Below are 144179 nucleotides of genomic sequence, written 5' to 3' on the forward strand. Positions count from 1 at the left end.
AGAGGGAGAGAAAAAACGCATAGTAGTATACCCAATACTACATCTCGTTTAAGTTACAACCAGCAAAAATGTATATGAAACAACATAACGCTTCGAAGCAGAGTAACTTGACACTGTCTAATCATCCCACAGCCGCATTTGAAATGTTAGAACAGCAGTTGAATGCAAAATACGATGACTAAGTCACTCTTAAAGAAACTACTATAGTAAGACCTTTGATAAGAATATAAATAGATCACCTCGAAATGTTAAGTACACGAGAATGTTGAACATACACAAAAGGCAACATAGCAACCTTCATTGTAGTTGACTTTACACTTGATTCGACTAACAATAAATGATTATTCAATTGAAATTATACCTCAAAAAAAGAGTTAAAAAAATGCAACCTTAAGTAGGTAATTTAACAACAACCACTTTTAAAATACATTAGTATTCTAAAAGTTCTATTAGAGAAAGAGAAAGACATAAAATATTGCCTTAAAACCTTCACTCGTAATTTGCAGGCTTAGCTTTAATTATTTAACCAAGATAATAAAAAATAAGAATGTATAGACATTAAAAATATCTAGGAAGGATGAAATAACTGACAATTAGTACAGAGAAAAATTGCCCAAAGTAGTTCATTAAGTAAATAGTCATGTAAACGTTAGAATAACTGTAAGTTTTAGTGAATGAGCTTATTCATAAAATCAAATAAGACAAAAAAACCCAATAGAATATCACAACAGGCGTTTCAGTCATAAGGGCATAAACAAAAGTTATAGAAGAATAAGAGAATCGTACTACTGGGAAGGTATGAGAAAAGATATTAAAAATTTTTTGTGTAAGCGCAAAATTTGCCAAGAATAAATATTGACATAGATGAATACAAAAGAACTTATGATGATAACTGATACTTCAGCTAAAGTGTTCTAAAAAACAGACGCTGATACTGTAAGACCGTTAGGAACAACAACGTCTGGAAATAAAAATTTATTGACTATACTTTGCTTTCTTTTCAGAATACTCTATAGCAGTGGCTGTACTAGCCATACGAGCTATCACAGTCGCAGAAACTCTGGCAAGAAACATTATAGTTTAGTATAGAGGGACTACAATAGTACCAAGAGATAGTGAAAAGAGTTTTTATCAAAATTTATAAACAAGTTAAGCCTAAACTTTCGGTTTTAACCTTTAGACCACTTCACCTTATTATCCTTAATCTAAGGATTTACTAAAATGTTGCCATGCTATGATTGCAAGCTTTTTAAGAAAAAAATGCAACTGAACAAAATTGAGGTAAAATGTTACCTTTCGCTATTCATGAATACAATAAATTACTACATAGAGCTACTAGATTCACACCAAATAAATTTGTATCCAACCGAAAATTAAATGAAATAATATAACCATTAACTTATCGATCTGATCAATTATTTGAGAGGTATACATAAAAATTTTAGGATAAGCTTATAAAATATTAACACAAAAAAAATAAGATTATAATAAATATGCTAGAATTTGAAAGTTGGTATATACGCTTACGCAATAAAGAAACCTTGGAATAGGAAGTTATAACGCTGGAATTTTTAAATCACTAATACAAATAATCATAATAACAAAATAAAACTCAAAGCAGTGGATAAAAAAGTGATAACGGAACATTTAGATTAAGAATAGCATTATTACGAATAAAACCTTTATAAACAATCAAATAAAATTTCACAAAACTATTTTTTAAGTATATAGGCTTACGTACATTACCCATTAAAATATATATTTATAATAAAATAAATATCCAAAAATATAAATTTTATCTCGAAATTTCTAGACACGATTTCGTTAAAATTTTGTGACTGCAACCATGCAGTATTTCCTTACAGTATATATTTTCTTAAACATTTTCATCATTCAGTAAATTGTGCCTGAACTTACTTCAATTATTTGTTTTTTTTAAATATCTGTATTTGAATAACATAGATCACACGAACGACTACTTACTATTTTTAAGAATTTTTTGGCATCATGAAAGCCTGATATCGAAGTATTACATAACCTTTACGTTAACTCTTTTTTTGAATGCTATCTCTAATCATATACTTTCAGTACTGTTTAGGTCAATAAGTCAATAAAAGGTTCTAAGACTGATCATTATAACTGAAAGCAATACTGATGTAATGATAGTCCAAGCAACTGATAAAAATGTTTTTTTTGTTGGTATGTGTGAATTTAAGGATTAGCAGAATTTATCATCAAATTTAAATATTCAATTTATGTGTAGGAAAGCAAGGATTTTTGTGATGAATTGTTCCTAGACAGATTTGATAATTTTTTTCTATACCGTCTCCACCAATGTTTTTGTATATCAAAAATGATGCAAAAGCAACTTTTGTTACTTAAAAGGAAACATAATTAAGCTAGAATAATTAAAAGTCAAATTTATTTTAGTGTAATAATTATTAAAACCAATAGCTATCACAGTTAATTTAGTCATTGTATACCAAGCATTGTTGTATATTTTAAATCTTTGGAAGATGTTATTCGTTCTTTCTTTATTGCTTTTCTTCCCTTATCTCTTCCAACAAATTATTTGTGTTATGTAAAAAATAATATATTCAATCTGCTATTGCTATACATTTCTTACGCTTTATCTTTTTAAAAAATAGTAAGATTATTATTACAATTTTAATTCTTAGAAATATACACATTTTTTAAGAAATATAGAAAGTTATTGATATTTTCAAATTAAAACCAAGCTATTGAAAAAATCTTACAGTTTTGTATCATTTTTCAAACTTCATTTGCTTCGAATGCTGTATTTGGCTTATTTTCAAGGTATATAACTTGATTCAGCACTTCGAGACATTTACTAGAGAAATATAGCATACATAAAGTAATAAGCCTTTAACAATCAAAAACAAGTGAAAACCAGATAAATTTTATTACAATTTTATTTTTTTAATGTATTAATGATATTAATTAATAGGTACATGATTTTAATGCTTGTCTGTAAACTAGAAATTTAATACGACCAATACGTATACAAACGAATGTTGATACATCTTAATCATTGTATCAAGAGGTGCATATGTATGGATGGCGGCACTTTTCATGAAAGCACTCTATATCCTTCATACCTGCTCTACACCATAAAAAAAATTTCTTGAAAAAGAAGTTATTTGGTTTAGTATTATGAATCTTAAGTATATTGGATATTGAGAAAAGGACATGTATGTAGGATGTAGAGTGATTGTATGAAAAGTGCCGCCATATATTCATATGCACCTCTTGATACAATTATAAAGATGTATCAACATTCTTTTGTATACCTATTGGTCGTATTAAATTTGATTATAATTAATGTAAGATCAGAACACAAACTGTTAGTCAGATAATCAAAGTTTTAAAAGATAACTTTCTCAAGAAATTGTAAGAAACTTGAAGCTATAATCTATTTCTGGAGAGTTGGCTAACAAAGAACTAGTGGATATATATATCTCTCTCTGTGTGTGGGTATGTGTGTGTGTGCGCCAACGCTTGTATGTGTGTGTGTATGTCGGGAGTTATTTAGACGTATGCATTATTTTTGTTGTTGTTATGATTATCTCCTTATTAAATTATTATTATTCGTTCGTCAATTTGATCTCTCATTTCTTCAAACTTCTCAAGGACTTTTACTCTTACGCAAAAATCTTATGCACACATAAACAACTGAGTCCATTGAGATATTGTTATACTCATACACACTTATAGACACACACACACATTAAAATGTAAGGCACGATATATAGATAGATTACAGTAATTTAAAGTAGTGTATCTTTGGGGAATTCCAGATGCCACGTCTGAGCTAACCCCTGGTGCTCAAGGATTCTGGAGATACGAAGCAGATCATGAAATAAGAGGAGGCACATTAAGTTAACACGCTGGGTTATTGGTGTTAAGCAAGAAATATTCGTGGACGGGGTGCGTACAGTTGTCTCTTCTTGACACCGGCAGTGCTCACTACCTAAAGGTAAGTACTGCAGTTGATAGGGGGAGAGAAACCGTGCGCTTTTGGCATGCGTATCTAATGTGTCCATGGAATGAGCTGTTGTTTGCACCTGTAAGATTGTTTTGAGCTTCGGCCTGGGGATGACGCCACAGGGACTCCCCCCTTGGTGTTGTCTACAGAAGGTAGACCGAACGATATAGTTTTGACCTTGGACGAAGCCAACGTTAGTCCTCGCGTGGGTTGGGTGGGTGGAAAGTTGGTTGAAGATCTTGGAGGTAGCTTCTGCTGGCTGGAGTTTTCCGCTGCTGACATTGACGATGGCAATGGTGGTAGTTGTGGTTGTGGAGTTTTCGGAGCAGTAACGTCGTTGCCAGTGACTGGCAGACTGGCTGCTTCAAGGTAGGCTGGCTTCAACGTGTCTATGAAGATTGTGTGCGGCTGGCACCTCAATTGTATAGTTTCAGTCATCATGGCGAGTCTAGCGGTATCTGGATGGCGTGAATGTGGCGAAAGACGTGCGAGTACCTCTGCAAATCATTTAATCAGAGTTTAAAAAATTCGTAGAGGCTGATCCAACATGGCGGACTATAAAGTTTTTGTTTTGTTTTAAAATTGGTAAGAACTGCAAAAAAAAACATTTTTTCTATATGTAGATAATTCTGATCGGTCTCAAAATCGTTATGTTATTTCAATCGTTCTTACGAAGTAAATTATCAAATTGTCCTGGATTAAAGTTACGTTAAGTGATTACTTTTGTATTGACTTGATGTTATGAACGTAAAAGGACCCTTACAAATTTTATGAAAATTTGGTCCCGGTTAATTTCTTTGAAACTGTGGGAAATATTAGTTCTTGACCTGTTACACAAAAGTCTCCATAGAGGCAAAGCTTAATGATAGATAGATTCTGAGATACATGTAGTTAAATATAGTTATACTAACTCATACTAACTCATAACCTCATAACCCGTTACGTCACATGCTTTAAGAGCACATAACCTCAAAATCCATAAAGTTGCATGATTCATCTGATTTTCTTTTCCAAAACCTACAAAGTAACATGCATGATTTGGCCATGGCGAGTGCCAAAAGTAATGGTCAGATCATCGACAATCCACTGGACTGCACATAGACCGTAGACTAAAATTCTGTGTGATGTATCATACCTAACCAATTTTGTGGGAAACTTCTCTGGATTGCTCTTCATGTCAGAAACTTCATGATTATTAGACAACGCATTTTTTAAAATACATTATGTGTAAGGTTTCACCGTGTTTTCATAATAGACATGACAATCAACTGATTTCCCGATAAAATTCACCACAGAATCAGCTTAAAATTATCTGAGAATCTCATGATTCTAATTTAAGACTCATATGAGATTTTAACATGAGTCTTACCTGATTCGGAGCAAACATTTGTCTAGTGAGTAGAGTCTAGAGAACATAGAAATCTTAAGATCCAAGAACTCCTCGGATTTTAAGAAGTAACCATTTCTTACAGCCTAAGCATATTCAAATCTTCCAAGGATATAGAAGTACTAACATGATAAATTGGCTGACCAACCGATTGACCGATGACAAAAAAAAAAGAACAAATAGTTATGCATATATTATGTGTTAATAAGCATAAATGTATATGGTTTATCTTAGTTCATCAGAGCAAGTACTTATCAATTCCTTACAAAGCACTATCTTACGTAAAAATCGTTGAGTTCAGAATCAACATTCCAGCTGCGAATGAGGTAAGGCTCATGCCCAAATCTCAAATGAGTTTTAAGTTAAAATTACGTAATTCTCAGATGATACTGAGGTGAATCTCATGGGAAAGTTAGTTGACTGTCATGTCTATTCCGAAAACACGGTGAAACTTTACATAATATATTGGAAAACCTTGGTAACATAGAAGTAATAACTATTATTTTTTCTGTAATTTTTAAGGATTTCAAACGTTTTACACCCCTCGTCTTTTGTTAATCAGAGTTTAATAATAACCCCGATAACAATCATTTTGAACATTAGAATAGTTTAAAAATGTTTTTATACAATAATTTTATTCCTTACTTTCAGAGGTTTTTAAATATTTTTAAAACTTTGGATAAAATTCTGTATGATTATACTTGCTGAAAACTTTACTAATCTTAAGCACTAATCCATAAATATTTTTTAGTAATAAAAGTATAAGGTTTATGTGACGACTGTGATAGTACAAGATTTTCTTGAATTATACCAACAATTAAAAATGCAATGTTTTATTTTTATTTAACGAGGTAAAATGCCATTACGAACTATTATACTTTTTTTGTAGTATTTTTTTATCATTTTTAGGTGATGACAAATTCCTACCAAGTCTGAAAACGAAATTTCTTTTTGTTTTTATGGTTTTTGTGTGGTATCTAATGTACAATAGCACTGGACACCACGTATCTCATGAGTAGGTCGTGATCAGAAATAAAATATATGGATCAGCTGTACTTTATGTTTTAGAGCTGTACCTTTTTTTTACAAGATTATTTTTCATGCTTATGCCCAAATAATAATTATTTATAACTATGAAATATTCACAGTGTAAGTTTTCCTTGATGCACAATCATCATATCAATAAAATAAAATAATAATTGAGTGGATATCTGCTTTCCATCGCGAGATTTATGATTTTAAGACAAAAAAAGCAATATCTCTCACTGTTCGGTGACTGGCCACCTGGTGAATCTGTCTATAACCGTTAGACAGTATTGGAAGCCCTTCGTAAGGGGGAGCTTTACTAGGTCGACGTGGATATGCTCAAAGCGTCTGTCAGGTATGTTGAAGTAGCTGAGGGCTGAGCAGTTGTGCCGGTGAACTTTTGAGCGCTGACAGGCCTTGCATTGCTGAGCCTAGCAAGTTACGTCCTTCCGCAGCTTAGGTCACATGAACTTTTCAAAAACGAGATGTGCTGTGGATTTGATGCCAGGGTGCGAGAGGTTGTGCAAGACCTCGAATGCTGTTCTGCAAGAGCCTCTGGGGGATATGGTCTCACATTCCCAGTCGAGATGTCGCCAAGGGTCCGTTGGCTATTAATCTTTAGAGCTTGAAGGTAGAGACGAGGATAGTTGGGCAGTATCCAAGTTCGGTGTCACTAGCTTAAACGTTTGTGATGACCTCATTGAAAATCAATTAACTTAAACAAAACCTTCCATGATATTGAGTCTTAAGAGACATATTAAAAAAACAAATATAGATCAAGATGCTCTCCTAGGCATAGACTTTTGTCAAGCTTTTAACATTAAGACTCAGTTTATAGAGGGATTATGGCAAGCGATTGAAGAGCCTTGGGCCTCTTTTGCGTCGAGTAGCATAGCACCTGACCTGATGAATCTTACAGAGCATGTGATAAAAATTACCAATCATACGCCTTTCCAACATTGGTTAAGGCCTGTGTTGCAAAAGATGCAAGATATAGCTACGAAAAAAGTAGAGCATTTATTTAATGAAGGCATAATCAAGAAATGGACTAGCGATTATAGTAGTGCACCAGTAATGATAAGGAAATGAGAAGAAACCTATCGATTTTGCATCGATTTTCGCGATTTAAATAAAGTGACGGAGTAAGACGCGTACCCATTACCGAGCATGAACGTCATTTAAGACAGGCTGAGAAATGTGAAATGCTTAACAAAAATTGACTAGAAGTAGGCCTATTTTCAAGTACAGATGGAGGCCACAAGCCGGAAGTATACGGCTTTCTTGATGTTGGGATTAGGACTGTGGCATTTTCTTCCGATGCCGCTCAGACTGACGAACATGCCGATGACCTTTCCACGGCACTCTTTGGCCCCGACCTGCAGCTGATAGTCTTTGGTTACCTAGATGATACAATAATAGCCACCGATGACTTCATCAACCGCTTACACTATTTAGAACTTGTGTTGTGACGATCCACAAAAGCCGGCTTAGCGATTAAAAGGAGAGAGTTCGTGTTTTGTACATTGGAACTGACTTATTTGGGTTTTGTATTAGATAACGAAGGTTTGAGACCAGATCCTAAGAAGATTGCACCAGTTTTGCACTATCTAGTACCCAAGGATGTAAAACTTTATAGATAAGAATTCACAATTGAAAATTTCCTTAGTTAAGTTATCGCGTACGAAAAAAACATTGGAATAGGGGGAAAAACAACAAAAGTTATTTAAATAACTAACGCAAGCGTTGATGAAGGCACCAGTTTTAGCAAGGCCGGATTTTCAGAGACCTTTTACGGTGCAGACCAACGCGAGCAACTATGCCATCAGGGCTTTGCTAACCCAGGAGGCCAATGTCGGTGAACACCCGTCATCTATGTTAGCCATGTCCTTATGCTGGCTGAAAAAAATAATAATGTAATAGAGAAGGAGTGTCTCGCCATGATTTGGGCTCTAAAAAAGTTTAGACCTTACTTAGAGGGTTACCATTTCACCGATCATAGCTCAAATGGATCAAAGATTTGTGCGAGCCGACTGGTCGATTAACCCGATGGGTTCTAGAAATGTCACAGTGAGATTTTCAAATCATGCATCGTAAAGGGGTAATTTGCCACATGCCCAATACGCTTTCCCGAATTCTCAGTGAAGAGATCGAAGTAACGATGTTTGATGAAATTTAGTGGACTGATGATTGAGTAAAAGTGGTCATACATACTTTATAGTCTTTCAAGACTTGTTAACGCAATGGATCGGGATAAAGCCTTTACCCAAGGAGGATAGAAAAGGCGTAGCGAGAGCGTTGAAAGAGATAATTTTAATTAATTGGGAAACCCTAGAATACTGCTACACGGATAATGGGTGTGAGTTTGATAATATAATAATCGCACACACCGTAAGTGACTACAGAATACGATATGTTTTTTACACCACCGTATCATGGACAGGCAGATCCCGTTAAACATACTAACCAGACGCTGAAAAAGATGTCAGCTATGACGATAGCCGTCTTTAAAGGTTTCACCAGAGTTTTTGAACTATGGTAGACACCTGAAGCCCGTAAAAAGCTTGTGCCTAGAGATTAAATGGGGAGAACCACTTGAGAGAATCATGCCAGAAGCGTGGGGAGATCGGGTGAAGACACTGGATGCGTTGCGTGAATTAGTAGCTAAGCATATCGAGGAGGCCAGATCGAATCAGGAGAGATATTATAATCAAAGGTGAAGGGACGCGTGTTTTGAAGTGAATGAAAAAGTTATATAACAAATCCGCTGCCAATCAGACGTGGCAAAGAAATTTAGTTAGAGGGTCCGTATGAAATCACAGCAGCAAAATCGTCAGTTGCTTACATATTGCGGGAAGGGAATGAAGAACGTATGCCACATGTGTCAGTAATTAAGTGTTACATCCCTCCAAGGCAAGGTAGGTAAAGAAGTGATGTGATTAATGGGGTCTCTACTTTATTTCTTAACAAAACTTTCTGACTGTGGCCCATTTCGCATGCTTTATGGTCTATTTTGCATGTCACTATCTAATGTTGCTCACTATAACGTTTTTCTTTTTTTTTTTGTTTATGTGTTTGTACGCGTAACGCCAAAAACAGGTTACAGTAGTGAAATTACCAAAACCAAAGGAAAAAAACGCGGTGGAGGCTAGTGCTTTAGTTGGCGAGAGCCCTAGCTCTTTTCCCATCCCCCACCAGAACAGTTTACCCTAGCAAATCCCAGGACTTCATCCCCTAGTAGAGAAGTCTCAGGTACCCCCCTTAAGTGGCCCTTCAAAACTTAGAGCTATCGAGCTCCTGAAAGTCTCTTTGAGTCCATCCAATTGTTCAGTAAGCCAGCAGATAGCAACAAGGGTGGTTTGGAGGTGTGCTTGGCGAGTATAGAAGCGATGCTCAACAACGTGACCTAGAAGTCATAGCAAGACGATAGCGCGTGAGGGTTAAATCTGGTTTCTCTACATCTGGCCACACTGGTCCTTGACTTTATAGAGTCAGAGGAGCAGGACGCAATGGAGGGTCTTGTCGAAAACCATAAGAAAAGAGCTGAAGTCACCTCACCAATGCTAAATAGATCCTTGTTTACCCACGGGCCGACGATTTCGATTTTCTGGTGGACAGTGAACAAGAAAAATGTATCTGTCGTGGAGAGCTTCGTCTGTCACAAAACTTAACAGGCCCCCCCAGAACGTCGTGCTTATTTCCCTTTTTATCAATAGGAGAAGCCAGAGAGGAGTGTGTTGTAACCAAGATGCAGGCAAAAGCGTTGGGGGCCATTCTCAATCGTGACATAAGAATAACCCCCTTGCAGAGCACTGGGTGAGACGAGATCCCGATGCCAGTTCTGCTGTTGATTGGATATCTGGGGAAGGAGCCAAACGTGAAATGAGATCTCAAGAGCGTAATGAGAGCAACGAAAGAACGCCGGAAGAGACTGGGAGAGAGTTAACCAAACGGGAAAGTGAAGGCCAAGGGGCCCCGTCAACTTAAACTAAACAACTACAAAAAGCCCAACTTCCCTATCAGGTCGTTTTCTCCGAAGGAAGCTGAGCTGTCCACGAACCGCGCTATCTCCCCACTGGTCTTGGGAGAGCCAAGCTCCTCCTCGAGCTAACGCGAGATCCAGTCTCCAGTAACCTTGCAGAATTGGGCCCCCCTGCACCACATGCTCATTACCCGAGAGGCCCCACGAATTCCAAAAGAAATGGACCCAGAAAGTTTAACCCACAGCCACCCGCCTAGGTGAGAGGCTAAAACGCCTTAGGACCAGGTCCTGCGAAAAGAGTGTTTGCCTCGGTGAGGGCCATACCTATCAATCCTAGAGTAGACCCCCGCCTCGCGCCTGCTTTGCCTGCTGGCGATGTGGACATAATTCGGGAGATTGTGACGTGCCGTTGGTTCGTAGGTTTTCCCAGAACTGTGGCTGCCAAGAGACGGATCTGAATAACTGTCTATGATGCAGCAAAGGACCCCACGAGTATGTGTGACGCGAATTTATCAAGCCTTGTAGGAAGCATTCAAAATGTGCGAGAGAAAGGCAGGGATCGCACCCCTCCTCTAGTGCGATGTGATTGTGACCTGCGCCAGGAGAAAAGATTTGTGTCCCTGCCACCAAGGTACTATCTAGGTGGGACATCTGGAAAATATGTGACCTGGGAGAAAGTTAAGGAGAGAGGAGTATGACCGACGATACTTGAACGCGTGTGAAGAACCCCAGACGTATGATGTGATGGGTCCTGAGCTCGATCTACCCCTTAGAATCGTGTATAGCAGGCGCCTGCCAAATATGTACTGAATCTGGGGAGACGCTGGAGCTTACAGTGGCCCACCACCTGAAATATGGTATCGTGAATGTAAAGTAGAGTGAGAGCGGATCGAGAAATGAGAATTTGTGCGATCTATCGCCGATATGCGCACCTTCCCCAGTTTTGCGTGAGCTTGGGCTCTCCAGTTCATGTTCTTAAAGGAGAAAAAGAAGTAGGCGAGGAGACGTTGTAGATAGACGCTAGGTGACCCAGGATGCTTAAAAAAAAGTATCAGAAAGATTTCAGTTAATTATTATTCGTATGAATAAAGTAATTCGCGAATCTTAAGTATAGTGCCAAAAAAGTAAGGTTATAGAGACTAGGAAAAAGTTAGCACCAGAAAAATAGCAACGAGAGCCTAATAGTATGTCAGTCCATTAAGATACAGGAACATAAAGATAAAGAGTTAGAGACGTAGATGTATGAAGCATAAAAAAGAAGGGAAATCATTCCAGCAAAGTAATACAACCCCCCCCCCTCGATTACCCTACTTTACTGGATACATGCCGTCCAACCAATCCAAGACTACGATCACCAACAAAGGCTACAATGGAAAGTTCTTAAAGTTCAGTGATAGCATCCAGGATGACGACAGATGCAGGAGGGTCCTTAGACCCCGGTAATTTGGTTATTCCTTAAATGTTTCTTTTAACGATTGAGTCAAAGTTTGGAGTAGACCAGAGCATTAAAGGGAATGTCCGTTCTAGTAATAAAGAATATTTGATGGAGTCTTTTTTTCTTTTCAGAGCTCAGAGTAAAATTTGGGTCCATCACAAGATGTGATAACGTTTTTTTCTAATGCTATTGTGTGCTTGGTCTGATTTTTGGTTTCATACGAAAGACAGCGACTAGATATCAGAGGACACCACTTACCAAGAAATCAAAAAAGAACATTATAGAAAGATAAAGCATTTAGTCAAAGAGGCGTGACGAATCATAGAATCTAAAGAATGTATGATACATTGAACGCCAAAGTTGTAACGAAGGAAACTTGTAACTGCTGACGTTAATCTGAAAAATCAGGGTCGTATCGTTTTAAATGTTAAAGAAATGCACTGATGTAATATGCGTTAAAGTATAGCGTCAGAAAGTATCAGGAAAATTGACAACTGTATAGACGAGTGGTGTTAATAGAATTAAGGACAAATCAGCAACAGGCTAGATGGTGTTAATGAGAGTGTGTGAGATCGAAGCACTTAGCGAAAATCCATGCAAGCCAGTAGATCCGCAGTAGGTTACTTCTTCGCTAGCTTCCGAGCAGTCAAGATACGTACGCGCGCCCTTTGTATACGCAATTTACAGCCATCTTCTTCAAGACCATATCCAACCCCGGCTTTCAAACTACTATTCACCTCTTAAGAACTCTGTCAAGGGCCCGAGATCATACAACGATATCGTGCGCTGGACAGAAGGAGAGGGCGTTCCATTAGAGATGAAACCAGTAGAGGAGTGATCTAGGATGAAAGGAAAAATAGCTAGTGTGGAGGTAAAGTCACAAAGCGTTAGCACGTGGTAAATGACCCCTAGGTTGTATCAGAGGGTGAGTGAACTGTGAGGCCGAGACCTAGGGAGAGAACATTCGAGTGAGTCGTGGAGAAGGCATCCGGAAGTTTGGAATGAGCCATAGCAAGGGAGACACTAAGGGGAAGAAAGAGTAATGTGTGTCTATATAAGGATTTTTCGGGATAGAAAAAAAGAGAAAGAGATCCACGTAGTCCACGAGAGTCTTCCGAGAGGACGGGATCACCAGGGTCGAAGCCTCTGCAGACTTGTTTAAGTGTACTTAAATTGGGAGAAAAGCGTTGCATCGCATTTGGCGCCAGGGACCCACATTACATTTGTAAAATCTGTGTTGGTGGAGTAAGCGAGGACTTTGATCGAGATTACTTCTTGACATTTTTTGACGTTATTTCGTGAGTTGTTCACTTTATCCAAGACTAGCTGCTGTCCAACTAGTCTTCTGTGACAGAACCCCCTCTTGCATGAGAATTTTAGTTTGCGGGACAGCAGAGCAAAGCAGTACAAAGTAGCACCAAAGGTGTTAGGAAGGTGATTAGACGAACGAGAATATTCTATGCGCAAGGTGATCAAAATGTCTAGACACTCTCATCGTATAGGAGCCGGAAAATGCCTTATTACAGAGCAACCTATTAGTTTGCATTATAAAAACGTGTGATCTCAAAATAGTATGTATTTTAAAACGTTTCATCTTGAAATAACTTTAAAGAATGTCCCAATTCGTAAAACTATTTTAATTTTAATTTTATTTATAAAGATCATCGACTGTTTGTTAATATTAATATCAGAGGCATATTTTTAAAAAAACTTATTCATGAAGAGCGCGTTTTAGTAAGCGAGCATTAACGATGAACAGTGTAACGCTTTTTGAGTATTACTTATTTTTAAAATGTACTTTTGGGCTAGTAAGCGCCAGTGATAAGTAACCCATTGTAAGTTAGTATCATACATTGATAATGTATAACCTAAAGCAAGCAAGCCTTGGTGATTAGCAACAGAAAAGTTTTTTAGTAAGCCTTTTGCTATGCAAATTTTCATGCGTCTTGGTGGCGAGACTTAGGTAGCTCGTGCATACTTGGCAGTGATCGTTACGGGTAGGTAGTAGTAGAAGACTTCTCTAGTCCAGCCACCTCATTGACGCCTTAACCTGGACTCCTCAAAAAAGACGTCTCAAGAGAAACAAAATGATATACATTTTGGTGGCTAAAAATTGGTTATCTAACAATACTGGGACGCTTTCCTTCTTGAAATTCATCGTATGTTGATCTGCGTCAAAGAAATTAAAGAGTCTCAGTACATCGAGAATGACGTCGTGCAGTCTACAGCGGAAGCCTACCTAGAAACCTTATATCATATTGACAACCTCATTTAAAGGCATTTATGGCACCAGGACTCTGGCACCCAACCAGTAGATGACCTAACTACGGTGGTACAGGCCGTGAATCAGAAAATCTAGCTACCCAAGATTGAACTGCTTAACATCAACGGGAATCCACTTCAGTGGACCATCTTCAAGGACCAGTTCAGTACCTTGGTGCATCAGATGGAAGGTCTAGATAACGTGCGGAAGTTTTTATATCATATTCAATCAATCATATTCAATTGGTGAAGCTGTAAACGTTATACCGAATGTCCCCCAACAAATAAAGGCTACTTCTGCTACGTCTGCCTTTGCTGATTAAAAGAATCGCTACGATAATACTTGCGTATAGTCCAATTCGTGCCTACGAAAGTGAATTTACTTAAAACCGATGAAATCTTGCGAAGATCCTTTAAACTTGAAGTCTATCATAAGCTTTTTTAAACAAGTAATACCATGGAAAAGCTTCCCAAGCTAATCGATGCGTGGAATGAATGGTTCGTATTTCTCTTCTCAGAGAAGTTATACAAGCTTACTCGCATTGAATGGGAGACATCTTTAAGTGATAGCAAATCTGTAACTACATTCAGACAGATCTGTAACTTTTTGAAAAATCGCATGCTCTCGAGGCTGTTGGCCCCCATAAAACATTAAATTCTCCAGACTCCTCTAGCATAGAAAAATGAGCCACAAAACAATAAGCCCAAGAGTAAATTCGTGTGCTTCCTTTTAACATAAGTCATACAATCTTTGTACGTGTTATTCTGACATCTACCTTCTAATCAGATGTAGTAATTTTAAGAAATGAGGCCCTACTCAAAGTAAGGAGCATATCATACAGGCCAAGCTGTGCTTCTTGTGTTTAAAGGCTGGATATGATTAGAAAACTTATGAATCATTCTATCCAGTACCAATGCCTTGTTATGTCAGTGAAAAAATTCTCCCTAAGCTCGTTGGAAACTGCTGTCAAAAATGAGGAATCACTTCTGGGATCGCTGGCGCAAAGAGTATTTGAGCACTTAACAACGGTGCTTAAAATGACGAAAATCATAGAAAAAACGTGAAAGTTGGGTCCATAGTCCTTATTATTAACAACAACGTCCCACCATCAAAATGGCCATTTGGAAAGGTTGTCCAGGTTATGAAAGGGAAAGATGACGTTGTCCTCATGGCAAGAGTTATAAGCGTGTGGTCCACTCTTTTGCACCCAGTGAAAAAATTTAGTCTATTGCCTGTTCCAAAGACTGATAACTAAGTACCAAAGCTGCTTTATTTCTTTTTCTTCCTTATTGCATTTTACTCTTTAAACTATTCATATTATTGTTCAGCTCTCACGCTTTTTTATTGTCGAGCAAGTAAGAAGCGCTCCATATACTTGCACATGTACAGTGATTGTACCTGTTTATTAATTATTTTTTCGTTATTATAAAATAGAGATTGAAGTAAAAATCTCCAGTGTCAACTTACTTTTACCTTTAACCTTGATTTCCATCCCAAATTTTCTTATTACATCTTCTTTAACTAATTCGTAAACATTTTTATTCGAAAAATAAACATCTAGTCTTTTATGCAAATATAACTTCATTACCTACTAATTTTTTGTAAAGGTCAGTGTTTTAAAAATTTTTTTTGTTTGCTTTTGACTAGATCAGGAATGACAATTAACAACTTTATCTGTCATGACAGCTTTTATACTGCACTTTGCTTTGTCGCCTTGATTATTACCTTTAATAGAGGTTACAAAAGGAGTTCAAAAACAAGTTAATGAACATAACATATTTATTTAATTAACATTAAATCACTTTGCTTTCGGCAATCTGTGTATTCCTAATTAAAATAAGTTTCTACAAAATGCTATATCTATTTACAAATTCTGCTTTTGCACCACCGTTTAATTTCAAAAAATCTTTTAAATCTAATGACTTATCACCATTTTTTATAGACTTGTCACTATTTTCTCACAAAATCAGTGGGATAGTACTTAAGGGCACTTATATGCTCCGTTTGACTACGACCTTCTTTTTTTTAATATGTTTAAGTTTTATTAATAATTGATTATGAGTCTTTCTAAATTCATTAGATGTTTCGAAAATAATAAATACCAATAGATAAGTGGAGTATACATACATATTTTAATTAATCTGAAATTTTATTATCCATTGAAGTAGTTTTATCGTTTTTTATTAAAATCCTGGCATGGTATACTATGTCATAGTTATTGCAACTAAATTACTATAGATTCCATTTTCAACAATGTACAATGGTCAACAATGTAGTTTAAAAAAAAAATGATGATAACAAATGTTGATTTTTAACATTTCACTGTCTTATACAACAAAATCAAATGCTGACATTTAGTAAATCAAATGCGTAATGGTACTGTTTTTCTGCAGAATTTATTATTATTGCAAGAATAAGAGTTTGATGATTATTGTTTTAAGAAAAGAAAAAAAAAAGTGATTGGTTATTTTGAAAGTATGTTACAATTTTTTTTAAAATAATTTTTTGATAACAGTGGTATAAAGGACTCTAAAGGCTTGCACTACGTTTCTAGGTGGTTTATTTTAATCTTATTTATTAATCAGTGTATAATAATGACCTACCCTTTGGCTGTTCATAAATCAACTTTATTTGGGTTGCATCTTTTGTAGAAATGACAGTAACCAACAGGTTCAGCTTATGAACAGGAGTTTGAAAAAAAATAGGTGAATCTATTGTAGGAGCTATTGGTGAAAGCTTCGAAAATTTGAATTTATCAACCTCTGACACTGTAGTTCAAAATATATTACTTAATATTGTAAGTAACAAAAGTATAACTAAATTATTATTGCAGTTCTTACGTTTTGCTGCCCTCTTGTAGAGTGGCTGATATACAAATATACAAGACATAGCATGGGTTCTTTATGCAATATCAAATCTGAATGTTTCATCATTTTAGACTTTTTTGTAGAAAGAGTAGGTACTAAGTAACCTAGAGATAGTGTCGCGAATTTGAAAAAAAATTCCTGTAGTACATCATTACAGTAACACTGAAATTTAAAATAAGTCTCTGCTGCAAGTTGCAGTGTTTTATGACTAATCTCCTCATCTTTTTAATCGCTCATGAAAGAATCTTTATTATTTATAGATTTATTACGTACCATAGCATATAGTCCGTTTTTACCTGCTGGCCTGAGCACAAAAAGATAGGGAAATAGAGAAAAAAAGCAATAGGGAAGATGAATAAAGCAAGGGATAGTTAGTTGAGGTGAGCTAGAGAAGCGAAGTGATTAACAAGTGCTAGGAGGCCATATCAACATGAAGAATAAATAACTGTTAATCAAGACATTAAACTTATATATCAGGGCACTAGAGGCAGTTACTAATCACCTAATTTAAGGAAATACAAAAAAAGAGAGGGCAATTAACACAATGAATATTAAACATAGGGGATTTACAAGAATGCAGATCAGCGCCGATTTATTAATTATAAGGTTATTATCTTTACAGAGACAACTTTATTAGTACGAACTACAGAATATAAAATTTTCATTTTATTTTTATTTTTTTACCTACAGGGACAGTTAAAGGAAGAGGCACTTCTGTAATCAATGTAGGGAAAAGACTTCTTTTATAAAAAAAAATTTATAAACTGAATTTTTATCCATTGTACTCCACAAATCACTAATGGTTACAGAATACTTAAAACGTAGAGTTTAATATAATCATATAAATAAGGGACATAATAAAGGAGAAAAAAATAATATTAACAATAGTAATAGGAATAAAAGCCCAGTGATAAGCATAAAATTTTATGTCAAACTCATAAAATACAGATAGGAAAGCCAACTCAGATATAACAAAAAACTGAGTTTGCTTAAAAGCGGAGAGTAAGTAAGAAATCAATTATAAATGGACTGTTTATTATTATTTTATATAAGCACTTATTTTACTATCATGAAAGAATTTGAACCCAAGAAATTGCGAGCGAAACACACAAACAAGCCTGACAAAAACGAAATAATACAAACAGTGCTGAATTACAACCCAGATTGGTCGGCTCAATAAGAAAAGTTCGCTGAATAAGAAACTAAAAATTCTCATTATAAAAATACTTAAAAAATTGATGCCAAATGGAAAACGCTGGCATTTAAGCTATAGGCAAAACGTTAGTAATGACGAAGCTGAGGTTCCACTCCAGACAAAAACAAATAGATCTCTCTCTCTCACTTGAAAAATTTATAATCTCCATCAAGCATAAAAACGATACGATGAACATGAATCGACCCTTTACTTATCGGCTTAATGACAAAGTGAAAATCGAGCATTACACAAACCTACACGATATAACAAGAGAATCATCTACACAGCGTGTACAAGACAATATGAATCTAACACCTACACTGACATAATCAAGACACTAATTAATTCAATGAGCTTACGAAGACACTACACTGTGCCAAACATCAATGTGAATCCCTGTGGTTCAAGAATAGCAAGTTATCAGGAGTGATAGAGTTACTATCCATGCAAATTATGACAATAGAAATTGTACACAAAATTCTACGATGTTACCTTATTCTTTACAAGAGTGTAAGTTAAATTATTAAAGCATCCAAACCCAAAATACATTACCCCCGTATTATACAAAAAATTTTAATCATAAACGTTTAATATAAAATACATTGTTATGACCAAGTCATTTAGCAACAAATGGACCAACATTTAATGGCAATCCCATTAGGTTATCTTTATTCAAACAAATGGTAAGAATAGTAACATGAACTGTAGAACTTTTATAAAAAAAATTTTTATAGGTTCACTGGCAAATTAATTGAAAGTAAAAGCAACCAAATTCATACCACGCTTAGTGCAGTTCTTATTAGTAGACAATTTTTAGTAAAACTAAGAAATAGATACAGCAGTATTGTTAGCGTCAATAAATTATTAGTAAAATTAAAAGTTGTCAGACAATAAAGAGGTGAATGATTAGAGTGATATGATAGCCGTGTTAAAAAATATACAGTAGAATAACAACTTTATAAGACTCAGATATGACACTATCCCTTAGACAATGAGAAGCGTTGAAGAAAAGCGCTAAAGGAGAAGCTATAAAGCAATATATATATGGAATACAAAAGCCTTATGACTACAGAGTGACATGACTCTATCTAAAAACATTGGACCAGGCTATAGTAGTTGCATTGAAAATATAATATGATTTAAGTCTACGCGTAACAATGCCAGTATAAATGAAGATTCAAGTTTACTCAGCGAGAACAAAGGCAAGAAATAAAGATGATTACATATGCTGTTACAAGCAAACAGAAGAACGTGACTCCACAGACAAAAAAATGGTAGAGGATCATAAGTATTGCTCGTATTAAAATAAATACGGAAAACATTCTACAAAGTTATTTATGGCACTGGTACTAGATGCGCCAAATAAGAAAATTTAAAACCCAGATAAAAAGGCAAGGAACTTACCAGCTCAACTAACACAAAATAAAAAAAATATTTAGAACGAAAATTGCGCTTACTGCAAATGCGGAGGGTATGATATAAGAGAAGAGTGATGGACGCGGGCAATACAATTATGATAACCAAAATCATACCAAATGAAATTGTTACTACTAGGATAATGATGAGAACCCTCCGAAAACAAATACTCCGAACTACAATAATAATTACAGAAGCAACCCATAGAACAATGTAATTCACAACAGATATAATTATTACTAAAGAATTGCTAATTATTTAAGAAATATTAGCAATTATAATAACAATTACAACTCTTACAACAATAATTATAGAGATCACTAAAACCATAGTGTAATTCATAATGGGGGCTTCAATTATTGCAACAGAAGATCCACAAATAAGACAGGTAATGCATTTGATGAAAAAAAATGTAATCGTAGCACAGAGAATTTGAGCTTGCCAGAGGCTTCTTGTGCTTTTTAAGCCCCGAGTAGGCCCTGAGAATAGAAAGAAATAGAGGGTAAGAATAAAAGAGAGGCAGCCAAAGAAAAAAAGGTGACAATAAAATCAAATAAACTATCTATTGGATCTAGCGAGATATCATAAAAAATAAGTATACAAAGAAAAAAAAGTCATTATCTCGATAGTAGCAGACCACTAACTATTACCTCAAATGGCTGAGATTAAACGGAAAAAACAAAACTTTCAAGTAGAACCCATGGCTAGTAGCCCTTTATTCGACGAAAATAGCAATAACAAAAACAAGAATCCATCTATTCACAAGGTAAAAATGTTAAGTGCAGGAAGGACACCACCATCGCATTAGTAATACTAGGTCGCAACAAGCTTAACTTGGGAAGCACAAATTTTTTGGCACACACGAGTGCTAAAGAAGCAATTATTTAGACAATTGTTTTAACACACTAGACACGACCAACTAATCTCTTAACAGTATCATAATTACTTTGTATGTAGTCCCAGATGACTACCTGATTAACCTGTACCTATTGTGTAGCTATATACCTATATTACAATACGCGTAGTCTTTACGATCGACCTTGAAATTTATTTGAGCTACCGTGGATTTTTCGTCGAACGCCATGTTAAGGGGTGCCCAAGGGGAAATGACGCAGGGAAAAGGACATACCCTTATGTCCTGCCTTATGTGATTTCAGCCGGGCTTTTCAGGCCCAGAAACCCTCGACAGCACTTCTTGTACTTGTACAGGTTAAAAGACCTGTAGATCTTACTTAATGTCACATAGTCAAGCCCAGGCGTTGGATGCTCCGCTGACTTATAACTCAAGGACACGTATGACTCTGAAATGTGGAGCAGCTAGATATTAAATGACAGATATAGGACTGGGACCGCGGAACTCTTAAAGTTGACGAGACACACATATACATGCATCAATAAAGAAAAATTCTCAACATTATGAATAAAAGAAAAAAATATTAAATCTCAAGTATTAATTGAATAATAAGAAGTCGTGTGTGTATGTGTCTGTAATTAACAATAAAGTACGTTATAATAAATCTTGGTGGGGAGACCACTGTCCCCCGTGTACTTATAACTATACCGTTGTATATTCATTAAATCTGTAGGAATCTCTCAATTCTTTAGGTACAAAAGATTACTTTAAAATAAGTCTATCAAATTTTTAAATAAATCTACAAATTGCTTTTTAATTTAAAAAGAGGGGAGAAAGTATGCGTAAGAGCATGTATGTGAGTACTTCCGTACTTCCATATGAGAAAAATAAGTTAGATTCACTGCATACATTAGCGTTTCTCTCAATTCTCTAAATTTTTCTGCCACTAACTATATAAAGAACGTCCTTAAGTCAAAAATTACTTTAATCACAAATAAAAAAACTGTAAAAGATTAAAACACAAATTATATATATATAATTCAATCAATAAGCAAACCAAATAAATGAATTTTGATGCTCTGGACGAAGACTATGCTTGGCTTCAAAGCCTAGACGAAGAATTTGCCCATTGAGAGAGTTGTTCCATTTTCTCCGAGTCTGGATACATATGTTGACCTTTTCTGGAGCCTGGATCGATTGAAATTCATTTCAGCTCACCTTACATTTGTATTTTTTATAAGATACATATTTAAATATGTTTATAAGGAGTGGTTGTTGTCTATAGTTTTAACGGTAAATACTTTACAAAATCTTTTAAAAAGCTCATATTTTTTTTTCAAATACTAACTAAAACTCTTAACACTGCAGCCACTATACCTGCTAAGAACAACGATTACGTGATGTTTTCTACGAAGGTGTCCATAGATTAACGTGCATGTGAATCTAATGTGAAGATGAAACTTATAACAGAAATACTTTGACATAAGTTTCTTAAAACCTTAATATAAAATGTTGAATCGTTTTCAGGATCTTCGTATTCGTGAGCTTATTCTAACGTACTGGTGGCTGTTAGCCGCCAATAGCAGGAATCAGCAAATCTGGATGATTTTTTTCTGTTTTAGGGGAAGCCCAACACAAGTCAGGTTAGTAAATGATATTTGGATATTTTTTCACATAGCTTTTATCTTGACGTGGGCATAGTTTTAGCCCAGACTCGGAAAAAATGGTATCATCCCCGGCAAACGGGAAAGAATCAAACGAAATTCACTTCTGTCACACGCTTTCTCAAGGCCACAAATCCAAAATTGTTTATTTTCTCAGACGCATAACACGCATATAAAAGTATTATTTTAAACATTTTAGCCATATCTTTTTAGATGCAAATCTATCGTTGTTACATATCGTGAGCCTCTTGAACACTATCATACATCGAAAAAGCCTGACATACGGTTTAACAATCTTAAATCGAGTTATGAGGCTACAAATTTGATACAATACATCGTTGGGTATTTTAAATTGAGTGTCAGACGCGCTCTTTAAAAATCCAAAACTGATGGAAAAAGAAGCAAGTCCTTAACGAAAACGCTATGATTTGTATTAGCTAGCAGACGAGCCAGAGAATAAAGAACTGGCTGATAGTGACAGCTTATTGACACATTTAATAGAAATGCGTACAACTCTGAGGTAAGCCAAAGCAAGTTAATATTAGTCGCTCAGATTAAGAAAATTCAGATGATACAGTGTGAAAGAAAAACGATGTAACAACAAAATAACCAAAGGAAAATTTGATAAGAGTGTAGAAAAATAATTGTACGGTGGAGCTGACTTCAAATCTAAAGGAAATTGACGATCACGGATAAAGGTTCTTCAATTAAAAAACATCAAAAAGTACACAAGCTAATCACCAAAAAATACTATCCAAAGACATCTGGCGATGATTCCGAAAAAAAAATGCAAAAGAAGATGATGTAATATTATAAATACTAGCAGACAAAAAAACTATCATACACATGCAAAGAAAAAAACGTGTAAAAAAAGGTTAAAACACTGAAAAAAACACTTATAAACAAAAGTACAGAAACGAAACTGTAACATAAACCCCATAAATACCAGTTGGATACGCTACACAGGCTTATCCCAGATTTTTTTAACGTAGTGAAGCAACAGAACCACTTAAAAAAATTATCATAGTACACTGCGACACACCATCAAAAAAAAGGGACGTTACAGAGAAGAAGCGCAATATAGGAAGACATTGACACTAACTAGTGAAAAAAGCAAGAAAAGAGAGAGAGAAAAAAAGAGAGAAGAGCTAAAGAGGCCATGGGAAAAACGGCAGCAGAAGTACCCAGCGTAGACATATAGGATATAAGAAAAAAGAAAAATAACAGGTAGATACATGAACAGAGTGAGAGTAGTGTTAAAGATGGACAGCAGATAATCAAGTAAGAGGTAAGAATTACTCGGCCAAGTTGAATGGCACCAATCTGATGCATAACTGAACGACCAAGAAAGATACAAAAATTTGATGGTAAAAATAATCGCAAGAATAATAATAAATTCCTAATTTCTAATACGAAATCGATACTGAATGGATATCAATTAATCGCTTTTAAGCTAAAGCCTCAATTAACGTTGCAAAAAAAGACATTAGTGCAAAAGAGGGCATAACAATCGATATGTGGAAAAGCGATGGTGCATCAATCTTGATAAACGACAAAGAAGATTAAAAATTCGAAGAGCAGAGACTCAATGTGCAGAACCCCACAAACACCTTATCATGGTCGAAAAGAAAAAAAAAGGGAAAATGACAGTGTAAGAAAAAAAAACAGTACAGTACACGAGAAATAAAAGTCATTCAAGGGTTTAGTGTAGTCTCTTAATTAAAAACTAAGAACATAAATACTCCATGTATACGCATGCAAACAATACGAAAAAATAAATAGATAAATGAATTAATAAGAAGTTAAATAAGTCAATTAATAAGAAGTACATAAATAAATATTTAAATAAGTAAAGCAATGAAGAATTGAAATAATGACAATACCATTACGAAGAGAAAAACGAGTAACCAATTAAAATCAACTCTCCCTATTGCCGTAGCTAGGCCATGATCTTGGAGGATAATCAATGATGTATGATACAAATTAAGATCAGCATCGGACTAGTAGCAAAAAAAATTAACGATCGCCACCACTATTACGACATGGAAAGTAATTCAGAGGGTTAATTTAGATCGTTACTTTTTATCGAACCTACAGTTGCTAACTTTTAGTGATGATTCGTATGGAAAATGCAAATTAACAAAAATATTAGACATCTTCTAACACCTAAGAAAGTCCTTGGATGGAGCCCTATTACGCCAGCATATAATACAGATTTTCAAAAAAATATAACAATCTAAAGAACTAGCAGAATAAACGATTGATCTACTGTCTGGACATGCTGCACAGGCTAAGAAGAAAAGACAGTAAAGGAGCCTTTTTCCTAACGTAGGCAACATAAATAGATTTTTGTTTGCCACTTTTGATGAGAAAGACAAGAGGAATATTAAAAATATTATCGATAGCCGATACAAGACCACTCATCTAGCATTTCCAGGACGAAACACAGGTACGAGTACCCTCGATATTATAGGTATTTCAGCAGTCACAATAACATTCACGAAAAAAAATGAGTATTCTATACAGCGATATAAAGTATTTCATACTATGTAAGAACTCACCTTTATCTATGATGCAATCAGTCAAAACCACAACAAACTCCATAGCATACATCTGGCCTGACCACTAGTATGTCGCTGTCAATAAACATTATGGCCAATACATGCCTGTATCAGCATAAGCTTTAAAAAACTGCAAGTCACTATGCACACTAATTATATACTTATATACGTGCTTATAGCAAACACATAAAAAAAAATAAGGAATTACAGGAACAGCAACATACAGCTATTAATTCAGCACAACATATGAGATTGTAACACGTGTTAAATAAAATTAGCCAAATTATCAAGCACGTACTGGAAACAACTGCACGCAGCTAACCAATGGATATTTTTAACTTCATTGTCAAAACTCATATAATGTATGGTGCCATTTAATAAGACTGAGAACGGTTATCCTCAAAGAGGCAATGCATAGAAAAATAAAAAGCAGAAACAAAAAGCGTGAGGTAACAAAAAGACGTAAAAATGTAACAAAAATTAGTCTGGAATATTAAGTTGTACTAAGCGCTTGCTCAGTCGCTTAACTGCTTATGACATTAACATAAAAAGAATTTAGTGAAATTTGAACTACAATGCTCTTTATATTGCACAAAGGATATACACTAATAAGGAAAATGTAGTCATGCAAGTAAACTAAAAAAGTCACAACAACATACCTTAGCAAGTACGCTCATGCTGTAGATCAGCTTATTTCCTCACGTGAACAGTGCTGTCTGACAAGCATATTGACGCATAGATCAAGCCGAGCAACGAAAAAATGATCATATGCAGTGATTGATTGCCATGCACAGCCGTCGGATGCACGCTATTTTTTGCACAAATATACAATAAATTACTAGCATACAAGTATTTTAGCATTATCTCATGAGACAAACAAGTTTGATGTCATGCATGGTTAAACGCTGTAAGAAATTAATAAGTGCATCCTCCAAAACAAAAAAACACGTATTGGTTATAACTACTCATACTATTATAACCATAGTAAAATAAGTATACACAGATACAATAGTAATTCTATTCTCATCACCCAAATATTGTTCAAGCACCTTTCAATTTAAGATATAGATAAATTTAATAAAGTAGTTATGTAACTCTAATGCTTGTCGGTAAATCAGAAATTCATACGACCAATGGTATACAAGCGAATGTTGATACATCTAAATCATTGTATCAAAAGGTGCATATGCATACATGGCGGCACTTTCAATAAAAGCACTCTATATCCTCCATGCATGCCTTTTTTTCAATATCCAATATACTTAAGACAGACTCATAATATCTTAATTTTTCTTTAAGAATATTTTCTTAAGAAGTAAATAAGAATGAGAAAAATATCCTCCCTAGGTGTGGATCAAACACATAACCTCCTGTTTACTAGACAGTTGCTCTACCACTTAAGCTGCCGAGGAGCTGTACTTTCACTCGCACCGTAAGTTTAGATAAGTTGATACAATGATTTCGACGTATCAAAATTCGCTTGTATACCATTGGTCGTATGAATTTCTTATTTACTGACAAGCATTAAAGTCACGTAACTACTTCATCGGGATTTAATAAAAGACAGCTCTGAAAATTAAGAATGAGAAACTTATCCAAACTTACAGTGTGAGTGAAAGTACAGCTCCTCAGTAGCTTAAGTGGTAGAGCAACTGTCTAGTAAACAGGAGGTTGTGTGCTTGATCCGCACCCGGGGAGAATATTTTTCTTATTCTTATTTATTCCTTAAGAAAGTTTTCTTAAAGAAGAATCAATGCGGTTAGATATTATGAGTCTTAAGTACATTGGATGTCGAAAAAAAGGGCATGTATGGAGGATATAGAGTGCTTGTATTGAAAGTGCCAGCATGTATGCATAGGCACCTCTTGATACAATGATTTAAATATATTAACATTCGCTTGTATACCATTGGTCGTATGAGCTTATAAATATGATAAGCAAAATAATACAAGAAGATAACGAAATAATTTTTACATCTAGTAAAAATTAAAATAAAAATAGCTGTAGCAATGATAACACTTATAATAAAACTAGCAATAAAACAGAACACCAATAACAATACTACAAATAAGTTAAAGCAGTAAGTCGTTGAACCTCAAGTCTGGACTAGAAAAACAAAAAAATGAAACGATTAGAAAAAAATCATAAACTAAAAAATAACATCAAGATCACCTTACTGTAGTTATAGTACCAAAAATAAGTAAGGAGATTTCTGACTGCAATGGTACAAAGTGTGCCCACTATTTCCACTGGTTCAAGAGCCCTTTCGTAGCCAAACAATTAATTATGGCTCACTTTTTTAAAATTTAATAATCATGGTACAGGTCTGGAGTGGATTCAAAAGAAGACATGCATGCTGGTACGTATTTAAGAGATGCATGGAAGGGTTATACTGAATGTGTGCCTACAAAGCGAGGAGGAAGAAGTGGATACGTTGACTAAAGCTGTAAGTAAGCGTATAATGAAGTGAAAGCAAGCGATGACTGATTTATTCTCAACACTTTGTATTGCACATGGACACCTTGTTTAGATAACTTGCTTCAACCTTATACGTGGTTAAAAACATTTAAAATTTTTTTCAAAATTTTGTATTCTTCTACTCATTACATAAGTTGTTAGCTGTAGGTTAAGCGCTAAAGGTTTCCAATAAACATATGTTACTTTCATTTGATGTAGGGGCATGCTCACTAAAATGGAACAGGCCTTTCCTTTGTTCTTGTTTTTTTGTTGTTCCATAAAAATAATTTTTTTTTCTTTTATAAAATTTTTGAGTCCATTTGATTTTTTTGTCATTAATAACTTAAAAATTATAGTTACTTTTAAAATTTTTACAATTTCTAATTATTTTTTTGGAATTATTGTTACTATTACTGCTGTTTTTAAAAAAGGTTTGTATTATTTTTTTAAATACAATTATTGTTGCTGTCGTGGAGGAATACGCAAGAAAATAGAGCGTGTATTTCAGTTCTATCGATAGATTTTCTGGTCAAGTTTATGTGGCACAGGGACCCTTGACGTTACTTTTTGCTTTCTAGAGCAAACTCATCCACCTGCAAAACTCACCTGCATACCTACCCTTGAACACGAAGACTTCTCGTTCCGCTGTCAGAAGGTTTAGTGTGGCAAACCTTCTGTGGATGAACTTTAGCTAAACAATGAATGTTACGAGCTCTACTTCAAAAAAAAGAAAATAAAATCATGTTGGACAAAAGTAACATGGCCACAAATGAAAAAAATTTGTGTGTGTGTTGATGTGTGTATGCCGTCAATCGGTCACTGATATGCTATCAACACTTTAGCGCGTCCACGAAATTCTGTGTTGCATAGTGCCAAAATATCTAGCGTGTATTTTCCACATCTCATCTGTGATTTGCGTTGGTCTGTTGACATTCTTTTGTTCGTGATTCATGTCCACACTTTTGATACATGTATATCGTTAGGGTACCCAGTGGTAAATTGTTGTTCACATGGTGGAAAATTACTCAGACCATGGCTATGAATCTCCATGCGTGGTTGGCTGACGCTGTCTGTTGTCAGTAACTGCATACTTGCAGGATTCATAAACGAACGCAAAATTACATTCTGTATTTGGGCTCTGGGTATTTCTTGAGTCTGTTCAAGTATTGCACCTAGACTATGTGAATAAATCATCTGAGATGCTCTGCTGGGGTTATATTCAACCTTATTCCCACGTTATTGTGTGTTACCATTAGCCTGAAGCATTATGCCACAATTGTCCATCTCTGTGCGCGAATTGTGTACTCCAAAAGCTGAGACTTCTTGGCAGTGATCAGCAGAGTTTTCGTCTGACCATGTTACCCAGCACAGCTGGGAATACCTGTTTAGCAGATTCTTCTACTTGCACGCATACCTCCGATGATAAAATCATGCTCCCCTGCTCTTTCTTGTCTCCATGCATTGAAGAGAGCTAACTGTAGTCTTCTACGTCTTGAAAAACCAGGGGGATGCCTTGGTCGTCTTCTTCGTACATACATAGCTTCTTCCTTACTTATTGACACACGCAAGGAAGAGGAGAAAAACACGTGTTTCTCTCGCCTAGGTGAAGGGCACGAGAAAAAAAAAAAAATAAGAGAAAAAAAATGCTACCTGACTTCCAGAATACGTGGTTGTACAACCTTTACTGATGATTAAAAAACAGGGGTGAAGTTAAAAATTAGCAATAAACGTGTATTTGAATAAATATATATAAACTTTTTTTTCATTCGACCATTTTATGTATCTATTAGACTGATAGAATTAGATTTCAGACCATTAAAAAAAAAATTAATTCCTATAAGCAAATAAGAAATTGGATAAGGGAGATTAAAGTGGTGGAAATTGCTGCAACCAAAAATGAACATCTGAATTTGTCAGAAAAGTGCCCAAAAAAATGGTAAAAGTGCTAAAATCATCTAAATCACAAATAAATCGAAAACAGTTACAGATGGAAAAAAAAGTTGAATACAAAAAAGATGCGCCTTTTTAAGCCGCACAAAAGTAGGCTTGTTAAAATTAATTTCAATAAATAGTTTTTTTGCAAATCGCAAAAAACCGCAAATTTGGCCGTTTTTCAAAAAATTCATAACTCAGTCCCATTTAAATATAAAGAGCTGAAAATTTGATACAATGTTTCTATTATAGTCTTTTACATATGCTTAAAATTTCAAGATCATACAATTAATAGTTTTTGCAAACCGTCCTGTTGAAGAAAAAAAGGTCCCTTCGAAAAATGGCTCTAAAAAAGTTTTGAGACCACTTACGGCCATTTTTCAAACACGCTGCTCTTCGTCAAGAGTTAGTGTTCAACATGTTAAAATTTCATAATCCCATCTTGTTCAGAAGTACTGTTAAAATTGCATCGAAAAACAGTGATTTTCGCAGGAGGCCGTCGGCGGTGAGTGGTGGGGCGAGCCGCCAAATTAGGCCACGCCCACTTCCTCGCTAAGCGCTCGGCGCACTTTCGAGCGTGTAGGCTTAAAACGACAACGCATTGTTAAACCAACGATATCTCTGGAACTAAGCATCATAAATTGATGTTTTTTTTCTTAATCTGGGGGAGCTTTCAATAATATTGAGATTGCGCGTATCGATATATTAATAAAAATAACAATAGTCATGGAAAAACGGTACTTCTGGAAATTATCCTACTAGTTGTTCTACTATATGCATAACATACTTGGACAAGCGAGTTCGAACAAAAGCTGTCCAATAAAGACTGACTGAATGCACGCAGATGTACGGCAGAGAGCCAATCAACACAAAAAATTGGAACAACTGGTATAGAGTATGTATTACTTTTAGAAGAAATAACTAGTTAAAAAATTTTTTTTTTACATTAAGATTTAATTATTATTAAAAACGTTTTTTAATTAGCATCAGGAAAAAAACAACAGAAGAAGAAGGTTGAATCATGTGGAATAAAGATTCTCTGATCCAAAAAAAACTTTAGAAATGATAGATAAGACGTTGCGTGATCAATGAAATATAGACATCTATTAAAAAAATTAAATGACAGTATTGGAAGGTGACTTCCGGTTATTCTTGCTCATCTTAAAGAATATTAATATAAGTAAATTATCTATGGAAACAATCAATTAATTTTTTTATAGTCTTAATTCCATATGTAAATATAACATCATAATATTGAAATAAATGACTAAAACTTTTTCAAATTATCTTTAGAAATTAGATAAGACAAACGAGAAATGTCTAATGTCCTTAAAAAATATAAAACAAACGTCATGTGTACAAAACTTTTGTTACAGATATTAATGATTCAACGAAAAGTGTGATATGGACTATTCACAAAGAATGTGGTCCAACCAACAAAAAAACCTATGTTATGTAACGATACGTGTTTGCTGAGCTTTATCCTCTTGTGCTCTTTGCGTGCATCTTCAGAAATTGGATTGGTAAAGTGTAACATAATTGAAGTCATAAAAACATGAAAAACAAAAAGCATATGGACAATAACGTTTGTTGAAAATATTTATCATTAAAAATCATTCATTTTAAGTAGAGATTTCTGTCAATCTCTCATATTCAGAAAAAAATTGTTACTCATGCATAATAAGAAAAAAAGTAATAAATGATTACTTTTGATCATTTTACCCTGAATATTTAAACTATAAGTTTATATTTATTAAGATAATGATAAATTTTTATAAGTTTTACAAAAATTCAGAAAAAAAGCTTTTGAAACATTAACTATTTCAAAAAAATGGATAGTGGACCTCAGACATTTTAAAATAGTTAGTAATATGAATAATTGTTAAGATAATAGTGTTATGATAACCTTACGCAGTTATTAAAGTTTTTTAGCAATAAAACTATAAAGAAATCGAATGGATTAATTAAAACTTATATTCACGTATATAACGTAACTCTTACATATTTTAATAAATTAAATAACATCTTTAAGGTAAATTTTTTTTTAGAAATTATAAGCTAAATTTGTGAAGGCTTGACATCTTCTCATCTTAAATAGAAAAAAAACGTTAAGTCATTCTCGTAAGATCTTACTTAAGGGGGTTAGCATGATATTTCATTTTCTATAGAATAAAAAAAAAAAATTATGAGACACTTATTCTATCACTACACATAACAAATTTTAGAAAAACTGATTTTGTAGTTTTTGAGAAAAAAAATCTTAAATTATTTTTGTTATACGGGCTCTAATGGAGGGGTCGTTGCGAGCTCGCTGACAAAGATACGTATTCTCATAGAACTCGTTTGATATCCTAAAAATTTTTTTAAAAAACTAATATGTTAGGACAGACTATATTTAGAAGCATTCTCCCAAATTTCAGAAGGCTTAGCTTTCTAGTTTATAAAATGTTACAATATAAAGTAACACATTTTGCCAAAAACTTGATGAAAACGAAGCAAGCAGATGACTAGACTCGAACTGCGCATGCCCAAAATCCATTTACTTATGAAAATTCATCGTTACAGAAAGAGAAAGGTGTACAATCAGCTTGGATCTTGATACAGCATATTTTTAACGCGTATTGTACCATGATAATCCCCTTCATTCTATATAGTGCTATCAAGATTCGAAAAAAAAATTAGGATTTTTTGTTGAAAATCTGGTAGTTTTAAAAAATATTGTTGGTGAGAGAATTTTATATTAAAATGAGTTATTGCTTAATGATACATTCATGTATGTATATGTATGTATTAATTAAGTAACGCAATATTCTTATGCATATGATTGTGTACAGCAATATATTGTTTGATAGTAATAACTATTAAATTAACAAAATAGATGATAATTCTTTAATTTTATTAGAAAATTTATAAAAATAATTTTTTTTTTATATATTGACATTCTTTACTCATAAAAAGCATACGAATGCAACTTATGAGTTTGATAGCTTAAACAACTAGTGTTTTAAGGTTTTTTATACACAGTGGTTAAAAGTGGTAATACTTATTTTAACACTAAGGTCTAGGTAACTCTTTTTTTTTCTTTTAATTTGTACCTCATAAGTTATAACGGTGTCTTTCACTTTATCTGCTGGTTCATGGTAAAATTTAACATTCCAAATTTTGATGGGAAATTTCATGCAAATAAACTCTTTCTTTATTAATATTCTGTATCCATAGTAAATATGTGCAAGTTACTTATTTTTTTCATAGCTACAACTGGCACGTTTAAAATTTGTTATACGCAGGAAAAAAAACGTCATTTTAACTGAGTCTCAATCCTGGATCTTTTTTTCCGTCAAAGTACGTCACTAATTTTGCTACCGAGGTCAAAGCAGATCACTGAAAATGCAGTACTTAAAAAGAGGAAGTATCGATTCTAGCTAATTTTTCGTATTTAACCTCAGTCCATTTTATAAATTGATCTAAAAGAGTGCAAGGGGGCACTTTTATCACCTAGAATTTATAATATACGCTTTACATTTATACTTACATTCTCCTATTTATTATATTTTCTTGTAATAAAAAAATCCATCGAATAGACAATTCAAGGGTACACATTTTCTCAAGGGTACACATTTTCTTTATATATACATATATTTCAGTTTATAGAAAATTCCTATTTGAAACAGGAAAACTCAAATTTGAACGCCACGCGCAAGGAATGTGCGTCTCGTACGTTAAGAAAACGCTAGAGCGCGTTCACCTAAAGAAGGGAGAACCTACTACTAAAATGAAAACAACGCAGGCATAAAAGGCGCTGGCGCGCAATGTAAAGGAGTCCTTCTCCAGCGAGCCTGGGACGTGGAAAATTCGCTGCTCACCCAGACCTGAAACTTTCCTGTGCACCGGTACATTACCGTGACGAGCACAAGGGGAGAGAAAGAGACCAAGTACGAAGGCCAAGAGCTGAAAAGTAAGTTTGTACACCACCTACAGGTAATACTTCCACTAACTGGTTCCTACTTGGACTTTTGGTGCTCGCCCGCTTTAAGCAGTGTTTCTAACAACCAAGAGTTCTCGCGCAAGCGCACAACTCCCTCCCGCAGTGGAGGAAGAGCTCTCCCTACCGTACCTTTAACCTAAGCCCCGCCCACTTTCACAGCTTAAATATAATCTAATGCTACCAAGTTCCGTAGCTATCGTAGTCGAGTGGATAAACTCTTTTGCCCGCGCGTTGAATCTGACAAACTCAGGTTCAAGCCACGATTCCGACTTTTTTTTTCTTGTTACTACTTATACTACAAGTTTTTTTTTGTTTTGTTTAATTCAAGGCTACTAATAAATATTTAATTTTTAAATTTTTTTTTAATGCTCATGCATTCAATGAAAATCTGTTGCTCCATTATTTCGAAATTATTTTTATTAGAAATAATGAAATTAATAGTTAGGTTACTTAAAAAATACCCATTTCACACCACCTCGTGGTACGTTAGTTTTAAAAGAAAAAATTATGATTTTTTTACAAGTTTTCTTCTTTTTTATTTATTTTACATTATTACTATTATATGAATAAGATTTTTCAAAAACCCTACCAAAGAAATAATATGACCAGTCTTTGCTAATCACACAAAAAAAAGATCCAGTCATATGATAATCAATCTGTCACAATAAAATTATTAAGAAAAGAAAAGAAACGCAAATCAGACTGGTGGAAAAAAAATGTGTTATTTGATTAAAACATAATGCTCTTTTTCTTCTTGAGCAGTTCCCAATGTAGGCCATGTCCTTTCATCGTAACTCTTGGCGAGTTGTTTGTTTTGATTACATACACATATATTTCAAGTCACGCACTTTAGAAAAAGATGCACATTCGCGCGAGCTGCTGTTTTGTTTTGAATTCAGCTCTTGTAGTCATCTATACAGTAAGATGCACATTCGCGCAAACTGCTGTTTTGTTTTTTAGTCAGTTAGCTTTCGAGTAGTCGCCAAGATAGCATGCTTGCTGGAGTAGATATTTTTTGAGAAATCGTGCTTGATTATTTTCCGTGTAACGGTGCATCGAGTATTTTCTTTTTGTGCTTTTTAGTTCATATTGCATGTAATGCTACAAGTGGCGAGTGTTTATGGTTTTTAATGAAAGTGTTTTTTGTGTTGTTTATCTGTAGGGATAAATACTTACTCGCAGCCTTATTTCATGCTTTCCGAGTGTTGTAGGTAATTGCTTTGGTGGAAGATGTTCGTGTATGAATACAGTGCTTTTTAGTCATTTAATTATAGTATTAAATGCTGTCTCGCATCTTTAATGCATGTTTTCTGCGCATTGTTAATAAGTGTTTTGTTGGTAAATATCTGTGTTCGATCAAGATACTTTTTAGTAATATTAAAATATAGAGGTGAACACTTACTAGCAGGCTTTCTGCATGTTTTCTGTGCATTGTTAGTAATTGCTTTGGTGGTAGATATTTGTATTTAATGAAAGTGCTTTGTAGTGGTGTTTCTAGTTTTAAATGCTTTCCGGCAGACATCTTAAATGCTTTTTGCGCGTTTTAAACAAGCGCTCTTTAATTATTATAGTGTAGTGTACGGACAGTGATTGTTAATTAATAGCTTTTGAATGTAAGCTGCCGTTTGCATGTGTTACAAATTTATAAAATATTTTATAAAAAATCAGATAGTGGTGCGTCAAATATATTTTAAAAAGGCTCTTTATCAAGTCTTTAGGTCAACAGGAGTACTGTATAGGTAATCTATTTTTTTTCTTAAAATTTTTTAAAAAGTTCCAAGATTTCGTTTAGAAAAAATAATTAAAATGTCCTAGTAATAATTTTTATCCACAATTTCATTAATTCTAAAAATTGCGAATACATTTTGCTCCGATTCCTTTCAAATTGTAAAGTACGTTTGTACATCTTATATCTAAATGTTGACTGAAATTCATTAAATTAAAAAAGTAATATATGTGTAAATTTTCTGAAATTATCTTCAAATTTTTACTGAACTTTTTCATATTTTGTTCATCAATTAAACGTTTTGGTAGTCTAGTTGAAACTTTAAAATAAATAAAAAGCCTTCTTAAGTTCACAGTTTATCAAGTGCATGCAATTTTGCGAGTTCTTAATTTTTGAAGAGCTAACTATTGAAAATTTAGTACATTAAATTGATACTTTTTTTGTTTTTTGCTTGCTGCATGCAACTTTACAAAATATGAAGCTTTTTTTGCAGTGGTAAGGTTTATTAAAATTTAAAAAAGCAGCATTTTCAACAGTTTTAAAAGAGTATTTAATTTCCAAAAAGTTTTTTTTTTTAAATTATGTAGTTTTTTTTTTAATTATTTAGTTTTTTTTATAAATTATTAAATTGTAGCTTTTATCATTTACATAAATTGTAAATTTTTTTTTCCTTTACTATTGTCTAAATTTCATATTATTTTAATTTATTACTACAATTTTACAACATTTTAATAACAAACTAAATCAACATGTCTTTCAATGCAAAAAATTCGTCAAAGCGGAAACCAAAAAGTGGCACGGATATTAACACACTAAAAAAATCCAAAAAATCATGTATTTTTATTGATAAATGGTTGTAAGAGCTTCAATTTAAACATTGGCTTTCCAAAGATGAAATGAATCTCGAAAAACCTGCTCACTGCTTCCTTTGCGGTGTTAATATCACGTGCTACAATAAACAAGATTTGATCAGGCACGCTGAAACTCAAATGCATAAAGATAATGTTAACGTTGCTATAAAACAGAAGAACATTTCTGTTGTAAGTCAAGAAGAAAATGACATTCTAGTTAAAGAGTATGAGTTACAAACCGCTTTATTTTTAGCACAACATAACGTTCCTGTTCAGCTTGTTAACGATCTCATCCCTTTTATGCAGAAGATGTGTAAAAAGCCGGAGATCGTTGCACAAATGGGCATGAAAAAAGACAAATGCGCAAGTTTGATTACTTATGTTTTGAGCGTCTGTGAACGACAAAAAGTATTAAATATTTTAAAAAATCAACGATTTTCCGTTTTGATTGACGAATCAACGGAAATCACTTTGAAAAAAATTTTGTGCGTTGTGGTAAATTATATTGATCCCGAGGATGGTAAATTTGCATCACATCTTTCAACATTGATTGAATTAGACGCAAGACAATGTGGTGCTAAGGAACTTTTCGAATCATTTAAAAGTTTTTTTGTAAAGAATGAAGTTCCTCTTCAAAATATTACAAGTTTAGGCTGTGATAATGCGAGTATTATGACGGGTTCAAAAAATTCTTTTTTTACTTTGTTAAAAAAAAAAGTTCCTAATGTTATTTTACTACCATGTGTATGTCATACATCTGCGTTAGTTGCCAAAAAAAGTTGCGCGAGTATTCCATAGACTGCCAGCAGTTGCTTCAAGCCATTTCAAAGTATTTTTCCAACAGCTCGAAAAGAAACGTTAATTTTAAAGATTTTCAAATTTTTTATCAAATTCCGACTAAAAAAATTTTAAAGCTAGCTAACACCAGATGGCTCGCTCTTTGTAATTGTACTGATCGCGTTCTTGACAATTTGCCAGCTCTAAAGTCTTTTTTCTTTCTCGAATGTCATGAAAGTCCGCCCAACAGTGGTAATGATGAAAAGAAGAGCTCACCACATTTTATAAACAATTTGTTACACGACGATAAAGTAATAGCATATTTGGAATTTTTAAACTACATTTTATTACACTTTAATAAGTTTAATGCAACTTTTCAAACAAAAAACACTATCATTCACAAAGTCAGCAGCTCATGTTCAGAAATTTTAACGTCTATTAGTTCAAATTTTCTCAATGCCACTGCTATAAAAGAAATCGCCAAAGATAGTAATTACAAAGTGAGTAATAAAGATTACAAGCCGTTAGAAAATGTAGATGTTGGTGATGCATGTGCTTCGATTTTGCAGAATCTTCCAAAAACAGATGAGTTAGAAATTCGAGAAAATTGTTTAAAATTTTACACAACAGCGGTAACAGAAATTCAAAAATCTTTTTTCAAAAATGATGACATTTTACATTCCCTTCATTTTTCACAACCTGCAAATGCTTTGAGCAACGAGTTTTGGAGTGAAAACCCGAACGTAGTAAAAGATCTTGAAAGGTTTTTCCCGTACAGCGATGTCAACTATGAATTATTAAAAAAAGAAATCGCGTTGTTGCCGACGTATTTTGTTAACGATGAAGCTCAATTGTGTGAATTAGAAGTCGATGTATTTTGGAATAAGATTGTTAATATGCGTTCTGAAAACGGTAATTTATTATTTCCAAATTTAAAAATATTGATTCAAGCTGTTTTAACTTTGCCGCACTCTAATGCTGAGCCAGAAAGGGTTTTTTCGATTGTTACTGACGTCAAGCAAAAAAAAAGGAATAAAATGGAAATTGATTTATTAGATTCAATTTGTTTCATTCGGTCTTATTTTCCCGTCCGCGGTATAACTGCATTAAATTTTGTAGCAACAAAAAATCATCTTGATTTATTCAATTCGACGATGTATAAACATAAAGTTGATATCACTTCAAAACATGAACCTCAAAGTAAATGATTTTGTAAATAGTCTTGTAAATATTTTCATTCACATCTGTTTTTCGTTTTTTTCGTTTGCTTGTTATGCATGAAATAATCAGTATTTTGTTCATTGATGCAGTATTACAAACGTGCTCATTAGCTAGTCATGTATAGATGTAATGCTTAAGTTATTTATTTATAGATTTTAAATGTCTGAATCAATAATGTAAATATTATTTTATTGTACAATCTAACAAAGCTTATTAATACTCATGTTTGTAATATACATTATTATTTCATCTGTTGCGTTTAACGTTTTTTTTTTTCTATTAACTTGTTACTATTTAAATTGATACAGACATAATAACGAGTGGACTAGGCCTACGTGGGGAAACCACTCGAAGAAAAAATTAAGAGCTATAGTAGTCGTCAAATTATAAACATTTTGATTAAGTATTAATCCAATTACATTTTTTCCTTTTCAACTTTCTAGTCATTATTTAATAATAAAATAATTTTTTCTTAAAAAAAAAACGCGCCGGGGTACTAACCGCAAGGTGGTGTGGAAACAGTATCATTCTTTACTTAATCTACAATTTTTATTGAAAAAAAAGGATTTCGAAATAATGAAGTAAGTTCTTTTATTTATTATTTAAGCAATAATAAAAACTATAAATAGTTATTTTAAATTAATATTGACAAGAAAAAAAAAAGTCGGAATCGTGGCTTGAACCTGAGTTTGTCAGATTCAACGCGTGGGCAAAAGAGTTTAACCGCTCGACTATGACAGCTACGGAACCCAGCAGCATTAGATCATATTTAAGCTGTGAAAGTGGGCGGGGCTTAGGTTAAAGGTACGGTAGGGAGAGCTCTCCCTCCACTGCCTGGCAGTGCCTGCCTGACGTGGAGAGAGAAAAATCGTTGTGCGCTTGCGCGAGAACTCTTGGTTGTTAGAAACACTGGCTTTAAGCGTTCAGACGACGCATCCCCAAGTAGTCAAGGTACTAAGGTTAGCGATCACGTTCTTATGTAAAGTTCCTGGGTTGACGACTTGAGCAGTGCTCAAGACACCCAAGGGTCCTGAGAACAACCTCACCCTACGTGACTTGGTAGGATAGGTAGTTACCTAGCATTAACCTTCCGTGGTTGTACTCAAAACTCGGTCTAGTCTAACCTAATGTGTTTAAACGGAGACATTAAGGAGGGAAAATTCAAATTTAAATTGTCCTTTATGTAGAATTTTCTGTTCAATGAATGCGGATAAATTTTGAGTAAATTCTAGATTATCGAGTATATTATATTTTTTTTTGCATTATTAACGCATAGAATCGCGATTACTTAAATATAATTAATACATATAGAAATTGAAGATACGATTTCCTTAGAATTATATGATTGAATAAATATAAGATAATTGAAAAAAAATTGATTGTACTTATTTAAGTAAACCTTTCCCTCCACGTATGATTGCAAGTTCCTTTTTTACAGTTTAAGATAAAAACTAGAATAATAGCTGTTAAGATATTTATGAAATTGTTTATATGAACTGAGAATATTGTCTGTACCCAAAAAAGGGCAGAAATAAATTAAAAAAGATATTAGATTTAGAAAGATATTGAATGAGTTAAAAAATACATTAAATTCATTAACTTAAGGGAATATTCAGGGAACGATGATAATTCAATAAAGTTATAATTAGAAAACAATTGCTGTATATTGTGCAGGAATTAATTGATTATTTAACACATAAATTTTGAAACTTAATAATATGTATTTTAAATATTTTCTATAATCGGCAATCTGAGCCACTTCGCTCTTTTACACAGGGCAAAGAACCTGCCCTCCGATATACAAACACTAACATTGTTTGTGTGTTGGTTCCTAATCTTAGAGTTTTCTCGGTACATATAATATTCTTAGCCGATTGTTACCACCACCAACTAACCGGGGTTATACTCAAAGAAAGGGAAGTCGTAAGAGATTTAATTTAACGTTTAAGTAAAAAAGCCATAGCTCAGCGACAGAGAATTACATCGAATATAATGATCAATTGCTTATTTGTAAACGGTATTACTTAAAAGTAGAATAATTTTGTATTAAATTATCTTACTGCTAATCCATTTTGTTCGAGTAGTATAAATACATAAAACGGGCTGAGGGTTGAGTCCCACTACAAGATACACATATGTCTGTATGTATTTGTGGAATAGTTTTGGAACAATGCAAATAAAGATTAGTAGAAAATAAGAGAAACCATACGAAGCGTTATTGACTTATATGACAATACGTCTGATTCATATAGAACTTGCTTACAATTTTAGCACTGATTCCACTATCATAGTTTTGAGATGTTTTTTTGTAGTTTTAGGAACTAGAAGCTTTATATACAACGAGAACAGTACGACATTCAAGGATATCACCAAAAAAAAGTACAAGTAACGAGAAAATTAGAGGAGAATAAGCTAATGGGTTCCATCAATGAAAATAAAATTATTTGAGAATTCAATCCTTAAACTGCGTCGCACATAGACGGTGCATGGAAGTAACCGATTCTTTCAGTACTATACTGTATACTGTACATACTGTACTAAAAGACCAAGCAGCGACCAAGAAAGTTCTGGAAACTTACTTATGTAAAATAGAAGCACTTAGTGAACTTGTAAGCACTGACTTATGTACCAAAAGATCCTTGAGAATAAGAAGCCGTAACGCCTAATAATTTTTTAATTGGCACATCCTGTGATCAAATGAATTTAAGTTAATTGAAGCAAAGAATGTTTCTACTCACAAACAATTGCGATTGTCATAACATTTTGCGGATTTGTTTTAAAAAGGTGGCTTTACGGAAGCTAACAATCATTATAACCGTGTACATATATTGTGTATATATATATATATATATATATATATATATATATATATATATATATATATACAATGAATAGGCTGCACTGTGTCAGAACAGAGTGGTATATTTATGCTGATGCTGTGACTCGTATTTACCCATGTTTCCTACTGGCTTGACGCAGTGGAGCTTATCCTTGCATGTATATACATACGTTATGAGTAAAATATGTATGTGGTTGAGTGTGTGACAGCTAATGTAACGTACTTGTACTGTTAGCAAGAGAAACAGAGGGAAAGAGCTTATGTATAATAATCCCGTCCAGTAGTATTGTGGCTAAGATAGAGAGAGGTTAAAGAGAAAGGTGGAGCCAGTGTGAAGAGAAAGAGGAGCAGAGGCAACGCATAAGATGTTTTTTTTTTTTGTTACGGTTTTCTTTTGTTTTGCTTAATCATAACTTTATATTTTTTCTTGGCTTGGTTCCTGACTAATAAAAAAGAATTTTCCGCTTACTTTTTTGACGCAACAATTATAAGATCAATAAGGAGAATAGTGAATTATATATTTGAGAATTAAGTTTTTATAGAACCTTTGTGAAAAAATGTCAAAAAGATCCATAAAACAGGTTTGTTGATATTTTTATGCATAAAAAAATTTCTTTTTAAAAACAAAAAATTGTTCGAAATTGGCCATTTAGGACTTTAATTACAGGACTTGTAATTAAATTGTACTGGGAGCCCTTTCAGGGGTTCAAGTTTTAAGTCTTTGTAATACACAGCTTTTTTAAGAACTTGGTTCGAAATTTTTTTAAGTTTTGCCACAATTTGAAAAATGAGAAAAAAAGAGTTTTGTGAAGATAACGTAGAAATCCGCAGAAATAGTCCAAGCTCTTCAAAGCGATATGTATTTTGCAGATTTATCTATACAACACAATTATCATTTTAAATTCTCATTGTATCAGAAAGCCTTTGAAAAATCCTTTACGAAGTATGGCAGTTTGCAGCTTTGAGTATTGAGGCAAGCAAGCGAAGAGAAATGCACTTATGGTTGGAGAAGCTTCTCTGCTGCACAGGCCAGATTTAGGTGGGTGAGTACTTGGAAGTTAATGAGCTGCTTTAGATTGGCCATGCTGTAAGAAAATACTATAATTTAAAAAAATACGGAACCGTTTTTGATGATTTTCTTCTTTAATGTAGGATACCTGAAAAAAAGTAGTAACAGCTAGCCTACTCCTCTAACAAAGTTATGACTTGATCACGTTTAAATGTTGTCTTTGCATGAAAGGTTCGTAATAGATACAATATCATAAAAATAATATGGCACAAAGAATAACATTTTAAGAGTGAAATATTGCAAAAATTCTCTTACTTTTATAACATTTACCTATCGTCACACACACAGAAAACTTTTTGTTTACAAAAAGCCATCCTCATACCGACAGCAAATGGCTCAATATTATTGGAAGATAATAATAGCTGTTCCGTCATAACTGATGGCGGGCTGGTGCCACAGTTGTATTTACAAATACGTTTGAAGAAAATGTTGTCTTACATCATCTTCTGTGGGTGGTAACGATTGGAGCCTTAATTTATTTTCGAATTTTAGCTTTTTGAATAATACATATTACAGTTTATTCAATAACTTTTCACTCTCCTAATTAGTATGAGAATTGTTTTGTCATTTTAATGCCGTTTTTTATAATGTCTTATTTTGCAGATTGCTCATCATCAAGTATATTAATAAATTCGGTGATGTTGTCGTTCTGTAATATATCCATATTATATTTTTCATGCTAATAAAACAGCAAGTCGTATTAGAACCTGAGGAAAAATATTTGTGAAAAATCCTTTCGCTTTTTTGTACCCACACAGTTCTCCTTCCTTTGCTCAGCTTTGTCAAAAAAAAACTGGATTTCAGTGACAACTCAGTGAACAATTCCAACAAATCAAACAATATATGTATAATCATATGAGAAAACGTTACTAAAAACTATTATATACTACATTTATTACACTTTCAAACTAAAATAATAAGAAACATCTATTAATCCATTATCACGAAACTTTTTCATGTAACTTTGCAGTTTTTATTGTACACTTAGCTATGTCAGACAGTAATATAAAAAAAGAAGTCAGCAATTCAAACGTTCTGAAAAATTAAGACTATTTTATCCTACTGTGCGATGCTGTACCTATTACAAATTTTGTACATAAGGATGAAAATTTAACGTCATCACGTATATATTTTATTCAGGGACTAGGCTAGCTGCTTATAATTTTGCAAGGTACCCACCTTAAAAAAAAAAGGCACATGTAACAGGATGGATGGCAACTTTAAACGAAGTGCAAAAAGATAAAGTTTGCAGCTGACTTTAAACAACGAAGTTACCTCTGCTGATGCTATACATACAAGGGCGAAAAATTATTCTGAAAGTCAAAGGTTTTTTTTTAAACACACTTAAAATGTACAACAAACTTACTTTAATTCAAAATTTAGGCTGAAAAAATGCAAAGCCATTCCAAGTAAATTGAGGTATCTTGCAACTATTTTAATTCATAAGATCTATTTTAGTCTTTAAAATATACAGTCAGCTACAATTCACTTAATTTTTTCAAAGATACTGGAAGAAAAAGCTAAAGCAATGAGAATACACTACCATAAGTAGTGAAAAAAGGATGGTTACCAAATTATATGCATATAGTAAACATCCTTTTTTTTATTTTTCAAGAAATAAACACATCATAAGTGTAGGTATCATGTATTCTTTTTTTTTAATTCATAATCATACGAAATATTTAATTTCATTATTTAAAATTAAATTGTCTTATTTCTCTTACTGCAAAGCTGCAATAATCTTACACGTTGCCTTTACCTACTTTCTCATCTAGTCTTCAAGCTTGCTCTATGTTAAACTCTTCCTGACGTGTGTGTGGTGCCAATGAAGCTGACAACATGGCAAGATGGCAAGAGATAAAGTTGTCTGTATTATTATGAAACCTTCAACATTGTTTCTTTAAAGATACACAAATATAAATATTATAACACCTTTAATATTATGTAGAGTTATGATATTTTAGAAGGCATAACTTTAGTACTAAAAATGGGAATTATTTAGAGGCTTAATATTTTATTATAGAAGTAAGATTAAGGAATAAGTCAGATATTTCTTTAAATCATTCGATTTAAGATGTAATTTAGGTATTTATAAGTGTAATGTAGATTTTTTTGTGAAATATTTATATGAGAGATGAATACATATGTTTTTTAATACACACATATTCGTATTAACCATCCTGTTTTTTTTTTATTTTCCAGTAAATCAACGCTTTAAAAATATAGGTATTACGTTTTAAATATCTTTAATTGATTTATTTGTTTATCTTTTTTTCCTGAAATTGATGAAAAGATTTAGTTAGACTTTCTTTAGCAAATCTTATTTAATACACTTTGTTACAAGTACCATTCTAAGGTGACACAACTTTGCGATGTATCGCACTTACGCCGATTGAGCTATTAGTACGTGGTGACGAACAGCCAGAGACACATGACGTAGCACCTACTGTTTGTTGTCGCTTTTCTCTTAAGGACAAAAAAATTTCTAGAAAAAATAACTATTCCAATGTAAGAATAATGCTCTGTTTATTTTTACTACCAAGAAAAAAATCCTTAGTTATGCTTACGAGTTACAATATTTTTAGTTTTTAATTAGAAGAAACCGATAGTTACACCAGAATTTGAAAAAAATGATACATTTTAATTGTATTATAAAATATTTTATAAGTTAGTTTTAATGTTGTAATCGAGAGCTAAAAAGTCAATGTCTTGTCACTTGGGTATTACACTGGCAGAGTTGACGTCAGATATCTCATAAGTATCTAAAATAAGTAAAACAAATTGAATACTATTTATAATTATAAGTGCTGGATGCAGACAAACTCAACATAAAATAACTTTGGTATACCATACCTCACTAGTTCTTTTTAATTTATACTCAAAGCTACTTCGTAATTCATGCAGTACTTTGTTGTAGGCTTAGCTAATTTATGCAGATGTTAAAAAAACTATTTCAAAGAATACAATAGTCCTAAAATTGATAATACATCATTCTTATAATTTTTATGAACTATTTTATTAAAGAATTAGCAGTATTTTTTATCGAGCTTATGGTACCATTTGAATAAATTGCTTTATGGCACATGTTTTGGATAACATATTTGGCACTTAAACGCTGTTTAACATCCTTATGTGTTATGTATCAGACAAGTATAATGATTTAGCATACAGAAAAACCCTAACAGCAGTGTGCAAGTTACAAGCACATTTATTTGACACATTCGAAATTAACTACCATTGAAAATATTTATTACTAAATATTATGATTAATTCCTCTAATTACTATGGTTCACGTAATACTGAAGTTCACAGCTTTATATCAAGGATACTTATGAAGTAATCAAAGTTTTTCCCTATCGATCAGATTATGTTAATACTTTAGCTGTTTAGCTGTGTGAAATCGTTTAATGTGAATAGATATTTTATTAAATTTGTAAATATCTGAATTTTATAATTGCGTCTGTTACGTCTAAGCTTCTGAAAGTTAATGGTGTCACTCGTAGGTTCGTTCTATAAACAAATGAATTTAATTTTTGTGTGTCAGGAACTAGCCGTCACCATCGACTCAAAGGCTTTATTCGCTCTGACTAACAATACACCTTTCTTTTAAGTTGTTGACTTAGCGTTGTGGTGTTAAATTTCACTGAAGTATATGTGCGCAGTAGGGTTAGTGTGTCATACATAAGCTGTCGTTGACCTACTATTTAACTTTACATCCTATGCATAATGCTAAGTTTTTGTTGTACGTTATCTATTTAAAATTTTCTTGGTATTCAACTCATTCATTACAGTAAGAGTTGTGTGTCTATAAGTTACAATTCTGAATCTTGGACTATTTCATACAATTCATAAATAAGAATATTTTAAATTAATGAAGTAAATTTTAATCAACAACCAAGTTATGTCTTATCTGATGATTTATTAAATTCAGAAAAGCCGAAAGTAGCTGATTTTACAAATAAAATAAATTATTAAGTTCAGATTCCTACTTAAAATATTTATACAATTCATAGTTTTTCTTAACTTACCTCACTTCTGTGATCGTTGATTAGCTGCTGCTTAAGTGCATGCAGTTGCAAGACCTTACAAGGTTGACAACAATAATGATACTAATTGGACACGGAAGTACTCGTGGTGATGATTAAAATGAGGCTGCTGCTTTTAACTTTGAAACCCAAACTGACAGTTACCAGTTTACAGTTTACACAGGGCAAGATTACAGTAGTCTAATTTGCTCAAGCTTCTCTCACACAGCTTAGTCACCGAACTAAGTCTTACATTTGTTTGAAATGCACGCTTTTATTAAGTAGCTTAATTAACTGTTACGTCGGCGAAATGTACTATTCAAGCCTAAGCTTTCGCTTAATAGCTCGGGACTAACACTGGGCACGTAGGTGGAACGCGAGAACTTAACAACGCGATACTTGAAAAAGGGCTACGACTGCTTTCACGCGAATAAGACCGACTGCTGTGCAATATTGCGATGCACTTGCTTGCGGCTCGCTTTTACAAGGAGCAGCGTATATCTCGTTCGCGATCTAAAAACTGTCAGCACCTTCATGAGTAAGGGTATCGTACGTGGAAGAGGCGTGTTAACTCACGATCTGACTTCAACACACTAATATTGTGGTGAGTATTTGCTTTAATCCAATGGGTCCTTGTTATTCTAATGGTATTACTACCGCATAGAGCAATGGTATGTGCATGGCTAATTTAATATTCCCGGTGACCAACAGGTGCCAATACTATAGCAAGTAATAGCGTTCACAAAAAAAACACTTTATATTTCCCGGTGATCCACGGGTACCAATACTATGGCGAGAAATGGCGTTCGCGAAAAAACACTTGATTTTTCCTGGCGATCCACGGGTACTAATATTATAGCGAGTAAAGGCGTTCACGCAAAAAAATACTTTATATTTCCCGGTCATTCATGGGTACCAATACTATGGCGAGTAATGGCATTGTGCGCAAAAACACTTTATATTTTCCGGTGATCCACGGGTACCAATACTATGGCGAGAAATGGCGTTCACGAAAAAACACTTGATTTTTCTCGGTGATCCATGGGTTCTAATACTATAGCGAGTAATGGCGTTCGCGCAAAAAAAACACTTTATATTTTCCGGTGATCTACGGGTACCAATACTATGGCGAGTAATGGCATTCGTGCAAAAAGAAATACTTGATAGAAAGAAAAAATCTTTAGAAATCTGATAACTTGCCACTTCCTTTTATTTAAAAGGGGAAACTTGGTACAGGCGTTAAACCAGCGTAGACAGAAACCGCGCTCAAAGAAGATCAAGTGGCAGTAGAGGCGGAATCTGGTTACCAGTTGATCGTTTGAGGGTGACAAAAAAATTCGACTGTGTCCTCGCTTCGTAGTAGACAAGGTTGTAGCAGAGGTAGACTCTTACTACTCAGTCTACTTCAAAGGGTTTTGTCAAATGTTGTGTGCCGAACTGAACTGATTTTCCTCTGGGCTTACGGGCCTTTTTATTGCGAGAAACGGACCTCAATCCCACGCTGGCTCGAAAAACGCAGGAAAACTTGCCAGGGGAAAATTTTGAAGGAAAGACAATAGCCGAAAATCTAATTGGCTAGAACTGCTCTAGTTTAACAACTCAGAAATTGGCACATTTCACATCCAGCTTGTTCTCCTCAATGCGTCAAGAGAAGGGAAGGTGATTCACTTACTCGTGCCCTTCCTTTCTCTTTTATATCAAAAGTTACAAGATTTCATCATAACTTAATATTAATGTTAAGATGTAGTATTAATATGTATTAACAAATAGTCACCATTGATTATCCATTCAATCGAACACAATGCAAAAAGAGCGGTGAAAATCGCTTAATATTCAGGTTTAATTGAATAAATATTCGGTACTTCATGGTATTAATAATAGTCTTAGTAGAAGTTAATTTTCGATATTAACAACTATAACAATTGCTAGATGCTCCGCTGTACACGTGAGCATTGATCGGACTAATAAATAATCATTCTTATTCATAAGCTAATCAAATGATCGTTGCGAAACTTTGTATATATATAGTTAATAACATTATCTATGAAATATAAAAAAATTGGAGACATTCATTACGCCAATTTTTTGTTAACTGAGTTTTTATAAGTTTCCTTATAAGCCACCGTATTAAAATGACTAAAGTTTGAAATTCAATATCTCGGAAACGAAACAGACGAACCTCTTGAAATTTTAATAGCTTCATTGTAATTACAATAATAATGTATAGTTAAAATTACGAAAAGATTTATTATCAGGTTTTATCTCTACCGAACGTCCTTAACGACGCTATTGTCTTTTGATAATTTTTATTTTCATTTATTTTATAGTTACATGATGTTATGAATTTCACTATTTTAAATAGTGAAACGATTCATTGGTTTGAAAGTAAGTCATTTCTCTTTTAAATAAGGTAATATAAAGTATATTATATAGTTTATAACTATTGGTTTAAAAAGTAAACATGGTCTTACTATTTGATAGAGTAAATACTCATTATTTCCAAGTTGTATACATATCACTTTTTGAAACAGTGAATATTCACTTTAAAATAGAAGTTATTCACTATTCTTAATATAAAGAATAGAAGATACTTGTAATATTGATTTGTTGGTCATTTGACATCAACTTAATCATAAAAAATAGTAATTTTTTTCTTAAACCTAGTAGGAAGTCTACACTACCATCTGTTCATTTATCAAATAGTTTTAAACATCAAGAATTAGTTAACTTAGTCACTTTCTTGCATGTTCTTACCGAAACAGATGCAACATCTTGTTTTTAAAAAAAAGAGAAATAACACAAATTGCGTCATGTTTTTTTTTATTCGTTTCGTTTGACAAAAACTGCTCGTTTAAAAATATGGCTTTCGTCGACGTATAAGAATTTACTTCGCTTCCTACGTTAAGCTTTTGCCAAAAAAACCATGTTTTCTATTTTACCGACTAAATATTGACAAGGTAGCAGTGGTATGTACACCATGAAAAAAAAGGAGATGTTTTGATAACTGTAATAGTTAAATTAAATAAAATGGAGAAAAACGATGTTCGAGTTCATTGAAAAACATTAATTGTTGTACAAATATTTTGCACTTACTTTTAGAAAGTTTCAATTGTAACAAGTGTCATTATTCTTAAGAGATACTTCAAATTAAAAATAACGTTGCTTTATGACCTATGGCTCCCGAAATAATGCAATTTTTTACGGCTGATTTGTTTTTTAAGCGCACAGAAAGATGTCTGTGCGACTCTGTAGAGTGGTCGTAATGTCATCACTTAGAAATCCTCTGTCATCGATGGGAAAATCATAACTACTACTAATACCAGTATGCACTAACAGCCAGCATTTTTTGTACGGAATTTCTTCTTTCTTGGAAATATAAGAAATCGATGTGTACACTGGAAAAATTAATAAAAAAATAATTTATTTTAGAGAGATGCAATCAAACTAAAAAAAAATTACATTATCTTCTTAGTTAGTTAAAGCAATTTTTAAAGTGAAACTTCTTATGGCACGTTGTGAATTTTTTCGAGCGACACGAAATTTCTGAGCTCCCACCACTCCAGCCACTCTCTCTCTCTCTCTCTCCGCGTCCCCCTTGCCACCACATGCTATACTAACAGGCATCCCTACTACTCCAACTCCAGCCACTCTCTCTCTCTCTCTCTCTCTCTCTCTCTCTCTCACTCTGCCTCGTCCCCCTTGCTACCAGAGCAGTGCATATACGCGTAGAGTGGGACGTGGGACGGCCTTTCTCTCTGCCTCGCTCCCCTTGCTACTACATGCTCAAATTTTTACGTATATATATATATGTGTGTGTGTGTAAGTGTGTGTGTGTGGGTGTGTGTGTGTAATAAGGTATTATTTGTTATTAAATAACCTCAAATTCGTATTTTATTTGTACTTTTCTGACATATGAGTTACAAATTGCGAAAAAATTATATTATACCTTGAAAATTAATAGAGATATCCACAAATTAATTTAAAGTGTTTTTATAACAATATAACCTCATAAAATAAGAAAAATCGTCAAATCTTGACGGAGAAGCAAAATAGGCCAAAAATACCGTTTTTTTTACGGGTATCTTAAAGGGGAAATAAAATATTGAGACGCACAAATTGAGGTGTCATTTGTTATGATTACATATCCTCAGATTCGTATTTGTGGTCTATCTTTATGAAATTTGAGTTGTAAATTACGAAAAAATTGCAGTATACTTTAAACATTAATGCAGATGTGCGCGAAAAAATTTAAGTGTTTTTATGACATTACCTTAAAAAATTAAAAAAAACACCATATCTTGAAGGAGAAGCAACATAAGTCGAAAATACCAATTCTCATGGGCTTACTCAAGGGAAAAAAACAATCGAATCGTACAATTCGGTTTGATAAAAACATGATTTTAAGCCATTTTAAATACAAAATTTTTTTTTACTTGTTTAATGTTATTGAAAGAAATTTATTTATTTAACTCGTAGCAATAACACATATGATTGCTTCTCATATAATTTTCCGTATAAAATGACTTCATTATTTGATACTTGAAGTTTCACTTTTATCGTGGGTCCCATGACCCATTTTTTTTTGTTTAAGGGATGTTTAAAATAGGTTTTAAGGGTAGCATACGATACTTTAATGTTTTATAATTACTAGACTCGCTGTCAGAGCTCAAACTGCTAGAACAACTTTTGCTTCCATTACTGCTAAATATTAAATTTTTTAAAACTTTTTTAAGCCTTACTTTACAATCTATGTCATCTTTTACAGTATTCATTTTATAAGAATCTGCAGAGTTACGCGATAAAGCGTCAGTACTTAAATTTAACCGTCCCAGTGTTACAAACGAATAAGTTTAATTTTTGTTCGTCAGGAACCAGCCGTCGGCCCAAACCTTATTTGCTTTTACTTACAGTATAGTTTTTCTTTAAGTCGTTGACTTGGCGTTGTAGTATGAGGTGTACCGAGCGATATGTATGGAATAGTGTACGCGTAGCTGGCGTAGGTATACTGTTTGAGCTTACATCCTATGCCACACAGAAGTAGCGTATCTTATTTGTCTGTTTTTGATCTCACGTCCTTGGAAAAGTCTTTATCATATGTTGTTTATTTAAGTTTTTTTGATATTCAATTTATTCGTCAAAGTTAGAGCTATATTTTTATAATTTTGAATCTTGGAATATTGCAAAGAATTGGAATTGTTTCATTTAATAAAAAAAAAATTTTTAATTAACTAAGTAACGTCTTATTTAACGATTTAGTAAGCTTAAAAAATCCGGAAATAGTTTATTTTAGGAATAATGTGAATTATAAAGTTAAGATTCGCATTTACAATGTATATACAATTTATAGTAGTAGTTATTGCGACACAGTGGCCCGTCACTACAAATCTTCATCACCTGGTGAGAGTTTCCGAATGGGACGCTGTGCCGCCGTTCACTTACGTGAAAGAGGGGACCTCGTGAGAGTTTCCAAACAGGTCCCTTTGCCGCTGCTTACTTATGAGGAAGTGGGGAGGACTACCCCTACCCCTTCACTGCCTATGATTAGCTGAATCCTGTGGAGTAAAAAAGGTGATACAAGACTTTGCTAGCACCTCACTATCATCGTCGATACCAGGCTAGTTAAAAAATAATCAAGCCACGCCTTTTATCTTAACTATTCCGATATGGGCTGTGTGTAGATCCAGTAGAATGGCTCTCCTTAGGAATGTAGGAATCACAACTCGGTGCTCGAAAATCAGGCACCTTGCAGCAAGGCTATAGTTTACTTCTGGAGCTTTGTAGCCTTCATTTCCCAAATTTTTTCCAGTCTTAAGAAGTTGAACAATTTTATTTAACTCTAGATCCAACCTGGTTTCTTCAGCGATGCGTTCGGCTTGAATAGGGAGTTGTTTAACCTGTGACAAAATGAATTGGTCGAAGTTGTCTCCATCCTCAGTCTTTTCTCCTCCTTGAAAAATTTTGCATACTGTATCTGCTATTATTGGTAGGCATAGGTAAGAACAGTAATTAGCGCTCATTTTTGCTTTTGTTGTTTTAAAAACGACGTCGTAATAGAAGTATGCGAGATAGTCAGCGTAGTTGGCCATGCGACTAATACAGAGTACGGGTAGAGACTTCTGCGGGTGTAAAATTTGTGTTAAGGGTTTGTGATCCGTTATGAGTGTGAAGTGTCGTGCATACAGATAATGAAAAAATTTTGCACAGCCCAGACGATGGTGAGGGCTTCTTTGTCAATCTGGGGGTACCGTTATTCCATTGTAGACATCGTGCGACTTGCGTAGGCAATCAGCCGTTCCTCTCCACTGGCAAGTCGGTGAGACAGGACTGCACCTAGTACTGTTTTGCTGGAATCCGTGGCAAGTAATATGGGTAATGATGGATCGTATGACATTAGGACTTGTGGCGAGATTAGAATGTTTTTTATAGGTGTATAAGCCTGATCCGCAGCAGGTGTTCACGTAAAAGACTTAGCAAGGAGCATGTCTCTTAACGGGCGGACTTTGGTAGCCAAATCTGGGATAAAATAATTATAATACGTGGCTTTCCCCAAAAACAATTGCAGTTCTTCCTGTGACGATGGCTTGTGTGCGTCACGAATTGCCTTGATGTGACCGTTAGATTTATGGATTCCATGTTTGTCGATCTTGTGGCCTAAAAATTATACCTCTGTTGCTGCGAAGACACAGTTTCCTCGATTAATCATAACCTATGCTGCTGAAGTCGTATTAGTAGTGCATCTAGCAATAAAATCATCTTATCGAATGTTTCTGCAAATAAAATGATGTCATCAAAAAAATTCAGCACATTTTAAAAATCTGTTAAGACTGTTTCCATGTGACGTTGCCAAATAGCCGGAATATTAGCTGCTCCGTAAACTGCACGTTTTGGTCCAACTAATCACTGCGTTGGTATGTTCAATGTTAAGGCGTGACCAAAGTCATCATCAACCGGCAGATGAGTATATGCATCTGTGACGTCGAGATGACAAAAATACTTAGCTCCTCGGATTTTATTGAATAAGTATTCTTGTCGTCAAATAGGATGTTCGTAAATAATTAATTAGGGATTTAACGTGAGCTTATAGTTTCCGGTAATACGGATATTTCCATTTTTCTTGACAACAATGTGTGTGGTAGATGCCCATTCAGAATACTCGACTTTTGTATAGTGCTCAGAAGCTAGTTTTTTTTCTATTTCTTAGGCATATTTGTTTCGTAGGGCTAGTAGGATTTCACGATCTTTTTCGAATATTAGCGTAGCTTCTGGACTCAGATGCATTTTCACAGGAGGTCCAACTAGCGTCCCAGCTGATTGACTGAATGTTTGATTGTGCTTATTTAACAACTGGTCAAGCTGGGCACTCCATTCCGGAGAGAGTGACGCTGAAGATACCTTGAAGCCATGAACCATTTCCGGTGGAAAAATCTCATTCCATTTATTTTCATTAACGAATTGGCTGATCCACTCAATTCCGAAAAGGGAATCGTACTCTTCTTTTACGATGTAAACAAACAGCTGACGCGTTGTGGAATTAAACCCTACATTGACTAGTAGACGGCCAATGCATTTAACGGGATGACGGGAGTAGCTGACAAATTGTCTGTCTGTAGGTACTAATCTGCTTTCCTTTCTATTAATTGCACGCATTGTTTTCTTACTAATGATACCCTTTGGTGCCCTGGAGTCCAGTTTCATCTGCACTTGCGTTCCTTTTATGTCAACACCAAGCATTTTTTTTGCACTTTGCTACTGCGTCTATATAGCTGAGCTTATTCAAATGCATGACGATATCCACAGGCTCTGTTGATGGGGCATACTCCTCCTCCTCATAGTCTTCATTCGAGTGTATCGTGATCTTCTTTGCCTTGCAAATGCGGGCTAAGTGTCCTTTTTTCTAACAGTTATGACACTTTAATTTCTGGTAAGGGCACTCGCGGCGCATGTGCGGGCCTTTGCACCCGTGGCACGTTAGCTTAGGATACTCCTGAGATTCGTTTTGGTTCGACTTGCATGGAGTAGTAGTATTGGGCGTCGTTGGCGTTATTTCCCGTGAGCCAGCGTGACGGTTAAACTGTGGTTTCTGTTGCTTTCTTATAAATGGAGTGGTTATGAGTGCATGAGTTGAATCTATCCTTGTTGATTGGTCTTTCTTTTTTATGGCATCCGATGTCTGGCGTGTCACTTCAAGTACATGTGCCACTTCATATGCCGCTTTGAATCTAACTGGTTCTTTTGTGATAATTTCATTACACATATTCCTATTTTTAAGCCCATGTAAAAATTGTTCAATAAGCATGCGATCTAAGAATGTCTCATAATAGCAATGGGCTGCTCCCTGCCATAAACGGAGGATGAAATTAGCCACTGTCTCACCATTAAACTGTTTTATCTGCCAAAACTTGACACTTTCTGTACATTTGTTTTTCTTGAGATCAAAATGGTCGATTAGTGTCTTTTTATTTCTACAAAAGTTAATTCATCATGTGTCTTGGGAGTGATCAAACACTTCAGGGCATTATTCAATTCGACTCCCATGAAGACTAATGCGTAATTGGCATATAAATTTGCTCGGACTTCACGTAGTTGGAGCCCGTGTTTAAAGCGTTTAAGATACTCCTAAACAGTTGTTTCTTCTGAAGATTGATATTCCCTGCATGAAAATGGTGGTGCTTTTTCTCGTGGAGGAAGGGCTTTGTCTTTTTGCGTAGACTAAGTTGAACCCGTTGTACAAACCAGAGATTCTTTTATAGCTGAAGTGAGGATCACTGTCAAATTTCGCATAGCCTCCTCCGAGAGAGCCATTTCGAGAAAATTCTACGCCGATATCTTCAAGAGGTTAGGTTCAGCAGGCGTATTTGATTCCAGCCTATGACACCACTTTTGTATTTACACTCCGTTTTTAAGTTGGATAAAGGGATGACTCAATTAATATCTGAGCTATTGAAATATAAAACTTTATTACAGTGAGCTAAACTGATAGATTACAGTGAGTGCACCTCTTGTCCTGTTGAACTGCTCGAGCATGACTGACTACGTCGTGAGAGTCTAATACAAAGTTAGAGGGCGGGCGTTAGATTCAATTAAGATACATAACAGTACCTGTTTTTGAAATTCGTTTTTAAACAATACAATTTGCAAAAATTTATAAAATAAGAATTGTAGTTGAAAAAGTTACTCTTTAAGAAGAGAATTCAATTCTAGTCGTTAGTGTGACATGAAAAAAAAAATGACAGCGATCTTACGAAAGCATTTTTGTTATAAACAAATGACTCTTTATAATAAGTATTAACTGTATTAATTTGAAATCTTAAGCACTTATTAATGCCACAACGATAACCAACTTTTATTGATTTTAGAAGTATTTGGCTCAAGGAGTTATTTGCCTTAATAATTAAAAAATATGCTAGTTTTAGTGGTTTTTAAGCTTTGCAGACGAACGAAATGACCTACTAAAATAAATTTTTTTCATTTTCTAGATCTTTTCAAGAGTTAAATTTCTGATGTTGATTAATTTTTCGTATGATCCATAGTTTTTATGCTATTTCCAAGAAGATCAACTTTCCCTTTCCGAATTTTCTAAGCAATGATTTAAAAAAATTAAGCTAGTCCTGAAGACATACATTTAAAAGTCGAGCTTAATTCTAGATGACAATATTTTTTTTCCTGCAGTATCTGTGAGTTTTTTAAGCGGGGTTCCAAACAAGTATTTAATTTCTCTTATACAACAAGTTGCTGTCAAAAGTGTGTACGATATTTTTTGTGAACATACGCAGTAAAAAATGTTGAAATTGTTCATTATTTCCATTCTTGGATGTACCACTGTGAACTGATGATGTTGTATGATGAACCCTATACAAGATTGTTGGAGGTTGCACCCGTAGATCGAGTTTTGTGACCGTAGTTTATTACAAAGGAAGTAAGGTATGTGTTACGTGATTGCGGAAGCAGGTGTACCATTGAATGTTTGTAGATCACAGAAGCAGGAGTACCATTGAATGTTTGTAGATCGCTGAGCTTTTGCTTTTTATAATTTAGAAACAAAACTATGTGTTTTGATAAATATCAAGTACATGGCATAGGATCTCACACGTCTTTTACTTGCAACATACGGTGAGAAAAAAAGTTAAGTTATGTGTTAATTATCTGCCATCTATTTTTTTTATCGTTAAGCTCTTAATTATATTATTACGATAAGACTTGAAACATCATATAATGTGTTTCGGTGCGGCAGCGTTCTTTCTGTTTTATATGAGGCTATGGCTTTAATAATAAGATTATCTAGGAAAAAAGTTTAAATAACACAATTGTTAGAGTTTAAAAATTAAATTATCTTTGAACTGCCGGAAAGCTCTCAGAAACAATGTATGTTAAAAAACAAGTTAATTTTACCGTTCATTCATGTTTACCACTTACGTTCTTCAAATCAATAGTACACAAACGATATCCCCAGTTCATAAGCAATCTTGGTCTATTGAGGATAGCTTAGTTTACCCACCCTACCCAAGCCTTATAGTAGTAGTGGTATCTGCAACAGCCAAGAAGATTGAGCAAAAATAAAAGAAGAGTAGCACGGTTGTGTCTCTTCTCTACTATATCACTTCTTCTTTGTCTGCCTGTCAACGTGTCTGTGTTCCACTACGCGTTTCATTATCTGAACTAGCTTATTGTTTAAAGTCATTTCAAAGTACCTTAGATTTAGATTTGAGTTTACTAAGCCGTACTTTAAGGGTATGATCAAAGCTAGCTTATTAAAGTGTATTGAACACTTGAGTAGCTTTTAAAAAGTTCATAAAGCAAATATTTAATAAGAAAACAAAGTATAAGTGTGTCAGCTTTGTTTTTTCAAAAAACACGCTTCTCTTCTTCATGGCCCACTCTCACTACACTGATGGTATGCTAAGTGCTGTAGATCCGTTCGTACTTCTTGAAGCCAGAAAATCTGTCTTAGCAGTGTTCTGGTGTGTCAGTTTCCATTGTGTTTTTCAAGCTTTTTCCCGTTTCCGTGGAAGCATGGTTAGGCGTATTGTAAGAAGAGAGAGAAAGAGAGAGATAGGGTCAGATAGGGATTAGCTATTGTAGATACCGTCTGGTAGCCAAGGTGGTGAATGAAACGCGAAGCAAGGTATTCTATAAAACGAGAACATAAGGAATATTTGATTCTTTATTTTAGAGGTGTGCATGATTTTTTCTGCCTCAAATATAGTCTGCAATATTTGAGTGAGCACTGCGTACGTGTATATATGTGTGTGTGCAACAGCATGTATAAAGTAAGAATAGTAGTGGCTGTTAAAAACTGCTTTTATGCTGCAACAGTCACGTTAAGTGGCTTTGTGATCTCAAAAATTCAACGCCTGGTGACATTGGCCATGTTAAAAGACAATCATTGTTTCCTCTTTAATCCATGTACCTACGTAACAGTTAAAGGCTCACTGATGTAGGGTATCTTTTAAGAATATTTACTCCCGGTCTCGATTCTGATTACGCATTAACTTTTGGTAGAGTTTTATGTATCAAACTAATTAAAATTGATACATTCAAGTGATGAAGTATAAGTATAAATTTAATTGACTATTATTAGATATTTATGATAGAAAATTTTCTTTTAATTCAAAATATGAACAACGTAAAAATTAAACTGAGCACATTTATTTTTTAGATTCCCAAATATTTTAAATTTTAAATTTACGTAGACTTCCTGGTAAAAAAACTGCATTTCATTTCTTATTCACTGGAAATAGCAGTTTAATTTATAAAGTGCTACTCTTTTAGTTGGTATCCACTTAAATAGGAAGATACTTAGCAGTGTTTGAAAAGATTAAGGAAGGAATAGTTAGAGTTAACAGAGGCTGAAGAAAGAAGTAGAGAAAAAAATTAACCGCTTGAAGAGGAAAACGAGGAAAAAATGTTGGAAAAAGGAGTAATGACGGATCGGATCGCAGATCAATAACCAGTTACTTCTTAGTTCTGATGAGTGCCTTGAGTGAGGGAGGAATATATAGACAAGTTAGATTGGAATTTAATTAGAATAAAGGATGATAGTACATTTTAAATTATTAAAAATGAAAAAGTAAAATAGGATCTGAGAAAAATTAAAACGAAGAATGTAGGACTAAATAAAAATTAATGTTTTTAATTAAATTTAGCCGCAGAACTATCAAGCAGAACAAATATACAAAAACAAAATTGATAATAATACGCTACCAACACTATAAATTACTTACATAACATTAAAAAGTTATAAGAATTGCAAAAAGTTAGAAACTGTTTGTACGTTAATTAAAAATACTGCCACAATAAAGGAAAGGTGTCTTGAGACAGAGCATCGGCTTAACATGTGCAAAAGACAAAAAAACAATAGAAATTAAAAATGGGGTGAAACAAAACAAATGTCATGATAAAAAAGTTGTAGTTAAAAAAAAATTTTACATTTAACACCGTAAATAAAAAAAAGATACTTGGTGAAATCTTTAAAGAAACATAAGCAAAGAATAAATCATTAGGAACTCTGTTTTTAAAATAAATTACACCTTTAAGTATCAAATTATAATGTAGCCATTAAGCTGGATTATTATTTAAATGAAAAATTAGGCATTTATTTGTTCATGGATTATTTTTTTTATAAACTTATAATAATAGATCTCCTGTATGCAATGCATTAAAAGGTAATATAATACAAATAGGTAGAGAAAAACAAATTAAAAAAGGATAAAATATAAGTTATAAAAGGATAAAGTATAAGTTAGGGATATAATTATGAATAGAATTTATTTTACTCATCACCTGAAAAAATCACACATTCAAGAGCCTTGAAAATTAGTTAGTAAAGTAAGAACACTAATGGAAAGTAAAGAAATGCTATTATTAGCCAGAGTTGTAAGAAGACTGTACAATCTAAAATAATAATTTTATACAGCAGCAGCATTTGCGTTCTGGGACACTTTACGGTATTGGAGGGAGAGATGCATTTTTTGAAGACAAAGTTTTTAATTCACCAAGCATGAGAGAGGTTTAGTTTTAGAAAAAAAACCTACCGGGTGAGGATTTGACCTTGGACCTACTTAAAACGTATATTTTACAACAGAAGGTATCAAGATGGAAAATTTAAAATACCCTTTATTAGACCAAAGCACCAACAGCTTTTGCAAGTCAAGTCGTTGACAGATCTGATTTAAGTGTAGCAACAGAGGTCACTAATAAAACTACTGGACTAGTAATCTGCTCATGTATTATCGGTGCAAAAAGTATGCGGAACAAATTGCTTCCAACTGCTTATACTCAGAATCTTAGCTGTAATAATTACTATAGAAAAGTATGATACCAATAAATTACATAATAATTTGAGGAGGAAGAACTATAAAGGAAATGTTACAGAAAATTAGACAAAACTCCTGAAACTTATCAAAAACAGTAACACCGAAGATAGGTAGCGATAGGGGTAGAGAAAAAGCAAGAGGCACAGGTTGAGGTCGTAGTAAATGTAGGACTTGTCGTAGGAATCCTCATAACTAAAACTAAGAAAAGCTGACTAGAGAGAAGCAGTATAATCAGCCAAACAATAAGAGTGAGTCATTGATTCTTTCTACAAATAAAAAGCTAGACCGACCTACTTAGAACAAAAACAGCGCTTAAGAAAATTTGTAGTTGACTTAGGTTCTACAGAGCACATGGCTAATACTGTACAAATTTCTTAAAACAATAAATAAAAATGCACCCTTTAATATAAATTCTGTAAATGAGAATCGTGAGGTGATATAAGGATCATAGAGAGTAGGAGGAATCAGTGGATCTACAGTTCATGACAGACAACAGAAACTAAATAACAAAATGTATTCTAGATCACTGCGAAAAATTTATTTCCCTTGCGAAAATCTGTTGACAACGGTCAAAGTATCTATTAATAAAAGAAGAAGATTGATATATTAGACTTGGTGCCAAAAAAATTTTCTGTCTGATTTATATTTAATGTAAGTTCCAGTATTTAAATTGTCGAGTCAATAGCCAAAACGATTGATAATAGGTTTTAAGACTTCTTCAAGTCAGACAAAGTTATTGCTAGTATGGCAACAGAAGGACACAAATACGTAATAAAAAAAACAATTGCAGGTAAAGTAGAAAATAAAAGTAATAGAAAGTTACAAACTGTAATAGAAACCAAATCGAAAGGATAAAATATTGAAAAGCCAATGCAAACAGAAAATAAGATTTACGCCAACTTTAAATAAGAGTGTAATGAGCTAAGCACTAAATCCTCGGAATTTTTTAAATATTGCTAAATAAAAAAATAAATGATACAAAGAAATTTTATTGTAAAGACACATATTGATAATTCATTTTAAATAATCCTAATTTACCTAATTACAAAAATAAAGCAATGCTTCGGCACATAACATTAGGTCATTAAAGTATTTTAACGAGTTTCAAAAAAAATTTTAACAATGAAAGATTTACGAAATACTAAACTCAATAGTTCAGTTATGGAACAGAAGGTTTGTAAAGTTGTCATTTAAACGAGTTTTGAACACAAAAATAAGACCATTACAAATTATACATGTGAATATAATACAATCCGTTAGTTAAGCAAGCAATCTTGAATTGTATGAATTTACATCGGTGTTTATAGATAATAAGTCACGAGCTGCTATGGCATATACCGTGAGAAAAAAAAAAGAAGATTAAAACAGTCAACTGCTTCGAGTTATTTATAAAGAGCGTAAGAAATTTTATAGACAACAAAAAAATATACAATTTTAGATGAAGTTAGAGGATAAAGTTTACCAGAGGACACACGCTCAAAGTTTTGAAAACATTAAAAGTTGGACTGCAGTTGGGTAGTCGTTATACACCGAAACACAATGGCATAGCTAAAAGATAAAATCGAACTGTTCCAAAAAAAGCTTAGGCCCTTCTGTGTGATACTTAACTCCTGGAGAGCATGTCAAATCTATCATTAAGTTCAGCTGTGTATCTGTGTAACAAAACACTATACAGCTTAAACAAACTGACTACTCCTTTTTTTAAACTGGAACCAGAGTTATAATTGAATATAAACAATTGCAAGCGACTTTTTTGTTAGGCTTATATAATTGCTCAGAGAAAAGCAGGACCTACAGGACCTCACTGAGATCAAATTGAATACTAGTTTCTAGTCAAATTGATGATAAAAAAGTATTTCTGTTGAGTCTCGATTATAAAAAACTATATGTAAGGACTTCAACTATTCATTCAACTTTACTGATAAACGTTTATGGGGCCTAGCTTTTCTTTAAGTTAGTATAATATTTTACAGATACTCTATTTCTTATTGATTATTTGAGTATACTAATCTCTTAGTAATTTTTTTTTAAATAAACAATAATACTAGCTGAGTTTTTCTCGCCCTCCATATTATATATGTATGTTTATTTCGTTGATCTTTTGGGGCACATAAAAACACTTATTTTAAGCGACGTTACATCGACTGGTGTGTCGACCTCTTCAGGCTTTATTAACAATAATAAATAATAACGATGACTACTATAAACAACAGATACATATAAAGTAGAACTGACAAATAAATTACCCTAATTTAAACCGTAAAAGACTATTTATTTAACGTATCGAGCAGATGGCTCACACGCAAGTCAAACTGGCAAAGGCCCCAACACCGCCCCGCTTATATAACAAACACACACACACAAACATGGACAAGTTTCACAATGCGATGACCCAAGCCCTCAGTTCACATATCATATTATCAGTATACAATTTTAAGAACGTACATAGTCTTTTGAAACGTACAGAATTAAAAAAACTTTTATAAGTGCGACTTAAGTTATAACCATCTTCTTTATTATTTATATTATAAATGTTGGAAGTAATGTGTAGTATTTCAGAGATCAAACGTTTACCATAATTCAGTTCTTTGTCTAATATTTTTAAATTGTCCCACTCAAAATTATGGTTATTAAAATTTGGTATGAAGTACCTACCGATTCCGGTTTGTACTTGTTTTGGTGTTCTAGTTTTCTCTCTTTTAAAGCTCTCTTTGTTTCACCTGTATATTTTGCGGAACAGTCACTGCATGAGTTTTCATATACGACATTAGTATTATCCAAAGTATCAGTAGTATATTTTCCCAACTGTACAATATTATTCAATTTTTTGTTTATGCTCGGAATTACTTGTGTATTAAAATTTTTTGAAAAACGTTGTATCTTATTAAAATTATTTAGAAAAAAAGGTAAGCTCATAATGGTTATATTTAAAGGTAATTGCTCTGGAACTTACTCTGTTACATCATTATTGATCTTACAAAGTCTTTTCTTGTATGTTTATTAATAAAATGCTGAGGATAGCTATTCTTAAGCAGCATCTGTTTTACAATTTTCACGTTTCCATTATTAAATGAACTGTCAGAGATTCTTATGGCGCTGTCTATTAAATTATAAATTATATTTTTTTTTTGTTGCCCAGTATATTCAGATTAAAAATGTTAGAGTCTATTTATGTCTCTATGAGTCTATAGAGATGACTCTTTTTGGTACCAATTTGTGATAATTTTGTTGCATCGCTTTATTAAAGTCACATCTAAGAAATAAATTTTGTTCTCTTTTTCAATCTCATATGTAAATTTTCAATTTTTGTTATAACTATTAAAGACTTAAGTAACAAGGTCAATATGCTTTTCTTTAATACGAGTGATTGAATGGTCAACGTATGAAGAAAGAGCGGCTGAACACTATGTTTATTTTTTAAAACATTCCAACATTCATTTACACAGTCTTCAAGAACTAAGTCCGCAAAAGAAGAGAAATTGGTGACCCCATCGGGGCACCAAATGTCTGTTGATAATACTTTTTATTAAAGGTAAAATATGTATTTTTAAATAGAAACTTCGTTTAATGTATAGTATTAATAAACGGAATTCTGGATGCACGACGAATATAATCTACACGTCTCTTAAGGCTTTTTAAAACCAAATGACACGATACATTAGTGAACAATAAAGTAAAGTCTACAGAAACCACTACATAATTGTCTGGTATTTTAAAAGATCTTTTTTTGTGTATAAGATCTTGACTATTGTTGATATGGAATTCTGATTTTGGCATACATACTTTTAAGTAGTTGTATAATATATTTGAAAGTAAGTAAGTTGGACTAGTAGTTGATCAAATAATTGGTCTAAGAGGAATATCTTTTCAATGTATTTTCGGGATTCTATATGCTTTGGCTTACTGTGTATCCATTTGTGTTACTTGTTTATTATGAAACTTATATTTAAAAAATTTGTTGTCAGTGAGATATTTCAATTGTTTTCGTACCTTCTTTTGTAAAACTTTTGTTGGATTATTCTTTATTTATTCGTATGTGTCAGTGTCAGCCAGAAGCATCATCATCTTGTCAATGTAATCGTGTCTTTTCATGCATACTGAGGTATTACCCTTGTCAGATCTTAGAAAAATGAAATGTTGATTCTATTTTATGAAATTGTGTTGTTTAATTGTTTTTTTTATTATAGACTAAATATTTATAATTTTAATGTGTTTTATTTTTTATAATAAGGTTAACTATTAAACAAACAGTTTTCGTACTGCTTCTCTTAAACTTTCATTTATTTTCGTGTTTTTTAAACCATATTCTAAATTTTTAAATATAATAATAATGTCTTTCTTTTTCAAAATTGATGCTGTCTTATTGAAACCTGATCTAAGTGATATTATTTGGGCAACATCTTCAGGTATGAAAGTTTTTGTTAAATAAATAAATTTTTTTTGCCTGTTTTTAAATATTGTCTTTTGGGCTTCTATTTCTTAGAACAAACACGCAAACTTATTTTTAAACGTAAATTTGACATGATTTCTTATTTTAAAACATTTTTGTCGACACTCATGAAGTATTAATGTAATTCTCTTTTAATAATTATTTATTGTGTTTTTTCGTGATATAGTGTATGTAATGCTGTCCTTAAATAGTTTATATGAATCAAAACATCTTTCATTTTGAATATTAGAAATCACACGCATACTTATGTAACAAAATCGGAAGACAACTTTTCACACAAACTGCTTTTAAATGATAAGTTCAGAAAACTCTTACTAGCGTATCTTAAGTGTGCTGAAGTTATATCATGTTTTTTACAGTGGAGCAGGAAAACGTTTCGTGGACAGGCCCGTGCAAGCTTTATTTTCAATTCCTTCAACGGTTGTAAGCATTAAGCACCTTCACATTAATATGTCTCTGATATGGTGGAAAAAAATCCATTAGTCACTTGACTCGTCTTCGATCAAAGGTCTATTTTGATAGTTAAGTCTTTCTCGCCCTCCATATTATGTGTATAAGTTTATTTCGTTGATCTTCTGGGGCAAATTAAAACACTTAGTTAAACCAACGTTTCGTCAACCGGTGTGTCGACTCCTTCAGGCTTTATTAACAGTAATAAATTATTACAATGACTAATATAAACAACAGACACATATAATGTAGAACTGACAAATAAATTACCTTAATTTAAACCATGAAAGACAATTCATTTAACGTATCGCGCAAATGGCTCACACGCAAGTTACACTGGCAAAAGCCCCAACACCGCAATATACCCTACTTTTATAACAAACACATACACACACAAACATAAACAAGTTTCGCAGTGCGATGACCCAAGCTCTCAGTTCACATATCACATTATCAGTATACATTTTTAAGAACGTACAAAGTCTTCAAAAAAGTACATAATTAAAGAATCTTTATCAGTGCAATTTAGATTATAAATATCTTCTTTCTTATTTATACTATAAATGTAGAAATTAATTGTTTACTCAAATTCGGTTATTCATCTACTATTTTTATATTGTCCCAATCAAAATTCTGGTTATTAGAAATTTGGTGTAAAGTAACTACCGATTTCGTTTTGTAGTTGTTTTAGTGTTCTCGTTGTTTCTCTTTTAAAGCTCTCTTCGTTTCACCTGTATTTATTGCTGAACAAGCACTGCATGAGATTTTATACACGACGTAAAAGTATGTATGCCAAAATCAAAATACTATATCAACAATAGTCAAGATCTAATACACAAAATAAAATCTCATAAGATACCAGACGATTATGTGTTGGTATCCCTAAACGTAACTTCATTGTTTACTAATGTATCGTATGATTTGGTTTTGGAAAGCCTTAAGAGACGTGTAGATTATATTCGTCGTGCATCAAGAATTCCGCTTATTAATACTATACATCAAACAAAGTTTCTATTTAAAAATACATATTTTACCTTTAATGAAAAGTATCATCGACAGATATTTGGTGCCCCTATGGGGTCACCAATTTCTCTTTTTTTGCGGACTTAGTTCTTGAAGACTGTGTAAATAAATGTTGGAATGTCTTAAAAAATAAACATCGTGTTCAGCCGCTCTTCCTTCATACGTTAATGATTCAATCACTCGTATTAAAGAAAAGCATATTAACCTTGTTACTTAAGTCTTTAACAGTTATAACAAAAATTGAAAATTTACATATGAGATTGAAAAAGAGAACAAAATTTATTTCTTAGATGTGACTTTAATAAAGTGATGCAACAAAATTATCACAAATTGGTACCAAAAAAAGTCATCTATAAATAGACTCTAACATTTTTAATCTGAATATACTGGGCAACAAAAAAAAAAATATAATTTATAATTTAATAGACAGCGCCATAAGACTCTCTGACAGTTTATTTAATAATGAAAACGTAAAAATTGTAAAACAGATGCTGCTTAAGAATAGCTATCCTCAGCATTTTATTAATAAACATACAAGAAAAGACTTTGTAAGATCAATAATGATGTAACAGAGTAAGTTCCAGAGCAATTACCTTTAAATATAACCATTATGAGCTTACCTTTTTTTCTAAATAATTTTAATAAGATACAACGTTTTTTAAAAAATTTTAATACACAAGTAATTTTGAGCATAAACAAAAAATTGAATCATATTGTACAGTTGGAAAAAGATACTACTGATACTTTGGATAATACTAATGTCGTTTGTGAAATGTCATGCAGTGACTGTTCAGCAAAATATACAGGTGAGACAAAGAGAGCTTTAAAAGAGAGAAAACGAGAACACCAAAACAACTACAAATGGGAATCGGTCGTTATTTTACACCAAATTTCTTATAATCATATTTTTGAGTTGGACAATATAGGAATATTAGACAAAGAGTCAAATTATCGTAAACGTTTGATCTCTGAAATGTTACGCATTACCTCCAACATTCATAATATTAATGAAAAAGAAGATGTATATAATTTAAGTCGTACTTATCGAAGTTTCTTTAATTCTGTACGTTTTAAAAGACTATGTACGTTCTTAGAATTGTATACTGATTATGTGATATGGGAACTGGTGGCTTGGGTCATCGCATTGCGAAACTTGTCCATGTTTGTGTGTGTGTTTGTTATAAAAGCCGGGTACATTGCGGTGTTGGGGCCTTTGTCAGTTTGACTTGCGTGTGAGCCATTTGCTTGATACGTCAACTAAATTGTCTTTTACGGCTTAAATTAAGGTAATTAATGTGTCAGCTCTTTAATATACGTATCTGTAGTTTATATTTATCATTGTAATAATTCATTATTGTTAATAAAGCCTGAAGAGTTTCACACACCAGTCGATGAAACGTCGCTTAAACTAAGTTTTTTTATCTGCCCTAGAAGATCAATGAAATAAGCTTTTACAAACAATAATACGATACATAGAATTCTCTATATCTATTCATGCACAGATGCAACAAGTTTTAACGTTGCCTTCACTTACTTTTATCAAGTGTTCAAGCTTGCTCCATGTTAAACCTTTCCTATCATATAAGTAGTGCCAATGAGGCTGACAACATGGAAAGAACTAAAGATATGTATATTTTTATGAAATGTTTATCATGGTTTATTTGAAGTTGCATAAATAAAAATTTTAAAACACCCTGATAATTATGTATAGTTATGATGTTTTATTACCTTGTTATGGTATCCTTGTCCCACAGCTTGTCTAAATGCCTTTTCAAGCTTTTTTGTTTCTACAGCTAACCTTTTTTCTCAGCAAAGGGTTTGACAACAAATAATATAGTATCAAGTCATTTTATTGATAGAATGTTTAACTGTCATGCCATTTTATCCGATTATAGTTGGACTAGCAGATCGTTTTATATGCAGTCTTTTGATGATATATCATTGGTGATGGTATATTGTGTGATGAGCAGATTGTTCTAGTGACAGATTGTTAAATAATTATTAATTTTCATAATTAATTGGTTTATTATGCTTATTACTTCACCAAACAATCTTAACAATGAATCGTATTTTTAGCAGATTATTGCTTTATAGAGTTGATTGACTGTCAGGATAATTAACCGATGAATCTTATTAATAGTTAATCGTTCCTTTGGTTAACAGTTTCGACAGAAAATTGTTTTGTAGCGAGCTGTTTTGTTAAAATATTGCTTCATCAGCACGATGTTCGTGTAACCAGCAAATTATTTTACTAGCGGATTATCTGCTTTTAGACCATGTTCTACACTTATTATTTTGTTAACAGTTTATTTCTAGCTTATTGATTTACTAACAGATCTTTTATTAGCAGTTCATTGATGAAAATGCAAATCGATAAACTGGCAGGAGAGGTTCCTACTAAATAATTTGCCTAAAGATTGTTTTTAGATGAATTGTTTTAAAGGTAAATTATTTTAGTGGCAACCCATTTGCAGACAAATCGCTGCAACAACAAATCTTTTTACGACGTATGACTTTAAAAGTATATATCTTTGTAAGTAAATTTTTATATGGCCTGCTTATGTTACAAATATATCTTTTATGAGCAGGTTATTTTATGTTCAAATGATTCGCTGATGAATCGTTCAGTTAGTGGATTATATGATCAGCAATTGATTTTATCAGGAATAAGTTTACTAGCAGATCATTTTACTGTAAGATTGTATGGAGACAACTATTTTTAACTTTGATAATGTTTCTTTAATAAAAAACTCGTGGTTTGATCACGATCTGTTGCTCAGCAGCTGTTTTGACGCAAGAAAGTGCAGTGAGATCCCGTTTCTACGGTAGGTTTTGATAAGTAGCCATCAGCTACAGACCACTTTATAACTCAGGAAAAAATATGTCGGTGCAAACACGCTTATTTTTTTTTGTGTTCGAGACTTAAACTATTTTTTCTATTTATTCAAAAGGTCTCATATGATTTTCCGTGCAAAAGAAGTGTTAACTGCAGAATCTGTAGTTCTATGGAAGGACCAAATTATCTTTTTAAACCCTAAAACAGTTTTATGGTAGTTTAAGGGTCAGTAGTTTGGTTTCTTGCATAGACAATTATAAGCCCTCTAAAAATTATTTTTAGTTCATAGACAGACTTTCTAATTATTAATAGTTAAATTTAGACTTGAAACAAAAAGTTAAAGTGTGACACATATAAGCAGTTTGAAGGGACTTAAAAGAAACAATTTAATAGGATGTGTAAGCACTTGATAATCTACTGCCAGATTTTTTTAACACTCAATCGTTTTTTGAGGATTGAGTTTTGGTAGAAATTCGTTTAGTTGAGAATCAATTTAATGATGGATCGTTTTATCAGCATACTATGTCACTAGCTGATCGTTTAACTTGCAAACCATACAACCGACGAAACGGTTCCTAACCAGTATTTTTATGATGTATTATTTTAAAGCTGACTTGCTCTATTAGCATATTTTACCAGTATAAAATTTTTAAACAGAAAACTGTTATATTTAAATTCGTTGCAGTGGTAAATCATGTTATTTTAACTTAAAATAAAATTATCATTAAACCTTTACAAGTAATCGTTCCAATAGAGGATCGTTAATTCAACAGAGTAACTGGCTATTCGGAGAATCGACTGTTGTTTTATAGCAAATCGTATCTCTAATAGAGTGTTCGATTAACATGTAGTTTTAGTACCCATACAGTTAATTAGGAGGCTATTATACGATTTTCTGTTAGATATTTAAATGTATTAAAAAAATTAACATTTTAGTGGAGTGAGGTGATCATAATTATCTGCTTAATTTCTCTAATAGTAATAAGATAGCTTAAAGGGTGACTCGTTTTTTTCTTCCATGGACATTTGTACAAAAAGTTTCTCTCTGTAAATAGGGGCTCAATAAATTAAATACGCAGGAAAATCTTTGACGAAACGAGACAAGTGTTACATTAGCAGTGTTTTTATAATAAATTTTTTTTTTATGCTGAATCGTTCTATTTACAAATTATTCTAGCAGCAAAGGGTTTTAGCTACAGAATATTGAGCAATTGAAAGACTATTAAAGTATTTCTTGATGATTCAGGAACTCTTCAAATATTTGCAAGCAATTGATAAGTATTACGAGTATTCTTTAACGATCAAGAAACTCTGTCAATGTATTTAGACCATTAATAAGCCCTTTGACTATTTCTCGACGATTTAAGAAGCCCTCACGATATTTCAGGACAGTTAAAAAATGTTCTTAATAATTTTGTAACATTGCTAAGCACTTCAAGTGTCATTTGGTGGTTAAAAAACCATAAGATTATTCCGTGGTGACCAAAGAACTCTCTAAGTACTTTTTTAAGATCAAAAATCCTCCAAAAATATGTAAAAAATCCATAAGCACTCTAACAATTTCTCAATGACCAGAAAACCATCTTAATTATTGGCTAGCATCAGAAAACTCTTCAAATAGATTATCGATAAGCACTCTGAGTATTCCTTGACTATTGAGAGTATCTGATTATTTCTTAAGGGTAATTAAGAAATAGTCTTAGTAGCTTAGCATGAAAAAAATAATTCTAAATTTTTTTTCATAAGTATTTAGAAAATTATTATTGAACATTATAACAATAAAGAAACTTATTGACCTAATAAAGTTTATTAAACTACCCTTGTTCCGCAAATGACCAATTTATTGATTTATTTTGGGTTGTAATAGTATTTATTTGTACAATGGAAAAATCTCTTTTGTGTGTTTAAAAGTATACATACCCAATATTGATTCTCTCGTTTCACAGTGAATTTTTCGCTAAGTTGCTTAACTTATTTTGTTATTTTATAAGAAATAAACAACAAATTTTATTTTATTAATCCAGAAATACTTTCTTGACACTTGAACATCATAATAAAACTTAGAAACCTTAGATAGTCTAAGTTGGTCACCTTTCTCCCCAAATGATTTTTACGGTAACGTGCACTGTTCCATGCCAGTATTTAGCAAAAAAATATCAACTATTTGTTTTATAATTTAGAAAACTTTTCGCACAGTCAAAGAATAAAAAAAAAGCCTGTACAATGTACACAGCAACTCTCTCGTTATTTCTTTACAATCGAGGAAACCACGGGGTGTTCACCGACGATCAAAAAACCCTCCAAGTATTGCTTGACGATAAAGCAAATCTCTAAATATTCCTTGATAATCTATAAATCCTATGAATATTCCTTGACAGTTGACAAAGTTTTGAACGAGATATAGGAGATTTTTTTTTTACGATTAAAAAATATTCTTTTTACTCTCAAACAACCAACAAATCTCATAGCCTCAATACAGCTTCTCTCACCCTGCAGAGATATTTTTGCTACCTACTTTATTCTATTTTATTGTTTAACGAGAAATCGTCAGTTTTATTTTTTTCACTAATCTAAAAAGGCTTTCCAGTTATTTAAACATCCAAACAAACTTATTGACTGTAGATAATCAAAGTTCATTACCTTGTCCCATGAATAATTTCCATGGTAACTGGATTTATTCAATGCCAGTATTTTACGAAAAATGGTCCACCGTTTTTTTCAATAATAGCAAAAGAAACTGTTTGTCTTTTTCTATACAAAGCTTATGTAATGCGAGAAAATAATGAGCTAGAAAGTCAGTTAGAAGTCCAAATAGATGAACAGTTTATGCTTGTTAATGGCAATCAGGAGGAGACCGTAAATAGAGTAAGTGAGATAAGATCTATACTTGTCAAACACAGTTAAACTCTAAGTAGCTCACTCTCTAAATGTCTTCAGTGCACACTTAGCCACTTTCACAGAAAAAAATTTTAAAATAAGTTTGAACGAAAGTTAGATGACTTATAAAGATTCTCTGATACAAGATTTCCACATTGCAAAGGTTAATTAACAACAAAGGGTTTTGTTATCGTACTATTAAGCAGTACTGTTGCTTGGAGGGTACACAACCAGTTGTATGTAGATTAATCCACATATCAAGTAGAACACATTGCTATGAGTCTTGCCAGCCAAGAGATTGTATTTCTTCGAAACTTACAATAACTAGTTTTTATAAGAGAACAGTATGTTGAAGAAAAGGTAACTAGAAGTTTTGTTGAATTTGAATGGATTGAGTCGCAGGAGAAGATTGTTGATATAACTAAAACTCTGCCTTAAGAGACTCATGCTGAATCCACAAATTTTATCACAAATAATTTATAAATTTGTTCACAGGAACCAGCTACTATATAAAACGATCTGGCAACCTTCAAAGAAAGAGAGGTATAACATCGGTGTATCCACACTAATTTTTTTTTTTGCTTTAAAACTTTCCGTGCCAATTTTAGAATACCAAGCGCTAAAGCTAATGTGCATCAGCAAAGAGGTGAATCACCTACAAGATTACTCGTAGCTAAGGTATTACGACCATGCATGCCTCACATACATGCAAGCTGGCCCATGCTGACTGAAAAAGAAATGAAACAAAATACTTTTCAAAGCGTGAATGAAATAAAGTAACTTAAAAGAAGTAAAAGATGCAAAAGATTAACGAGGAACATCTGCACTGTGGTTTAATATTAGATATTAGTATACATATATTGAGTTTAATGTTAAAAACTATAATAACTTAGTGTTAAGACCCATAGGCTACGCCAGAATAGTAGCAAATGATAAGATTATTACATATGCCTAATACAACCTGTACACGCTACACCATTACTCCTGCACAGCATTAGCCAGCAACAATATGACATAAACCTACGAAAGCAATCTTGTTGACTTTCAAAGAAGTATCCGATTCTTACCATTCATGTTCGCAGGCTCATAGTTTACTGTACAACCCTTTTGCATCGCGTTAACAATTTCATTAACATACTGCAATAGCCTAAATTGTAATCTTGTTAAAAACTGTCATGGTTTCAAAAGTAAAGGAATACGGGAAAGTTAAGGCACTTTCCCCTTTTCCTGACACAGAGATGTCGAGAGATAATCCGAACTCTTGCCCCAACACGGGTAACGGAATTTCCGATTCCCCAGGGCACCCTGAGCCGACTTCCTCTCCTACGACGAGCAGAGAAAATCGTAGTTGACCAAATGCTACTAATATTTTGAAATACATTTACAACTAACAATAAAGGGAAACTATTGGTAAATCTAAGTTAGTTAACAATATAATATTTCGCGACGAGCCCTCCACTACTGTTTCTATAGATGTACGTGATTTAACCAGAGAAACCGCTGTTGTTAAATAATCATTAATGATTATTTATTAGTCCGATCAATGCTCACGTGTAAAGGGGAGCATCTAGCAATTGTTATAGTTATTAATATCTAAAATTAACTTCTACTAAGACTATTATTAATACCATGAAGTACCGAACATTTATTCAATCAAACCTGAATATTAAACGATTTTCACCGCTCTTTTTGCATTGGGTTCAATTCAATGAATGAACAATGATTACTATTTGTTAATACGGATTAAGACCACATCTTAACATTAATACTAAGTTATGATAAAATCTTGTATTTTTTGATGTAAAAGGGAAAGGAAGGGCATGAGTAAGTAAATCACCTTCTCTTTTCTTGACGCATAGAGGAGAACAAGCCGGATGTTGGATGTGCCAATTTCTGAATGGCTAAACTAGAGCAGTTCTAGCCAATTAGATTTTCGGATATCGTCTTTTTTTCAAAATTTTTCCACGGCAAGTTTTCCTGCGTTATTTAAGCCAGCGCGTGATTGAGATCCGCTTCTCGCAATAAAAAGGCCCGTAAGCCCAGAGGAAAATCAGTTCAGTTCAGCATGCAACATTTAACGATACCCTTTGAAGTAGACTGAGTAGTAAGAGTCTACTTTTACTACAACCTAGTCTACTATAAAGCGAGGACACAGTCAAATTTCGTTGTCACCCTCGAACAATCAACTGGTAACCAGAGTCTGCCTCTACTGCCACTTGATCTTCTTTGAGCGTGGTTTTTGTCTACGCTGGTTCAATGCCTGTACCAAGTCTCCCCTCTTAAATAAAAGTAAGTGGCAAGTTATCAGATTTCTAAAAATTCTTTCTTTCTATCAAGTGTCTCTTTTTGCGGGAATGCTATTACTTGCCATAGTATTGGTACCCGTGGATTACCGGGAAATATAAAGTGTTTTAGCGCGAATGCCATAACTTGCCATAGTATTGGTGTCCGTGGATCACCGGGAAATATAAAGTGTTTTTTTTTTGCAAACGCCATTACTCGCTACAATATTAGTACCCGTGGATCATTGGGAAAAATCAAGTGTTTTGCACGAATGCCATTACTCGTTATAGTATTGGTACCCGTGGATCACCGGGAAATATAAAGTGTTTTTGCGCGAATGCTATTACTTGTCATAGTATTGGTTCCCGTGGATCACCGGGAAATATAAAGTGTTTTTGCGTGAATGCCCTAACTCGCCATAGTATTGGTGCCCGTGGATCACCGGGAAATATAAAGTGTTTTTTTTTTTGCGAACGCCATTACTCGCTACAATATTAGTGACTGTGGATCACCGGGAAAAATCAAGTGTTTTTGCACGAATGCCATAACTCGCCGTAGTATTGGTACCCGTGGATCACCGGAAAATATGAAGTTTTTTTTTTTGCGCTAAAGCCATTACTCGCTATAATATAAGTACCCGTAGATCATTGGGAATAATCAAGTGTTTTGCGCGAATGCCATTTCTCGCCATAGTATTGGCACCCGTCGGTCACCGGGAATATTAAATTAGGCACGCGTATATCGTTGCTTTCTGCGGTAGTAATACTATTAGAATAAGAAGAATTGATTGGTTTAAAGCAAACGCTCACCTGGATATTAGTGTCTTTAAGTCAGATCGCGAGTTAACACGCGTCTTTCACGTACGATACCCTTACTCGTGACGGTGCTAACAGTTTTTAGATCTCGAGCGAGATATACGCTGCTCTTGGTAAAAGCAAGCCGCAAGCAAGTGCATCGGAATATTGCACAGCAGTCGGTCTTTGTCACGTGAAAGAAGTCGTACCCCTTTTTCGAGTACCGCGTCGTTAAGTTAAACTACCCCTTTAACCCACCTACGCGCTCACTGTGAGTCCCGAGCTATTAAGCGAAAGCTTGGGCTCGAATAGTACGTTGCATCGACATAACATAGAACTTTTGGAGGCTTCGGAGGGATATTACTGGTCTTGTAGTATCGCACGGGTATCGGATAGTACCTTCTTTTCTCACGTTCTTACTTTATTTTTTTTTTCTTTTTTTTTTTTATTTTCGGCACGCAAACCGTATTAAGGCACTCGGGCAAAATACGTGCGCCAGAGCGCTTTACAATGCCCCTGAAGTGCATTATTTTGTTAAGAGCTGACTGAGTAAATAGCTGCTGGGTCTAAGCAACTTTAACCTTTCTTCTTATTCTCGGCACGCAAACCGTATTCAGGCTATTCTGGCAAAATACGTGCGTCGGGGCGCTTGTACAGAGCCCCTACAGTTCATTGTTCTATTAGGAGTTGCCTGAGCAAGCTTATAACCAAGAATACATCCTTTCATTTTACTTGTTTTCTCTTCAGTGGCAGGGCACTGAGCCGGAAAAGTGCAAAAGTGCCGAAAAGCAAGGGCTATTTGGATTAGGCTAAGCCATCTAAGCACCCTTGAACGGCCCATCCAGGCATTCCGACCCACGAAAAGGCCAGTGGTAGTCACCAAGGAACCTCTGATTATAGACCTCACGGGCGACCCAGAGCCCCCCATCAGAGTCATCTGAGACGAAGCGGTTACCCTTGTCAACGAGCTCACCAGCTGCCAAAGAGCCTTGGTAGAACAACTTAACCTAGCCCTCAGGGAACTCGTTGCCTCTATTCTGAGGAATTAAACGAAGTAGCTAAGGATTTTACTCTCCTCTGTGCGAATGCCTAAAAATAAGATCTTAAATCCCTGTCTTATTTGCCCCCAGTGTACTTCGGTAGTCTAAGAGAGATCGCGCACAAGTGGATTTCTCAAGCCACATCTGAAACCAGCAGAAGGAAGTTAGAAAAGTACTACCGTAAGGCTTGGCGATACGCGGTCAATAAAGAGTGCAGGGCAAAGCAGGATTACCTGAACTACCTTCGCAAGTAGATAGAAGATCACTTGCCACCATAGGGAAGGAATTTTAACTTGCACACGGCACCAGAACACGTACCTCCAACCTACCGCAGAGTCAAACTAGCTCTAAAGGAGACCGAGAAGCCACCAAACAAGCCCCGGATTGTTAGTAACATACTGCTACCTACCCACGTAGCAGTAAAATCAACGAACATCGCTCTAACTGCATCGACTACAGCTTCGTTCAAACCAGAGCAACCCGCTATAACTGGGAAATTAGCAAATGTCAGGCGAGAGTTAAGGGCCTTAGGGAAGAAAAGGGCTGCATTGTTGGATACTTGAAAGGAACTTGAGGGAGAGCCTTCACCCCCACAGACACGAGCCGTACTAGAACTCCCCGTCACCCCAGGAAAATGGTATACGTGCCGGCAACTGCCTGAGGCACGTCGGCGTCGGTCACGGAAATCAGGGCACATCAAGGCCCTCTTCGATTCTGCACCCATCCGTCAACCAAAAATAATTAAATATAATGAACTTACGGACAAACAAAAATTTAATAAATTTAAATAACTAATTAACTTTGAGCGTGGGAGTACAAGTATTTTCACCTAAACCGCACTTGCAATAAAGTTTAAAATTTGAGAATCAAAATTCAAGTAAAAATAAATAAATAAATTAAATAAATAATAACAAAATCTAATCTTTACATTTCGGATTCACTATTTTGTTTTTTTTTAATTAGATAACTCACAAAAGGAATATCCTAACCACATACGAACAACTTAAGTCTTGGGCAACGTGGAACGTCCAATATATATATATATATTGAAATAAAAGAAAATAAAATAAATGTGAGCACGCAATGCCTTCATTTTCGTAGTGAAAACACGAAGCTTGAAACACTTAATCGCAAAAAAAGGAGGTCAACAGGAACTCCGTCGGGTTCGCCAAAATCAAAAGGACGAGAGAAGTCAGACGGAAGCCCCGGCACCACCTGTGGCAGCAGATCAAGCGGCTGCACCATCAGAGGCAGCAGTCCCATAGAAGTTTGGTATTCATATACAACTGTCGGCAAGCACGGCAGTCTCCGTTTGGCGAATTAGAGAATCAAGAGCAGATATTCACAATCACCTAAGAACTTTGAGGAATGAAATAAAGGCACTATTTTAACGAGAACGGCAACTAATAGACGCTCCAAGGAATCTCGGCGATCACGGCGACCCCTATAGGTCAGATTAGAGTGAAAGATAGCCATAGTGATAATAAATAAATAAACCAGAACATCGTTTCAAATAATAAACTGTTTCATTTTTGAATAAAAATTAAAGAGTATATTTTTTTTTACAACCCACGCCATGCCAAAAAGGGCCCCCCCAAAATTTAATGAATTTGAAAAAGTCGTGCTAAATTTACCCTTCGCGTCTGCTGGTCGAATTTCAAGAGCATTAGAAATACAAGGTAACTATACCAAAGTATACTTCTGGCAAAGGGAATTCAATAAGACAATGAAATTTATTGATTATGAAGGCCAAATGATACGATACTTCGAACTTGATTGTGGCTGCATTACACCAGTAACCTTCGACGCCATTCCCAAAGTTTTTGGAAGAAAGTTGAGAGCAGCAGAATACAGTTTAGAGTTACACCAACTATTCCCCAGCCCACTTACGTTCGTAAAATTCCATGGGTATCATCTTAAGTTGGAACAAATCGATCAAGGTATACTCGACGTACCAGAAGTCATATTGTTCAAGCCCTTTTCACAGACTTGGCAAGAATATGAGAAACAGTTAGATAAATGCTATGTTTTTGGTGTCGAAGAACAGATTTCTACCCTAGTAGTCAGAGAACGTGTTAAAGCTCTGAAACTGCATCGGTAGAACAAGCAGTAATGCGCCAAGTGTAACCATGCTTGAAGTGGATGACATCCACAAGGTAGAAATACACATAGAGCAAGTTAAAGCCAAAACATGGCATAATTTAGCTACCCTACGTCAACATATTGTAACGTTCTCTAGGGTCAACGATAGACTTAACGCTTTAGAGCTGTATGACGAGGATCGTTGGGTGACAGTCGTGTCACTGTGTGACCAAGTCCATAGCCTTCGAAGTTACGTTGCTACCTTGCACACAGTCATCGAGCACCTCTGCAATAAAAATAGGATTAATATAGACGAATAAGCATCACAGTTTGCAACTCTAAGTGTGCACGATTAGATAATACGACGTATCCATCTCATGAGCAATAGGCGCATTACTCGCCACCAGGCACAAGGTAACAGCGAGTTACGAGAAGAAGTTGAAAGGCACGCCACCTCGCAAAACCCAAGTACTCCTCGCGCCCAATTAGAATGACTCAAGCCTGTCTCGTCACGACGGAATCTTACCCGAACGCCAGCAAAAACTGAGGAAAATTAAGAAGACGGTGTTGAGAACGCAGGAGAGCATTTTGCGGAGAGTTTTTTGGAGAACGAAGCACCCCTTAATAACCTCAACGAACACGAAGGTACGGCTGCAGCTGGTACCGAAAACCCCATTACTACTGCTCAAGAAGATACAAGTCAGCAAGAAAATCTAATCGAGCCACCCCAACCCAGACCCGATACTCCTGATGCTAACGACCTAAATCAGAACGACACGGAAAATCTACCACAGCACCACCCGTTTAGGAACAAACCTGTAATCATGGCGCAAGCAATCGCTTTAAAAGATGCCCTCAAGGTAGTCCCAGAGTTTAGTGGTAGTAATACATCCTTAAGTATGTTTTTGGAAAGTTGTGACAAAGCTAAGAACAGGGTAAACGCAGCTGACGAGGCCAATCTCACTAAACTAATTAGGTGTAAACTAATAGGAGAATCCCGAATGGCCATACGTAGAGTAACCTGTGAAAGCATTGAAGAACTAAAAAATCACATCAAGAGGCTATATACGCCCCCACTTAAACGATACATCAACTTCTCGGTAAAAGGGGTAATGAATTTCAAAAACTAGAAGAAACAGTGCTTAACTACGCCAGTAGAATATGCGATTTACAGCAACAAATACTAGAGGTAAAGAGGTTAAAAGACGAGGGAGTAGTCCCAGCCACTTACATCACGTCCTTACAGTTGGGAGCAATAGAGTGCTTTAAGAATGGACTCAACTCAGAAATTGAAGTTAAATTAAGCACTATAGATTCAGAAAGCTTGAACGATATAATTAAAAGAGCCATTACGGTCGAAAAAGCGCTACAAACAAGGCAAGCACTTAGTGGCCAAGTAAAGGTAACGCCACAACCAGAGAAATGGTGCTATGCCTTACACTGCTGATATTATCTATTTTATAATCACATAGATGCTGACTGTGAGTCTCAAACCACTTGCCAGTTATGTAAGTAGAAAAGCCACACCGCCGACCAATGCAAACCACCCGCCACAACAGTCCATAGTAATACCACCCCTTTCGAGTGATGGCCAAAAAAAACCCTATTAGTTGTCAGATATGAGAAAAACGGGGCCACATAGCCATCAAGTGTTACAGATACTTAGGGCAGATAAATATGGGAGGAGCTGGTACCCTACCAGTAACGTGCCAGTTTTGTAACACCATGGGTCACGTCACCTTGAGATGCACAAAAATGAATGAAAGTGCAATAGCTTGCTCTATTTATAAACGACAAGACCATACGACGAATAACTGCCTTATAAATAAAGTAGTCTGCCAAATATGCAACTTAGTCAGACATATTGCTCTCAACTGCAGACGGCGCCAGCCGCCATCTAACGCCCAACCACGTTGCACGCAATGCCGCAACATAGGACATGTTGCTGCAGATTGTAAAACGTGCACCTACTGTTCCAACCATGGACATACGATACTAGAATGTAGGAAGCGCGAATATAATAAACGTATGAAACAGGGAAACCCCACCGGAGCCCAAGTAATGAGTGCTGCTCTGAGAACTCTCGAAGCAGTAACGCACTCGGTGGATACGAACTAAATTCTGCAGGAATTAATGCTCTCAAGCTAAACCCTAAACCAAAGTATGTGCCCTATTTAGATTTTATAGCAGGCACCCAGCCCATAAATCTAATGATTGATTTGGGCTCCCACGAAAATTTAATAAAACGGAAGAACGTCCCCACTAATGTCTGCATCAACACAAATGAAATAATGAAATTTCACGGCATAGGTGGTGACACAACCTCGTCTACTGGAACAATAACACAAAAGGTGCTCGACTTCGCGGTTTCCTTTCGTGTCATAGAAGAGCCGTTTAATATACCTTAGGATGGCATACTAAGAATACGCTTCTTTTTAGACACAAAGTGCAAAATGAGCTTCGAGCACCAATTATTGAAACTCCCTGGTCGTGTCACAAAATTTAAACAAAATCTAGATATAAGCCCACGTAAGACTTACTGCTCTAACATTAATAAGTTATTCGAGAGTTTTTTATATTTTAGTGTACGCAAACCAACCAGACAGCTTTTGATAGATACCGGTTCAGAAGTCAGTATAATTGAAGACAGTCAAGCCCTTAAAGCATATCAAATTAATGTGAACGACAAGAGAATGATGAGTGGGTTTGAAACTAATTAACACTCGAAAGTACCGTCATCGACTTTGGAGCAGTAGAAACTACATTCCAGGTTATACCAAACGACTCAAAACTACCCTTCGAAGGAGTCCTAGGAGCTCAGTTCTTTACCCGCATTAAGGTTAAGATTTATTTAACTAATAAGATGTTGACTTTACAGGGCGATAAAGTCCTTCTTAGTATAAGATACGAAAAATTTCAACTACCCATTGGCAGAGAAACAATTCTGAATGATACGACCTCTGATGGTGAGGAAAATGACGACTCTCTCGATTGCGAAACCTTAAATGATGAATTTTGCAGCTTTAGGGAAAGAGAAACATTCCTCAAGTCAACTAATGATCTATTTGACGAATTAGGTATCCCAAATATGAACGACAGCGAAACAAATATATACCTTTCTCAAGAAACCACTTTTAACGCCAGTGATAACCAAAATACCAACAGTAACGTAAATAATTATCATTCTCAGTGTGAACAACTAGAAATGCTAATAGATGTAAAATCGCTCGAAGCTGATGAGATGGCCCAAGCTAGAAGATTAATAGAGCAGCACCACAGAAATTTTCACCTTGAAGGAGATACACTTACAGCTACCAACATTGCAACACACTGCGTACCTACGGTTGATGACATACCGGTAGTTACTAAGCAATACATGCTACCTCACGCATTAAAAACAGAAATAGAGCGTCAAGTACAAGAATTACTAAAAAACGGCACAGTGAGACGATCTCGATCGGGTTATAGCAAAGCCCTATGGATCGTACCCAAAAAGAGCACTGATAGCACCCCTAAATGGAGAGTAGTTTTCGATTTTAGGCCACTTAATAGGAAAACTATACCTATGAATTTTCCCCTCCCCAAAAAACAGAAATATTCGACCAAGTTGGGGACTCCAAATGTTACACGGTAATCGATTGTAAGTCAGGCTTTCATCAAATCCTGCTGCACCCCGAAGATGCCCACAAAACCGCGTTCTCGACCCCCAACGGACATTACGAGTTCGTCTGAATGCCGTTTGGCCTACGAAACGCAGCAGTGGAATACTAAGCCACTATGACAAGAACCCTTGACAGATTAATTGGCAAGGGTGTATTCGTTTATATGGACGACATAGACATTTACGCAAAAACTCTCGAAGACCACGAACGGCTCTTTAACCTAGTAATGGAAAGACTACTCGAAGTCAACTGGAAATTAGAACCCAGCAAATGCAAATTAATGCAAAAAGAAGTAGTATACTTAGGCCAAATACTAAGTGAAAAAGGATTAAACCCGGACCCCATAAAATTAGAATCAGTAAAATTATACCCTCCACCCAAAAATCTTAAAAATGTAAGACAATTTTTAGGATTTGCAGGATACTACAGACGCTTTATTCAAAATTTCGTGAGGAAAGCCAAGCCACTGAGGAAGCTCCTTTAAGGCAACGAAAACTTTCACTGGAATAGTGAAGAAGAGAATACTTTCCAAGCACTCAAGGAAGCTTTGTGTACAGCCCCCCTTTTGCAATTTTCAGACTTAGATCAGTACATGCGACGCCTCCGGTTACGCTATAGGCGGTATCCTTTCTCAAGGAAAACTCGGCAGCGACCGACCAATCACCTATACCTTGCGTGTTTTACGAGGCCTGGAGCTCCAGTACGACACCTAAGAGAAAAAAGCTCTGGCAGTATTATATTCAGTACAGATTTTTCGCCCCTATGTATACTGCTGCAAATTCACAATAATAACATTCCATCAATTCTGAGTTCTAAACTGCAGATCTTAATACACGAGTGCAGAAATGGAGGTTTAAGCTTTTGGAATATGACTACGAAATAATCTACCAGCCTGGTCTGCTGAATGCACTCGCTGACGCATTATCAAGGAACTCAGCGCCACCTGCTTAAGTTAACGTTGTGACTAAACGACAAGTGGCACAACGAGACTATAAGTCAGCAATACCACCCAATAAGAATGAAATCTGCAGCCAAGCCCTTAGAAAAATCGCAAACCAGAAAAACCCAATATTGAACAAGTAAAAGCCTCAGATCAACAAAAATTAGAGCAAGGAAAGGTGAAGAAAAAACGAGGGCGTCCCAAAAAGGTCCCAACCCTTCTGAAACCTGATTTGAGCGATTCTTCATGTAGTGACGACGTCTAGTCAGAAGATGAAGCTAACGATCACTCATACCTTAGGGACGAAACATCTTCGAAAAATGGGAGCCCCGATTTGGATCAGGAACCGAACGTTAGCCCTCAACAAGGCCGTTTCGTAGAAACAAAAGAACTTTTAGAGTATAGATATGATAATGTAATGTACTTTTTGGACACATCCGGCCAACCTCTCGATGAAGGCGCTTGCAGGCTCATCAAAGTCAACAACATAGTCGCACTTTGTCCCACAGAGTTAGGAAGCATCACCATGAAAAAATTGACTAACAATAGATATCAGATCACGCTCTGCCTCATGAAAGAGAAAAAAGAGTCTCAGTTGATAATTCAAAATAGACTAAAAACTCTGTCTGAAAAACTTAAGACCAAATTGGCTGAAAAACATATAAGCACAGTCAGTATAGTCAAAAGCCAAACCTTATGCAACTTGGACTGGTCGGTAGTGGTCAACTTATTAAAAGATAAGTTCTCGGATAGCGACGTCAAATTTACAATTTGTAAAAATACTTTAGCATATGCAGACAACAACGATAGGGATCGAATATTTTATGAAGCACACAAACCCCTATCAGAGGCCACCGAGGTTCGTCCAAAACACTCGGACGTATACGGCAAGAGTATTACTGGGAAAGAATAAAAGACAACATCCAAAGACGCATCCAGCAATGTTTAGAGTGTCAACTAAAAAAATTAGTACGAGTAAAAACTAAACAACCTATGCTCATAACCGACACACCTGGATACGTGTTTGATAAAGTAGCCCAAGACATTGTTGGCCGACTACCCAAAACCAAAGACGGAAATGAGTATATACTAACGATGCAGGATCAACTTTCGAAGTTTTGCCTAGCAGTGCCATTGGAAAATGCCACTTCGGCTACAATTGCCGATGCATTTGTGAAACACTTCATCTGCACTTTTGGAGCGTCTAAGGTTATTCTCGCAGATCAGGGAAGAAATTCCTTAAGTTATTTGATGCAAATTGTCGCCAAACGTTTCAAAATTAAAAAGGTCAAAACCACAGCTTTTCACCCGCAGTCCAAAGGATCGCTAGAAAGGTCGCATCACGCGCTCGGCGAATTTCTCAAGCAATATGCTGACAGCTATGACGATTGGGACCAATGGGTGGAATTAGCCATCCTTAATTACAATACTTGTATACAAAAAAACACCAAGCACACTTCTTACGAAGTTGTATTTGGAAGATTAGCTAGACTACCATCGTCCACGCCACTGAGGGAAGGTGACCGCCTACCTACATATAATGACTATATTGTAAACTTAGTAACTAAGCTTACCAATATAAAAAAAGTAGTATACGCAAATTAAGTAAACTCCATACTTAAATCTAAAGAGTATTACGATAGGAATATAAATGAAAAAACGTTCAAGGTAAACGATTACATCTTTTTATTAAAGGGGGTCAAAAAGGGTAAATTTGGAGATCATTTTTTAGGACCCCATGAGGTTTTAGAAGTATTAAGTAAACAAAATGTAAGAATCTTTATAGGTAATGAACATAGAATAGTGCATACGAATAGATTACGGCAGTCAAAAATAAATTTTAAGAGTAATAAATACCATGAATCTGATAGCGAGAGCTCCAAATGAGTGGGTTTGTGAATATGGCAGGGTTTACCTTTTAATTTCCAACCTATCTTATCCCCTTTCTCTCTTTGTCTCTCAATCAGCCTTACAAATCTCGATAATACGTAACCATGGTCTTCGTTGATTATAACTCGAGAAGAAATGATGAAGCTACTTTGCGTTTTTATATTCCTCATGGCTCCAGTAGCCCTAGAATTAGTTGGATATGACTGTGGCGTGTAAACCGTGAACGTAACTACTCTACAACTGCTAGAGGTAGACCCTTGCGATATCCCGAATGATACCGTCAAGTCAGCGAAGCGCTACATACAACTGCTACAAATGAACTATTATGTACAAACACACGTCGTACAGTGCAAGGTAGTAATTCAACGCCATATTCGCCATTGCGGCATTCACTCTCACAGTTCTACAGTACACAATAGAGACACAAACTTTATTGAAGAAATGGATCGAGAGAATTGCATGAGAATATATAACTCAGGATAATGCAGGAAAGATCTGTTAGTTGTGCAGGGAGTTGGGGTTAAAAAAACCACCAGCACTGCAGCTACCTTCACCGGCTCGCTCACGTCTGACGGGGGTTGCAAAGGAGCCTACTATGTGGATCAATATGGCTCTTGGAGTGATGTTACAGCACAAGGTACACTCCAAGTGAAGGTCCAAGAGTATAATGCTAGAGTCCATCTGCTGGAAGACAAAATTACACTGAATTCCGGCATACGCTGCTCATTCAGTATGGGTCAATATACAGACCAAGATGGAAGCAGCACTTATTGGAATGTACCCCCTCAAACTAACTGTAACTTTGAGATGTATGAAGTTTTCTTTGAAGGCTTAGCCGATCGTACCGAAGATCCTGCTGACCCGCAAGGAGAAATTATTTACTCTTTTGAATCAGAAGATACAAGATTCGCCTTGGCAAAGAAAAACTTGGACCAAACATGCGGCTACAGCGTGATTTGGACCAAACACCTGAAGCTTCTCGTCTTTAAGACACAAAAAGTACAAACCCCTTCGATAAAGGGGTCCGGAAACCCTTAAAATTTGGACCTTTTCACGTATATGAACTCAAAATTTGTCTACACTGAAAGACATGTTAGAGCACAAGTAAAATCATTGTATCGCGACATCAGAGAGCAGTGCTGTAGAGTAGAGCGCATGCCATTAGAAAATGCACTCACCATAGCTGACAGATCCCCTGACCAGTTCGCTTACACCATCATGAAAGGACCCGGCTACATGGCTACCATTACTGGAGAGGCCATTCGAACTATCGAATGTATACCCGTTAAAGTGACTTTAGTGAAAGAAAAAAACTGTTATGCAGGATAACCGATAAAAACCAACGGTACTACCATGTTTCTAAAACCGAAAACACGAGTACTCAAGAAGTACGGAACGAGGATTCCATGCGACCACATATTTCCTCAAACAGCAGATGGTACCAAGTATTGGATACTTTAACAGAAGTAAAGACCCCAAAAGCATGAAAGCCAATGATGAAAATCACCTGGCAATACGCAGAACCGTCAAACCTGGCAACAAGCGGCATATACACCCCCAGTGATCTAGAGAGGCTCAGAGATTGAATCAAGTTCCCTATTGAGCAGCCAGCACTTCTCAACGATTTCGCCCGAGATACGCATGGATAACCAGCAATCGACCATCAGAGTTCAATTTTCAGGCTCCTTAATAAAGCATCACTGAAAGAACTTGCTGATAATGCCTGGAAGCGTGTATGGGGGAAGCTGACCACTTTTGGCTATGCTGGTGCAGGATTTGTGGCCATCTACCTGATTATCCACATAATAAAAACAATAGCAGAAGGTTTAATCAACAGCTACTTACTGCGCCAAACCTACAGGTGGTTAGTACGCGTCCTTGGCGCAATCTGAAACACCCTTACGAAGTTTCTACTTTTCATTGGACACCCTGCACCACAAGAAGAAGCTGAAGCACAATACCAAATCCATGTACCAGGATAAATGCAAGTCAAAACCCTACCACTCCGAACACCCATGATACTATCTAAAGAGAAGACCCACTTTACGCCATTTCATAGTAACCAATGAAAAGTGTAACACTTCTTTCTAAACAGGTACTCAGCGAACTGCTTCTAGACCTTTTTGTCAGAAGCCCTAGTACCAGTTTTAGGAGGAGGGTGATAGGGGGAGCGCAACCCTATAGGTATACAAAAAATAAAACTTTTTTTTTTAGTATGAGTGTTACTAAACTTAGTTATAGCATTGGTCCCGGTAAAGGTTTTTGATTACTGTTTTCCCGTCAACACAGAGTCCCTCATTGTTTTTTCATACCTTGAAGCACCCTGCGCAAATGCGGGCTAATGAATAGATATAAGTCATAGATAAATAAGAATTACTAACTGTAAAACATAGATTTATATGTAAACTAGGTAAATAAGTTGTTAACACTCAGCGAACTGTTCCTAAACCTCTTTACTTACACCGAGAGCCCTAGTATCAGTCTTGGGAGGGGGGTGTTACATTAGTGTATCCACATTAATAATTTTTTTTGCTTAAAAACTTTCCAAGCCAATTTCAGAATACTTAACGCAGGGGCCAATGTGCATCTGCAAAGAGGTGAATCACCTACAAGATTGCTTGTAGCTGAGGTATTACGACCATGCATGTCTCACATACATGCACGATGGCCCATGCTGACTGAAAAAGAAATTAAACAAAATACTTTTTAAAGCATAAAATAATAAAGTAACTTTAAGAAAGTAAAAAATGCAAAAGGTTAACAGGGAACAGCTGCGCTGAGGTTTAAAATTGGATATTAGTATACATGTATTGAGTTTAATGTTAAAAACTATAATAACTTAGTGTTTGGACCCATAGGCTACGCGAGAATAGTAGCAATTGTTAAAATTATGACATATGGCTAATACAACCCGTACATGCTACATCATTACACCTGCACACCATTAGCCAGCAACAATATAACATAAACCTACGAAACCAATCTTGATGACTTTCAAAGAAGTATCCAATTTTTACTATTCATGTTTGCAGGCTCATAGTTCACTGTACAACCCTTTTGTATCACGTTAAGAATTTCATAAATATACTGCAATAGCCTAAATTGTAATCTTGTAAAAAAACAGTCATGGTTTCAAATGTAAAGGAAAACGGGAAAGAAAAGACACTTTCCCCTTTTCCTGACACAGAGATATCCAGAGAAAATCCACACTCTTGGCCCAACACGGGTAACGGAATTTTTGATTTCCCAGGGCACCCCGAGCTGACTTCCTCTCCTACGACAAGCAGAAAAACCCATAGTTGACCAAATGCTACTAACATTTTGAAATACATTTACAATTGTCAATGAATGAAAACTATCGGTAAATCTAAGTTAGTTTACAATATAAAAGTTTGCGAAGAGCCCCCCACTACTTTTTTTATAGATGTACGTGTTTTAACCAGAGAAATCGCTGTTAGTAAGTAATCATTTATGATTAATTATTTGTCTGACCAAAGCTCACGCGTACAGCAAAAAATCTAGCAATTATTATAGTTATTGATATCTAAAATCAACTACTACTAAGACTGTTATTAATACCATGAATTACCGAAAATTTATTCAATTAAACCTGAATATTAAGCAATTTTCACTGCTCTTTTTGCATTGGGTTCGATTGAATAGGTGAACAATGGTTACTATTTGTTAATACGGATTAATACCACATCTTAACATTAATATTAAGTTATTATAAAATCTTGTAATTTTTGATGTAAAAGGAAAAGGAAGGGCATGAGTAAGTGAATTACCTTCCCTTCTCTTGACGCATAGAGGAGAACAAGCCGGATGTGGAATGTGCCAATTTCTGAGTGGCTAAACTAGAGCAGTTCTAGCCAATTAAATTTTCGGCTATCGTCTTTTCTTAAAAGTTTTTTCCTGGCAAATTTTCCTGCGTTTTTCGAGCCAGCACGTTACCGAGGTCCACTTATCGCAATAAAAAGGCCCGTAAGCTCAGAGAAAAATCCTTTCAGTTTGGCACATGACATTTGACGATACCCTTTGAAGTAGACTGAGAAGTAAGAGTCTGGCTCTGCTACAACTTAGTTTACTACGAAGCGAGGACACAGTCAAATTTTATTGTCACCCTCAAACGATTAACTGGTAACCAGAGTCCGCCTCTACTGCCACTTGATCTTCTTTGAGCGCGGTTTCTGTCTATGCTGGTTCAATGCCTGTACCAACTTTCACTTTTTAATAAAAGTAAGTGGCAAGGTATCAGATTTCTGAAGATTCTTTCTTTCTATCAAGTTCTTCACCATAGTATTGGTACCCGTGGATCACCCGAAAATATAAAGTGTTTTTTTGCGCGAATGCCATTACTTGCTATAATATTACTACCCGTGGATCACCGGGAAAAATCAAGTGTTTTTGCGCGAACGCCATTACTTGTCTAGTATTGGTACCCGTGGATCACGGGGAAATAGAAAGTGTTTTTGGGCGAATGCCATTGTTTGACATTGTATTGGCACCCGTCGGTCACCGGGAATATTAAATTAGCCACGCATATACCATTGCTCTCTGCGGTAGTAATACCATCAGAATAACAAGGACCGATCGGATTAAAGCAAATACTTACCACGATATTAGTGTGTTAAAGTCAGATCGCGAGTTAACACGTCTCTTCCACGTACGATACCCTTACTCGTGACGGTGCTGACAGTTTTTATATCACGAACGAGATATACGCCGCTTCTGGTAAAATCGAGCCGCGAGCAAGTGCATCGGAATATTGCATAGCAGTCGGTCTTTGTCGCGTGAAAGCAGTCGTAGCCCTTTTTCGAGTACCACGTCGTTAAGTTGAACTATCCCTTCAACCCCGCGTGTCACAGAGGATTAAGTATGGCTTGGTTTACCTGCTCCACTAGTCCCTACAGCGGTGGCAGCATTTGTCGTTACCAAAAAGGTTGAGCATGTGAAGAAAAAAAGCAGCGAGATGGCGTCTTTCTCCTACCGTCTTTTTCTTGATGTGCCTGTTGACTCAGTTATGTTTTATGAGGTATCTTATTAAAACAGTTACCTCATTGTTAAAGGTAATTTTAAAGTAGCTGACATTTAGGTTTCAATTTAATTAATCAATGGATCTTATCCCTCAAAATGACTTGCTCATTTATTCATAGAAACAATATTAATAAAGACACTTTATTCACATCTTTAGTAGAATAACTTATTTTTACTTGTCCATGTACACATTCTATTGCACCTATACCTGTATGTGCACTTTTATCCAGCTCAAGCAAGGCGTTCAGTGCATTTGCCACACTGATAAGTTCTGCCTAGTGATCGAGGACGAATCGATTCCCTACCTTTTTCGTACTTTTTCTTATTCTTTTTTTTTTTGTACTTCAATGTACTCCACGCTTTATAACAGGGGCACTAAGTATGCATTTTATCAGCAGGTCATATTTGCTTGGCATGGAGAAAAGTGCGTATGCATGTGGGGTCCAATATAATTCTCATACATGCGCAAATAAATTATGCTTCACGTGTTGATTATAATGTCTTAATGATGTTATTTTTTTGAAAGGACGAGCAAGTTGGTTCAAAAATAAATTCATCAACTTATTATATGTATATAATAAAAAATGCTTGCCAGTTTCTAAATTTACTGTGCCAATCTTGTCTTTGTTAGAACAATACGGATATACTCCAGTGTTAGTCATATTTGTCGGTGGCTAGACCACTAGCACGCCACACTGGTGAGCTCCAGCTAGCTATCAAGTATGAATGAGTTCTTTTCCTTTTTCTGCTACTCCTTGTTTGTGCTCGTAATGCACTCTGTTCTCTATAATAGAGGGAACAAGTATGAATTTTAATAGTAGGTTAAACTTGCTGCGCATAGAGAAAAATGCGTATGCATTTAAAGGTGCAACATAATTTGCACAAAAACACATGCAAAAAAATGATTCTGTTCAAAGTGTCAAGCATAGGATCTTTATTAATGTTATTACATTAAATAAGCCCAAATAAAAAGATAGAAAGAAGAACTTCGATAAGCAAAGTGTATAAGACATTAAGAATTTAATGAAGTAAATATTTTATAGAAGAACAAAGTATAAGTTTGTCAGCTATATTTTTACAAGAAGAACGCTTCTCTTTTGTACGGCACCAGATAAGTTTGATTTGTACAAACTGTAAAGTTCAAAAGTAACCGTTTCTTTGATACTTAAATTATTTTAGTTGAAGATGTTTACAATATAGAGTAACAGTAATATTTCGTTCATTCATAATCAGAGTATACAAAATCTACAGATCAATAAAAACATATGAGTTTCCTTGCAACTTTGCAAAAGTATATACCTGGAAATGCAAATGGAAATACCTGTTCTCAAGCTGGTTTACCTTGACCCTAATTACAATGTCATTATTATGTTTTAATAATGGCAGTAAGTTCGCATTCCTGTCCTGATTTCAGACTGGAAAGTTATGCATTCCTGACCAGGATGGAAACCTTTTTGTTGCGCACTAACGTTCTGCACAGCTTTCTCCTTGTTACTTTCACATGTCAGTCGTCTGCTACTCGTACACTGAGAAATTAGTGGAACGCTCTCTGTACTTCAGGTAATGCAGCTGAGCTACCACGTACGTTGGGACAACAGATGACCCAGAGTGGGATGCCAGGCACTCCACTCTTGCAACACAAGCAATGTGCCACAAGTATGATGCTATTAACGTGCTATTGACGAGTACATTAGATGTACCCACAGTAGCTCGCGTGCCAAGTGTCGAGTATAATACATTATAATGTATACTTGACCCACATATGTGTATGTAACGCGCATGTGTGCATACGTATATATATGTATATATGTATATTAATAAATGTGTTTGTATGTATGCACGTTTATGAATCGTGTCGCTTTAAAATATACTGAAAATAATATGGTCTGTTTTAAGGTTGATCAATTTATTCGGGGAGTAACATATTCTGTATCATTATTTGCCACTTATTACGTTATTGTAAAAGACACTGGTAGCCTATACATTATAATAATTTACAATCTAGTTTCATATAAACTAAATATCATGAAAATTAGGGATTAAAACTTACTTTTTATATTAGTTTGTTTGAATACAAATTTTTATTTTATAGTTTGGAGAGATAATTTTTTCTTATAAAAAACAGTTACAGGGTTAATATATATAAAAATTTTCAGAAATAATATAAAACTTTTCTTTGCTTTTGTTTTAGATTTCTGAGACTAAAAAATTTATTACAAAAAAGATGAACTATTCAGGATTTTCATAAGTACATATATATACATGTATACTTACAATATACACGCGGCTGTAGTTGTAATTTTTGTGATAGAGTAACGCACAGGTAGCACCTGTACAGTGAATAGTATATATAGATATGTCCAGTAATGATGTGCTTGTATCATATACATACATTATTATCTATAAGATACATCTATAAGATACTGGAACAGACCATGCACTAGATACCAGGACAACTGCTGAACTGTACGGATAGTACTGCTGCTGTACTACGGTGGTCGATCTAGCGTTCAAAGTGGTTCGCCAGCTGTCCCACTGCCTGAGTCAGAAGGCGTGCGTTGCATTAGAACTTTATCCGACCGTGTGAGGACAGAGGGCGTTCCACCAATCTTTCAGTGTATGTATATAGCAATAGTTCACAATGTACTATACTCAGCTAACCTCAATATTTATGCCGTGTGACTATGTAGATTGCAGAGTGTAAATTTAATGGTTTTAGCCAGTGAGTAGTGCTACACTTATGTTTTTAAAGGCATACTTATTTGCTTCATGCAGCTATTGAAAGCAACACCACGTGCAGGGGAAAAGTTGTCGATGCTAACTTAGAAAAAATACACAGAATCGTATGGAGGTGAATAATCTGTTACAAGCATTAATTTTAACAGTAATGTATATTTAACAACTGATGTACTGTTTTTGTGTGTTAAGTAAAATTTTCAGCCGAAAAGTACCTATTTATTAGTAACCTGAAACAAAATTACTAACATTCTTCCAATTAGATATTACAAAATATTGTGAGGTATTAAAGGTGTCATTCTGGACAAACAACCGTTTTTAACAATTTTTTTCTACTTCAACATAATGTCAACTATTTCTAAATAAATTTTTTTCCTCTTCAAAAATTAATAATCTTAAGGTAATCTTCAAAAAATAGAGCACTTACAACTGAATATGTCAGTTAAAGCTAAAACAGATTTATTAAAATACTTTGAATACGTTTGCCTTTGAAAAAAGTTTAAAAACTCAAATAAGTCACAAATATTGTGTCATTAAATACTGCATCTAGTAACTTGATTTAAGAATTTAGAGAGTTTTCTAAAAAATAAAAAAAAGTTATACTAGAAAATTATACAATACTATCGCTAGAAGTTTTGAAGTGCCACAAACTTCTTATTAAACTATCGTGCGAAAATTTCTAAGGAAAAGTTGTCAGGTAAACAGTTTTTTAAGATGTTAGAAATTTGAGCAATGCTGTCTTTGTATCAGATTCACTGTAACGTTTAGTTAAAGTATCTTTGTTTTTTAATTAAATTAAGGTGTGTAGTTTCGTCATTGTGCTAGTATAATAAGCATGTAATAAATATAAAATATCTCTGATAATTTAACAATATTTATTTAAAATTGTGGTGTGTCTTAGGGTCTACTGACATTAATAAGTGTTCTGGAATGGAAATCATTTTCTGTCATTGTTAATACGGAGAACTTTGAATTAAAAAATTTAGCTAAGTCATTTATAGACGAAGCATTGGCTAACAACTTTTGTGTTTTGAGAGATACAGGTATGAAATTGTGATATTTTACTTTTCTGTAAAAGATTTTTGTTTCAAATAAATACAAATGAAATGAACATTTTTCGCTTTATTATATTTTACCTATAACAGCTACTTACTATACCATAATATATAAAAAATGATATCATACAAAGGTCGTAACAGTAAACAACTGCATGACTTACATATAAGTCTTAAGAACTTTCTCCTATGATGTATTATCCATGACGAATTCTTTTAGGCAGGAGTGCAAGTTAGTTAGCGAATTTTTTGCCAAAAAGAGATTTTAGTACAGAAAGAGTAAAACCTCTTAATGATAAACAAATTTATCTAAAACTGCTTTTTTTCTTTAACATAAACTATAATATAAACATAAATATTTATGAGGACGTCTTAAAAAATTAAGAACTAATCCAAAAAACTTTGGTTTCTGCATATTTTAAAACTTATTTTTATTTTCATAACAAATGTAAGCTATCATTTATTTTGTAGAGATTATAAGATCTTACTCATATTTACATTAAAAGAGGTTACAACTTGCCGTCGAAGATTTACTTAAGCTTATAAAATATATTCTTTGATGCTTGGTTTTTTTTTGTTAAACCCCTTTTTTTTAAACAGGTTACGTGTGAATTGAGCTACACAGTTAAAAAAAATAGTATTTTGTGGTAGATTTTCATTTCTTAGCATAAATTACAGCAGTTCAGTTTTCTTATAGTTACGAAGTCATTTAGGCTGTAAACTAAAGTGCTTATACTATTGGACGTAGGTTTATTATAATGATACAAAGTTGACGATAACTGGATCTAAAGAAATATTAATAGTGAAGGCCTACACGTGAAAATCATCGTGGGTGTAATTTTTTCTGTTCAATCTTATAATGGAATATAGAGGAGGAAGACTTAGAAATAGAACCACCGAGAAAAGTGAATATAATAGTAAAGATATAAACAAATATATCGCCCGTGGAATGTGAACAAAAGTTAAAATTTAATGACAAACACCACTCATCACGCCTCAGTATGTCACTAACAGATGAAAACTTTAAAGTAAGAAAGAAAAAATTGTGAGTCAATTGCTTTTACTTCGTGTCATAAGACTTTGTGACTTTTTGGCTGGATATTAGGCTGTGACGACTCACTACCCATGTGAAACCAAGAAATCGTCCAACCCTTCTTTAATTTGTTAATAGTGACCTTTTAGAGACATCATCGGTAGTACTGCTGGATAGTTGTAACCCTAAGGGGACTCAAGGGTCTCAAACGACCTATGAAGGAAACAGAGTAAATTTTTACCTTAAAGATGACTTGTATTGTGGTAAGATAGCATGTCAAGAGGTGATGACTATAAGCTCCTGAAAAAGTGTGGGAAAGGAATTTCCAAAGTTATTTTAGGGATAACAGCTTTATCTTAATAGTAGAGCGACACTGAAAATGAAGAGAGGTGTTTAGACACCTTAAACGACTTGGGTGTGCAGTAGAATTTTTTTTATTTATTTAAAGTGAGTGTGATACTGAGTTTAGGTGTGCACTAGGAAATAGGATTAAGTAGAATAGTAAAATAGAAAAAAACAGATAGAGTAACAAAAAAGGAGTATGTAAAAAGGGTAAAGGGTTAATCAGAAAATACGGAAAATTTGATATTTTGTGATTCATCAACAACTACCACCATGAGCGTCATAAGAGTGTCCTTAAGTATATATTTAAAACATAATGTTTTATTTTGGTCTCAAAAGTCAGTGAGATGCCTACATATCCAGTGTGTATGTTCGTTGTCAGTGTTGATGGGGAGGGGTTCGCGATGAAAGACATTACATGGTAGTCTGGTGCTCTCATGATGAATTTCGGTGGTAGTTAACTCAAAGCTAGTCATCAGTGGGATAGTGTGCATTAGAATTTGTGTTTAAGTAAACGTGTGTATTTTCAAGCACTACAAGAATTGAGACCTATATAGATAGATAATTAAGTGCATGGAATTAGGGATAATCCTCTATTAGCAGCATAAACGCTAATTTGGCAAAAAAATTCCTCAACACAATGACATGGGTTAATATGCCTTATTTAAGTAACCTATACAATCTGTTCACTAAAGAAAATAAAGGCTGTTACTTATATAATACAAGAAAGTCTAAAATAGACAAAGTTTTTTTACAGAATTATTTAATGTGCAAAGTCATTAACTGAATTTATCAACCTTTTTTAGTTATGTAGTACTAAGTGTTGGATAACTAAATGTTACCACATTTCCTTACAAGTAGGACTAGTTATATAATGTCAATACATTCTTTAATTCCTCTGACTATAAACATGTACAAAGAAGATATAAGAAAAAAGAGCTGTCTGTCAAATCCTAATTGGCTACTAGAAACAAGTTAACTGGGAACCATATCTAACGTGAATGAAAATTTAACTATTGTAAAGAAACTCTTAATAAATTGTGGGATAGTGTGTTGGCTCAGGCTGATGGCAGTACCAGAAATTTGTAGCTTTGTAAAGTCCGTATCTAATACAAGCATTTAAGCAACTGCAGTTTTCCTTGACATGACTTCTTCCTACACACTGGAATTCTAGAAAATGTTTAAAACTCTAGATTTTACAGCACTTTTATAATTATTTTTAATGCACATATTTTTATAACGTTGTCACGTTCATGAATGTGCATGCCAGGCTAGCATCGATTTCAGTCACAAGAATTTCGGTTAATCTAAGTTATTGTTGTAATCAAAACGAAACTTGTTGAATAACAGTAACCTTACCTAGTATAATATGGTTGTAATAAATAAAAATACACGACCAATATAAAATCAGAACACATGTAAATCTATAAGTTGTACAAAAACATGACAAGATAATTCGTCCACGAACAATGTGCAAATATCGGCAGAAGATCATGACGTCGAAAAAAGTTATTAGTGAGGAGAAAGAGAAGTTTTGGTAGTCGTGGAGTAGATCACGGCAGTTTATCTTACAATGTTTGCTTTGTTCGTAATTCAAGTGGCACCCCTGAGTAAAAGGAAATGTCCCTCATAGAGATCACTAGATAACATGGATCAGGATTGGTTACTTAATTAAAAAAAGTATAATTGGGAGTGAATTAACCAAATAAATCAGTGATTTAGGTGTAAACAATGCTGGTGCTTAGTAGTAAAATTTGATGGCTGTTTTCATGTATCCTAGAAGATTTGTATAACTAAAAACATGAATTGCAACTTTGTCAAAATAACTTAGATGAATGCCTTGACATACTTGTTTTTGCATTAAGCTTGTAAAACGGAAGAACAACTTAGAGTTTTTGCAATGTTGTGTTTAAAACAAATAAATGTATGGCAGATTTAGTTAACTTTCCCATAACTACATTTCTACGAGATAAATTGTGTCTCTCAAGCTTTACACAAGTGTAAGGCGTTTTTATGCTGTTATGTTTATCCTGTTAATACAGTAGCATTCGATGTTTTAATTTCTTCCAAACTAATAGTATAGATTACAACTCTAAATAACTCTTATTACTGTACCACAGCATAGTTAATACTTAAAATACTTACTTATTTTGTCAACTAGCTCTCAAAATTTTTTTTCAATCACATAACGAATTTTTATTCATAACGCTCCGTGTATTCTAGCGATCTCAAAAAAGAATAATTTATCTCACTTAGTGAAGCCATTCGAACCAATCGCATGGCAAATAGCGTTGGTGACCAAACGGCAGAAAATATGTATTAGGTATACACGTTACGTACGTAGGTACGCACAATACCTAATGTATGCTTACTGCAACGTGCAAGCTAAGCATCATTTAGGGGGCTCAATCAGTGGATTTTTCAGATTTCAACACATATATAAAGTCATTGCATTGTCTTTATCCCGTATGCTCAGTGTGAATGTACGTATTTATATTTGCGTGTACGTATGGTTGCACCTATGCGAGTGCATATAACCACACATATTTACATACTACTTTTTTATCTTGTTACAATAAACAACTAACAAAGTATTTCTGATGATCAGCAGATCAATGATAACACCCAATATTTATGTAACGAATAGTTATGACGACTTTATGTCAAACTAATAAAAATATGTCATCTCTGAAAAATAAAGCCAGATAGACAAAAATAGCTATTCTTGGGGGTAATCTATAGGACAAAAACATTTCTGCACACAAACAGAGGGGCGTTAGTATAAATGGATGTACATGATTTTAACTAAACGTATTTTAGATCTATTATTTTAGAGTAAAGGAAGAAAATTTAACGAACAGTGAAACCATAATAAATAAATAATAACAAAAGTACAAAAATAGTTTTCCATGACTATGTGCAAGTATAACCTCCAAATATCTAAAAAACTGATACATCTTAAAATCGAAGAAAGATAATAGATTAAAAACAAAGAGTCTCATGGAATTTCTACAGGAATAATCTACTGTGGCACACAAATAGAGAAGTATTGGTTGATATGAAAACATTGCCTGTATTTTGTTGGTTTTGGATGCATCTTAAAGAAATAAATGAGCAAAATTTTAGAAATGAATTATAGTAACATAACTATTGCAAATGTGCAGAAAATTATTTTTCGTTTTTCTGCTTAAACCTAACTTCAAAGTTATTAAAAATTCGCAAACTATCTAAGAAGATAAATGTGTAAAAAATAAGTTTTAATAAGCTTTTTCACTTGAAAAACAATCTCTACGCACGTGTTCAGTGATCACAAACGACATAAAAATAACTTTGACTTCAAAGAAACTGTTTATAAATCCATGATATAAACACTTCAAATTATTGTATGCTTTAAAACAATTTTTAAAAAGTAGTCTTAGAAAATCACTTTACAAATTATGTGTAGTCATTTTATTCGCTATAAGGCTGGACAATCATTTTTAGAATACATGGTTAGAAGTGTTACATTTACCTGGTGTCCTGTGATAGTTTAAATTTTTATTAATATGTGCTTCAGGTGGTTCTTTCATGACTCCCGAGTCAAAGGTATATCTGTCAAGTGAATATTTATTAATTCTGCTTAAACTTTAAACGATTATATGGAGGCATATAAAGTACTGATTCAAAATTTTTTAACATAATATACGGCATAAAAGTTTGTAGAAATGATTATGTGAAATTTGGGCTTAACCTCAAAATACCAGCAGTGGATGCTGACCTATGCTTTCAACATAAGAAATGAAAATGTATACCTGTGTTTCTTGTAATTTATTTGATTCATTCCGTGAACACATATATTTCAAGACAGCAGTATATTTGGAATTGCACAAGCTTTATTGTATCAGTTTCTTACTAAATTACATTTAGAAAATAAATAGCTAGGTTAGAACTGTCAGTTAAAACGGCTTAGTTGCCGTAAGAGCACATGTTTAGAATTTAATTTTCATTAATCATTTTCTTGGGTTTGAATTCGTCAGCCTACTCTTAAATTTTGAGGGGTAGTGCATTGTAACTCAATAAATGATTTCTTGAGATTTTATGCCATTCTGTTCATAATCATTCCACGAAAGAACCACCTTAAAACAAATGTTTTGGAAATGACTTTCTTGGTTACATTACATTTTTTGATTCATTTTTTACAAATACTTATAACTAGTGCATGGGTATATAAAAGTATACTTATGCTTGAACTACGGTTGCAAATAGGTACACTGTTAATAATCCTAGGTATTTATCAAAAAATTCTAAGTATAAATTACATCTTTGGTAGAAGAATCAGTTTTTATATAAATCACCAGAAAAGTACTATTTCTCTCCTATAGTAGAGATGAAAGGTATGTTTGTCTATGCTTACTCTCCCCAGTGAGTTAGAGATAACCTGTTTTGTAACTTACTTCTTAATTTCTATTTTTATTAAGAACTGCCCGTCATAATTTTTTTACTCTTTAAACCATAGTACATGTAAGATGAAATGCCACGTTCGTATAATTATACATTCGCACGTGTAATATTATGACGTCAAACCAAAACTTTTACTAATCTTTATATAAAGGACCGATCTTAAGATAAGCTAAGTAAAACAAATATTGAAATATTTGTTGTTCATGAAGAAGACTTAACCAAACTGTTAAGTGAGTTGAGTGCTAAATAGATGAAATGTTTTAACTCATTATTGCATTAATATCTCCAATTTAAGGATGATTGAATATTTCAAGAATACCTTGTAAAACATCTTAGTTTTTAATAAGTTAATAATTAGATGATTTTGTTAGAAAAAATTAGAGCAAGAAGTCGATAGTCAATAATGAAGCTTTTTTCTACTGTTTTTTTTTCTTTTTCTTTTTTACTTAATAGTCATCAATTTCTACTAATTTTTCTCTAATAAAGTTATAGTAATGGCTACATCGCAATGCTTTTGTCAGTGATCTGTAAATATTTTGAGCTAAAGAGTGACTCCAAAAATAGCCTGTTTTTGCAACCTTGAAAATCGTCCCAAATTATTTATCAAATCATTGTTTATCATTTAAACATTCACCTGGTAAGTTTTTAAGAGGGGATCAGCTTTGGTTTCTTAGATATAGGAGGTCGAAGATATTGAAATATTACAAATGACCGTATAAAGCAGGTTTACAGTGAGTATCACACAATGAAAAGTGTTTTGCGTAGTTTATCAAACCATTATGTTATTATGTTTTTTGGGTCACTGATTCCAAATACAAGGTCAGATGACCTCCTTAACAGATGGTTCAAGGTCATTTAAAGGTCAAGTCAGAATGAATCGTAAAAAAACTCTGAAATCACCTCCAGATAAGTTCGCTGATCACGCATCTGAAGTCAGGTGTGCCAAAAATTAGTATGCCTAGTCAATAATTTCATTTGGAAGTAATCATAAAAAAATATTAATTTAACGTCATAAACTGCAAAGCTTAATTTATCTATAGTTATAGAGACATTCAATATATCTGGATTAGAAACCCTTATGATATTATATTGACCGTATCCCAAGTACCATATAATAGTAGCAATGTAGCTGCAGCATCTAACTGTTCGTGAACCACTCTCACATGTGCAAAAATATTTGACGATAGCCAGTCTACCTCTCTTAGCTCGATCAACAAGTACAAAAATATAATGGCTTTTACCACTTCTAAAGCGAGATTTCATATGTGCTTTCACGAGCAGTGGATCGATAACGTTAATGCCATACTTAGAAAACTCTAAGCCTGCGGTTCTATATCTTGCATCAGGATTGAATTTCTGTACTAAAAATATATCTTCCACCACATGTTTAGCATAGTATGACATGGCATTTTTTAATTGATAAGGGCCTAGGCAAACTTCATACAAATCGTCCAATGAAAGCTGAGGAAACTGCATTAGCGAATTATTTTCTTCATTATCCAAAGAAGTGAAAGCAGTGTCATTGAATGGAACTCTTTGTTGAGAAAGATTAAGATCAGTGATAACTACTTTCAATTTATTCGGTACATTTAATCTTGATTCCACAGTTTCCCTAACATTTTAATACTTATCATCAGATAGAATTGATTTGTGAAATAGATTAAGTAACGCGCAAGAAATTAACAGGTAATCAAAGTCATAGGATAGTGGCATTATGAGCTGATACAGCAAGCAACTTGAATTTTTTTTTTAATCGCCCGAATACTTGCTCAATTATCCATCGCACCTTGGTAACAAGCCTGGCTAGATTAGCTTCATACGTATCACGCTCTCCAGTTCCAGGAATATATGCTCTAAGCTTTTTTTTATCTTTTAAAAAGTCCATTACATCTCTAAATCCATTATTAACTAAGACAACATGTTGTCTGAATGTTGAGAAAGTAAAGAACCAAATTTTGAATGAAATCATTTCTTGCTTTTTCTAAATGGTTAGAAATTGATAAAATACTTTGGTATCCAAATGCTAAGACAATTGTTCATGTGAAAGTAAAGTACGAATCTTACACAAAAAAATAGCTACATCTTTTGATTCACAGTTCTTAGTGAATTTACACATTTTATTAAATTTATTTTTTTGAAATCCGGAAAAAGACTTAAAAGGCCCATCTGTAATCGTCTCAAGTGTATTAATATCGAATGTACTACCCACATTTTTATTTTGGTTCTGATAGTATTCGAACATGAAATTGCTTACAAACTTTTGCTCCGTCAGTGATACTTCTTCAAATATTTGTTTCACTAAAGGCCAATAATTGACATCATTGAAATGTTCAGAGCACATACGGGCATTAGGCTCAACAAAGATCTTATAATTCATTAAAAGGAGCTTACGTTTATTGCCAGGAACAGCAATCAATTTGGATGGGTTCTTACACCCAAATGTACATCGATTATGGGAGCTTAAGCCTTTTTTATAAATGGACAGATCTGGCAACGTAGAGTAAGTTTGAATGCCAGGATTTCTTTGAACACAGTCGTAGCACAGTCTACATATTTTGCTGTCCACAGAAATTGTTTCTATAGCTTCAAGTTTTCGTTTTCTAGTATTATAAATAGTTCTCAAATTATTTATAGCCGATAAATTCAGATTGTTAACTCAAAAAAATTTTTCATCCTTTGATTTCTTTTTATGCTCACAGCCAAGACGTGTTAAAAAGTAAGGTATTTTTTCAAATGAATCGTAGACTGAAAATAATGTAAAAACATATTGGAAAGATAAATTAACAGAATAATTAGTTAATTACAATGAAAAGACAAAAGTCTTTGACTATAGTACCTGTCTATATAGTGAATACTTATTAGTAGTATAATTTATACATGTGAACAGGTTAGCTTTAATTACTTTAATAATGTATATCATGGGCCCATAAAATCAACTCTCACGCGAAAAAAATTATGCAGCAGCCATGAGAATCAGTGTTGGAATCTACTGTATTCTAGATTTGGGAATTCTATTCAGATTTGACCTTCAAATGACCTTGAACCATCCTTTAAGAAGGTCATCTAACCTCGGATTTGGAATCAGCAACCCAAAAAACATAATAATATAGTGTTTTGGTAAGCTACGCGAAAACACTTTTTATTGTGTAATACTCACTGTAAACCTGATTTATACGGTCATTAGTAATATTTCAATATCTTCGACCTCCTATATCTAAGAAACCAAAGCTGATCCCCTCTTAAAAATTCATTAGGTGAATGTTCAAACGATAAACAACGATTTGATCAAAAATTTGGGACGATTTTCTAGGTTGCAAAACGGGCTAATTTCAAACTATTTTAGGAGTCGCTCTTTTGTATGAAGATATGAATGGCTTGGATAAAAAATAGACAACATAAAAGTATGGCCAAAACTATTTCATTTCAAGGCTTCTAGCAAAAATTATGACGATTGGCTAGGCTCTGGCCAACAGTACTTCAAGTACTAACATGTTATTAATCATAATGATGTTACATTTTTTTGCATTAATAATGACTAAATCGCCACAGTATTTACCTGAAATTTTTAATCACGGTAAAGGGTGCGCTTATCCCTATTTTAATTGGCAAAGTTTGGGATAAAGGTATCAGTATTGAGTAGAAAATGTGTAAAATTAACAAAAATACAGGCTTGACGTGCCTCATCACTAAAGAAAATGGTTTTTACAGCATTGACCGATAAAATTTCTTTTGACGTTCTGATTAACATACTTTAAGAATGGTTAATAAGCGATATGGTTGCAAGTACTAATTTGCTCCCAATCGCAAGATCTTTTTTGCATTAGTTTTCCATTATTGCTTTACTTTGTTGCACATATTTATTTTATAAAGTATGTGTAGAAAAATACTTATTGTTTTAAGAGCTCATGTTGCAAGTTTCCAACATTTTTCTGTGTTTCGTAAAAATCTTTTCTTAGAAGTTCTTCTTTTTTAATTTTTTTGAATCTAAAATGTTTGTTTAAATAGATAAACATACGCTTCTTCAAGAAAAAGCAGAGAATTTATAATATTCTTATATTTTGAGCGATAAATTATATTTTTTATCTAGCAACAACAATATAGTGACAAGTTTAATTATTTGGACTGTAAGAAATTATCCTGAATTTTTTTACTATTCAAAATCAAGTAATTTCTTTTCTCTGTACAGAAAAGTTTGAAAAAATTGCGACATGAGCTTATAAAGCAATCTGTATTTTTTTACACACACTTTTAAGAATAAATACATACAGTGAAGTAAGTTGGTAATGGTAAACTAATGCAAAAAAGCTTTAGCAGTTTTGGAAAAACCAGTACCTTCAACGGTGTTGCTTATTGACCATTTTAAAAATATGTCAATTAGAAACGTGAGAAGATGTTTTATTGGCCAACGCTGTAAAAACCATTTTCTTTAGTAAAGCCCGTATTTTTGTAAACTTTGTGTACTTTCTACTAAATATTGATACCTTTATCTAAAACTTTGTCATATAATCATTCAATTAAAATAGAAGTAAATGCACCCTTTACCACACACTTGTGTACTTACTCTATGTCATTACCATAATTGGAAAATAGTTTAATACTGAATATTGGCTACGTAGATTTTTAATTGTTGTTTAGGTTCTCGAGAAAGTCCAGAAAATTTTTTTAATGATGACAGCGTATGAAAATAATTTTATAGTAAAAAAATTAAATAGAAGTCGTGGTCCTGTTACTGTATCACTATTCTTACAACCGTATGCTATTTTACCGTAGTATACGTATTCCTAATATTAGACTCCATTTACTGTCTGATGACAGATACGACTACAACCTCTTCTTTTGTATACAGTTGTTAGCTGATCTAGTTGTATGTTATATTAATCACTATGAAAGTGTCGAAAACAGAGAAAATGGAGAAACAAAGTCTAAAAACAAAACGTAGAGTCATTTGTGTAATTCAAAAGTGATGGAAAAAAAGACGGGGATGAATTAAAAAAAAAAAGTATACAAGCTCCTTATAAAATCAAAATAGGATGAAGAACCGTCAACACAGTGTCAGCTGAACATAGCATATTTTTTTCTACTAAACTAGGAAGTGTAGTCATCAATTGAGAAATGGGCGGCAGCCTGTAGTTGTAACTGGCCTTTTAAAATAATGAATGGTGGTGCCATTGAAACCATCTCATTAAAAGCTCAAATGAAACATTTTTTTTAATAATTCATTCTCGTTTTTTTTTTTTATCACTTTTAAATAAAACAATTGACTATTCTTATTTTTAGACCTCATTCTTACATTTATCTCTATTTTCGACACTTTTATCGTAATTAATGTAATAGACAACTAGATCCACTTGCAGTTGTATACAAGAACAGAGATGATAGCATTATCTGTCATTAGACAGTAAATCTGTCATTAGACAGTCCAGTATTAGAGACATGTGCAGTAAAAGGGTTACAGTAATGAGAACAGCGATAAAGTATAGGACCACGACTTTTTTTTTATTTTTAAGGCGAAGTTTTATAGCTGCGTATTGAAAATAGAGTGGTAAGTTAAACTGGCTGATGCAACGCAAAAAGTGTCTATCTGGAAGCAACGGGATGACGGAGAGTAGGGAGTGAAGCATAGGAGGATGGGAGTGACTAGAGCTTATGCGAATTAGAAGTTGAGTAAATTTTCAGCAGGGAGAGAAATAGAAAGTAAGAGAAAGAGCAAGTTCGCACGTCAATATTAAAATACGCTCAAAAAAACGAATATGTATAGCAAAAAGTGGAAACGCCTGAATGTGTGTGTGCATGCGCGTAGCAATTTTCTTCATAAGTTGGTTAATTGTATTTAGTGACAGAAGGTACGCATCGACTTCACTATGCCACACCCTCTCTCTGTAGTTAAAGCATATAAACTGCGAGTCTACGTTGCTAGTAACTTCTAACATTTAAAAATGTAAGTAATACATCACTTTTTTTTCATTATTGTTATTTTTTTTTTTTAATTTGCTAAGAAAGCAGTGGTTTTAGAGTTTAGACGTTTACAAAACATTTTTTATGATTATTTATAGAAGTTTGAACATCCTTTATTTCATTTAAAATGTTATGGTATATAATAAGTGTAAAAAGGATCATTGCGTACGAATCTACTATAAAAAAATTATGTTAAAAATATTGTTATTTCAGAAATACTTCAAGTGTATTTCAGACATTTTTTAACTCGAAATCGTAGTAAACCTTTAGAAGCACTGAGTCAGAGCGTGGTCAAATCACTCATTTAAAATGTTCTTTTTGCTTTTAGTAATAATAATTAATACTTCAAGGATAGCAAGGTACGCATGGCTTAGCTTCACTCTTGAACTGCAAAATTTAGATTAATATTATTTTGTAACATTAAAACCTAAGAAAACTTGTATGGTAACTATAATAATATAACATATATAAGAAGTTACATTAATTGATGGACTTCAGCGTGCTCATATTTTTAATTTAAATTTCGTGCCATTAGTGCCTATTTGGTATTTATATAATAGTGCCTAATTGGTAACTATACATTGTAAGGATGCATATACATGGAGTCTTAAATTTAAAGGACTATTTATGAGCCAATGTAAATGCTAGTAAGAGAAAATTCTTGCTTATGTAAGTAGATAAACTAAGCTGGTACCAGCACTAGCCAAATCTAGCACATGTCCCCCACTCACTTACGTGGGCAACCGTTCGCAGACAGCCACGACTCTACACAAAGCACTAAGGGTTGTGCACAGCTTTCTTCTCTCCAGTAAGCTTCTAGGAGAATGGGTTGTTTTGTATGTATGGGTATATGTTGTTGATAGCACGACGATAGTGAAGAAAATATTAAAGAATCAATCAAAAAAATCTCAGCTGTTAAAAGAAAACTCAACATCAAGGCCAACGAATTTATTAACAGAAGTTGCAGTAGTAAGAGAAAGAAAAAAAATGTTAAAAACGTTTTTTTTTTTTTTAATTTTTAGTTTTTCTAACCTTATTGCTTATAATATAAAATCAATTTTAAGCTCGAAAAAATTTTTTTTATTTTTTACAGAGAGATGCCAAGTTTATTTAAAGATGTCTTCGAATAAGTCTGCAAGATTCTTATTCCACTTGTACGACAAGTTCCACCGTTTGAATCAGACGGTCCTTTATGGTAGATCTAAGATGAAGAGGAAGATCAAGCAACTCATCATAATCTAATTCAATCAGAGGGAAAATGAGCTGAGATTTTATCTGCACCAATACAAGTAGAATGTGTGCCTCCAGCATAGTTTTCAATAGAAAAATTCGAAGCAGGGAACATAACCTCACCATCTCCTATGTCATACAGCGAACTGATAAAGCTATTCAAGCAACCACCATCATCTCCTCTATCGTCAACACCACCCGTTATTACTACCAGTCCCGAAATTGCCATCGCCATTATTACCACCAGCCCCGACATAACCATGGCCATTAATAGAATTTGCACCATTATCATCAACATTGTAAGTAGAATTAGCCTTATCGTTATAGCAGTAGAAGCAGCAGCAATAATAGCAGCAGCAGTATTTTTTGTCTATTAAACATTTGCCTAAAGAGATCGAGAAATGACCAGAAAAAGATTTAAAAAAAACTAGAACCCAGAGTTTAAGTTTTGCTTGAACATCGGAAATTGACAATAATGGTGGGCAAAACTGTAAAAATAATGAAGGCAGGATGAAAAGTTATTAAATAAATAAAAAAACTAGAAGAAGGGCATAAAACCGCTCAGGTAAAGAAAGCTGTGGATGAAAAAAAAAAGGAAAAGACTAAATTTGAAAAGCAAAGAAAAAAATTTTCTGTGTAAAAAAAAAAAGGTTAATAATATACATCATTCTCGTAATTTTTTTGGTACAATACATGTACATGTTAGAACGTGACTGTATTATGAAATGTAATAAACAATTTTTTTCTTAAATCAACCAGTCTTTTAATTTGATACAATGTTTAACTTATTTCTAGGTAAGAAAAAAATTGTACTCTTCCCCCCCGAACACACACGTACACTGACGTGCGCATGGTTTCTCTTCATCCATGGGTCTCATGAATATTAAAAAGATCTTTCTCTCCTAAGATTTAAAGTCAACTTTTTCTCACTCTCTTTCACACGCATGCACCCCACACCCGTAAATACACACGCACGCACGCAGGTGTGGGGACGAACACAAACATTTATCTTCTTCACTATTTAAATTTTTTTGTTTTGATGAGCACTGAGGATACTTATAGAAGCTTACGTGAACAAAGGAGCTTATCTGAACCAACTTATCTGAGTACTAAGCTTCCTTTTTCTGCAAGTCACGGCTACTGTACAACATTTAAAGGATTCAGTGACCTGTCTATAGTTATTATACCAACAAATTGTTGAAAGTCAAGTGAATACTGCCCAAATTTGAAGATTATTGGATTGCAGTCACGTAATACTAGATAATGTTAAAACTCTCAGTACGGTATGTAAATTAACATTGTCTGGAAAACATAAAATTTAGTCAGCTGTGGCTTTACTCAAAACTACTATACAGTCTCTTTATGGCTGGTTGAAAATAGTAGAGGCAGAAAAAAATTTATGGATGAACCTCAAATTTTTGTAACAGACAGTAAGCAAGAAGTGACAGCAGCAGTAAGGTATTTGTAACTAAACCTGCAATTTCGACATCAGAAGCTAAGCAAAAACCCAGCCTTGCAATAAGCGTCCAAAGTAAAGGTATGACAAAAAGGGGCTCTGCAACAAGTGTCCAAAATAAAACAGGAGTGGTAGCAGCTTGAGTTCCTCTGAATGATAAATCAATAAATTTATATAACGTTTATACTGAATATTTAAAAATTGTATAACGACATTTTTTATTGTTAATTTAAAGCATCTATATCGAAAAAGTTGCTAAAAGATTCTGAACATCAGTTTGTGAAACGGATACATTGTTCTCATCGCGTGAATATAAAGCACGTATAGATAATAGAGTGTTGGCAGCTGCATATATTATAGTTTGAGATAATAACAAAAATCTAGATTTAAAATAATTAAATACAAAATCACAAGCTACTTTTCAAAAAAGAGACTTAAATGAGTGGTTAGATATGAGTATATTAGAGCTAATAGAAAAAAAGATGGATGATTTTAGTGATAAAAAATCAGGCTATTTTTTGCCCTCAATTTTAAATTTTGTTGTAAATATCAATAAACGAAATTCTATGCGTGGTAGTTCTTTCATAGACTTACCAGATTATATAAAAAACCAAAATGCTTGCGTGAATGTAGTTAACAGAGACGCTTAATGTTTTAAGTGGGCTACTCTACACTCAGAGGATGTTGGTGATACTTAAGCGCCAATTGTAGTTATAATAGCATACTAACGTCAGAGTGCGCCCGCTTTACCAACTTTAGGAGCGCTTTGCTCCCAAACGGTAGCGCATGTGCACCAACACGCCGATCAAGGCCTATAGCTTTTTGTTCACATAGTACTTACACCAAATTAGACAACGGATTCATACTTACGTCTAACTGCTAGTATTTTCAAGTTTTTGAGACAATGACACTCCTACTTAGGTAAAGTATTTGCGCTACGTCTCTAATGATGTATATATTTATATAAAAGCATAGATGTAATAGGCTATATAATCTTGTATACTTGTGAGTTAGAAAGTAATGTAGAGTTTAAAGGTAGATTAATTTATAACAGGATTCCATCAGTTAATTTGGATGAAAATAGCTTTTTTTAATAAGATGCTTATTACTACATAAGTAAAAAAATTTTTTTATTGTCTTCTTCCTCAATTTTAACAAATCGATTTTTTTTAGCAGTAAATTTTTGAGATCAGAAATTTTTTATATCAGAAGGCTCCCTACTAAAACATAGCACACAATGCATATGGATTTTTTAAGTTACCTAATCAAATCTGATAATGAAGAGATAGTGTGATATAAAATAGCGATACTTGTAAAGATAGAAAACAACTGTTTTGTAAGATTAACAATATTTAATTTAAGTAAAATCGAAAATTTTAGAATCATACTCACAAAAGACACGAATCTTTTTTGTTTTTTGTCTGATTTTAATTTTTCTTAAGCTGGTTCTACTCTTAACATAAGGTACAACGAACAATTGCATCCATGTCGTTACGCACTAAATAGTTTTTAAAATTTTTCATGGTGTTATTATAAGATTTATAGTTGACTTTGAAGTTTTATTTACTATAGCATCAAGATTTTTGTTAAACAAACAGTTTGACGTACATGTTGCACATACTGAAATTTGTCAGAATGTGTACATAAATGTTTTATTATACATAACTTGGGATTTTTCTCAATGATTGTAGTTTGATAATAAGATGAGTATTTGAAAAAAACAAAATAATACGATAATTAATTTAAAATATTTTACTACAATTAAAACATATGTCACATTTGAAAATTGAAGAAATATAATTTATGTCAATGAGAGAACTGCATGCCATAACTCTTAAAGTAGTTTCTTAACCTCTAATTGACTTTGTCATTGTTGTCTTGGTTATTGCGAACGTTTTTTGATAGAAATTTATAAAAATTGGTGCTGTAACAAATAGGTTACAAATGTTAGTATTAAGACTTAACAATAATTTAAAATGACTAAAATTGATACAAACCACGTTTGTCTAAAAACATTTCGTACATGAATTTGTACTCAGCGTACATGATATTGTTATTCTACAATGTTATATCAGAAGGTGCAAGAAACTTATGTGTTGTTTAAAAACGAATATGCAGATGTTATTTCAATATTCGAGTGACACATTATATTTAATATGGAATCACGATAAAATGTACGCTATTTTTGATAACCTATAATAGAGGGATCACCATTGGCAGATCACTATGTTTTTTTTTATTATTATTGATTTTTATGTGTTACAACCGTAGCATAATGATAATTTTTAAAAACAAACTTGACGTAGATTTTTAGGGTATAGTACATGACGCCACCTTTCGTGTGAATCTCTGTGATCTCACCAAATTGGAATTCGCTATCTTCAACAGAAATAAATATAAAATTTCTCACTGTGTACATAAACATGAATATAATATTCTTTTTGAGAGTCTTTTTTCTTTCTTTTATTTTTGTTCATCGGACCCAAATTTTATAGTGTTTTTGAATTATATTAAATAAAAAACTTTGCGCATTATGAGCATTTGTTTTGTTTCTACGGTAACTAACAAATTTTTTTTGTTACAACTTGATGGAGCAGCAGTTTTTGTGATGCGGCTTTGTGCTTCAAAACGCATATCCCAAAATAAGACCAAGGGACTGTTTTTCAAGAGTATTGATGAACAGTGTGTTAAAAAATAGAATTTTGGCTGAAGCTTTCCATACTTATCAAAATACAATTTATTGTGCTTTTTATATAATTTTTCAGAGTTTCAGAATCTGAGTGAGTAAAATGTGATGTGGTTGTTATATCTAACATTTCACGTAACTAGTAATACAATTGCCAATGTTCATCATTTTTTAGTTTTAAATCACCAATCAATAAGCTAAACATGCGAACTAAGCATAGCGTTTCTGCAGCTGAATTCAATTAATTGTTTGTTTTTAATGACTGTTTAAAGCTTACGATTGGTGGTTTGTTGCCATTTTCTTGGAATACAAAATTAATGCTTTTTAATCTCAGGTTCAGTTCTTCTTGGGGAAAATATTTTTTTTCAAAGATAGAAGTTTGTGTCAGAGCTCGTAGATTGTATGCACACATACCTTCCAGCACGTCACGCATTAGATCAACTGAAGAATCGTCTATTACATTTTAACCGTTAAAATGTTAGCGTGGGCCTCTCCTAGTCCAGGACAATTAGGACATAGTGGACGTGCACTAGCGGCTCGCATGGTGCGAGAAGGCATCGCTGCCGCGCAGTTCAGATTGTGGCATGAAGCGTTGTGTTATGTATTGTGAAAGGAAATACTGTGTATTAATGTTAAGTGGCTGAATAAAAAAAACAATTATAGGTATTTGCTTGTGTTAGTCAAATTACATATTTCTCCTCGTAGAACGGGAGAACTCCTGCACCAATCCACTTTTTTTAGGAGAAGAAACCCAAGGTGTAAGAGAAACAAAGGTGACGTACATGATCAAGATTTATTTACAATATCTTGGCGCCTCTTTTTTTTCAGGTAAAGGAACAGTGTTACAAAATGGTATCTGTTAGGGCATCGTGTGTGGTTTAGTAATTGTTTCTGAATAAGTGTTTAAAGTGTTTCTGCAAGTTAGTGTCAGTGGTAGGTGGTGTTAGATGTAGGACTAGTGTGAGTGACTGAGTACTTGTACAGGTTTGGTAGAGGACGAGCAAGTGTAATAGACGACTGCTCAAAAATTTCTTCAGGGCCATGCCATAAATCTCTTTGTTAGGGGGTTTCATGAGGGCTGGTTTGTCAGGTTGACAATCAAGGACATGCCTATTCTGGAAGTTCTATGGGAGCTGCGTGCCTGTGAACTCAGTGGCAAAGGGAATGAGGACATGGTGCGAGATCGCCTACTCAGGCATTAGCTCTTAGAGCTGGACCCTGAAAGTGAGGAAATACCCGTACAGTAAAATAACCTTCTCCGTTCTAGGTGGCAGATTGTTACTATAAAGACGGAACAGGATTTTTATTACGGAACGACCAGCCATGTTCGAGAAACGGACAAATTGACGAGAACGACCAGGGTACGCCAACCTTGTTATTCAGCGTATCTCTCAGTGGAATGTTAGAATACAGCTGCGTGTGAGTAACTTGAGCGTCAAAGAAAGTGCAGCAAGGATGCAAGACTGTTCATTTCAGCAATGTGTTGATGAAGTTTAGGGCTACGATGACAGGGCTTTCTTTTACCCTGAAGTCTGTATAAGCTTACCTCTTTAAGCCTACTGTAAAGACATAAGTGACGAGGATAGAGGCCAGGACAAAAACATGATGGGGGTACGAGAAAAAATTAGGATCGAGATGCATAACAGCCTCACAAATAATGGAGAATACTTTGGAGAGCTAACAAATGCTCATTTGCCTCTGAAAGTCGTCACCTCAGAAGCAGTGACGTTAACAACAACAATGGTGGTGTGGGCAAATCCAATAATGACGACAAGACTGGGAAGTGAACGACAATTTTTTAAGAACGGACAAGGACAAATTTCACTGTAACTCATCTCCAACCGTTACGACTTATCAATCACTACCTGTGCTCAGTAAGCAGTTACCCCTAGCAATGGGACCACTGACAGATCAAAGGACTACCCAGAGCATTACCTTCTCTTTGGCCGAATAACAAGCAACTATGTCTACAGTGAAATCGATTGAGCGCTCATTTGAGATTCTCGCTAGAGTTGAATCTCATGAAGCGTCTCTATTTCACTCGACATCGCAAGAAGCCTTTCTGGCTGATAGAAGCCAGAAAATCCCACAGATTTTTGTATTCGAGCAAATATCCCTGAACCAGGAAAGATTTATGGACGTAATTAACAAGCCAGTCATATTTCGATCACTAGGAATCTGTTACAGCAAGCTACAAACAGCTAGTGATCGGAACACGGACAACGGTTCTGATAAGAGGACAATATCGTTCGATGGAATGAGACTCTCACTATAGCTGAGAGCAACTGCTAATAGTAGCCTTCCAAAGAAAGGTAAAATACTAAGGACAGATTAAACGTTAATTCACCTGCAACCCCTGAGAGATGAACCAGGTCCTACGCCTACACATAGTGACATGAGTTTGGATTCAGATTGGACTAGTGGTTTGGAGAAGGACCAAGACAGCCTGGAAAGACTAATCAAGAAAAAGAAGGCTCGTCGAGGCAAGCGCAAACGCAAAAAAAAAGAATTGAAGGATTCACAGGAAAGTGACTGGCAGGGTAATATTTCAGAAACCTTTGATGTGAACCGGACTTCTTCAGAACTAGGAGTTAATAACTCCTTACATAAAGATATTTTATGCCAAGGACACTAAGTTTTTCAATAAAAATTTATCTCGCCGTGGTTACCTAGAAAAGATGACTGTGGACCTGGACATCTGCCAAATTTCCGATACCCCTGGACGCCCTCTCAAACGCGTAAGAAATGTGAGAAACTGAGTAAGAAGCTAAAGAGGCTCAAGAGAAAGGCAGGACTTTAAAATACTAAGCTACAATAAACGCTGCATTGGTACTTTTTTTTGTTTTTAGGTAAAGAAATAGTGTTACAAGAGCACTGAATTTATTTTCTCCTACATATCCTCCCAAGGAATATTTACCCTCGATATCATCGAAAAATATTATGAGTGGCAAAATAATTTCATTTTCCATTGTTTTCGCATATTTCATTATTCAAAGGTCGCCCTAAATAATAATGCTTATAATATAAGATTTCGCCGAAAGTTAACGTGCATTGATTATAATTTGTTTAAATAAACCTAGGAACCGCAAAAATAACTTAGGGTCTCTCTCAAAAAAGCATATATGGCGTGTACTTCATTGACAACAACTTCAACCTCATTGTCTATTTTTTTTTAGTCAACTCCATACCTATTGTCATTTTCTGATAGTCAACAAATCCATTGCTTCTTAACAAGGAAAATCTTTTTGCTTCATTTAAAACTGGATCCATCGAAATAGCGTAATTTTTTAAACATTCTTAAGTTTGCTTCTTAATTGATTCCAGAGTATCTACATTACTTAAAATATCATGAATATTACTTCTTAAGGGAGGTAAAGAAATTTTCTTCAGAAAATAAATAAAATAAGCTATAACGCCTTGAACTACTTCTTTTGGTAGTGCTGGATCCTCGTCAAGCGATAATATCAGTGACATAACGTGATTGATTATGACTTGGAAACCCATAATGCAGAGATGATATATGTATAGTGTTTGTACTGAAAGGAGTCTAAAATAAAATAATTCTCCATTTGAGTAACATTAGTAGTTTAAAACATGTAATGATTTTAGTAACGATAAACTTGGCCATAACATACTATAAACCATAAAATATATAAATAATAAACTAAAAACTCTTAGTGATGTTATGTACCATTTACACCTATATACTTTTTCTGCTGTGAAACATAATTTTTTGCGATATCAAACATGTAAAATAAACTTTTTTATAAATCAATGGCTGTTCAGTCAGTTCGTTATAAATTCAGTTATTTTTAATGTATATTATACCAACAAGAGAATATGCTCAGGTGATGAGCTCTTGGTAAGATATTGATACGTAGACAATTTTAGTTGTATATACCTACAACACAGATAAATCATGCTAAACCTTATCTTTTGGACATTCGTTTGCACTGACTACTTGAAAGTCTGAATTTTTAAGTTTTTTACGCTACTTTTCATACTAAATAAGATTCATGCTTACTTTTATTTTAACTGCAAAACCTCACACAGTAGTGTGTGTAGCATAAACTTTTTGCTTAAAAACGAATTAAAAACACTCGGTGAAGATTTATGATTAAAGTAAAAGAGATATATAAGGAATCCAATATCCCATCGGGGTAGAAGTAACTTAAAATATCGTAAAAAATTGAAAGTTGAAGGAATAGATACCTAAAAAATCAAAAAAAAAAGCAGAAGTTTGGTTAAACTGGACACTTCTCTTTGAAATAATTGTAATAAAAATGAAAAAAAGGTAATAAATTACAAAAAAAAAATTAAAGAAAAAAAGTAATAAAATAAAAAAAAAAATAAAAAAATCAAGTAAGATAAAAAAAGACTTAAAAAAATACAACAGAATAAAAAAAATTATTAAAATAAAGAAAAAAACAAGAAGATTAGAAAATTCAATGGAATAAAAAGAAATGAAATGGAAAAAAAATAAAAAAAGCAGATGTAATAAAAAAATTAAATAAAATAAAATAAAAATAAAGGAAATAAAGTTTAAAAGACAAGAACAACAATAAATAAAATGAAAAATGAAAAAAAAGACATTAAACAATACAATGGAATAAAAGAAAAAAATTAAATACAAAAAAAAATAAATGAAAAAAAAACTAATAAAAACAAATGAAAGGAAGGAAATTACAAAAAAAAAAATTAAAAAAAAAACAAACCAGGGGCTATAAAAGGGTCATGGGACCCACGACAAGAACAAAGTTCTTTAAACATAAAATAAGTATAAAGACACACAACTTTTTAGGTAATAATGGGGTCATGAAATCGATAAGAAGAATGAAGCTCTATCAAAATAAGTACTGCAATTATGTAGTTCACTAAGACAATAATTAAAAAAACGAAACTCATGTTTTTACTTCAATTTTTTTTTAAATTTACTTCCTTTTTTTTATTTTACTTATTGTTTCTTATTTTTTTGTAAATTTTTTTTTCTGTACTTCTATTTTATTTTCCTTATTTGTTGTATTTTGTCGGCTTTTTTTAATTTTTTTTTTTTTGTTTTATTTTTTTTATTCCATTGTATTTCTTAACGCTCTTGTTTTTACTTCTTTTCTAAATTATTTTTTCTTCCATTCTATTAAATTTTTACATGTCTTTTTTGATTCCGTTTCATTTTTTTTTTTTTTTTTTTTTTTTTTTTTTTTTTTTTTTTCTTACACTAAGTATATAGTTAACAGTTTTACGACGATCTGTGATAAGTTATGACTACTTTTTCGTTTTTCTGTCGAGCTAGTTTATATGCAGTGGAAGACTGGTCATACTTTCTCACGAAGATGCGTCGAATAATGATAAAAAATAAATGGATATGATCTGTTAAAAGCTCCTACTGTTAAGTATGATATATTACTATTACAGAAACCTATAAAATTTTAAAATAAATCCAGAGGTTATTTTTTTAATAAAATAAGCAAGACAGGGTCAAGTATTCGTAAAAGCGCATGTTTAGGTGTATCCATATGAAAACCAGTGAACAGTGGGTGCTTGGGTATACCTAAGTATAAAGTTATACTTCTATAAAATAAAATGGCAAAAAATGTAATTTTAAGTATAAAAATCTTCTATGAAACAGTATTGTGTACAGAGGTGGTGCAATTATCGTGGAAATGAGCATACCTACGTTGATTAAGTGTGATTTAAATTAATATTTAATGAGTTAATGATTATAAACAATAAATTACGGCCCAATACAATAAAAATAATGTATAGGCTGGCCAGTACAAGACTGTGAACTTTCATTGAATCTTCCGGTGATTTAAGAACAAAATTATACTGTCTACGCTGATTACATCTGTAACGTCACGCTTACATCTATCACGTACACTTCCACGCTTATTTCTCGTCCATATTTAATACCCAAAATATAATTGTGTTCAAAAAATTAAGAAGAATTATTTTGTAATCCAGTTTTCTTTAACAGGGTGGTATACCATGCCAGTGAGTGTCCCTTCAGGACGTTTATTACACATAGGTTTTTTGACAGGTTTTATTTAAACGTCAGATGTATATTGTAATAGCATAAAAAATACCCACGAACATTGCAGCTCGTTTGACTGTACCATTATTTTATAGAAGATACATTGAAAAAAACGGTTATTTAATATGTAAACATATGAAAAAATTACATCAAATTGCATTTAAATGATTTGTGGGAATCTCCTTATATTTTGGGGTACTAATGAGTCCTTTGAGAAAAACCCATCAATTTTTCAAATAAAACCACAAATCAAATTTTGAATAAATTTAAAAAGAGGGGATGAAGTGTGGGTGAAAGCATGTATATGAGTACATACATAAGAAAAATGTACATACATGCATCTACATAAGAAAAAGAATTGCTAGCTTTACTGTACACATCAGCGTTCCTGTCATTTCTCTGAATTTTCCCCCCCAAAAACTTTGTGAAGAACGTCCTTAAGTGAAACAATCACTTTAATCATAAATAGAAAACTTGTAAAAGAATAAAGTACAATAAAAATTTATTCCTGCCCTTGCATAGTACAAAAAAATTTTTTGTACCTTTTGAAAATTTTGAAAAAATATGAAAGAATTGTAAAAAAATTATTTACTTATTGTAAAAGTTACAAATTGAAAACGTAGGAATGAATATTTAGTAATGAATCGGAAGGGTACTCTGCAGAAATATACTAATTGCCTAGTTTTTTTAAGAAATATTAAAAAAAGCTATGTATTACGTAAATTGTTTATTTATTTAATTTACAAATAAACCAAATAAATTAATGTTCATTAAATAAAATTTTCCTATAAAAAATAAATTACAAACTGTAAGATAACATGAAATAATTGATTCTCCTATGTTGGGCCTGCCCATGGCAGAGGAGGTAAGGACCGTGACTAGAAAGTAAGAGGTCAGCGGTTCACATCTCTTTATAAACTTGTTTTTTTTTTTTTTTTTTTTTTTTTTTTTTCTAGAATTGTAGAAGGAAAAATTAAAAATTAAGAAAATTTATTGTGAGGAAAAAGTTATGGTTGAATAAAACATTAATTTCTTGGTATAGGTAGTTTATTGGTGTAGTGTAAAGTGTGAGAGAAAACGGCAGGGCGAGGCAAAACGGAGAATGATGAAAGGAGGTGTGCAAGAGTCTAAGGCAGTACGGTTGAAAGAGAAAGGGTAAGTGTAGGGATATATGTAGGGGACTGATGGTAAAGGTGGCGAAGTAAAGGGGAAAATAAAATAAATGAGGAGAAAGAAACTTCTGGTAAGCGACTTCCGTTTCATGAAAATCTGTCGTTTATAACATTCAAGCCCCCCCCCCCTAAGCACGCGCCATAAAGAACTTAGTTCTACGACTTCTTGCTTGTACTATAACATCATTACCTTAACCTTAAACTTAAACTACTTGAGGCAAGGTGAAAGTAAAAAGACAATATTTTAAAATTAAAGAAAAAAAATGCTGCACTAAATATCATGCCTAATACTATTTAGTGTGTTACAGTATAAAGAAGCATTCATTGTTAGAAAACAGTTACATGTTTAAGAATGTATGTATGTGTATGCATATTAATCACCTGAGCTTAACGTACAATGTAAACACTGAATAACAAGTTTAAAATATAACCAAGCTAATATTTAAATTAAAAAAAGACTGTTTCGTATTTTAAGATAAAAAGAAGCATGTCTCGTATTTGATAAGAAAAAAAGAACATAACATTTTTTAGGAAAACTGGACTACTTAACATTTATTTCTAGTGACCATCTCTACTTTCAAACACCCAGCTTGTGACTTTTTTCTTATCATTAAAGTGTATATTTTTGTTGTAAAATGCCAAGCAGTCCTTTAAAATCTTAAATGATAAGATAACTCATTTTTTGCACATACCTAGGTTTCATTCTCTGACACATGACTAGGTTATTATGTCATTTTTATCATGCAGCTATCTTATAAAATAACAAATAGCTATACAACAGTTTAAATAATTTATAGATATGCTGTGCTTATTGTATGTATTGGTAAACTAACAAAAAATTATCCCTCACAGAATTTACTAAGGGTTTTCAGTGAGCACAAAGAACATGCACTACGTTGAAGACTGACACCTAAGAAGGTAAGAAACTTCAGTAAAATATTTAAAAAGTGAAGTTTTAGGATACAATATTTTAAAATTGACTTTTCAACTCTTTTTAACATCTGTAATCAAAAGTTATTAATCTTTCACAGAAATCTGCTAAGGACAAAAAAGATAGATAGTCTAAAAAAATTTTTTTAAACAGTTTGAATATATAGTTGAAATTATTTAACATGTAATTATATAACAAACTATTATATTTTTGAAAAATTTTATGGATATTATACTTAAAGTTTTTGCTATGATTGCAAATGCATGAAACATGCCTAACGTGCAATACAGTCGTCCTTTGCGTGAAATTTAACTGAGTATTTTGTAATACACGCATGAATTTTTAAAGAAACTCTTGTATGGATTCTTACGATTCATGTATCATGAATTATATTACGAAGCACAAACTATAGTTTTTTTTTAATGAATATTTTAACGAATTGACAAACATATTTTCAATGAATGTTTAAAGGCACATGTATACTTTAATCAAAGTAGGTCCCATATGCATGACGTCAGTTGGAATGTATAACACTAAATAACACTCACACTAATAACTGTAATAGACATTGCATGCCTTACTTTATCAAAAAATAAAATAAATCTCATCATAACAATAACTATACATTAGCATTATTCTAAAAAGCACATATGTAATTATAAAACTCATTTTCGTTTACATGAAATCTTAACAGTACATGCTAAAGCTTTTTTGTACTTAATATAATACCTTTATCTACCGTTTCTTTGCAAAACATGATCACAAAGAGGTGTTATTGTGTCTAAAGCCACCGGACGTTTAAGGCAGTTGTGCAATGCCGTAATTGGATCATTGTACTTATACGTGTGTTTGTTAAATATCACATATGGTTTAGGTATATTTTAAAATTTTCCTTTGAACACTAGATAAAAAAGTATAACTTGATTGTTTTTTAACAACCATATGTTATGATGTTTAACATGCTCCTCAACTTAGTCATTTTTCTGAAAATCGTAGAACGTAGATTTAATGTCAATATTATTACGACTACATCTACATATTTTTTAACACAGCTTTCAATTGTCACTAGAAATTCAATAAAAATGATTCTACACATAAAATACTTGAAATGAGAACTATTACAAATCATGTTTGATTTATTTTGAAAATTAAACATAGATATTGATTTAAATAGTCATGTTTCTTTGATTCAGAATTAATCATAGTATACTTCATTATGTGATTGCAAGTAAAAACTGTAAGTATGTAGGATATCGTATAAAGACCTGTTATTCTAGTTTGTCTGTCAGGTACATTACTAAGAAGTTTTTACTTGTACTTATACTTTTTAGTATAAACGAAAATCATTCAAGATAGAGCGCATTAAATTATATTTATTTATAACAAATTACATGTGTTACGGGGAAGGATGGTCTTGCATCAAGATTGCTCTGTGTCACTAGATTTTCTTTTATACGAAAAAAGGAAAAGTACAGACTAATTGTTTTTTTTTTGTTATCTGATTCAACACATTTATTTTTTAAGCAACATCCTTGTTATCATTAAGAAAGGATTCTTACTTTTAAATGTAGTTGAACGTTGTTTGAAGTATCGGCTTTTGTTACGTCTGTTTTTACTCCATCTAGTTTGACATGTTTGGTGGTGGTCATAGAACAAAGAAGAAAGAATATACCACAAATGCTGTAAGAATCTTCTGAAGTAAATATTACATTTAAATAACTTTTTTGTTCCTCGAGCGCACTGCTTGGATCCTAGGGCATACTTTCTACCAGCTAATAATTACTTTTCTATCACAGGTGGGAAAAAATATTTTGGCCTTGCTGCGCACAAAGTTCGTTCCCTAGAGAGAAAAGTAATTGGTAGGCAGAAAGCGTGCTAACAGGTGCCAAGTTCCACTTTTCACCCTAAATACAACAAATGACGTTCTCACCTTGGGCACAATCATACAACAACTGCGCCCTTTGGGGGAGCAAGGTGTACTTTTTGCCCTTGGTGAAAGATATACTATTTATTATCAAGGCATCTATATGTAAGAAGCATTTAAACACGAAAATTTTAATTGTTGAATTAATAAGTTACGATTGCTATGTGACTCAAAAAGGCTCAAATTTGTGATAAGATAGTTCAATACGAAGAAATATCGATATCCTCAAGTTTCAATCAACAGTTGTCATCCATTCGTATCGATGTATAAGTATATTAAATCGTTTAAATAAATATACAATGAATATAAGTACCTTAATTTTTAAGCAGTGAATAAATTGTTTCATCGTAGGAGAAAATATGTATTTATAGACGTTGATTTGATGTTTTATTTTTTGTGATGTATTCCTTGATATTCTTTATTACATAAAGACTGAAAGAAACAATATTCTTTAATTGAGAGTATTTGCAATCGTCAATACGTTTTTTAGTCAACTGATTCATCTTGGTGTCAAAGAAGTCAGGATTTTTTAGGCAAGTTTTTTTGGCTCCATCTTTAATGGTTAAATTTTTTAATGTCACTGTGAAATCATTTTCCAGCTGTAAAATACAGAATTTCATGAGTATTCATATTTTTCTGCATACGTACTTCAAAATAAATAAGGCATCTTGTACCTTTCTTATAACAATCGATCATAATAGTAAATGTGATAGACTCTTGTAACTAGTCCCAACTATGACTTTGTGTGACTATAATTTTCAAGTAAAATATTACACTGTAAGACCTTGCAGATGTATATTTTGCAACAATTTAACACAAAAAATTCGAAAGTAAAGTGGTTCAATACGGTAAAAAAGTTTTGCTTTATCTTTTAATTCAAGAGTTTGTATATGGCTCAGTTTTTTAAATTTATTGGTCATACTTTTCAAAATTTTAAGTTTTTTGATTGTAAGTTATACTAAAGGAACGCTAACTGCTGCATAAAGAAAATACTATATGTATTTGAAATAAGTATTTTTCTTGACGAAGAGTTTACGGAATAACACGATTTTGATTACACGTGTAAGACCGTGACAAATAATGATTGATGAATAATATATACATCTTACCAGAGATAATCCAAGTGGAGGTTTCAAATAAGTGAAGTGACTGAGATAATTGTCCCTTGATAGTGGGTTGGATTTTTTGTCTTTCGAAATTCGAAGCTTTTGTATATCTTTAAAAGTGGCCTGCCAACCTAATACTATATCTGCGCTTGTATATTGCGAAGAATATTCTTTACTGGTCAAACAATTAAAATGATCAACTTACAATCAATATCAATACAAGGTTAAATGTATACGTTCTCGTTTTGCAAGATTAAAAAAAAAATGAAATGATGAATTGATTATAGATGAAAAAAGTTGTTTACATCACATGATCGCCATCATCACCAGTTCTATTTTATAGCATGAAAACCCTTAGAGTAGTCCTGGTTATATGCCGTTTGTGTGGTGGTTTTTCTAACATGGGCGTAGTAAACATCTGAAGTTCCCGAAAAACGCCCAAGGTCGAAGAACACATTTTTTTTAACCTCCTGCTGAAAGGCGTCAACTGTCTGGTTATTGGGCAAAACAAATTTGTCACTTTCCAGTGCCGTCGATCAGAAAAATAATGTACACTCCAAGGTTACAAGTGAAGAAGCTCAAATTGTCTGTTAACACACAGGCAATCTAAGACTTTCTGTGAGTTACTGACCTAGGTGCATTATATACTACTGCAGAATTCAGTTAAAATATTACAGTATGCTATACCGTTTGATAAATTATTTTGGCACAAGTGGCTGCGTGAGTGTATAAGACAAAATTTAGTTTTGAAAGGTCTAGCTGATCCATTTGTGTTAAGTAAGATCTAAGTAAGATGGTTAATAGTTACTATAAGCACGTAAACTTTAAGATATAAAAATCATTTGTATAAAACTCCGCTGAAATTTTGTGTATTATGCTATGTACATACGTATTTTAAGTGTCAGCTTACCATTTCTACTTGAACTTCCAATCATGTTCTCGCAGTCAACACTTTTTGGTGGATCTGTTAATAATTCTGCAGTTTACAATGATCGTCGTAACAGTTTATAATAATTGTAAAAGCAGGCTCTTGCGCTGACAACTTGCTTCGTTTTAGGATAATTATAATATGGCTTGTAATACAAACTTGCATAATATTCTAAGAAAATTTCAGCTACTTTTTTCTCAACTGTATATCATTAATCACAGGAAATTCTAAAAAAAAAAAAACAAAAAACTTAAGCAGGAAATAAAATTTTTTATCAACCTTATGTTTTCAAAAGGTCTTAGAGCAACTCATTGCTAAGTATAACATTAACAAAATCTAACAAATTAATCATTACTTAATGTAATTAGGTTCTGAGGATTAGTACACGATAATTGTAGGGCCTCAGTAAGGAACCAGGTTATTAAAACATATGGAATTTTCAAAACTGTGTACTTGACTTTTCCAATACATTCAGGTTGAATATAAAAATCTTACAACGTCATATCCATGAAAATTAAATATTTAATTAGGAAATAGTTGCCTCAACTGGTTTAAACAAAAAAAAAAAGAAAAGAACGGTGGTATGTAATTAAATATTATAACAAAAACTATAGTGGTCTTGTCTGATTTATATTATCAGCTATTTTGTGCCATTTAGTTTTAATGTTACATAAGTTGCATATAATTGTGATTACTTTTAAAATCTCATTTTGAAACCAAAATACTAGACTCTTTGCTCAACTTGATCAATCACACAGCGAATGGAAGGGCAAAAGTGACAATCCACTTTTTATCATGGGTGGAAATGTGTGATTCTTAATTTTGGTGATCTGGATCGGTCTCAACTCTAGTTACACTAAATATGGAATAGACAATAAGTATATTATTCGGTAATTAGTGCATGTTAAAAAGTAGTAGTGTGAACGTTTTTTATTTTCTCATTTGTTGTGTTCTTCGTCTTTGTTCAGTTCTTAAGTCATAACAATGTCTTTTAGGCTTGTCAAATCTAAGTTGTCAGTCTTAAGTACGATTTTGGTATGAGTAATCCATGTAGATCATCGGGGCTCTTCAGTATATGAAACAAACGATTACCTAGATACTTCCTAGGCTCTACAAATAAATGGTGGTAAATGTAATATTGTAGTGTAATGACGTATAATTGCTTGTAAATTTACACGTATACAAATAAATATCAAAAATAAGCATTAAAAAAGGCTTATACTGCTACGAAATAACCAATGAATTTTTTGTGATTACTACCACAGTAGAAAAAAGCTTAGACTATTACAGAAATAAGTGCACCCTACTATTCTGCTCATTTTAATGTAGAATAATAATTTTAATGGTAACTTTTCTTACCATGAACGCAAAATACAATTGCTCTTGAGCATCCTACGGCCACACTTCGGGCCTTAGAGTCATTTGATTCGTGGGCTCAAAGTGTGCCCACTAGCACGTAATAGCACTTTCCGTCCTTAGCAAGAAAAACGTTTCAACTCTGGCATACAAATGTAACGATCACGAATTTCAGGCGTATTAGTGGTAATTTGCGTCCTTGGTATGAAATTAAGTTGAATAATTTTCAACTATACGGTTTTATTAAAGAATCATCTTATTATCTTGAGAAGCTTCACTGTTATTAAAATAAGAATTTTGTGTATTATAGCCTTTGTAAATGTGGGTAAGCTTTGTAGTAGTATTTTTATTAAGATTATCGAGAGCATCGGGTATAAATTCCACAGACATAGCAATGTTACATAAAGAACCTAATAAAGTACTTCCTAGCATGTCAACATCAGTTGAGGAAGTCGATGCAGATGGAGTATTTAAAATTTTATGGATATCTGAATAATTGTAGTCTACAGATATTGAATCTTCATTTCCAAGTCCGAGAATAACGACTGAAGAGTGATCATAAGATGTTTTTGTGCTAGTATACTTGGTAATAAAATCTACTAAGCAGTGTATTGGTAGATCTCGTAGAATATTTGATAATGTATTATTATCTAATAAAAAAAATTTTCTTCTCGTATACCATCGGCTAGTTGGAGAAAAATGAAAAAATGACCAATAAGGCAATTTAAAAAAGGTATTTCATGCTGATTTTAATTCATAAATTTCTGAAGAAGAAGTAGTAGTTTGTTGAAAGACAAAAAATTTGTTCATGTGTAATTCAAAAAGCTGTCAATATAATTATGACAGCCACAATCATGAGTATAAGCGTGAATAAAAATTAAAACAGGACCTACTCTGCTATTAATTACTATAAAAACTATAGACGAACTTATAATTAAATTATATTGCAAAATCACTTAGAAATTTATTATTCCAAATTCTAGCCGTACAATATACGGCTTGTATTAATACCTCTGGATAAACTTAAAATAAAAGTCTGAATATGCAGCGTATACTTACATAAAAATAACTAAAACGTTTATGGTAAATGTAGATTGAAAAATTTTGTTATTCTTCATTAAGCTGTGGACTGCAACAAACATAACCATGTATTGTTTTAACAAATTTATCATTTTCTTAAATTAAATTTCTTAAAAAATTTGTGCATGTGGGCATAAATATAATGAACGACGTATATATATTGACTTTTTCGTGATAAAACTTTTTCCAATAAATCAAAAAAACTAAGACAAAAAATTAGACATCAATCCTTTTCTTTGCATAATAATCATCAGGAAAATATAATTCTTGTAAGTGAAATAAATTAGCCAAAGATTGGTAGTTAACGGGTATATTTTATTTAGACTAAACGAAGATATCCACGTCAAGTAAAGTTATTTTTATAACTAACTTAATGTACTGCAAGTTATTAAAAATAAAAAATAAAAAAATTAACTCTGTGAAAATATGAATTATTATTTTAATAAAATAAGTTATTATTTGTAAACGAAAAAGAAACAATAAAATCATTCGTTCTTCATTATTTATATAAAACTTTGTCTGAAACCATGGATTTTCAACCAGCATCGCCAGGGTTGGGCTTGAACTCTTTTTTTTTGATAAAATAGTTATGTAACAAATCTTGTTATAAAGCTAATAAATAATAAAATCAAAGCAATCTTGTACGTAAAATAGAAAATTTTAATTTTGTACGAAGTGCCCTTAAGGTTTTCCTTAAGAATTATTTCTTAATTCATGACTATCAAAAATTTATTTTCAAAAAACTAAAGACTATTTACTGAAGCTACAAGTTTTTCCACGTTGAGTAATTGTAGGGCTAGAAATTCTTGTAATGGCATAAAAATAAATGTATTACTCTTTGTTTTTCAGCCATCTAAAACTTTTTTATACATATGTTTGATGAAATTTCAGAGTATTTCATGAACTACTTCTTGAGATAGTTCAAAACTAGCATTCATCTCGAAAAATTGTTGGTGAGAATCAGTATAATTAATGTATACTTTTATGCAATTTATGGAAATGATGTAATTTAAACAATATTCAAGATTCGATATATTTTGCCAATTATTATACGAATCGAATTATTTGAAACAATAATACTTTTCGATATTTAAGGTATAGTAACAGGCAGGCAAAACTTTTTTTCAAATTAATACGTATCCAAAGAACACGTTTTGTATGTATTGTGCAAATTTACATGGAAAAAGAACTTTGTTAAGTTAGATTATGGGTTGTCAAGATTTTACTGATTAATTCTAAGATAGCAGTTTTATCCTACTCTCAACCGAAAGCATAGAAAAATGAGCGCTGAAAAGTCGAAATCACATGAAACAAAATTATGAAACTTGAACTCTTACTTTTTATGACTAAAAAGATTTCTTTCCTGCTTTAAAATAAATAAATCAAGTTATTTATTTTCAAAAAAGTAGGAATTACGTTTTTTTTTGTATCAAAAGTATAAATTATTATTTTGTTCTTTTCTAAGTGTATTTGAAAATTATCATTTTCAAAAGTATAATTTTAAGGATTCAGACATTTCCAAAGTATTATATGAAGTATAATCTGATGATAACTATGGACATAATAACTTCGACAAAATTGTTTTATCCTATAATTGAAATACATTTATGCTTTTTACTTTATTTCATAACTAGTAATTTAAAAGTGGTTTGAAATACAAATTGTGATTATGATAAGTTACTTCCAGTCACAGAAACTATTAGGGCAAGATTTTGACGGTGGGTTTACTTTTTAATTTCTTTAAGTGAAAGAAATTGACCAAAATCTTTAAAGTTTTCTAAGTTCTAAATGAACTTTGGAAAAATACATTCTTTCATTTACAAGATTTAGATGGTTTTGACTATTGTCAGAATATTAATATTACCATTGCATTTTATTCTTGCTGATTAAAGCCTTTAATGGTATGCTAAGATTGATCTGACTGATTTTCAAATGTGTTTGTCTTGAAAGCTTTTCAAAAAATAAGGAAGAATTATTAGGCATAACTTTTTTTTTTAACTTTCTATAGGAAATGTATTAGCATACAAAGCTGTGTAAAACACCAACTAAATAAATGTTTAAGTTCTATTAGTCTTTCTAAATAAATTTTTTACTTACTTCAAAATTATACAATCTAAGAATAAACTTAAGTACAGAGTGGTTTTGTTTTTGGAGTACAATTTCTTAAACATTAAAATGTATAATTTTTTTATTTTATTTTATTTGAAAAACCAAAGGTTAAAACCCCTTTTTAAAATATAAAAAAATTTAGTGGTAACACAAGGTGACAATCTACCATCCACGCTCATAAATAAGGATCACGTCTACCACCACCCCACACACTGCATTAGCCTCCTCTTAAAGGTAATAATATTACTCGAATTTATAATCTCAGCAAGAAGAGAGTTCCATATTTTTCTTAGGCAAGGCAACCCAGAGCAGTGGATATCATTGCGCACTGTATTGGTTTAAAGCAACGGTCTTACATTTCTTAAAGTATAATTAAAATTTGCGGTATAAATAATGAAGTGACTGACTCACAAATAACATTTCCAGTAAGTAATCTAAATATAAAACAACAGTTGTTATAGATGTGAAGCTGACGAACATCTAATAGGCCAGTCTCTGAATGAATACGCAAGTAATCGTGATCAATCGGTGACATGGGAAACCTACTTTTAAAAGACACAAATTTAAAAAATTTATATTGTATTTTTATAATTGTATACATCGCCTGCTATGAATATGGTCTCCAGATCTGGGAGCAATACAGTAGGTGAGGCAATACAAGAGTTTTATACAAATAAACCAGTGTGCCCACATTAGTTAAATCCCTGCAGCTTCCCATTCAAAATTCTAAGGTCTTCTGTACCATCGTCAAGACAGAGCTAATTTATTTATCAAAAGTAAAAGAGTCCTCATACAGGACACCTAAATCAGGAATTTTAGTAAGTCTTGTCAGTGACGAGGGACCCAGAGCATAGTTATGAAGTACAACCTTCCTAGACCTACAAAACGAAATCACAGCACATCTCTTTACATTAGCTCTAAGACTACTAGCCTCACTTCAATTTACAATGACATCAAGGTCACGCTGTAAAATTTGACTATCATAATCTTTATATATAAATCCATACAATTTAATTTGATCAGCCAACAAAAGAATCAGAGATCCATCTTTAACATTCTTAATATCATTCACGTAAATGAGAAATAGAAGCGGCCCGAAGTGCAACCCTGAAGGGACTTTCAATTTAATAACTACACCATTAGATACAGCCCCATTAAAAACAACAACTTGCTTACGCTCAGTAGGGTATAAGGTAAACCACTTTAGCAGGGATCCTCCAAGACCAACTGTATGTAATTTTTGGACTAGTATTTTATAGATAATGAAATCCAACGCCTTTTTTTTATCAATTTAAACCAAATTAACCAGGGCATTCGCACCCCAAGCCTCTCCAATACTATCACAATACATCAGCAGGTTAGTAACAGTAGAATGCCCATGCCTGAACCTATGCCAATCTTTAACCAGTACATGACTTAACATATCACTAACTCTTAGGAAAAGAAGTATACCAAACAACTGAGCCATAGTGCCAAAGATTTAAATAGTCTATAATTTTTAACACAGGCTTTTTTACCCTTGTTAAATACTAGAATGACCTGAAATTATTTCCAACCAGTTGCCAACGATTGCTTAAAAAAAATCATAAGAGGTTTGAAAAATACAGAATTGCAAGCCTTTATAAAGGACAGAGGACCCAAGTCTGGGTTTCTATTTGTATTAGTTTTCATACCTATCACTGCCTTTGGAGTTTCACCCAAGGAGAACAATAGAGAGTTATGCTGCCTTTGCACTGCATCAGCCTCAAGATCAGAGGCATTCAGGCCATCAACTTTATTACTGAAAACACAACCAAAGTAATCAGAAAACAAATAAGCCCTATGAATACGATCAATTTAAATAATTTGGTATCAGTTCAACTAATCGAACACCTATCAATCTTTTACTATAAAAAAATTTGCTAAATCTTGAAAATTGCTCAAATTGTACAATTTCTTTCATTTGCTTGAAAGTATACATCAATATCAAAAAATTTTGCTCTTAAAAATGGCCTATAATTTTAAAGTGGAATTTATTCTATTTTATATATTCCTTGACTATTATAATACCTTATTTTTTTCAAAAGTTCTGTCTTAGTGTAACTTACATTTCAAAATGACTTACTCATAATTTAAAAATTGCTGTGATTAGGTGATTTCTTTTCTACCTATATAACAAAGTGTTACTGCCTAAATACTTTAGCTTTAAATTAAGAAAGTCATAAGAAATATGTTCACAAATCATATTTGATAAAAATGACGTCTACCACTCAAGCACAAACATACAACACTTGCATAATCCTCAAGGTGATATGGGAAGAATCACGTCAACTGTCCCAGCGCCGCGGTGGACGGCCCACGCGGTCGTCAAAAACGACGTTTTCAACTCGTCGTTTCGGTGTCAAAACTTTGATAAAAAAATAATCTAAAAACATATTCTTACGTATTTTTTCCTCAGCTTTTTAGTGGTGGCATCAGTTTTTCAAAAATTTGCTCCCATAACCTCGAAAAATGCACTTGTTTGAAAAACACGTTTTATCTCCATGATCTTTAACTTTTGGAATTTTTTCGATAGTCTAGATCGAAAGATGAGACATTTTTACGTAGATATTGACAATAAAAAAACAGGGGTTTTTCGTTTTTATAACGTATTTAAACGACGAACGAGACGATGCGAGCCGCGGCGGCCGGGCCACGCGCGGCAGCAGCAGCGCGTCCGCCGTGTGTCATCTGCTACGGTGAGTCTATTTGGCTATATAGTATATAATCTAGTAGTGGCGATGTAAACAACAATTAGTTAACCAGGGCTGACAGTGGATAAATAATAAATGTTTTGATAAAATTTATTCATATATAAAACAATTTTATAATAAAGAAATAAATAATAATTAATATTGATTAAATATTAGATATTTACATAAATAAAGCAAAAAATAAAAACAAATTTGTTTTACTTCATTCTTTTTTTCTTTTTAGGCATGGTAATTGAAGTGACACTTGTTTTACGTTCTTCCAGTTTCGGAAAAATTTCATACTGGTTACTCAAAAAAGTTTTCTTTAACATTAATTTATCATCCTTAATGGGGATAAACGCATGATAATTCAGTGTCCCTGGAATCAGTTTCGCACTGGAAATTTCGTCTTTTAATCTCAAGGAAGTTTCTTCGTAGTCAGATTTGCTACTAAAAAAACCTTCGTTTCTTTGCAGTAAAACCTACGAAATCTTCGACTTACGATAGCACAACCTCAAGTCATAAAAATAATAGATACTAATATTTAATTAATCAATCGAAACTTGTTGCGAAGTGCAAACCGTCACGGTTAGGTGTATTTGTTTACATCCAGTCAGAGAGACGGTAGCAGACGGCGCGCTCCTGCCGCGCATGGCCCGGCCGCCGCGGCTCCCATCGTCTCGTTCGTCGTTTAAATACGTTATAAAAACGAAAAATCCCTTTTTTTTTATTGTCGATATCTACGTAAAAATGTCTCATCTTTCGATCTAGACTATCAAAAAAATTCCAAAAGTTGAAGATCATGGAGATAAAGCGTGTTTTTTAAACAAGTGCATTTTTCGAGGTTATGGGAGCAAATTTTAAAAAAACTGATGCCACCACTGGAAAGCTGAGGAAAAAATACGTAAGAATATGTTCTTAGATTACTTTTTTATTAAAGTTTTGACACCAAAACGACGAGTTAAGAACGTCGTGTTTGACGACCGCGCGGGCCGTCCACCGCGGCGCTGGGACAGTTGACGTGATTCTCCCCATATACTTTTCAGGAACATTGTCTTACAATGTATTCATAAAAAAAATGTATGAAAACAGAAAATAATAACTTATAGTAAACTATTTAAGGGTCTTGAATAGCTTCACGACGTTAACTTATTTTCACTCAACGTTTTACAAATTAACTTGAAGGATTTACCATGTACTTAGCTGTAATAATTTGTTACTTACATCTCTGTGGCTCAAGTAATCATTATTTTCAGGCACATACATCTATCAGCAAACGTAAAAATGAGTAAAATAAACTAACTATTATAGTATTGCAAGCTTGTATAAGATAAAAAGCCTAACAAACAGCATGTGGTAATATATTATTATAGATCCATTAAACAGGCAGACAGTGGTTGTTCTCTCCCACAAAACAACAAGTGTGTCAGCTGTTCGTTAGTTAGACAGGTATCTAACCTTACGTACTAGTAGTTTTGTTGCCTGTCTTTTGGAAAGACTGCAGTCCCAAATGGGATAGCAGCTCTGTCAAGCTGCGAGGGTGCTGCGGAACCAAAGTAAGGTATGGTAGCCGTTCTGGTCAGGACTGCAGCATCACCACCGTTTTCTCAGTGTATTAGCAATACATCCAACAAAAAAGTCCAAATCTGGTCTTAAACTATTTTTGGTACGAAAAAAAATTAAAATTTTATGGTATTAATTTTTCTATCTACCCAAAGCAAATTCGAAAATTTGAAAACCAAAATGAACTATCAGTGAATTTATATTTATGAAAGGAGGGGAATAATGTGTCCAATATTTTTCTCAATCACTTCACCATAAATAAAAAAGAAGTCCATGTAAATTTTTAACTTCTTGAAAGCTTTCATGTAGATCATAAAGATGATGATATAAATAAAAGTAATAATTATTTAAAGGAGAAGTGCAAATATCATGACGTTTTGATAATAAATTGATGTAACTTGGTATGTTAACAGTTATTTTAACGTGGACACACAGTACATACATGTAATCGTTGCTTTAACTATTTTTCGTCAAACAAAAAAAAGTTAGAAAGGCATGCAATTGATTGCAAAGCACTGAATAAGTATAAAATTGTATTGCCTAAGAGAAATAAAAAAGATGATATACTACAATTCAAAAGTTTTACGTATAAAAACAGAGTACCTTTCGTGGTATATGCAGACTTTGACTGTTTTCTGGAACATACGAAGAGCAATCATGCCTATCAAAATCACATGGTTGTGTTGGTAAGTGCTCATACGATAATAGCAAACTAGAATAAAAAAGTTATAGAAAATTTGACGAAAATAATGAAGAAACATCTGTAAGTGGTTTAATTGTTCCTTTTATTTTCTTGTCCTCAAACTAAGAGAATTATACAAAACCTAAAAAAAATGATAAATTTGACACTTAATGAATAATTTTAGTATAAGAAAGCTTGTCTGTCTTAAATATGCAACCATCTATTCAGCTTAGAAGATATAAATGTTAGAGATCATTGTAATCTCACTAGAAAGTAAGTTCTCTTTTTAAAGATACTATATCATAAAGTTTATAATATTCTCTTCTCGTAAATATCGTGGACCTCCTCATAACAAATGGAATCCTAACTATATAGACGTAAAAGTGACAACTGTAATTTTTGATAACTTCAGCGAATATGATTCGCATTAGTTTATAAAATAACTTGCTACATAATTTCTGGGAATAATTAAGCTTTTACCATGAACTAAAAAAAAGTACATTTCATCATGAAAAATATATAGAAGGAACTGATACCAATTTCGATTTATTGATTCTTTTAAGCTGATGACTTTATCTCTTCATAAATTTTCATCTTATTCAAAGAAATTAAAGATATTTGATGCAGTATTTTCAATTGAAAATCATTGTACTACAGATCAAATAAACTTATCAAAAAGAAAAGGTCTGTAGCCTTATGATGATACGCCTTTATTTACAAAAGCTTAGGAATGCAGACTTGTACCAAAAGAAAGCTTTCACAGCAGCGTAGTCAAATCTCATATCAGTCATAAAGGATATTGACATTCTGTGAAAATTTAGAACATTTTCAACTTACAAACACTTTGGCAGTATTCTAACTTATATTTAAAGATAAATAAATTGCTACAAGTTAAAGTATTTAAAAGCTTTCAAAACAGTTGTCTTCAAGCATGTTAATAAGATCCAGCTCATTATTAAATAACAACTAAATATGGGACGCAGTGTTAAGGTTTATAAAGGTGAGTAATTTTTGCAAAGTATTGGGATCATTATGTATAAATATATATAAATACTGTGATGTGTCGTACCTTGCTCACCTTGCAGTCAGCAGCAAGACACGACACATATAGGATTCTGCTTTATTATATTCACTATAGGGCTAACGGATAGGATAGATAGCTGGCAATCAAACATGCATAAATAGGCCAGATTAATATTTAAGCATTTATTTGCATTTAATATTTACTTAGAATTTCACATTGATTTTGTACAAAGGTTACTCTGCCTATTTATCCGACCTGGCCTGACTTTATGCAGCCTTAGCCCTGTGGGTGCAGGTTCGGCTGTTGCTGCTCAGCACAATGCTTGTACATGGTAGGGACGGGATATAAAAAAAAAGGCCTACCGTTTTCACTACTGCAGAGATCTTTTAGCAGCACAAGCTTCAGGCACCAGAAGATCCGACGGGCAGGAGTCGGCATCTGGACCCCACAGTCCTTGGTAGTGTATGCATGAAGGTTGTCACAGCAGTCCGGGTCGTCAACAGGTAACCATTGCTGCGCCTCCTGTTGTCGCTCGGTGCAGTACACATTGTTATCTCACACACACACGCCCGTGAAAATATACGTCGCAAAAGAAGCCCTCGGATCACACGTCCCGACAGAAAGCAGACAAGAGCAAAAGTGTCTCTCTCGTTGGCCCGCCGATTCATGCTGTCCCGATACCGTAGCTACCTGCATAGGTATGCATCGATACGCACACATACCTGCTGCTGCACATGGTCAAGAGCTGGCAGTGCTGCTTATAGTAGAGATAGGTAAAGGGATAGGTCGGTACAAGGGCCTTGGGTAAGGTAGTGTTGGTGTGCAATGTACCACCTCTCCTCTTGTCTGCTACTACCACACATACATTCTTACTGTAACCTCGGTTTCCCACGTCACAAACCCCCCTTCACAAACCTTGGCTTCACCCTGATTTTTCCGCCAGTCCTAAGGGCTGAACGATTGTTTTAGCTAAATACCCTATCAGAACGGGTGTGTAAGTTGATGTAGGGTATCTGTTTGCGCGTTAGTGTAGCAGATGGTCTACTTTTTCAGGATCCGGCAGGAAATACTGGTCGGCCTGTATTGATAGCCTTGTCAGTGTAATAAGCGGTGTATCGTCAAGGTGTTGCGTGCGATGTCAGTGTAGAGTACTAGTTATCACCACTCTCTACTTTCAAATACTCTTATACGCAGGTGCACTCACTTGTGTTCACAATAGACCTTACAGTAACATGCGATACCTAATATCGATGGATGTCGTATTATCGGATACAAAAATAATGAACTGTGGCAATAAATTCAAAGTTGCACAAATTAAACAAAAAAGAGACCTTTTTTTTTTCTTTCAGAGATAGAAAATTACGTAAATAAGTAAACTTTTAATGTTACGAAACAAAACAAAAATGACGTTGTCCGGTTTGATTGGTCAGAGCCGTAAGGGCTCTTTCCTGCTCCCACCATAAATGCCATAGTGCTATTCACACCTTACAATTTTACTTACCTGCCCTTCAATACCTCCCCGTGCCCAATTTTAGCCAACACCTTGGCTGGTAACAAGATAAAGGGAATTACCAAGCTGCAGTAAGAAATAGGGACAGGAAATAGACGGGGACAGAAGGAAAAAGTAAAGTGTTTTATTGATGTGTGTGGAAAAAAAGAACGTATGCCGCCGTCTGCCATAATTAGAATAAGCATACAGATCTGCCTGACGTGCTAGTCACTATTTACATTGATAAAAATTATTTGCTTGTTATTTGGTCAGTCATTCGTTTTTCTTTTTCTTTAGAATGGGTAAATAATTTGTGAAGCCTTTATATTTAGGTCAAAGGACTATATTTACTACAAGCCATTACACAATATCAAGAATAAAAGAAAAATACATAATAATAAAAAAAAATGACAGAAGTTAACTAAAATAATAAAAAATACATCCTCTATTTAAAATGGGTGAGAGGAAAAAAGCATTAAAAAAAGCGAGAAATAAAAATGAAGGAAGAGAACAAAATTCCTAACTGTAGGGATAGTCACGGTTAGCTTCTCAGTGTGGTGTGTTGGTGGGCGCCTGCCTTGCCAAATAGGCTCGCCTTTCTGCCGCCCAGGGATCACAACAATGTGGGCAGTTCGTGACACTTACGCCCTTTTTGTCACATTTGTGGCAAAATTTTTTCGCCGAGTTGCGCGTAGGACACTGCACATAACGATGCCCCAGATCCCTGCACTCCCAACATTCCTGATTAGGAGCTGAAATAGCTTCTGGAACCTGCACCAGCTCCTCTGCCAGGAGGTCAGCTTCTGGGATGAACGGTGGGGATCCAGGCATCCTTCTTGGCCATGCCACCTGAAGTCCATGAGCCGTGGAATCCCCACCGATTCTGGAATCACCTAGAGGGATGGTGGTACTGCTCGCCGAAGTGGGCAGGATGGCGCCGATTCCGTCAGGGGCACGTATTCTCGTTGTGCCCGGTGGATCTGCCTGAGTACCAACCGGATACTCTCGACGTCATCCCCTGACCAAGATTCCTCAGCCTAGATGCTGGCGATCCCCAAGAGCTGGTCCAACATCTCGGAAGTCAGCTGGCCTATCGGCTCCGGGTCGGAACGAATTTGGCGTGCCATGGTTCTTGTGGGCACCTAGGTCGGGATCAGTGGTGGCAAGTTATACCCTGGAGGGGGGGGGGAGAACCAAATCCGCCTTCCTCACCGGTGCAGGTGACTCACTGATCTTCCTTGGGGTGGGTGGTCCCTCGGCTTCGAGACCTCGTAACTGGCCGTCGGCTTGGATCGGTACCCTGGCCTGTGGTCTCCTCTCCTCCGATGACCTTAATTGGATGCCCAATCGTGCCTGGTTGGTGACCACGCCTGGTCGTCTCCACTCCTCTTCGCTTGGCTTGCGGTACAGGTCATCGAGCCGGGGATCCGGTCCTCGCCTCGATGCGTCTGCCCAGGTCTTGCGCCCGGTTGGTTGGCGCGTGATTCTTTGCTCTCTCATGATTGGGATCTGTAAGGATATAGCTCACTTTAGATTCATTGTCAACCACCTGGGGTGGGGGGGTGTAGTGCTTGAGGTTATTAATATGAGTTTTTACTAATTTTCCTGTTGCGTTGCCACTCACTTCCACTTCTATGTCCAAGAGCAATTGAGTTACTATACAGGGGCCTACAAATTTGGGCGTGAGTTTGACTGCAAATCCTTGGGTTCCCGAGGATAGTAGGTGATTTCTCCGCATTACACTGTCTCCTAACACAAATGATTCTGCCCTTCGCCTACGATTGTAATATTTCACCTATCCCCAATCATGTCTAGGTGGCTAACTCTATATGCCCATAATGTCATATGCCACCAGCGTGTCACGGTTTGGAAGTGCTATAGGTGACGGATTCTGACCGAAGTTCAGAAACGCTGGAGTCAATTTCGAAAGCTTGTTTCATCGTATTTATTGCGAATGCGAACTCATGCAAGTGTGCATCCCATAGCCAATGATCCTTATTTAGGAACGAGTTTATCATCGGGTTAAAGGTGCGAATCACGCGTTCTGCAGGATTAGCTTGTGCGTGATGTGGCAGAATGTTCGAGTGTTCGATGCCATAAATGTTGCACATTTCCTTAAGTTTTTTGTTGACAAACTCCGTACCGTTATTAGTTAAGATGTATTATGGCTTTACCCATCTGTTTAATATTAGTTCCTCTACCGCTTTTTGGATGCTTTTACCGTCTGCTTTTTGGAGTGCTTTTAATTCGACGTACTTAGTTAAAAGGTCTTGAATAATCAGTAGGTATTTGTGTCCATTTTTCGATGGAGGTTTTGGCCCAGCGATATCCATTGCTATGGCCATCTATGTTTGCTTAGTAATTCGTTCCCCCATAAAACCGGCAGGAGCTTTCTATAGGACTTTTTGCTGTTAGCAATCTTGATATTCCCGGACATGCTGGACTACATCTTGGAAATACCCGGGCCAATAATAATAATTGGCGAGGCGAGCATAAATTTTTTCCACACCTAGGTGACCTGCCTAGAAAGCATCGTGGGCATCGTGTAGTGCCTGGACGCAGTGTTTCTTTGGTAGGACGATCTTCCATTCATCGAGGTCCTCCATCGTTGAGCTAACGATAGGGTTTGGTTTGTGGAAGAAAAGGGTTCTGTTCTCATATTTCCAATTAACAAATTTTCGTGGGACCGTCTGCACCCCCTTCACTTGTTTCAAGAACCATCCATCGCGTACTTGCTCGATATCGGGCGTAATGACTGCGACTAAATTTTCTTAAGCACGGGATAGGGCATCCGGGACTTGATGTAGTTTTCCTTTCCTATGGACAAACTCCAAGTCGTATGCCTGCAATGCAGTGTCCCACCGAGCCAATCTTCCCACTGGGTCCTTCAATCTATTGAGCCATAACAGACTGCTGTGGTCGGTAATCACTGTTACTCGTTCCCCCTGCAGATATACCCTTAATCGATCTACAGCCCACAGCACAGCCAAGCATTCCTTCTCAGTCGCGGTGTAATTACGCTCTGGCTTGCTTAGTGTGTGGCTGACATAACATACTGGGTGTTCTTCACCTCCAAAGGTTTAGGTTAATACTGTGGCCACAGCATAGTCGCTGGCGTCTGTTTGTAGGACGAACGGTGGCGTAAAACCAGGCCTTGATAGGACAGGGGCGTTGGTTAGGGCTTGCTTGAAAATCTCAAAAGCTGACTGCTGTTTCTTGGTCCATTACCGTTTCATGTCTTTGGACATTAGCTTTGTTAGGGGCGATTTCTTTTCAGTGAGATCGGGAATAAACCTGGAATATCATCCAATCATTCCTATGAATCTTTTAAGTTGTTTGAAGGTGGTGAGTTCGGGGTATTCTAAGATTGGCCGGACTTTGTTGACATCTGTCCTAAGTCCTTTTCCGTCCACCACGTACCCAAGGTACTTAACCTCTCCACATCCGAACACTGATTTTTTGCAGTTAATCACGAGGTTCGCCTACTTAAGTGCCTTCAAAACAATCTTAAACCACTTGAGGTGTTCTTTGAACGTTTTTGTGACAAATATTATATCGTCCATGTCCGTGTTAACGTAGGGTTCCCACTTCAGTTTAATAATCTGATCCATGATGGTCTGGAATGTAGTTGGAACACTGGTCAATCCGTAGGGCATGCGCACATATTGATACAACCCTCTACCAGGAACTGATATTTTTGGCTGTTCTCATCTAAAAGGATTTGATGATAGGCCTCACTAATGTCGATTTTTTATATGTACCTGGCCCAGCGCAGTTTGTCCATAATATCGTCCATAAGTCACATGAAATAAGCGTTTTTTCGCGTAATTTCGTTAATTTTTCGGTAATTTATACAAAATTGAAATTTCCCATTGGCTTTTGATTTAAGAAGTGGACAGCTATACCACGCGCTTTCGGATTCCTCGATGATTTTTTTATGCAACAACCGATCCATCTCATCGTACGAAATCTGTAGGACTTTAGGCGCGTACCATCGGAGACGTTGTTTAATTGGGGGGGGGGGGGGTCCTTGAACGTCTATGCTATGTTTGGCTACGGTGGTAATGCCAAGCTTTTTCGGGCGAGAAACGATCAGTTCATCGAGAATTTTTACTAACTCTTGTTCCTCGGACGGGGTCATCGTTATCAATCCTCCCGTAGTAGTGACCGCTGTTGGGTGTATCTGATCGCTCTCCTTACCCTTGAATGTATTCCAAGGACTTGTGGGAGTATATTATACATCCTTACCGTAATCTACGATAATTTGGAAACTTTTCACTAAATCTATCCCAAAAATGGTTTTGTACTCCAACTCGTCTATTAATCCCAATGTTAGCATCTTAGTCGTTTGCCCAATGATTATCGGAACATTTATGGTTTCTTAAACGAGCAGTACCTTGCCGTTGGCAACAAAAACTGTAGCGTGACAGGGTTAAAAATTCTTCAATCATCTAGTTATTCCTTTTTCTAAATAACAATGTACCGCTATCTACGAGTACCTGTGTTCTAATGCCTGCTACATCAAATGGTAAGTAGTGACGTGGGTCTTCGGCCAATGCCAAAATCTCTATCACTTTTCCAGTTTCATATGCCCCCCACTCAAGTCCTCGACCCGTGGCGGACAGTATGTCCTCGGTGGACGGCAGAAAACTCGGCTCCGGCCGCTCCTTCCGTCCGTTGCTTCAGCAATGGGTGTTTCTTTTTCCTTCTCCAGCACCTAGGCCCTTACTGTGCACACGGCTGGTTATGTAACTGGTTTTCGTCATCATTTCGGTTGTCCAGCGTATTAAGGCAGTGGTAGTACCTATCCAATGATCTTGGAAGTTTGACAGAACCACTTGTAAAAAATTTCCCAGCCAACATACTCGCCATCTACTACATATTTATGCCTCACCTAGTTTACCTACTAGCCATGTTAAAAATGTTAGTATTGCAAGTCTTTTGCTGAACCAATTTTAAAAAGTTTTTGTCGTTCCTTGTTTTCATTCGATGTTTATTACTATTGCTACGGCTTATATTAAGTCTCGGCTTGCTCTGGTGAGGTGGCTCCGACTCCTATTGCCACCCTTCTCTGGCGTTCCCTGGCCTCTCTGTATTACAGTTAGGGCACTTTTAATGTTTGTCCCCTATTTTGCTGCACTTGGTACAATATTCACGGTAGGGGCAATCATTACGCCAGTGTCCAACATTTCGGCAAATAAAACACGACCGATCTTTGTCTTCTGTAGCTGTATTTTCACCCGGATTTTTCGGGTTATAGCTGGTCGACTTTTTATCTCAAGAAGCTGATGCTTGTGCATTTTGGCGCCTTTCTGCAGCCTCTTGCTTTCCTAGCATCATATCTTTTAACAGAGCTAGCATTTCCTCAAGCTGCTGTTGCACAGTTTCATACTGCCTCGCCATCTTATCCTCTTCGATTATTGTAGCGGCCATTGTGGTGGTTGACGCTTTTATCAGCTGCAGTTCTGCGTGAGATCCGGTGCTAGGGGTGGATTCCACTGCAGCAACTTTCTTTGATACCGATTGTTTTCGGGAAACAAATAATGTCACTAGAAACAAACAGTCCTCTAGTGGTGAAGGTAGACAATATTCTCTGTCTTGCTGTTGGGTTAATTCAACATTTTTGCTTAACAGCAGAAAGTCATTAAAACTGCCTATTTTCACCCTGGGAATCCTACCGCGTTAGTAAGGGTGAAGGTTCCTATACGCCTGATTAATTTGTTCGTAGAGCGGCAAGGGTAGGTAAATCTTATCCTTTAGGGTTCGCAGATTTGACAGATAACTTTCAATATCCTCATGCAGTGCCTGTGTGCGTTTCTCAACCTCTTTGTGTACCCTACCCCGCAAGTCGTATATTCCATACTGCAACTGGAAAGCAGTGATAAATTCGCCTATCGTATGCCAAAGGTATATTTCTTGTTGGAACCAATTATTGGTTTCCGCGTTAAACACTGCTGATAACCCTCTTAATAGTTCCTCTAACGATAGGTTGTATGTTGTCACGCATTCCCACAACCGCGTCAAGAAATTTTCTGGGTCATCTTTAGTGCGTCCACGAAATTCCACATTCCAGCGAGCCAAAAGGTCTAGCGTGTATCTTTCACACCTAATCTGTGATTCACGTTGGTATGTTGACATTCGTGTATCTGTCCCTGGTAACCCCTGTGGTCTATGTATAGCATTTGTTTAGAAGCCACCCTCCTCCCTTTGTACGAAATCGCTACTTGCGACTGAATGGTAGGTACCTTAGGTTTCTGGGTTGAATAGTTGTTCGTGTACCGGGAGGTGACGCACGTTGTGGCTGTGTATATCCACCTGTGGTTAAATGATGCTATCTGTTGTTGGTAATTGTATACTCACGTGATCACTTAACGAGTGCAGGGGTGCGTTTTGTTGCGGTGTTATGCTGGGATTATACGAATGGATAGTTGAGTGCGCTTGGGGTATATTCGAACTGTATTGCGGTATGTTAGGCATTTGGGATGCCTCCGCGGGATTATGATCACCTCCTCCTTGTACATGGCAAAGTGTGTCACGGTATCCCGGCTGTGTGTTATATCCGTACATACCAGTTATTGGGACTTCTAGATGGTCATTTGTAGGGTTTTTGTTTGACCATGTTACCCGACGTCCGCTCGCATCACTATTTACTCTGTTCATGGCTCCCAAATCTTCCTGGTGGCCTTTGTTCCCGAGTGCCAAAGTTGTCCCGTCAACCCTTTCTACGCCTGCCCAATATTTTCTCTAGGAGCCCCACTTGCCCCCATCGTAGATGCCAAGTTAGCTCCAGAGTTAAGTAACGGATTTGTTGCTAACACGTTGGACGGTCTATTCGTGGAATTTCGAATTGCATCTTCTTTAGGCCACTCAAATGACCTTCAGTAGGATTATGATTCCTCGTATGTGTGCATCAACATCTATGCATTGAGCATGCGGTAATGCACTATCAATTTCATTTCTCCTCAATTGTCTACTATTTTTGCGTTATCGAGATTACGACGCACCTGCTCGCTTACAACTTTATGGAATTGCTGAGGTGTGGCTGTTGAGGTGTTGGTTTGATCGCGATTGGCTACGCTGGTCTTTGTTGTCGAGAATTCATTAGGTACAAATCTGGTTTCGCGGCGTTTCGGCCTCTCTACTGCGTCCAAAAGCTCCACAGCCGAATTATTTTTATCTATTTGCGTAATTTCATCTATGTCCTTGTTCCATGCATTAACTTTTGGTCCAATAGATTTTCTGCTTAAAAAACGCTGTAAACAATCCCTAGCTTTCATTATGGTTTCGTTTACTTTTCAATCCTAATAATATTAAATATTGGAATATTTCCCCGCCCGTAAAATGTTCGATAATATCTACGATTACTCTTGCTATTGTCTCATGGCTCAATGCTTGAAGTTTGTCCCCCCCAGTCGCGCTTGCACTAAAGGAAAACTCCAAGTCCTCTAGTGAAACCGTCATGTTTATGTGTACGTTATACTAGAGGTTACAAAAACAAAACCGGATGATAGAGAGTATACTGTACGGTTGTAACAATTTGTTTATACGGGTTGGTGTCTGCCTCACCGATTAGCTTGAAATACGTATTATGCGACTGTAGGGGTTATACGAACAAGTTTTTCAAAATACAGTATATTAGTACCAGTAATCTGCTATACGAATGTAAACACTGTTTTCTATCCTACTATATAACTTTCACTTCGTGTCTTTAGAAACTATACCCTATACACTATTTACATTGTATGAAGACTACTCGTGCTGTACCAGGTTACGCCTTAAAATAAAAGGGAGACACTTTATTATTATTTTGTTACGCGCAAGCAAGGGCAAAGCGGTAGTGCAAAAAAAACGAATGACCAACAGAGAATAAAATTTTCAAACACAATAGATACTTAAATATGACACACTTTGCACTGTAGTTTTCCTTTTAAACACAGTGTACCATCAGAACTTATATAGCGATACGCAACAGGCGATCATATCTCCCGTACATACAATTAAAATAATCACAGTGGCCAGGCAGTGCGCGTAAGCGAACCTACCTGCCTAGGCATTCGGCGTGCACACAAAATGGCCACTTGAAGCACTGCGCCGAGAAATTGCCTGTACAACTAGTCGAACGCCATGTGATCTGTCGTGCCTTACTTACCTTGCAGTCAGCAGCAAGACACGGCACATATAGAATTCTGCTTTATTACATTCACTATAGGACTAACGGATAGGATGAATAGCTGGCAATTAAACATGCATAAATGGGCCAGATTAATATTTAAGCATTTATTTGCATTTAATATTCACTCAAAACTTCATATTGATTTTATACAAAGGTTACTCTGCCTATTTATCCGACCTGGCCTGACTTTATGCAGCCTTAGCCCTGTGGGTGCAGGTTCGGCTGTTGCTGCTCAGCACAATGCTTGTACACGGTAGGGACGGGATATAAAAAAAAAAGGCCTACCGTTTTCACTACTGCAGAGATCTTTCAGCAGCACTAGCTTCAGGCACCAGAAGATACGATGGGCAGGAGTCAGCACTTGGACCCCACAGTCCTCGGTAGTATATGCGTGAAGGTTGTCGCAGCAGTCCTGGTCGTCAACAGGTGGCCACTGCTGTGCCTCCTGTTGTCGCTCGGTGCAGTACATATTGTTATCTCACACACACACGCCCGTGGAAACATACGACGCAAAAGAAGCCCTCGGATCACACATCCTGATGGAAAGCAGACAAGAGCAAAAGTGTCTCTTTTGTTGGCCTGCTGACTCGTGCTGTCCCGATACCGTAACTACCTGCATAGGTATGCGTCGATGCGCACACACACCCGCCAGTGCACATGGTCAAGAGCTGGCAGTGCTGCCTATAGTAGGGATAGGTACAGGGATAGGTTGGTACAAGGGCCTTGGGTAAGGTTGTGTTTGTGTGCATTGTACCATCTCTCCTCTTGTCTGCTACTACTGCTCATACATACTTACTGTGACCTCGGTTTCCCACGTCACAATACATACGCACATGAATAAAATTACAGATAAAATTAGAAGTTTTCTTTGACATAGATATGCTTATGTTTGTTGAACGCGAAATTCGTGGTGGTATAAGCCAGTGATGCAATGGGTATGCCAAGGTCAATAATCTATTTATAAAAGAAGGTTATGAAGCTCATACAAGTGACAAATGTTTTATGTATCATAATGTTCATCATTCATGTGGAAGGGCTATGACTAAATTATTGGCTTATGCATGCTGTATATAAAATGTCAGATGATGGAGGAAAAGGTTGCATACGTAAAGACTCCCTACCATAAAGTAATTACAGCAAAGTGTTCTAAGGATTAGTAAACCAACGTAAAGAGCTAAAAGGGGGAAACACAGCTAATGTAATTAAAAGCGAAGAAGGAGGAGTCGAAACATGAAATTGGAATAAAGAAACAGAAATACAAAAGCTTATTCATCTACAGCCAACATAAATAGAGGGAAAAGCTGCAGTGGAGAGCAAGCCTCAGTAAAAGAGCTAGCTCTATACAAGAAAGTGTCACAATCATCAGAACTTATTACACTCTCAGCCAGAGGTTCAAATAGGACTAGACTGAAAAGAGAACAGGAGTCTCTACCATCACCACCAGCTGTTTCCTACAACGTTACGTCGAATAAAAAGAGATAAGTTTTTACAGGTAAGCATGATTTATTTTCCTAAGAAAAAGAATTTGAGTGGCTACAAGAATCACTATTAACAAAAATCGTTATGGATGGATCTTACACAACCAGAGGAAATCACTAACAAAGATTTTCCGCCAATGAAAAAAATTTCTACTATGATTCCACATACAAAATATATTATGACCAAACTAAGGAAGGGCAACACTAAATTTGGGTTGAAGATAGTAGCTAAATTAGCTGATAATTTAAAAAATTTTTACTGGATGAAATATGCATAGATCCGTATGAAACTGACAACTTTAATAATAAACTGTTGGATGCTGTAAATAAGCTTAAATTACTTTTAAGGTACAACGTTAAATAAGTAATTTTTTTCTATGACTTAGACTAAGTGAATGAAATAGAAATTTCTTTTAAATTTAAAGCAATTATTTCTTCAATACACTTTCTATTATGTTTAGTAATGTTTTTTCTTAATACAATATTTAGTTTAATACATAATATTAGAAAAAGTTTTTGTTAACTTATTTTTTTCATGAAAACAGTTTTATTTTAATAGTTCATTCAATGCATATTAACATTATTTTATTGTTATAACTTGAATTTTCTGCCAATTTTTTATCTGTGAGTAATTGTAAACGATCCACAAGTTTGTTTGGGTTGTTGCAGTGTACGTAATATACATGCAGCATTTTTGGAGCGTTTTTGTATTTTGGTAATGATTTTTTTTTTTTCTTGAAACAGTACTTAACATGAAAGCAATAATTTGATAAAACTTATGACCATTTTATTGCCTAATAAGCTTATTTTTGTTAAATTTTTTTCTCTGAACACTTGAAGCTTTTTAAACCAGATAATTCTTTTACAAATTGTCCCACGTTGTGAAAGTTGTATCTAAAAATTTTTTTAACTAGTGGCTTGATTACTCCGTCAGTCATAAATAATTTTAATTAGTCTATTATTATTTTGTATAATCGAAATATGTTGGTGTATTGGAAAATTCCCGAATTTATATGCTCCTCTTTCTTTTCGTACCCCATAAATCAAATCCAAAAAATTTTGTTTACCGTTATAAAACATTTGCAAATATAAGTTTCTAGATAAGTTATTATAAATTTAAACATTTTTAGATGTATATATTGAATAGTTGTATGTATTTAACTAGTATCTTTATTTATGGTGCCATCACTTCCACTGACAGCAGACTTCAACACTATGTTGTTTTCAATGGTTGGTTCTATAAATTTTACTTTTGTAACGTCCATATTTTTATTTTTA

Source organism: Copidosoma floridanum, unplaced genomic scaffold (assembly GCF_036245765.1).
Source record: "Copidosoma floridanum isolate Cflo_tuat_1 unplaced genomic scaffold, Cflo_Japanese_pri ptg000027l, whole genome shotgun sequence".
Classification (NCBI taxonomy): domain Eukaryota; kingdom Metazoa; phylum Arthropoda; class Insecta; order Hymenoptera; family Encyrtidae; genus Copidosoma; species Copidosoma floridanum.